This window comes from Sturnus vulgaris, chromosome 3 (assembly GCF_052056855.1).
Source record: "Sturnus vulgaris isolate bStuVul1 chromosome 3, bStuVul1.hap1, whole genome shotgun sequence".
Classification (NCBI taxonomy): Eukaryota; Metazoa; Chordata; class Aves; order Passeriformes; family Sturnidae; genus Sturnus; species Sturnus vulgaris.
In genome coordinates this window covers 38,403,946-38,544,284 of record NC_142245.1, presented here as the reverse complement: position 1 = coordinate 38,544,284, position 140,339 = coordinate 38,403,946, and the positions used below count along the sequence as shown (strand labels likewise).

The 140,339-nt window shown below is 44.5% G+C and overlaps 8 protein-coding genes across 9 annotated transcripts; 5 read left to right on the top strand and 3 right to left on the bottom strand.

The window, feature by feature from the left end:
* The first annotated feature begins 42,278 nt into the window (after positions 1–42,278).
* LOC106853001 (plasminogen-like) lies at positions 42,279–54,819 on the top strand. The gene is given in 12 exon segments (XM_014876035.2): positions 42,279–42,401; positions 45,199–45,334; positions 45,955–46,061; positions 47,187–47,301; positions 48,375–48,538; positions 49,106–49,235; positions 49,359–49,477; positions 50,904–51,066; positions 51,931–52,061; positions 52,917–53,076; positions 54,559–54,692; positions 54,695–54,819. Coding segments are annotated over 12 exon segments (1,479 nt in total). The 5' UTR covers positions 42,279–42,352; the 3' UTR covers positions 54,766–54,819.
* A 6,412-nt stretch (positions 54,820–61,231) lies between these two features.
* On the top strand, positions 61,232–70,470 carry LOC106853010 (epoxide hydrolase 1-like). The gene is made up of 10 exons (XM_014876048.2): positions 61,232–61,415; positions 62,747–62,770; positions 63,604–63,817; positions 64,623–64,803; positions 65,533–65,763; positions 66,128–66,257; positions 66,562–66,776; positions 68,541–68,649; positions 68,983–69,108; positions 70,068–70,470. Exons 1-10 carry the CDS (start codon positions 61,387–61,389, stop codon positions 70,267–70,269), a joined length of 1,461 nt encoding a protein of 486 aa, XP_014731534.2. The 5' UTR covers positions 61,232–61,386; the 3' UTR covers positions 70,270–70,470.
* A 1,740-nt stretch (positions 70,471–72,210) lies between these two features.
* MAD2L1BP (MAD2L1 binding protein) lies at positions 72,211–73,815 on the bottom strand. Its single transcript, XM_014876059.2, has 2 exons — positions 73,511–73,815; positions 72,211–72,881 (listed from the first exon to the last, which is right to left on the bottom strand). Exons 1-2 carry the CDS (start codon positions 73,694–73,696, stop codon positions 72,351–72,353), a joined length of 717 nt encoding a protein of 238 aa, XP_014731545.1. The 5' UTR covers positions 73,697–73,815; the 3' UTR covers positions 72,211–72,350.
* A 1,040-nt stretch (positions 73,816–74,855) lies between these two features.
* On the top strand, positions 74,856–83,618 carry GTPBP2 (GTP binding protein 2). The gene is made up of 12 exons (XM_014876095.2): positions 74,856–75,115; positions 77,339–77,365; positions 77,962–78,146; positions 78,449–78,557; positions 79,104–79,301; positions 79,572–79,746; positions 80,342–80,561; positions 80,987–81,122; positions 81,533–81,591; positions 82,291–82,462; positions 82,741–82,905; positions 83,280–83,618. The coding sequence occupies exons 1-12, from the start codon at positions 74,933–74,935 to the stop codon at positions 83,475–83,477; spliced, it is 1,827 nt and encodes a 608-aa protein (XP_014731581.1). The 5' UTR covers positions 74,856–74,932; the 3' UTR covers positions 83,478–83,618.
* A 3,961-nt stretch (positions 83,619–87,579) lies between these two features.
* On the bottom strand, positions 87,580–96,631 carry POLH (DNA polymerase eta). Its single transcript, XM_088161406.1, has 10 exons — positions 96,447–96,631; positions 96,214–96,348; positions 95,883–96,124; positions 95,450–95,619; positions 92,173–92,276; positions 91,176–91,295; positions 90,428–90,551; positions 90,182–90,247; positions 89,357–89,520; positions 87,580–88,602 (listed from the first exon to the last, which is right to left on the bottom strand). The coding sequence occupies exons 1-10, from the start codon at positions 96,581–96,583 to the stop codon at positions 87,735–87,737; spliced, it is 2,130 nt and encodes a 709-aa protein (XP_088017532.1). The 5' UTR covers positions 96,584–96,631; the 3' UTR covers positions 87,580–87,734.
* A 210-nt stretch (positions 96,632–96,841) lies between these two features.
* Positions 96,842–126,456, top strand: XPO5 (exportin 5). Of its 2 annotated transcripts, XM_014876076.2 has the most exons (33): positions 96,842–96,986; positions 97,255–97,376; positions 97,990–98,062; positions 98,603–98,740; positions 99,051–99,233; positions 100,254–100,295; positions 101,128–101,154; positions 101,449–101,634; positions 102,304–102,380; positions 102,818–102,917; positions 104,329–104,412; positions 104,810–104,935; positions 105,163–105,253; positions 106,849–106,977; positions 107,707–107,822; positions 108,631–108,786; positions 109,188–109,229; positions 109,861–109,950; positions 111,211–111,410; positions 111,930–112,029; positions 112,923–113,104; positions 117,800–117,900; positions 118,971–119,067; positions 119,602–119,738; positions 120,330–120,427; positions 120,908–120,954; positions 121,150–121,244; positions 122,089–122,151; positions 122,656–122,738; positions 123,469–123,576; positions 123,757–123,894; positions 124,056–124,220; positions 124,756–126,456. In XM_014876076.2, exons 1-33 carry the CDS (start codon positions 96,882–96,884, stop codon positions 124,894–124,896), a joined length of 3,642 nt encoding a protein of 1,213 aa, XP_014731562.1. In that variant the 5' UTR covers positions 96,842–96,881; the 3' UTR covers positions 124,897–126,456. The 2 variants fall into 2 exon arrangements, with proteins under 2 accessions (XP_014731562.1, XP_088017531.1); XM_088161405.1 differs by lacking the exon at positions 100,254–100,295.
* A 1,237-nt stretch (positions 126,457–127,693) lies between these two features.
* Positions 127,694–130,979, bottom strand: POLR1C (RNA polymerase I and III subunit C). The gene is made up of 9 exons (XM_014876110.2): positions 130,876–130,979; positions 130,722–130,793; positions 130,523–130,630; positions 129,855–129,987; positions 129,634–129,753; positions 129,277–129,429; positions 128,956–129,105; positions 128,319–128,435; positions 127,694–128,010 (listed from the first exon to the last, which is right to left on the bottom strand). Exons 1-9 carry the CDS (start codon positions 130,942–130,944, stop codon positions 127,892–127,894), a joined length of 1,041 nt encoding a protein of 346 aa, XP_014731596.1. The 5' UTR covers positions 130,945–130,979; the 3' UTR covers positions 127,694–127,891.
* Positions 130,980–131,000: 21 nt separating this feature from the next.
* On the top strand, positions 131,001–136,279 carry YIPF3 (Yip1 domain family member 3). Its single transcript, XM_014876131.2, has 9 exons — positions 131,001–131,130; positions 131,213–131,419; positions 131,501–131,607; positions 132,228–132,273; positions 132,568–132,660; positions 133,001–133,132; positions 133,677–133,790; positions 134,247–134,370; positions 135,774–136,279. The coding sequence occupies exons 1-9, from the start codon at positions 131,050–131,052 to the stop codon at positions 135,893–135,895; spliced, it is 1,026 nt and encodes a 341-aa protein (XP_014731617.1). The 5' UTR covers positions 131,001–131,049; the 3' UTR covers positions 135,896–136,279.
* Positions 136,280–140,339: the final 4,060 nt, after the last annotated feature.

Below are 140,339 nucleotides of genomic sequence, written 5' to 3'. Positions count from 1 at the left end.
AAATTCGTGAAGACAAAGGAAGGTGGGAGATGAATGGTGCCTCAGTCCTCTGCTGATCTATCTGCTCACTGTTGACATTTTCATTTTTGATTAAAGAGATTTCAGCTAATGTTGTAACAGACACTTAGGCAGATAAGTGAAAAAATTATTTTGCCTCAGAGCTTTGGGAATAATTTTTTTAAGTCACAGTTCCAAGAACTGTGTGAATTAGAGGTAAATACAAATTCGGATTAAATTATTGTCTTCGGTTTTGTAGAACAGTTGTTGAAGATATGATCCAGAAATATTCTGAATTTCAGTAAGCAAAACAGAGTGAAAATAAAAAAGGATTTACATATACTTAGGCCAGCCTTTTCATTTTGGAGACCTGAATCATGACTTCTGAATGCCTGGATTAGCAATTCTCTATTTAGCAGTGACCAAAATATTCAAAAATAGCTTCTCACTATTTGTGCAGTCTATATTTATACTTAGTAAAAGCCATCTAAGCTGCTAAAAAAAGAAACATGGACCTTGGCAGTTAGCAGGGCATGTCCACAAAAATCAATATGCAACTTGGATCTGAAGTTCTCTTCTGCTGCCTCTCAGCAGCAGCAGAGACTGATGGAAGCTACTCTGAGACACTCCTCCTCTTCTTCTATCACTTATCCTTTAAGTACGATGCATAAAGCAACAGTATTCAAACTGATTGCACTTCCAAAAGGGCAGGATCACCAGGCAAAAACTTTTTTTCTTTTTGAAGTGGAAAAAACCTGTGATCTCAGAAGCCATGTATTTGGGAAACTGTAGAAGGTGTTCCTGATTGAGAACAGACCAGACAAGCCTCAACCAATTACCTGCCTTTTCTGCTCTTTTCTGCCCAGATCTATTTGTTGATTTTATCCAGTCACATTTGTCTTACCTTTTAGACAGTTTATCCTTTGGGACAGAAACCACCATCTACTTTTTTTCTTTAATAACAATGCTGGATAATCTGACTGAAGTTTTTCACCTGTTATACTGTAAGTGTTAAATAAATAACAATTTTGGCCAATTCCTAGTCTCACCTAGCTTCTTTTGGGCTATTGTAGCCTAAAGCAATAATAAGCAAATTAAGCAATTTTGTCAGCCTTCTATCTGGAAGAAATCCTCATTTCAGAATACAGAGTTTTAAAGCTGACATCTGGAGTGATACAGGTAAGTTTTCATATCATCCATATGTGCCTCCTGACAGATTTATGTACTTTAGATATAAATTAAGACTATTATGTTAAAAATGTGCCCCTCCTTTTCTGTTTTGTCAGCCTCTACACTATAGAAACTTCTTACAACTCCTCCAGTACATCCCAAATATGTGTACTTTAATGTCCAGAATCAGAACCTGTCCAACACTTCCTCAGAGTAGCAACCAGCCTATCTCAGGTGAGTATGGCTTGTGCAAGTGCCAGCCACTCCCAGCTGCAGCTCCATAGGGCACTAGCTCTTCCCTGAGTGCTAGTCCAGGAAAGCAGGACAGACCACAAGTAGTCCCTCATTGTACTGATCAGTGCAAAAAAACCCTCTAACCCACAATCAAAAAGAATTCTAGAAAAAGAGGATTTACGGTGCTTTATTCAGAACAGGGAGTCCTTGTGGGAAACTCTCTTTCTCCAAGCTAAAACTGAACAATATTGCAATACTCTGGCCTGTAAACAAGCCTGTGCTCATGCTGTTGCCTCGGAGATACTATGCTGGAAATGTCTCCATGTCTCATTTTCATTTTGAGTAACTTATTCTGCCTAAAATTCCTGTGTGTGCTTCCTTTCTAAAACTTGTATCATCCTGTTTCTGTGGTGCAAAATTCATATGTTGTATTATTTGCTATTTATTGCTATCTGTGCATTTCTTATCTGTACTTACCCAAATGAATATGTTACCTGTACTTTAATAGGATGTGTTTGCAAAATACACTGGCATGTGCAACTCTGGTAATGAATCTAAAGACGAACAGATTTAAAACTATGCCCAAGGTCGTTTGGATTACTGTATTTGCCAAAAGTAGCAGGCTATGTTGTGATGTTTTAATAGCTCCTGCATGGCAGATTCTTGTACATTATTCAATGGACCTTAACTTAACTTTTCATTAAGAATACACAGGAAGGACATGGAAACATCCCTGATTTTTATCTCCCTAGTGTCCTCCAGGAATCAGCTACCATTATTCTGGTTTATGTGGGGAAAATGATCTTAAAATCACTCCAAATTACACCATTAGTGTATCAGTGAGTGGTTAAGACACATTGATTTATCCTGTTAGTGTTAGAAACTACTATTATGTGTGAAATGAAAAATTATGTAGAGTGAACTATGCAATGACTATGCAATATGACCTGCCAGAGCAGTCCTTCTGCATCAATTCCTCCAAAGATCTTCTGTGACCTGAGAAGCTGCATTTCCTTCCCACTTTTGCCCTTCTCTCACACTCAGCAAGCTGTGACATCAAGACACTGAAAAGCAAACAGGCCTGAGTCCTGCAAGAAATAAAAGGGGTTTCTGTCCTTCTGGGGGTTCTGTCCCTGTAGAATTGAAATCCTGACCTTCAGTCAACATTCACACCAGCTACCTGGGTAACCACATATGATGTCGCATCCTTTCAAGACTATCTAAAAAATGTAAGTAAGATTTTTTTTCAGTTGAGTTCCTTCAGCCTGATGCTGAGATTATATATATATATATTTACTACACATATATATATGTGTTTAGCTATGTAGAAACTGCAAACTAGATATAAAGAATAGCAAAATACTTGGTTGTACTTTGTTTTGATAATTACATTTTCAGTAGTTCTGTCATGTTAAAATAAAGACAAAAACCATTTTATTAATGGTAATGGCTATTACACTACTCAGTTGCCTAATGAAATGCTTTAGAGTGAAATGCAAAATTCACATATTCATCCAGAGGATTTTAAAAATGTGATCATACTAGCACACAGCCTGTTTGTCAGTCCATCTTCCAATTTGTACCCAGCAGAAAAAGTCACAGTGAACACAGTGAAGCATGGAAAAAAATATGTCAAAGGTCCTTGCTAGTGTTACATTTGTGCATCTGTAGGGACAAGCATGACAGTTAGCCAAGAGCCCTGAACACTCAATTTGTCCTTTGAGACAAACTGCGTTCACAGTTTTTTCTCTACAAAGACGCCTCTGAACTTGGATTCTTTCCTATGACGCTGACTGCCAGCTTGTTTCTTGAAAAGGAGGGGATTTTAAAGGCCATAAAACTAGAAAGACTTCTTCCGGATAGACAGACAATTAGAACAAAAGGAAGTTTGCATAATATATAGAGGCAGAATTTCTTATTCCATTTCAGCATGTGCACAAGATAATTTTATTTCTGTTAAATAATTTCATTTGTTTGTAATACCCTTCTTGTGTCCTAAAGACTCCTTTCCATGTAAAACTAATTAGCTATTAGAATGGCAGGAGGAGGCTCTTATCAAAATTGTATGACTCATCTTTTTTTTTTATTCTGCACTAACATATGACCCAGATAAACTAGCTGAAACTGTAGAAATCTTCTCTGACATTATTAATATTTGTGAAATGTTTGCAAACTTGTTTGCAAATTTTTTGTTTTTACTGTCTATGTTGGACCTCTCAGTTCTCTGTCATTTTTTCTTTACTGCTTATCCCTGGTGGAGGAACAGCCTGAGGCAGAGCTGGCTCCAGCAGCTCAGGCTGAGTGCAAGGTCCTTTCTTGATCATCAGTGAAACGGATGGATGGGCTCATTGGTTCAGCTCATTTACCAAACTTCCTGGTCAGAGCAGCCTGTCAGGCTCCAGGAGCTGCAGTTCTACACTCAAGCCAGGAGAAGTTGCACCTTTTTCTATGTCCATCTAAATGCATCACAAGGCATTTTCCTCCAACCTTATCACAAACCAAGTAAAAACCAAGCTTGCTGTATGTTTGCTTATAACTCTTCAAGGAATGATTTGCTGCCTGACATTTTTATGGTCAGAAGGAGCCAGCTGGGGTACCCCAGAGAGAGGGACAAGCCTGGGTGAGCCACACTGGGGCAGCAGCCAAGGGGCCAGCAGCAGCAGGACAGTGGAAGAAAAGACGATTCACAAAAGAAGACTGTGCCTTCCCACGCTGGGCTGCAGCTGGGGGGGGCTCCATAGCCAGTGGCAAAGCTAGACAGAGGTGACTCACTGAGGTGACTCAGAAGTGACCTGTGATGGAACTCGTCTCTGGCAGTATCTGCCCTTCTGACCAGAGTTATTATTATGGGTGACCGGCTGAGAGGAACAACTGCTGTGGGGAATTTCTCGGTAGTGATGGGAGCTGTGGGGTTGTCTTTGGGGATAGGGAGACTTTGCCTCCCTTTCCCCTCGGCTCACACCACCCTGCTGTCTGCTACAGAGCAGCACTGGCACCGACTCTGCCCGGTTAAGCCGTCTGTGTGCCCTGAGCCCACAGGTTTTGTGTAGGCAGAACACTCACTGATCCACTGCTGATAAGGAGAGGGCGGTGTGGGAGTTCACAGTAGCCTGAGAGAAAGCAAGCAGACATGTGGGCTGGACTCTATGATCTTGAAGGTTTCTTCCAACCTAGTGATTGTGTGTGTGAAGCAGTCACATCTCTGGCCATCAGAGGATGGCCTCATCCCTACCCACCTGGTATTCCCACATCCAGGGACAGACTGTATGGATGTACTGTAGGCATGTCTGCTACCACCGCAGGTCTCACCACTCGCTGTCCTCCGCAGCCTTAGTCACGTCAATGTGGTCTGTAAAGCAGACCCAGGTGAACTCTTACGATGAGCTGGATGAAAATATTATCATCCCAGCTGTTTGCTGCTGCCTCACCATCCAGTGCTTTTCCTGCCCAGCTCTTCTGTTCCATTATGTTGCACGAACAAGAAAACAAACCAGCTCATTAATGGCAAAATGTGGAGGGATAGGATAATTGTATGAATAACCTGAGGTGTGATCTAGTCTCAATGACAGCTGAGACATTTTATCTGGCTGTGATCTAAACCAGGTTTTATTTGGAAACAGCTGTAATGGCTTGGAAAGTTACCATTTCCCTTGCAAGCTGTCCCTTGCACTGTACGGATTGCTGCAAGTGACCGCTGCCAATCTATCCAAGCGTCACTTGCAAGTTGCTTGCTGGCGTGCAAGGCAGGCAGCTTGGGCTGAGACCCAGCACATGGGGGCTTTTAAAATCAGCAAGCAATTTTGCCCAGAGGCTGGCATGCAGGGCTCAGATTATGTGCTCTATTAGGAGGATGACACTACAGAGCAGGCAGCTGAAAGCAAATGGTCCAACGCTGATGTAGCAGTACAGGTAATTAATTCAACTTTAAACAAGAGACTCAGCCTGGTTCCATGAGCCAGCCCCTGGTGGACAATGATAAGGTTCTATTCAAACCCAGACAGGGACTTCACCCAATGTCGTTCCAGCCCGGGCTGCAGACCTCTCACTGGCCAGGGAGCTGGGTGGTGTGAAGGCCAGACCAATCAGCTGTCTGCACCAGGGACTTTTGAATCTCCTATACAAGAAGGACCTGAACAATAAAATAGGTTGTTGTCACATGGAAGCTCTGGGGTGGGTGTGTTCTCTTTGTCTCCGACCCACGAATCCCGTAACATGTGGTCACTCCCTGTACCTACTGCGAAAAGCTGGAAAAGAAAAAACCGAGCGAGGGGGACCTGACCTACAGGGAAAAGCTGCAATACAGCGAGCAGAGCTGTCTGCAGTGGAAAGCCGCTCAATTCTTCTGTACTTACCTCTGAAAATAGAAAACAACCACTGGAGCCATGAAGGGATGGATCTCCGTGCAGGAGCCTCCAGCTTTGAAGGTATGGTCGCTTCTTTTACAAGAATGGGCGGTCGAATATGATAAAGAGACATTGTTAGCTTTACTAACGTGGGCTGAGAACCATGGGGGTTAGACACAACTAAAGAAGCTGCCCTTGATTGGAATACTTGGGCACGAACTGGCCAGTTTATAATGCAAGCAGCTTCCAGAGGCGACGACAGCGCAATAAAAGTTATAAAGCCTTGAAAACTTATTTTAGATGTGACGAGACTGTTAAATACCGGAGCACATGGCGAGGACTGGGTGCCATGGGAGGAGATGGCGGGGGAGCTGGGCACCCTTCCGAGCCCGCAGAGGAGGCGGCCGCACGACATGGCAGCCCCGCATGGCTGCGCCGCCCCGAACGCGCCCCCGCGCCGGCACCGCTCCCTGCCGAGCCGCTTGCCACAAGCCCTGCGGGCGGACAGACTGCGGCGGGCGACAACGAGCAGCATTATGCCATCGCCCCGTGCGGCGGGGCCCCGGCGGCCGGCGGAACCACAGCGAGCGGCGAAGGTGCGCCCGCGCCGAGATGCTGTGAGACGGCGGAACGCCCCGTGCCCGCGCCGGGATGCTGTCCCGGGCCAGACCATGCCGGCATTTTGGCTGCACAGTCTGTGACCACCATGCAGCTCCATGCGGTCCCCGGGACCGCCCCTCACCACCAGAGCCGCCCGCGCCCCTCGTCGCCATGGAAACGCCCAGGCCGCCTGCCTGCCGCTGCCACAGGGCAGTGGGGCCCGGGATGATGCCACTACAGGTGCCCGGATGTGGCTACGTCACACCCGGAAGTATGCCGGAAGCAAGAACCACGAGCCTCACGGCGCTGAATCCCTCTCCCGGCCCCGCTCCTGCTGCTGCCACGGCACCATCGCACCCACAGCCACGGCTCCAACAAACCGAGGGAGGCCCTGCAACCCTGCCCACAGCAGCGCCAGCCTCAGCAATGTTCCGAGCAGAGACCATCCCCACTCAAGACCCCGTAATCTTCTGGATGGAGGTAAAACAAAAAGCGATGGAATGTGGGGATATAGAGGCGGCTGCATTAATTTCTGTGCCAATGTATTCACCATCATCAGGAGACTGGCGGCAGGGGGAGGGAGCAATTGGAGCATTCCCAGTTGGTAATGGAACACCACCCAACAAATACTTACCCTTTAATTGGCAAATCCTTTCAGAGCTACGCCAAATGGCTGCTAAACACGGGTTGGGATCTCCTGCTCTTGCAAATATGCTTCAATTTATAACTTCAAGTGAATTAACCCCCTCTGATATGAAGCAAATTGCAAAATAACTCTGTACTCCACTGCAATATATGGTGCTTGAATCGGCCTGGAGGTCATATGCAGAAGAGTGGGAACTGCAAAATTCAAGAGCTTCGCAGCAGGACCCATGTTTTGGGGTAGGGGTTTCTCAACTTATGGGACTGCACCCCATGCATGACCCACAAACCCAAGCACGCCTGAACCCCTTAATCCTAGCCCAAGCAAAGGACTTAGCAATGCGAGCTCTAACAAAAATTGCAGATATGTCTGTGCCTACCCACAGTTTTTCAAGTGTAAGACAAAACCCCAGCGAACTATATACACAGTTCATAGAACGTTTGCAAGATGCTATGGAAAAACAGATAGCAAACAGCGACACGAGGGGCCTATTAATACTACGGTTGGCACGAGATAATGCAAACGAGGACTGTAGAAAGATTATAGATGCATTACCTAAAGAGAATCTATCCCTAGAGGATATGATAAATGCATGTGCTAAGGTTGGGACTATGTCTCACAGCATGGATATGTTAGCTAATGCTATGGCAGCTGCTATGAAAACACTCCATAAACAAACACTCCGTTGCTACAAATGTGAACAACAAGGCCACATGAAGGTAAATCCGTACCATGGAGGACATTTTGAGGACAGAGGGGTATGAATAAAAACTGCAACTGATTGTGGGAGATTCAGACATACAGCCAAGGTATGCCAAGACCAAATTTCACGTTAATGGACAACCTCTCAAAGACTAGGGAAACAAGACACTGACCATGGAAAGGAAATGCGTGACAACACAAGTGTTTTCCCACCTCCAGTACAAGCCTGTGTGAGCAGCTCACAGCCAGGACAAGAGGATCAGCTAGCATGGACGTATCCACCTCAATCCCAATAACCATAAACTCATTGCAGGTACATAAAGTCTCTTTCCCAGGGGCCCATAGGGAAAGGACTGCCTGCACTGCCTCTAGGAAGGTCCAGTGCCATGAGGCAAATATCTTTGTGCAGCCCGGTGTCATAGATGCCGATTTTACAGGACAAATACAAGCCATGGTATCAACCCCTACTCCACCCGTACTCCATCCCTGCTAAAACCAGAATTGCACATCTCATTCCTTTTAAGTCTTCTGTCCCCAAAGCAGATTCTAGAGAGTGAGGAGACCGAGGCTTTGGATCGACAGGACAGCCCCAGGTGTACTGGACTCAGGTCGTGGATGATCAAAGAGCTAATATGGACTGTACTGTTAGGATGCCTTCACAGATAAAGGTCAGTGGGATGATTGGTACAAGGGCAGGCATCACCATCATGTCTACCAGCATATGGCCTTCATCTGGCCTACCACACCTGTGGGATCTTCCCATGCTGGCATTGGAGAGACCACACAGAGCTGCTTGAGCAGCAATTCTGTGTTGATCAAAAATCCTGAGGGCCAAACAGCTGCAATTCAGCCATACTGCTTCACTACCGAACCTGTGGGGGAGGGATGTTTTGTCTGCATGGGGAATCCGGGTGGGGATGGATTTTTAACAGGGGCCACTGCATTAGAAGGTGTAAAGCATCCCACATTAGCTCTAAAATGGCTTACAACTCAGCCAGTGTGGTTGAACCCTGGTACAGGAACAACTGGTTCAGGGACACATAAATCCATCTATGAGCCTTTGGAACACTCCACTTGCCAGGCTTCATAAAAAAGAAGTCTGGCAAGTGGAAGTTACTCTATGACCTGAGAAAAATTAATTCCATAATGGAGAGCATGGATGCTTTGCAACCTGGTATGCCATCCCCTACAATCATACCTGCCTCCTGGGACATTCTGATTGTGGATGTGAAAGATTGTTTTTTCACTATTCCTTTACACACAGATGATATCCCAAAGTTTGCTTTCACAGTGCCCTCCATTAATAACTCTGCACCAGTGCAACGTTATCAATGGTGTGTTCTCCTGCAGGGCATGAGAAAGAGTCCTATGATCTGTCACTGGTATGTGGCACAGGTACTCCCATATGTAAGAGAGTAATTCCCAGGGGCATACTGTTAACATTACATGGATGATACTTTGCTAGCAACCCAAACAAATGAATTGTCTCCGATTCAGCCAAGCCTGTTGCAAGCATTAAAAACATTTGGGTTGCAGGTAGCACCCTGGAAGTATTTGGGATTGAAAGTAATGAACCAAACTGTACAGCCACAAGCAATTCAATTTGCAACTAAAATTCAGACTCTAAATGATGCACAAAAAACTTCTGGGTGCTATCAACTGGGTCAGACCATATCTAGGATTAACCAATTCACAATTAGCATCTTTATTTGACCTCTAAAAAGGTGATCCTGAATTAACTTCTCCCAGAAAATTCACCCCAGAGGTAAAAGCTGCTCTCGAAACAGTAGAGCAAGCTATCACAAACAGACAAGTCCACCAGATGTTCCCAGAGGTGTGTATCACTGTGTTCATTCTCATTGTCAATTTTCGTCCTACTGGTATTATTGGACAGTAGAATATTCACTGGCTGGGCCCTTTGCACATTCCAGAGTGAGTGTTTTAACCTCACCAAGCAAAAAAGACATCACTCACAATGTTTGAGTTCATTGCACAATTAATTATCAAATGTTGTCACAGGTGTTTCCATTGAATGCTAGAGATCCTTCAAAAATCATTATTCCTGTAACACAAGAACGGTTTGAATGGTGTTTTGCTAATTGCACAGCCTTGCAAAAAGTGCCTTGCAAAATTTTTCTGGACAAATTGCTTCTCATTTACCAAGCCATAGATTACTGAAGTGAAGAAACTGCACTATCTTTGAAACCTCCAAATAGCCGAACACCCTTAAAAGGTGTTACAGTGTTTACTGATGGCTCTGGGGAAACAGGAAAGGCCATTGTAACATGGAAAGAGGAATGTGAGTGGCAGACGTTGGAGCAGTGTGAGAGTGAATCACCTCCATTACTAGATCTACGGGCTGTAGTATGGCATTCCATCGTTTTCCCCACACTCCTCTAAATGTTGTGACTGATTCTGCCTATGTTGCTGATAGCACACAGAGATTAGATCAAGCACTACTAAAGGAAATTGACAATGCACCACTACTTAACTTACTAAAAACCCTGTGCCATACCATCCAAGCTAGAACTTGCCCCTATTACACATTACACATCAGAAGTCACACAAACTTACCAGGTTTCATCACAGAGGGCAAACAGAACAGATAAGTTAGCTGGCCCTGCCTGGACAGCACCACAGCCAGATAAGCTAGCACAAGCAAAGGCATCACATGAGTTCTTCCACCAAGGTGTTTGGGCCTTACAGCACGAATTCTAGCTGTCGAACACAGAGGCTTGTAACATTGTTAACACCTGTGCTGAATGCCAAGGCCACACTGTACTAGTGCAGATGGGGGTAAACCCTCGTGGAATGCGTGCTTTGCAAGTTTGGTAAACTGATGTCACTCATATCCCTGAATTTGGTTGTCTAAAATATGTACTTGTCTCTGTTGACACATTCTCATCAGCAATATGGGCTACAGTACACATAGGAGAAAAGGGTCAGGATGCCTTTGCACATTAGCTCTTTGCCTTTGCTGCTTTAGGTATCCCCCATACCATCAAAACAAACAATTGTCTTGCTTACACATGACAGAAAACAAGATATTTCCTACAGCTCTGGGGTGTGTTACACCACACTGGAATTCCCAATTTAGCAACAAGACAAACCATCTTATGGCACTTTAAAACGTAAACTTGAAAAACAAAAGGGAGGAATGGGTGGTGAGACCCCACAGAGCAGGGTAGCTAAAGCTATCTATACACTTAATCATTTGAGAATATTAGAAAAGTCCCAGAACCCAGTAATTTTAAATCACTTTCTATCACTACGATCATCCAGCAATGATCAGTTACCCAAACCCAAGGTAATGGTGCAAGACCTTATCACCAATAGGTGAGGAGATCCATGGAATCCTGTTGGCTGGGCATGGGGAAATGCTTGTTTCCACGGACACCAGAACACATTGGGTGCCTGCAAGATATGCTCATCCCGCCTGGGACCACAAGCAGCATCCCCCTGATAGCTCCTTAGTGGACGTGGTGGAGCCATGTGTAGAACAATTGAAACAACTTGTTTATCTACCTCATGGAAATCTGGAACTCTTGAAATGGCAGCTCATATAAGGACTTTATTTGTTTACAAATAGTTTTTTCTGTTTACAAACTGTTTTCCTGTTTACAAATTGTTTCTTCTGACAAATTGGTATTTTCTCACAGTTCTAAAGTTGAATGTTCCTATTTATAGAATTAAGCTAATTATAGCTTAAACCCAGTTTAAAAGGTTGAATGTTTTCTTGTTTATAGAGTTATGTCAAGGAATTCTTTCAATAAATATTAATAAAACAAAGAAAGGGGTAGAAATATATGTGTTTTCAATTGAAATGGTTTTGAGTTGAATCGTTTATTGTTTGTAGTGTTGAGTTGTAATTTCTAAGCAAAAAGCCTGTGACATGCTAGCCTGGAAGATTGTAATATTAGTAGTTCTCGCCTAACAGCTCCTAGACATGAATGCTGCAGCTCCAATGATACATGGAACACATCACTAACTAGGGGAGCAGAGTTTGTCAAAAACCTCATTCAAATTAAACCCATGCTGTCTTCTGTCTCCCTGTCTGCAGTGGGCCCTTGCAGATAAGACAACATTTAATAATAAAGGAAAGGAGCAGTTTCACAGTACAAGCTGGCTTGTACTGGGTAATTGATTTGGCTTTAAACAAGAGACTCAGCCTGGTTCCATGGGCTGGATCCTGGGTGGACAATGATAAGGTTCTATTCAAACCCAAACAGAGACTTCACCCAATGTCGTTCCAGCCTGGGCTGCAGACCTCTCACTGGCCAGGGAGCTGGGTGGTGTGAAGGCCAGACCAATCAGCTGTCTGCACCAGGGACTTTTGAATCTCCTATACAAGAAGGATCTGAACAATAAAACAGGTTGTTGTCTCATGGAAGCTCTGGGGGGTGTGTCCTCTCTGTCTCCAACCCACAAATCCCATAACATGCTGGCAGTATTGTAAAGCACCAAAGCTCTTTGTATTATGAAGGTTAAGCCATCCTATTTGGCACTTTAAATTCCAGATTATCTGTATTTTCTATGTACTTGGAAAAGAAGTATTTTACTAATTAATCAAAGTAGTTTTAAAAATTCAAAATATCTTTTGATCATTTTTGGGTGTATAGAATAGGTTTTTTACATTTGCCTTCATATGTCCCTGAAAATTTTGAATTTGCATACATTGGATATATAAGAAAAGCTGCAGGAGACCATTATCTTGGTTTTGTTTGCCAGCAAAATCTCTAAATACAGAAATTATTTAAGTTCTGTATTACTGAGATAAGCTTAATGTAAGTAGCTGTAATATTGTACAGTAGTAATACGTAGGCATTTCAGTCAATTTTTCTAGGATCTAGAGGACATTGACATCTTCAAATAATCCAGTCTAATTGCTTGTTCTCACCCATAGGATAACAAATACACATCCCAAACACCAGGAAAATAAAAAAATAAGAGAGAAACAAATTTTATTTTTACTTCCCCTAAGATATAGCTCCCATCCTAGCCTAAAGCACCTCTGATAATATACTAGACCTTTGGGCTAAACAGATCTGGAAAGCATGAACAAGTACAAAATGAAGTTTCATGATCAGAAAAGGAGAACTCGCTTTCTACTGAAAACACAGAGGTTCTTTTATTTTTAAGTTAAACTCAGTTCTACAGTGATCTGGACACAATCATAGAGGCTAGATACTTAGGATACCAGCTGCTCCACATCCTCAGTAGGAACATGTCTTGAGGCCCACCAGTAATCATGTAACCAGAAGTCTCAACAGACGGACAATATTTTTCACTTCTAAAGCTGTGAACAAGTAAAACCTCACTAATCACTAATCAAGGAAGCAGATAAGCACTTGTTGACACCCTTGCTTCACTCACAGGGAGTGCAATGAACACTGCTTTATGCAAAGTGGGTCACCTGGTGCTGGGGTTCAGCATGCAGGACTTGGGGTGCCATCCCTCAGGGGTGTCAGAATACAGCAGATCCCCTGCTCCGCTGCAGGCTGCCACTATAGATGGAAAGGTTAGGTGTATGGCATTGTCACAGGTGCTATGTAAGGAAGATGCACAGAGCTCTGCCAAGAGTGTAAATGAACAAGGCTTTTGGCCCTGACACACTTCTTCCCTAAACTTGATCAAGACTTTTTTATCCTTTCCACTCCATTTTACCTCTAAGGCCCTGTCTTCTGCCATGCTGACCTGTGTAGTACCAAGCCCTGGGTCCCAATCACTGTCAGAAGAACTCATAGCAATACCAATCAGGATGATAGTCACAATTAATAATAAACAGTTCTTTCAGATCTTGTACAACAAAAGAAAAAAGAAGCTACCAAAGCAATCAAAAACCCCAGGCAAGACTGGAACCTAAAGAAAGCAAAAGTTTAAAAAAACTTTTCTACTTACTGCATATATAATGGCCTGTTCCAGAATTGTGATGTGCTGAACATGTAACAGAGTCCACCGGCTTGGGTGGAGTGGCAGCGGGTAATAAACAAACTGCAGAAGCAGCACAAACAGATTTAAAGGTCACCAAGCTCATTCACTTTGGAAAACAAGTGAACACTGAGATACTGTGAACAACACTGTCCCTACTGTCTGTTACACCACTCCCCATGACTGCTATCCTACTCCTTTTTCACTGTCATTGCAATATATGTATCAGTGGAGAGCTGTGAAACATCAGATATCAGAGGAAAGAAATGCAGAGTAGCAAAGGAAATAGCTCTGCCCACGTGTGTATGGTGGAAGGAAGCTGTGCAGGTACTTGCACTTCATGGAGACCATGACTTGCTGCTGGCTCAATTTCCTACCCTAATAAAATACATTTGAAATGGAAGCTCTGTGTCTAATTTTCCATTTACTTGTTTAATAAAAGCTATTGTTTCCTTTCATGTTCCCTACACTTGCTTTCTTCCAGTGCTGGTTTTGACTGGGATGGAGTCGATTTTCTTCACAGAAACTGGCAAGGGGCTGTGGTTTGCATTTGTGGTGGAAACAGTGCTGATAACACAGGGATGTTTTGGTTATTGCTGAGCACAGCTTACACAGAGCCGAGGCCTTTCCTGCCTCTGACCTCACCCCACCAGTGAGTGGGCTGGGTGTGCACAAGGAGTTGGGAAGGGACAGTCAGGAGAGCTGGCCCCAACTCAGCACAGGGATATCCCGTATCATATGGTGTCATGCTCAGCATCTAAAGCTGGGGGAGGAAAGAGCAAGAGGCAACGTTCAGAGTGATGGTGTTTGTCTTCCCAAGTGACTGTTCCATGTGATAGAGCCCTGCTTTCCTAGGGATAGCTGCACACCTGCCTGCCCATGGCGTGTGGTGAATAAATTCCTTGTTTTGCTTTGCTTGCACGTGTAACTTTATTTGTCAAACTGTCTTTATCTCAGCCCAGAAGTGTTCTCACTTTTACCCTTGTGACTCAATCCACCACCTTACAAAACTCTATTTCTGCTTTTCTGGATGGCATTCTATTGTGTGTGCATGTGTGTATGGAGGTTTGAGTGCAGCAACTGGAATAAGATCGCAGGTCATACTGGCATGGTGTATATGCTGTGTGTACAGGTTTTTTTCTCTAAAATGTGTTTGCTCATTAAATAAAATGTTATTATATTATATAATTAAATATTATAATTATAATAAATAATTATAATAAATATAGTAATTAAATATAATTACTGGATACTGAGGTCTTCTAGATCAAGTGGATGTGAAACCTTGATTTTTGTCTTGCTATTTAATGCCTTTCATAGCATTTTCATAGCTTTGTCTCTTACTGTCCTTTTATTGCCAATGTTTCAGTCACTGCCTTCTTAAGTGCTTAGACTTCTGCTTTTTATTTCATGTCTGCACCTCTTTTTTCACCTGGTTTTAATGACACAGGAATCCTTCAATACACTTGCCAGGGTCAAACCTTTGCACCCTCGAGAGCAGGATATATACAAGGTGAAGCTATTATGAGCTGTTCTTACTTCAATAACCAGTTACTTTGCTGGGAAGAGAAGGAAAGTGCCAGTGATTTAGTTATCCATCACACAAGCTGCAAGATAAGAAAAAGACCTTGAATTTTCTTACCTTTATTCATACCTTCCTTGTTGTTATTCCGTTTATTATTGCAGGCCTGTTCAAATTAGCAAGACACCACTCCTATAATGGGAGCCATCCAGCTCTGGAAATAACAGCTACAGTGCTCTGCAATGTTTCTGTGACTTTGCAAACAAAAACAGGTGAAAATCTCTCTGAGTATCATGTTTAAATTCTCCATTGCACAGCTCTCCTCTCCATCAGCACTGACATTTTGATCTTGAGTCACTCCTCTTTTTTCGTTCTGGTCCTTTTAATCATTTCAACAAGGGAGAAGGAAGTGAAGGAAAAAGAGAAGGGACTAGAGTCAAGTTTCCGTATAAATTTAGCTCAGTGGAATGGGCTAGGAAATAGCAAAGGAGTTGGAAATTAACTCAGTTGGAAACCAAATATCTCCTGCCTACATGCGATGTCATGGTTATTAGGATCTTTAAAATTTTTGAACTTGTCCCGGTAATGCCTTTTTTCCAAATAAAAATTCATAAGCAGCACTATTCCATGAATCCACAGAACAGTCCTTTCTTAAGGAAAATTCATGCAGATTTGTAGTAAGATCAAAGGGTGGGTTGGATCAGCAAAAATTCAGTTTCAGTGCTTTTAAAAGCAAGGCCTACTTTAACTTCCATCCCTTTGGCTGATCCAAAGACCAAGGCAGATTCAGTAGCAAAAAAAGTTTCAGTACTATCTTCTGCCCAAACTGAAGTATGATTTCAGATCACATTTCTGTACTTACACTGTATGTCTTTTTGCTGCCTAAGGACAAAAGGCTGCCTCCCACTTTTCTTACAGAATGCTCATTAATTGCAACCACAGTAAAATATTTTGTAAATTAGAGGTAGAACAATTAGAGGGTATATAGAAGGTATGCATTTTACTCCTATTTTTGCTTTTTCCCTCAGGAAATGAAAACAATTTGTGGAGAAGGGAGATATTTTCATTGGTGTTCCACATTCTTGAGTGGTGATTTTCAGCCCTCACTGTCCTCAGTAATAAACAAATATAGTGAGCATGACAAAGTGATATAGTTAAAAAATGGGCACAATTACTGAAATGAAAGAGTATCAGTGGAAGTTAGCATATCAGTGTTACTATAATACTTGTGCAGCCTTCAACTGAGAGCTCTCCTGATATCTTGAAAGAAAGAACACTTGAAAGAAGAGACTCTTCTTCCTCATAGTTTCACATGCTGCCTGCTACAGAAAAGAGCTGAACATGTGGTGTGTGTGTGTGTGTGTGTGTGTGTGTGTGTGTGTGTACTTCCAACGGAAAAAATATACTTTCTTACATCATTCTTTGTCCTCAGACATTAGTAGTCAACGAGGAATTGTGAGAATTTCAGAAAAATGCATGTCATTTCTCAGTACAGTATCCTGTGTGTAAAGTAAAACAGATGTTTATTTGTGAAGTTTCACTCAAGATATCTTGAAATATGAACTGAATTCATCCACAAACAGAAATATTAATAATATTCTAGGCTTTTTAATATCAGCATATATATTTTCAACAGTACAGTGTGCATTGTTATTTTAAGGAAATAAATTATGCATGATAACATTCAAGATATGACAGTGAACTAACCTGAGTTTACAAGTGTGCATGAGTTTAGACTTGGATGCCATACCTTTGGCAGATATGTTCTGGAGAAAATCTTTGTTAAACTCATAACAACTCTTTAGAAGAAGCACACAAAAAAAAAGTTATGTTACTTTGAACTGAAAATATTGAAAAAGCACTGCAAATAGACCAGCTATTATTCAGTTTCTCCTCTTTATACATTTACATTTTAAAGTGTGGTCAGTTGTCTGTACATATTGCCAGTGATGATATTTTGACTCCATTGAAGTCTGTGACAACTCCCTTTGATTGCAGCAGCACTTTGATGATTTCATTTTCACGTACACATTGAATGAAATATAGCAGCAGTTCATTCATTTGCCTGTTTAGCTTTTTTATTTTGGTTTGTGCAGAGGAAAGAATATATCACCAGTTAATGATGTGACAATAAAAGCTAAATAATAAAAAGAAAAAAGCAGTTAGTGATAAGCTTAAGACACATGGAAATGCCAAAAACCTGTTTTGATAGTATGAACATGTCTGTAATATGGAAAATAAGGAAACTTTGTCAAAGGGTTTCAAAAGGCTACTACTATGGAAAACTGCACAAATGAATGCTCTATCAATTTTACATCCTGACTTAGGGTTCTGTGTAGCAAAGCTGCTTAAATATTGCAGTCATCCTAAGTAATAGTCTGCACCACAGCACCTCACAGGTCATCACCAAAAACATCACAGGCATGTGCTGTCCTATTTCAAGAACATGTCAAAATGTTGAAACTTTAGCAACTTCTGAGGATCTTCAAAACTAGTTAGGTGACTCTTGCCTATAATTTAAAATCTCTCTCACTCCTTTAAATATCTCTTCCTTTTCCAAGCAAGGGAAAGTACTTCACCTTTTTGTTTTCTAAGCTATCTTTTGGTCAGCCCCAACCAATTTGATGAGAAATCAGTTCTTTCACCTAGTATCTCAGCAGAAAAAAGAAAAGGAAAAGGAAAAGGAAAAGGAAAGGAAAGGAAAGGAAAGGAAAGGAAAGGAAAGAAAAGAAAAGAAAAGAAAAGAAAAGAAAAGAAAAGAAAAGAAAAGAAAAGAAAAGAAAAGAAAAGAAAAGAAAAGAAAAGAAAAGAAAAGAAAAGAAAAGAAAAGAAAAGAAAAGAAAAGAAAAGAAAAGAAAAGAAAAGAAAAGAAAAGAAAAGAAAAGAGGTAAAGGTAAATAAAAATGCCCAAAGGTCTCATCTCTTTCCTCCCCATTAATGGCAATATGGGGAGGATGTTGAAGTAGAAGGAGAACTTGCTCAGCATATTCTTGGGAACAAATGGAAATGAAGCAAGCTTTCCTTCAATGCAACTATGTACACTGTAGGTGGATTTATCTGATCAAATGGAGAGATCTACAGTGTAGATGTCTCCTGACAAGTTCATCACACTAAATTCCATTTGTAGTTGATGAGAGAAATGAGAATTCACAGGATGTGGCTCATCCCAAAGCAGACATATATGTTTAGTCAGACAAACTGTTTCCAAATACCTATTCCTCAGCTGGTTGGAAAGGGAATCTGAATGGTTACTAATTAGTCACAGACTAGTTAGAAATCAGTATTTACCTAATATCTTAACTTTATCTTAAGTTAAGTGGGTTAAAGTCTACTCTACATTTCTTTTTTAGTGCAAGTAAGATGCCAAAAAATTTTACTGCATATTCCCCAGGTGCTGTCGTTGCACCTGACTGCTGGAATTCAGAGGAGACGTACCAAGTTTCAGAAAATTCCTCTATTGATCTGTCTTTTGGACAGTCCCTTCACCTTCCTTTTCATTTTGGGTAATTTTTCCCCTCTAGCATTCCCAGGTTTCACTATTTGAACTTGGTAAGTATAATTCAAAAAAATATCTTCTTTTGGTTGCCCATTCCAAAACTCAAGTCCACTTGTTCTATCCTCCTCTCCTACAACAGTGCAACATTTTCTGCATCAGTTCTATGAGAAGTTTGTAACTTGTCCTTAAGGCATTTTTTCAGCTGATTAAATTCAGAACTTTCTTTTTGTGCCATGACAGATCACAGAATTACAGAACATGCAGAGTTGGAAGGGATCTGCAAGAGTCGTCCAGTCAATCTTCTGGCCCTGCACAGCACCATCCCTAAAGAGTCACACCATTTGCCCAAGAGCATTGTCCAAAAGCATCTTGAACTCTGTCAGGTTTAATGCTGTGACCACTTCCCTGGGGAGCTGTTCCAGTGTCCAATCACCTAAACCTCCCCTGACACAGCTTCAGGCCATTCCCTCGGGTCCTGTCACTGGTCAGCACAGAGCAGAGATCAGTGCCTGCCCCTCTTCTTCTCCTCATGAGGAAGCTGCACATGCAGTGAGGTCTCCCCTCAGGATTCTCTTCTCCAGGTTGAGCAGACCAAGTGGCCTCAGCCATTCCTCATATGTCTTCTCCTCAAGGCCCTTCACCATCTTTGTTGCCCTCCTTTGAACTCTCTGATAGCTTCATATCCTTCTTATATAGTGGCACCCAAAACTGCACACAATATTCAAGGTGAGGTCACCCTGTGACCAGTGCAGAGCAGAATGGGACAATCGCCTCCCTTGACCAGCTGGTGATGCTTTGTGTCTGCCTTGAGTCTTCCAAATTTAAATTTAAGCCTATCCATCATGAAATAGAGCTTCTTGAACACCTGAATATCTGCCTACCCGTGGCCACAGAACTTCTAGATTTCTCTTGATGTCAAGAAACCTATCTTGCAGGCTTTTTTCACAAATATCATTTCAAGATTATTGACCATTCTCAGTATGCTCTCTCACACTGCCTTTGGAAATTGTATGTCCAAACTAGATGATCTTGGTACTAACTCTTCTTCAGCTTGTGAGCAATCAGTGATCAGTTTCCTTTTCACACATTTCCTATACATCTACCTATTTTTCACTAAATTTTCCATAATTATTTTATCTGGACAAAATTAAGGCCTTACACTGCCCTTTTCTTCCCTGACTGCTCCTCCAGTTTGTCAAGATAATGTGGAATGCTACTCCTGTTCTTGAGTGTACCTGAACATGGTCAAGAATGTGATCAATGTTAATTATTCCATCATGCAGCCGATCCATGGAGACCCTAAGTGCTTGAGACTCTGTCTGGTAAAGAAATTTGACCAATGAGGTCAAATGACAGGACTGTTGTGCATTTTGCAGTGTTTTCAGTCCTTCTTTGTAGAAAACTGCAGTTTTCTAAATAGCATTTGACAAGCCAAAGGAGAATGAAACCTTATGTGCTACTGTTTCTCCCCCTGTTGAACTGTTTTTCCCCATCTGCCATGAGCTTGGTTTCCAGGTGGCACCTCTCTCCCTAGACTAAAGCTTCTTTCCTTTCTCCATGGAGCTAGGAACTTCCACAAGTGAAAGTCATTTGAAATTTCCACTGGGACTCCAGGGAGAGCCAGCCTCTATGGAGGCTGTGCAATACGAGGCTTTGCAGGCACTTGAAAACAGTTTTCAGGCACACAGGCTTCTGTTAACAGATCCTGTCAGAGAAGTTTGAGATTGCTTCCCAGTTTGCAACAGTCCTTGATTTTATGTCTTTTCCAGGTCTGTAAGAGTTAAAAGCAGCCTTCATTCTTGGAGAAGTATGTAGGAGATAAGATTTCTACATCCACAATTTTACAATGAATTTTGGTATTTTTTTATGTATGATGTCATGATACAACTTTCCAGTTGCAGGAAAATGGATAGAAGTCCTTTCCAGTCCTGTATTCCTTATCATGTAGGTAACCCTTTTACAGCACAGACAAATGGGATTGAACATGCAGAGACCAGGATTCTGCTCAGAGACATTGTCCATGATTTTCAGCAATATTATCTATATTTTAGTTAAGAGAAATAAGAATATATAGTGAGACAAAAGCATATTTTACCTTTCCTAACAGCTAGTACAAACATTTGAATGTTATTTTGTAACATCTTACGTTCCAGGTCATGTTTGGAGATGAAAAAATTGAGGTTGGAACAGAGGAAATTATTAACTTCATTTACCATATTTGTTTGCTGATGCGTAACTCTGGTGGGAATCAATAAAATTTTAGGCACTGACACACACAGTTTCAAGCCCAGCCAGCTGGACCAAAATAGGGATTAGGAAAGCTGTCTTTCTCTTGCATTTCTATGCTTAGGAAATACTTATTTGCCCTTACATTTGAATTCGTAAAGTCAAACCCAGATATTTTCAGTGTCAAGTTTATGAAGCCACATTGTGATTTTCAGATTTCCTGACCAGCTCCAGTCACTGCCAGAGCATCAGACCTATGGTAGCTGAGAATTACAAAAATCAAGGATCATTATTAAATTATTCATCTATTTTCTGAAAATAGTCATATATAGATTTACTGCACAAATATTAGTAATTTTTGTTCTACATTAAAGATCTATCAACAAAATCTGGAGATACAACTTTTTTCTTTGAGAAATGACTTTTGGAGTTGCTGGCACAGACATGAAAATGAGTGCCACGCTCCTAACAAGCTGCTGCAAAATTCTCTATAATTTAAGGAGGGGATTAAGATATAGAACCCAGTCTTGAGAAATCAGGATGTAATCACACTGGTATGAAAATGGCTGGCTGGGGTACTGCTAGAAAAAACTGCCCTATTTGGATAACCTGTTATCCAGAGTCATTTCCCTGGTTATCTCTTTATAGTTGTTTTTTGGCAAAAGATACAGTCTAAATGACAATGTGTTCCTGACATTCTTAGAATGAGACTTTTAAAAGTTTAAAGCAATGCTCTATTTCATCTCAGTTAAAATGACATCTATTAAACATCCTGAAATGTGCAACTGCTCCTGTATCTGCTCGTCTGTTGCTAAGAAATATTTCACAATTTAGCAATCCTAATTTTAATCCTCCTTTTCTGAATTCCAAACTTTTAAAAAGCACTATTAGTAAATGCACAAAACATTCACTCTTTTCTACGGCCACATGTTGATGAAGATTTCTTATTGCATATAAAAATAGGACCAAAATAGACTTTCAGAGATTTAAAAATAATTTTCAGTTGCCAAGATCTTGCTGGATTTGTTTTTTACGGAAATATAATTACCTTTACAAAATGCTAAATAATCTGATAAACTTTTAAAAGGATTTATATTGCTTTTTAGTTTATCTGTTAAAGTTTTGGACATTAGGGGTAAATGGTACAGTGAACACAGTACACAATTAGCTTTCATGTAGCATCAAAAATGTATGTTTTAATTTAAACATTAAAAAGCCTATTTTGTTGTTGTAACTGCATTTTTAGGACATAGCAACAAGCATGTAAATACATTTTGTACAATTCTGTAATAATTCAGAAATGCCATGTGACAAATACATAGAAATAATCATAAAATATAGCAAGAATATGCTCTGTGTAATTTGGGTTATTAAAAACTGTTATTAAGTCTGATCATCCTTTTTACTTCCAGTTATTGCAATATTGTGCCACTTAAATATTTTTTATTATCTTGTTCCATTTTTAAGAGACATATCTGCAAAGCAAATAGATCCATTTATTTTTGTTGTTGTCCTAATCAATTTTCCTGTGCTATTCCTATGCTTATAACAGAATGGGCTTCAAACCATGATGATAAGTATTGCTTATGTTTTGAAATCAGTTTTTTACATTTTTATTTTTGAAGTTCCTGTCAGGCAGGTATTTAAGCCACATTTTCCTTTTCTTGCTTCTGCTTAGAAATTAATTTAATTCTCATTTCCACTTGAGTATGCATCCCACCCGAATACTCTTCTGTTCAGCTTGAACCAGCTAGAATGCACAGTCCTTTATGAGAAAAAAATAAATGAGTAGCAGAACTGGAACTATTTTGAAGCACACACAGAATTTGAGATTCAGAGTGTCACAGATGGCTCACAAATTCATTGCTTTATAATCCTGGAAGGGGTTGTCAGACAAGTGTTCTGCCTCAGTGTCTACATACTTCCAAGGCCCTCCTTCATATCACATTTGATTAATTCCTGACTTTGTATTTATTTATCTTCATGGCACAATCCACATCGGTCTTTGATGTTGTCATATTTGTCTAAATATTACGAGTGATCATTTCTGAAATATCCATTAATAGCATATTTTAGCAATACTATACCAGATTAGCAAAGACAGTTACCTTTTGCTGTGGTTAATTTATAGTGCATAACTTCCTCCACATATCTCTCACTCTGACTTCTATGTCTTACCACAAAAGTAAGCAAGGCAAATATGCTTTGAAGACACTGTGTAATTCATCCCATTTTGATTAAAATGGTATCATATGCTTCTTTCAGTATTGTGGTTCTTGTTCAGGAAAAATACACTCTTGGAAAAAATACCACTCACCTAACAATCCTTAAATGGAGACAGGATTTTTTTGGTTAGGCAACAGATAGTATGTGAGAAATGAAACTGAAATAGTATCATAACATTGATGCACCTTTTTCTGCCAATATGTTGGTGTTACTATATGAGAAGAATGCAAGAAGGCCTGTTTGCTCTTCAAGTGGATTCAAACAGATATGATGTGTGTTACTGGAAAACTTCTGTTGTTTAATCAGTGTCCTCTCTATATCTTAAAAAAAAAAAACAACAGTTCTTTATGTGAACCTCTTTTAAACCTTGTAGGTTAGAACAATAGGAATGGCAAAAAAAGCCAAATAGCTGATGCTGCACAAAAATACAGAAGAATACTGGTGCCCTTTGGGACTGCTAAATTCCCTGTAAACTGTGGATATGTGTCTGGTGGTACTTCCAGGGTAATGGACAGACTTTTTATGACAGCTTATTTTATGGAAAAATATTCAGGAAAACACATAGGATCCAGAAGGGGAGTATCCATTTTCTTGGCTTTCAGGTTGCATGAACTGAGCCACAAACATTTGGAAAAAATAAAAACAAAACAGCTTCACTTAATCTGTAATGATATTTTCCTTTGTATTACAGCTTTAGAGATTAAATTTTCACTCGTGTGGGGCTTGAAATATACTACTGCAGGAAACCTGATGGGAATGAAAATAGACCATGGTGTTTCACAACTGGTCCTGACACCACACTGAATTACTGTGGCATCCCAGAGTATAAACCTTGAGAGTAAGATATATTTAAGTATGAAACAACATTTAGATCCTTCTGTGCTTGTATTATTTTGAATCAGGTATTTGCTTTACATGTGAATTTAGAGCATTTCTATTGTTAAGATTGGATTTATTCATCACTAAATGTAACACTAAAATGTAGTTTGACAAAGTCCAGTTACTATGCATAGAAGAAAGGACTTAGGTTTGGCTTCTCCCAAGGGGAGAATACTTCTCTGTAGCCTGTAGTGCTTCTCACCATACCTTTTTCTTGTCTCTTACTCTCACTTTTTCCTACTGTCTCCAGTTTCCCATTTCCAGCTGACTTTTCACATTTTTCATTTCAGCCTCTCATTCAACCTCCCTTCTGATCTACACTTCTGAGCCTGGTGGAGTGGGATCATGTAAAAGTCTCTACTAAAACTCTCCTCAGCACCACTGATTGTTTCTTGACCTTGTGTGCATGCTGCAAATCTTTCTCAGCCAGGGGTAGAAAATAGAGACTTTTAATCACTGGGGAATCTGATACTGAAGATTTTAAGATTGCTGATTGACAAATTAGAGACTTCTACTTTTACCTTTTATCTGTAAGAAAATATAAGAATGTATCAGAAAGAACACAACCAAAGATACATGGTAAAATAAAACTGCTGGACTCCACATTTCTTATTTCATGTGGGTGAGGGGAAAGTGAAAATGAGGAGAGAAAAAAATGTAAGGATAAAAATCTGGTTTTTTTAGTCTTGGACATTAATCTCCTAAATCTTACTCATGAAAAATTATATTTCAAGGAATTTTGGAGCCGTGTGTGAAGGCTTTGCATACAAACAAATGCAGCATGCCAAAGTGAAATTGAAATGCAAGTGCTCCTACCAAGTACCATCTGTTGCATGAAGTTGTTCCAGAGACCCTTAAAAATGCCTTCTGGTCTCTGTTCTCAATCATTCTTGTGACTGCTTACTAATCTGTCTGCTGTTTCTAAATCACTTTTACATATTTCCTAAATGCTAGCGGGATGGGGGAGGGGATTAAATTTCAACAATAAATGAAATTAAGGGACTGATTTCTGCTATTCATTACACATGCTGATATGTCAGTGCAGAAGTTTGAATTATCATGGATCAGTTTCTTTCACAGGAAAGGAATGGCAAGCCTTGGAGCTTGGTGATGCCCCATTGTCAGAACAGAACAGTAAGGGATCTCCCAAATGCATATGATTGGTTTGCATTTTTTGTTAGTCAGCTGCTCTTACTTTCCACACAATTACTTTACAGTACTAAAATGTAGAAGAGAATGTGCTGGATTTAAAAAAGAAAAACCAAAACATATTTCCAAATATTAAATATGACCCTTCAGTCATTTTTTCACAAAATTCAAATTGTGGACTAAATGTAGAGGAAGAGGATCCCTTTAAATTGCCCTTGAAATTTTAAGAGTTGTCATTACTCTTCAAGAACATATTGAAGAACAACAATTCAGACATATGGCAAATAGCTGTCTGCTTTCCAAAACCATCTCTTTATAAATATTTGTGAGAACTGCAATAGCCTTTAAAATGCTTTAGAGAGTAATAGATGGAAAAATTGAACAGCTTGTCATTCATCAGTGACCTGGACTGTGTTTTATATGGCAAAGTAATCACAGTTTGTAGCAAGGCCACCATTAGCTGTAAACTGTAATGGCAACAATAAAGACAAATACTGTTAATTTAACTGACTCTTTTTCAGCTTTCTCATCAATCTTTTTTCCCCAAATCCCCCCAGCGTATTATGACTTCTTTCCACATAAATCTCTGTTCAAACCTGCCAACAACTCATCTCTTATTTTATATTCCATCCTAAATCACATTTTTCTGAACAACAATTTTTTGTATGTGTGAAATGATTGTTTGTGAAACTGCTGGAGACCTTGTCCCTGTTCTGACTCAGGATGCAAACATTTATTGAGCTATTTAAATTCTTGGGGAGAGAAAGATCATTCATCTCACTGTCCCATCCAGTGATCTCTGTCCTATCCAGTCATCACAGTGCAAGCTCTTATGTGGGGAAACGCTCAATTAATTAATTATAACTATTGTTGGTTGGGAGTCCTCACTCAAATTCACATGCATATGTGCTCATGCATCCTTCAACCTAAGAATTATACAGAACTCACCTTTTGTTTTCTCGATTTCTGATAAAGAAAAAGAGAACCTTTTTACTTTTACGGTAAAATCCTACTTATGAAAGAAATGGTTCCATTTAGATGGGAATTTAAAGGGAAAAAAGAAGGTAATTTGTTTCTATAGTTACATATATGTTCTCACAAATGTCAATAAGCAGGAATGCTACGTCATAGGGCATTACTTCTCCAGTCAGAACATCTGTACAGCCTGCAGTTAAGACTCTACAAACACTGCTGGATTTAATCAAGAGAGAAATGCACAGTTGTCCTGCTCACTGAAAAAGCCCCCAGATTCTGTCAGCTCCCAAACTATGTTTTGGCACTCTGTGAGACCATGCTGGCCAGCATGGGCCAGAGCTGTGCCAGGCAATGTGCTAATGTTTGAACAGCTTGCTCCATCACGGGATAGTGTGCAGGTCCAGGCTCTGGTCACATTTAGTTTACTAGGATAGACGTAGTCTTTGTCCCCTCTTCAACAAAGGACATCTTGATACTGAAATCATTACCAGTTGGGCTGGGAAGACTAGGAGCATTGCACGAACATTCCAGCATTGGGATGAGGGAAGTACAAAGACAAGACTATATATATTTATCTAGAGAGTTAGTAGTACACCCAGTTCTGGGCATGGACACAGATCACCCTCTGAGATGGGCTGTAGATGCTGCTGCTGAGGACAGGATGGTCATTTGTGCAATTATCTGAATCAGCAAGAGAAAGTATGATCCTGGCACTGTAGCAGGTTATACCTGAGGTCTGGCAAGAATGGCAGATGGTTCAGGATTGGGGAGTGGGCTAAGGCAAGGGAGATGTCACAAGGCACAACCACAGATTAATGAAAGCAAATTCAGAAACAAACTGAAACCCTAGCGCTTCCTCAAGTTCACAGGTTTAAAGCTCTCAATAAAGGGAAAGGGGAAGGTAAAATTCTCTGGAAAAGGAAAATTCAGCTAACAAAAATTTCCCTTTGAGTACTGCAAAAGATAAAAGTTCTCAAACTTAGTCTTTTTAATGTACACTTATTTATATGCATGATTATTTATAATTGCCCACCTAGACTATACACTATACCACTGAAGAGTAGGAGGGAACAGAGACTGTGCTACAGTCATTGTTGCCCTTTGGAGGATACATCCTCCTGCCTACTGAATGCACTCACCTTCAGCACCTGTCTCAGACTCTGAAGGAACTTGTAGAAAGTGGATTTGACTGTAATATGGGTAGATGATGAGACAGCAAATGCACTAAAAATAATTTAGGAAATATCTAGGTCCAAATTCCAGATAATACAGTGAACGGAGATTAAATTCAAAGTTTCATACATATTCCTAACTTAATAGTGCCTTCCTAATGAAAACAACAAGTATGCTTCCCTAGCAATTAATTCCTTTGTTCTTCATGTCTGTAATATGAAGCTTTTCATCCTAACCCACTGACTATATCTTTTTCTATCTTTATTGCAAGCCTGTAGAAAGTACATTGCTCTGAGAAGTTTATTTTTCTAATTATTTGATCCTGTCAATATATTCACTGATTTGCTATACTACTGTTCATGACTGTATTTCAAGTTTCTGTTTGTTTCTCCAAGCAAATCAAGATATTCTGTTAGTCTTTACAGTTCAATTCTTAGATTATTACTCAGGTGATATATGCTTTAGCCTCCAAGTAAATTGTAAGAGCTGAAAGGTATGTATTGTGCCTTGACCTTCTTTTCATAGCACTTGAACTAATGACTACATACCCCATTGTGCCATTCCTTTTTCTGTAACTGATCAGGAAGACAAACTGCAGAGAAGGACTGCCCTATTACATCTCCGACTCTTAAATTATGTAAAAGATCTGTCCAAAAACTTTTTAACCATTGCAAATCAAAAATAACCCTAGAGACATGATGAGGACTCAGGAGCCAGAATCCCTTGTGTCCCACCAGTGATCCTGGGCAGACCACTTGGATGCAGAGATCCAAGCCAAAAGGTGCTTCAAGTGCCTGTGTGTGCAAATGGAGTTCATGGGAGAATGAGTTTGAAGGATAAAATCAACTCCTTTTACATTTTGTGGAAGAAACCACCTTCTCCTTCCTTGAGTTTTGTTACATATATAAGTTACATTTATTACATCCTGCAGTGCAGGTTACGACGCAGTGCCACAAGAGCACTCACTAACTCCTGCTGAGCACCTCACTAGTGCAGTGGCACCAGCTGAGCAGTCAGTATCTCCTGTGGGTGTCAGTAGCCGTGAAATACAATACATGAACATTCTATCTCAGACAAGCTCGGGAGTGGCTCCTCCAGACGCTGTTAAGGCTAATTACTTTAGCTGCTGGATCTTGTTGATGTGGCTACCCTGCTTTTTACTCCAGAGCAGACTTCAAAGCTCCCTTGGATGAATCACACAGCTGGCAGAGACAAGTAGAAGGAGCACAGGCATGATTGTAAGGGAAGAAATACAGTCTGACTCAATACATTGTGTTTTCAGAAAAAAACCCTGACATTGTTCTATAAAAATATGAAAAATAATGAAACTAATTGAAGAATGAAATTACGCTAAATGAAAGTCCAGTCTTAGCTCCTGTATTGTCTAGAGCTTTTATGCCCTTATAGAATCATAAAATCATAGAATATGCTGAGCTGGAAGGGACCCAGCAGGATCACTGAGTCAAACTCCTGGCCCAGTGCAAGACATCCCAAGAGTCACACCATGGGTCCTGAGAGCGTTGTCCAAACGCTTCTTGAATTCTGTCAAGCTTAGTGCTGTGACCACTTCTCTGGGGAGCCTGTTCCAGTGCCCAACCACCCTCTGGGTGAAAAATCTTTTCCTAATATCCAACCTAAAGCTCTTCAATTCAGTTTCAAGCTATTCCCTCAAGTCGTGTCACTGGTCACCATAAAAAAGAGATCTGTACCTGCCCCTGCTCTTCTCCTTGTGAGGATGTTAAAGAGCACAGCGAGGCCTCCCCTCAGTCTCTTCTTCTCCAGACCAAATGAACCAAGTGACCTCGGCTATTCCTCGTAAGTCTTCCCCTCAAGGCCCTTCACCATCCTCGTGGCCCTTCTTCAGACATTCTCTAATAGCTTCATGTCATTTTTATATTATGGCACCCCAGCACTCAAGGTGAGGCTGCCCCAGCACAGAGCAGAGTGGGACAATCCCCTCCCTTGCCAGGGTTTTCCCTCCTGGCTGCCAGGGCACTGCTGACTCATGTTCAACTTCCCATTGACCAGGACCCTCAGGTCCCTTTCCACAGCACTGCTTTCCAGTTTCTCATTCTCCAGTCTATACACACAGCCTGGGCTGCCCTGTCATACATGCAGAATCTGGCACTTGCCCTTGTTAGACTTACAATAACTGTGTGATAGAGAGAACTCTTCCCTGGCCAAAGTTCTGGATATGACATTCATTAGCCCTTGTATACCTGTTGTTATACATTCATTCCACCTCTGTGGAATGCCTCCTTTTTACACGTTACCAATTACTAGTAATATTTGCTAGTAGCATATTTTGCCACTAGCATATTTGCATTCTTTCTTCCTTAGGGAGACAGTAGAGAACATTTTGTTTTTCTTATCCAAGACAACTTTGTATAAAATGCACCCACATCTTGAGGTCTTGGTTGTGCCCTGCCAAAAAAACTTTCTGTCTTTGGACATTTCTTGGATTAAGAACGTGGTGGGAGCCAAATGATCCTGGGAATGGACTGCCCTCTCCTGGAAAGCAGTATGCATACTCAAAATATAAGATTTCAACTGCTACAAAAATTTACAGAAATTAAAATCTAAGGAAAAAAGTTATCCATTATAAATTAAAATAAACTAACATTCTAATAATTAGCCCAAGGGATGGCTTGTTCCCCCCTTTCAGTATGCTCTGTATTTCAGTGCGTTCTACAATAAAAACAGATGAAGCATCCATTTAAAACATCCCCTTCTCTGTGCAGCTGAATCTCACACATATTTCTGGCTCTCATAAAGGTTGTACTTGTTCTGGGTCCTTTGTGCTCTCAACTTTTTCACTGATCTGCTGTGTTATTAATGGCCATAGTTCTAGTTTTTCTCAGGCACTCCTATAGGCTGTGAAGACATGAAGCTAAACTATGGGAGAGAGAGGCTCTCCATGGGCAGGCTTTGGCTGTGAATGCCTTTTAGACTGCAGTATGGGGCTTTGGTAGTCTCCATCCTCTAGAACTTACCTAAAAGCCATCACAACAATAGTCAAGCACAAGGATTATTTTCCCTTCCAGATGCTATGCAGGCAAAAGAAAATAGACAGCAAAGAAGCCTTCTGTTTTAGAAGTTTCTTATACTTGGCAATTGGAATTAGGTGTGATTTTTTTCAGGGTTTGATTTGGTGGAAATGGAAGGGACTCTTTCTTCAGTTTTGTGTATGGCAAATTCAGAACTGTTCCTGAGTCTCAGCACTGGAGGACACAAAATCCAGGAATATATGATGTGTCCAGCTCCAAGACTTCTCCATAGGGCAGGTTGAGGCAAGTCTTCAGCACTGTTGTTTACAACCAAATGGTATCAGATCCTTAGTACCCACCTTGTCTCAGTGTATACAGATCAGAGGTATGATTTCACTGCCCCAAAATAGACAATTAGGGTCATTTAGAAATCTTCAAGTTCTTGCCAGCAGAAAAGTTACAGGATATGATATTTCTCAAGTGGCAGCTGGAGCCCCTTCAGAATTACCTAGGCAGTCAAAAATAGTAATAGGTCCTTTGCTTAAACAAGTCATAGTCCAGCTGTAAATCTTCTGCCCTATGTGGAAATAATTTATATCACAGTGAGGCTGTGAAAAGTTGTCCCATAATCTGTTAAGATACATAAATTGGTTTTACTTCTCCATAATTTAAGACATGCAACAGAGGAAAAGAAAACAAAGAAGCTATAATGCATTTGAGTCTTTGCCATGCAATGTAATTCTAAAGAACCATCAAATCTCAGTATAGTTATTTTAATATTTTGTTTTGCACTGGCACGTTCGTTCTTCAGTGCCTCATTTCAAGGACAGTTGTCCCTGTATAGAAACGATACCACTCCCAGAATGCACCACAAGTAGCATTGCTTTTCTTTCTGAGAATATAATGAAGTGTCATCTTTAAGAAGAAGACTGACAAGCTGTCTAGAAATGTCAATACACCCTCTAGAAATGTCAATATGCCCAAAAAAATCATCTGCAGGAATGATTTTCAGCCTGTGTTTAAGTAACTACTACTCTGGACTAGATTCAAATATCCACTGCACAAGATTTTCATCCTCTTGATCTTCTCCTGGGAGAACACAGAATAAATAGAAATAATTTTTTTTAACTTTTCACTGAGTGGTGGATTTTGCTGTTTGTAACATTAACTTACTTTTTTTAAGAATGCATTTTTTTGTTATTTCTCTGTAGAGTTAACAAAGATATCAAAAGCCAGCCTGACTCTTTTTTCATTCTTCAGCATCTGTTTTGTAAATTCTGATGGCCAAATTTTTGTTGCTTACAATGACATGTATGGACAGAAGTGCACTGTTTCATTGCAGTTCTTAAGGCAGGTTAGGTGCACAATATTATCAGTTAAGAGGTTGCTGTCTTTTATCCAGTGTCCTCATTTCTGCTTCAGTTCAGTAGAGCTGAAAAAGCTTTTGAGCAAATGCTTTGGTTATTTTCCACATTGCATATTTTGTACAGATGATAAATAGCAATTGAATAGCTATTCCCTAAAAAAATATGTATAGGGGTTATTTATTGTAATGAATGCACATTTGTAGACTAGAAAGGCATAGGACAGGTATTAATATCTAGTAAGTTTTCAAAGAAAATAAAACCCTAACAGGTGTTAACATCTTGGCAAGAGCTGAGCAGATATTATGTATATCAGAGAGAACACTAGTGCAACAGTTCACTTTCTAACTGAACACCAAATTTGCAGTTTTTATGCTTGAAGATTCCACTTGACACATGTAATACGAATTAGAGGATATACTCAGGAGACTTTCATTATCTTATTTGATTAGATGATACCGTACTTTCAGCACTCCTATTATTAGAAGAGTAACAGTAGTTCAACATGAATTTTGCAAGTGTCTTGACTTCATTATCTCAAAAAGATGCAAGACTAAAAGTTCTCTTATTACTTGACTTATATAGCTTTCCAACTCAAAGCATTAGGGCATTACAAAATTAAATATTTCTATCAGTCCCCTAAAATATCACTGTTCTTTCATCTTAGTGTCTATGGTTTCACTCATGCTGTGCTTAATAACCTTACACGTACATAACAGAAACTGATAAAACTTTTAACTAGGTCCTTCGAAAACTTGCCTTGTTTCTATGTTGATTTTCCCTGCCATTTTTACTAAAAGAATTACTCTAAATAACAAAGGCTAACAGTGCGTAGACATTCCTTTTTACTTCTACTATGAAAATCCTATAAAATGGGGAGCTAGAGAGAGAGAGGGACAAAAACCCAAACAACTCAAATAAACAAAAAATACTTTGAAAACCAGAAGAATTTGATAAAGGATTACTTACTTACCCAGGCAGTTTTTATCATCAGTATTTATAATTTAGTAGACAATTAGATTAGTTTAAGACTACTAATCTGATTTGGGTTTCTGTAATTTTTTTCACTCTGTTATAATAGCCTATATACTTCTCTGTTACATACTGGTTTGGAAGGCATAGGTTGCATAACTTTATGGTTTTTGATCTCTAGTCAGAAATATCTGGCATGTCAGGTAATATATTAAAGATTTTATACCTTCCTCGTAAAATCTTTCTCCATGGTAGGGGTACAGATACTATACCATCAGTAACTGGTTTAATTAGTAATTAATAAACTCATTTGCTGCATTGTCAATCTCACCCTTCCCTGTGAACTAAGTTTTCTAGTTTATCATGATTTTAAATGTGAAATATACAAATATTTTTAATAATAATTTTCAAAAGTTGGTGGTGACGTTTAACATAATCAAACTTTTTTAAAAAAACAAATGGATTTCTTTATACCAGCTATTGTACAAGAGTCAAAAATAGTTCAAAATGCTGTTTTACTCTTAAACAGAAATTTTGTGGGATTAGCCTTTTTCAACCAGATGTTCCTGTTTAAAAAATTTTGTATTAAATCCAGTCAGCAATTTGGTGTTCTGTGTGTGAGGTCCCTTGCATTAGGGAGAAAATAAGAATCTGTTAAAAGTCCTGCTTTTCTTAGAGGATTAATGGAAAAAAAAAATTAAAACAAATTTCAATACTTCTAGATTATGTGTAATTCCAGGATATATAAAACTTATTGATCCCTGCAGATTTATTATAAAAATGAATTGGTTAGCTAGGTCATATTTTAGAATTCTGATTAAGCCTGTACAAAAATACTTTCTTCAAAGTAAATAATAAGCTCTTCCAGTGTCTGTGAACCAACCTGCTCTGTCTCACCCCTGTGTATCTCTTGATTCTCTTGCTACTTCATTTATTGGCACAACTCATTTTTACAGCTGGCATGGCTGTAAAAATTAGATGAGCTTTAAGGCTCAAGAAAGGACTTATCTGCACAAAACTTGTCTCATTTTTTCAACTGTCATAGTTAGATCTAAGTCCACCTATAAACCTTGTCTTGCCAGTGTTTTTAGACTACCATTACAGCATGAACAAGCAAATAAAAAGTATTTCCCACCTTTATTTGCAAGGGGTGGAACCCTGAGAATCAAAGGATTCTCATTCCTCAAAATCATTCCCACATCTTCAGAAGATAACTGAATGGATAGACCTTTTCCACCTTAATTGTTCTCATGAATTTAAGGTGACAAAAATATCCAAAAGTAGATGCAGTTATGGAAGAGTTTTCAGTAATGCAGGTTCTGGCTGTGCCCTGCCCAGCAAAAGCTGCACTTCTGTGTACATTCTTTACTCCTAAAGCTCTGCTTTTGTGGATTTTTTTACTGATATTGGGTATCTAAGCTTTCTAAAGAAGATCTGGTCATAGCTTATCTATGACTTTTTGCTTAAGATGTACATAGATAAATTGTTAATCTGACCAATAAAAGTGTGTACCATAAAAGTGGATGAAAAAGCCTAGTTTTTGCTCAGTGTGAGGAATAATTTGTTGAACAAGCCACACAGCTGAGCTATTGAATTTTAAATAGTATTCTGATCCAGCTGCACACTCTATTTGCCAGACATACTATTAAAGCAATACCAAATACCCTTGACTGGGAGCAAAAGTATAGATGCTGCTTTAGTAGCAATCCTCTTTTCTCCCTTCTTCTAGCAGTAGGTAAGGTTGTTGAAAGAAAATATATTTTTCAAACAGTTTATATCCCTGTGAAAAGGATGATTAAAGCTAATACGCTTTCTGGAAGGATTCCCAAGATGGACAGTTAAATTCATTTCTAGTTTGCCAGATCAAGTGGGCTTGTTTTGCATTGTTAATGTGAAGCCCAGCTGTAGAATAGAAATCATATTTGCACAATGTCTCTGAACATCAAGGCCTCTTTCCTGGGGACCTAAGTATGCATTTAATTTGCAAATGTCTGGCTAAATCTTAAAAAGGCATTTGCAATTCCCTAAATCTGCAGGTTTTGCAGATGGTTGAGGGGTTGTACTGCTTTCTTTATCATTTACTAAGCACTCTGTCCCTGGATGTGTTCTCACACATGGAGGTTTGATTGCAGGGGAAAAGGAAAGGAAAACATTTTCTGTAACTGTCCAAAGGGACATTTTCTGGACCTGTCCTACCTTTAGGTAGGTCTGTCTCTCTTCACTCTCACAGCAGGCAGCCAATTTAGACCCCTTTTTACACAAATACCTCCTCCTAGTGTCTCTAGCCAAGAAGCAACAGAGCCAAAGACTGTAGTGTTTCAGTCTCCGCTGTGAAAAAAGCAGTGTGTCAAGAAACAAATCTGCATAATCTGACAGTCTGAAACTCCAGAAGCAGAGGAGAAGCAATAGGAGAAGTGGGGCAACAGCTGCACAGAGGACAGAGGATCGTGGTGCTAAGAAGCTGTTTGCTAACTCATCAGGGAAGAACGTGGCATGACCTTACATCAGAAAAGGGAAGAGTATAAAAATAGTTCATTACAGCATGGATTGGCCAGCATGTCCTAATATAAAGGGCAGCAGCTTCTGCTGCAGGAATTTAATGTCAAATAAAGTTGTTTCCAGGGAAAATAAGACTGTTGTTAAAAGGAACTATATCCAAAATCATGTATTGTAGAGTGGTTTTAAAGGTGAAATAGTTTCAGCTTTTGTGATTTCCTAAAAACTTATCCTTTACAGGAAAGAGAGTACTGTTTTTTTTCTAGAAAGCCTAGTTGCCAACAACACAAGCTAAGTTTCAGAATTGCTGGAGAGCAGAAGCTGAAGATGTTGGATATCCCTTCACTCTTAGTTACAATTGGTCAAACAGTATATTGTCTTCATTTTTCCAGATAACATTAAGCTCCTTCCTCTGCTCTCAGTTGACTGCTGGCAGTTCATTAAAATTAAATGTATGTTGCCATTGCACTTGTTTGGTATTTATTTTGAGCTGGTGAATCTCAGTCACTGACAAGTGACCTGTGACAGCATATGCAGCTGATCACTACCACATCTGTCAGGGAGAAAGTAGAAGTTTGGGTGGGAAATGCTCTTGTCAGATGAGAAGAGACAATATTTCCCTCCCAGGGAAGCTTAATTTAGGACAGAAAAATAAACCGTGATGTAATATCTGAGAAATATGAAAGAAGCAAGGTGAAAGTAGAGCTATATAGCCCATAGAATATGCATGTAAAATATTGTCCAGCATTGTAGCTTGTTTTGCTCTTATGGTCAGTTTCAACATTTACTTGAAACCAAATTAAATACATACTAATAGATGTCATAGCAGATTTTTATCTCTGTGTTCAGTGAAATGTCTGCACAAAATGAGTAAGTTCTTCCCGAGGGCTGTTAGAGGCAATTGTGCCAGTTTTCCTGGTGCCAGTCCAGCTCCCTGCCCATGACCATTCACGAAAAATCACAATAGATATAAGTACAGAAAAAATCAGGGAAAAAATCCTTGTTGGTGATGCATTTGTGCAAGTAAAGAAAAGAGGCAGTCAGGTGTTCTGAACTTTCAGTTTCTCTGCTGAATTTGTAGGTTTTTCTCTACAGAAATGCCTCTGACCTTGGACTCTTTCCCACAGAGGTGAATGGCAGATCAGTCTAGGGAGAAGTGCAGAGGAGAGGGATGATTGAGTAATGGCATGGGTGCGAGACAGAGAGAAATAAACTCCTGTTTCCTCAGTTGCCTGTCTGTAGCTGCCCTGTCAGGCACCAGGAGCCCTGGCTGTCCCTGCCCAGGCACACAGGGCTCCCCCATGGTCTAGGACACCATGTCAGCTCCTGACTATCAGGGCTGGTCTCCAGCTCCACACAGCCCTGACCAGCCATGGGCCCCACAAAGCCAGGCCCACCTGCATGGCCTCAGCCCATCCCCATCCTTAAGGATGTGCCAATGCCCAGTGCTGGGGCTGCCCTGGTGACCCCCAGCTGCTGCTCCCGGCTAGAGGTGGGATATGGGAAGTTCCTTAAGGAGCAAGACTGTTTTCTCCATGGTCCTTGCATCAGGAAAGGGTTTGTGCCCTCCAGTTTGGTTCCCTGCTCCCACCTTGGTTGTCTCCAGCCAGTAATCCCTGCAGCAGGGAGGGTGCAGGAACCAAAGCACAGGCAGCTCCCCAGAACAGCCTTCTCCTGGCTGGCTGTGCAGAGGCCTTGGCACTCTGCAGGAGCTGCCATGGTCGCTATCTGACAATGTTTCACAGAAGGGGGGACACCTGCTTGTGTAAAGTCATCCTGGGACAGGCTTTTTTATGACCTAAATTTCTGGAAGTGATTCCTTAGCCCAAGGTTTACCATCTGCCAGGAGGGGATTTATCATCTAACATGTCAGAGCACCAGCAGGTCTCTGGCTTGGTCTGCAGCTACAATGAAGATGCTTGAGGACAACTTGTAGGACAAGGATAAACAAGAAAAACACAATAAACACCAGGGATGCAGCCCTGGCAGCCCTTCTTGCATTACTTGTGTCACAGCTTTGCTGGGATAAGGAGCAGCATGGCTGGTACAACTGGAGCACAAGTGAAGAGTCTCAGGCCACAGGAGTGGCCATAAGACTGTGGCTCTGTAGAGGCTCTGAGACACTGAGCAGTCATCACAATAATGTCAGCTCAGATACTTGTTATCAAACAGCTTTTTGAGGCACTGACATGATATGCCTGCTTGCTTTAGCAATACTGATATTTATCATTAATATGGAATGGATATTAACAATTTATATGAATATTAAATATATGTAATATTTGTGAGTGTTTTACTTGAGGTGTTCTGAATATACTTCAAACTTAGTATTGCATCTAATTGTCTGAACACATTTCAAGAAATCAGCCATTATATTTGCTATATTATGTAAACCTTTTATGGGTTCATCCATGCAGAGGAACTAGTAGAAACTATGAGGCTTCTACTATTCTGGGTTATTTTTTTGCAATTCTGTTATTTGATGCCTTGCTAATTTCCCACATACTGTAAGATATGAAAGAACTAAACTAAGGCAAAACCCTTTAGGTTAGACATAGGAAAGCCTTAACAGTAAGGATAGCTCTTAGCTGCTTTCCCGAGAAGGGTGTCCTGGGAGGTTTTTAACCTGGGTTTTTGTTAACCTGGCAGTCAGGAAAGATATGATAGAGTTGATTCTTTTTGAGGGAAGGGAGACTGATTACGTAGCTTCTGGGGGCTTATTTCTGCTTCAATCGGTATAGGAAAAGGCACAAACTTGGGTGTATGCACTACATTTCAAATTAAAGTTTCAGTTGTTGGTATCCACATGCAGGGGAAGAATATATGAGAACGAACAATTGCAGGAGGAAATGAGCTCTAGGCCTGCACCTCAAACCTTCCTCAAAGGTGAAAAGCTACAGCAATGTTCAGTTTTGGAAGGAGTTAGACCTGGACAACCAGCTGTTTATGACTATGGACAAGGACATCATTCCTCTGAGCACACTCCATGAGAATACTCAGTCCTTTGGGTTTGTCTCATTCATATAGCAATATGTTAGGGTCATATAAACTAAAGTGAATATCAATCTCTTATTTAGCAAGATCATTTTAGTCAAGATGTTTTCCTAAAGCATTTTATTATCTGATAATTCATTATACAGCTATTCCAAGAGCTTTCAGCAGAGTTGGAGTATGCTGGTAATGCCTGTGGTGCTGGTGCTGAGCAGCTGGGTGTATGAGAGCCTGAGGCAGGAAAGCAGCTGCTGGGTGGGAGCCAGAGCCCAGTTTGGTGGATACCAGCAGGACACAAAATATCCCTCATCAGCTGCAGAACTTGCAGAGGCCAGGGATCAGGCCTAAACAAGTCTGACTTGCATTTCTCATCATAGCTGGGGGGCACCCCAGCTGAAAACAACAGAGCTGTCAAGGTGAGGCAACTCCAGAAGTTGCAATTGCGTTGTGAAAAGCAGGGGCAAACCAACTGTGCTTGGTGTGCCCCTGGGGCAGAGGAAGCCCTCACTTGAATAAAATGATGTTGCTTCTAGGCTCATGCTGGAGATGTCTTGAGAAAGGACATTTCTTTGTATTCCCAGGGTGATTTGGAAAAGATTTTTCTTTCTTTGAAGGGAGTTATTCTGATCAGTCAATCTTCTTGGGGCAAGGATTCAGTGTGCTGTACTTTTCCCAAAGGAAACCAAAGGGCTCTAAGAGGTGATCCACAGCACAGAACTGCAGCCTGCCAGCTGAGCAGGGCATGCAGATATAACCAAGGCAGGTCATGGGCACGGTGCTGTGGGAACGTGGGTGTTTCAAGAATCACAGAATATTCTGAGTTGGAAGGGACCCAAAAGAGTCCTCAAGCCCAATTCTAAAGTGAATGGGTCTGGAGTTCTGGAAATGCATTTCTTCTCTTCATGTCTGTAAGTTGAGAGTGTATCAGGAAAGAAGGAAGACAGAAGGTGCAAAAGCCATTCTACAGAGAAAGAAGCATTATTGGTAATGGCTTATGGAGACTTGCTGTATAGCTGTGTTGAGGTATTGTTTGGGTGTCACAAATCTAATTCACTGAATAAGAAGAAAAAGGCAATGAAAAAGATTATTGAGTTCAACCTTGGTGTAAAAACATGTACAGATCTAAAATGTCTGCCAGATGTTTATCAGACTTGTTTCTGAAGTTTCTAGTTGTGAAGATGTGAAAACCTCCCCAGGCAAAATTTCAGGTCTTCCCTGAGCTTCCTTTTCTCCCAGCTAAACACCCCCAGCTCCCTCAGTCACTCCTCACAGGACTTGTGTCCCAGACCCTTCACCAGCTCCGTTACCCTTCTCTGGACTTGCTCCAGCACCTCAATGTCCTTCTTGTAGTGAGGGACCCAGAGCTGGACACAGGACCTGAAGTGTGACCTCACCAGAGCTGAGTACAGGGTGATTAAAACTTACACAAGGCCTGTCTAAAAGGCCTCTGATTCCACTGACAGAATTGAGGGAATCAGTGGCTGGAGGTAGCACTGTGATTAAATAACAAGTCCTCTGCTCAACTCTTAAAGAAAATACACACTCCAAGCCAGTGCAGCAGAGCTGCATGTTCACTAGCAAAAGTATAGAATGAGCAAGCATGCACAAATCTTTCTTTGTCCCAGCTGGAAGCCTAATGAAAGTATTTTATAATTTGATACTGGACATTCAAATTGGTTTTTAGTATGTTTTCATTACTGCTCAGCTCTTTATCTGTGTTTTTCCAAATTAATTTTAAGAGCATTATTTTGAACTTACTCTCACTTATTTCTTTTATCAGTATTTCTTTTTCTTTTCAATCAAGTAATTTCTTCTCCTTATAATTTTCCTAATTTTGATTAAATCTGTGCTATTTTTTTCTCACAAAAGTGTTGGGTTTTCTCTGCTTCAAAAAGGTGACTCTATTTTTCACTGCATCATAACCTTTATTATGTTTTTCAGTACCTTATGGTGAAAATATTACATTTGGCTTTTTTCCCCTCAGTCTTTCTCATTCTGATTTTAATCTGTATTTCACACTTGCATGCTGTCTTTCCTACTTGGAGTATTGCATTGAGAAAATAAAGCTTTTGAACCTATTTATAAAAGTTCAAACCAACTTGAAACCTGTTGTATTAAGGTAGAAAAGAAAAGGGGAAACTGAGAAAGAAAAGCAAAGCATATTTACCTGCAAAAAAATTCCTTATAAGCTTGAGCTGCAATATGAGCTAGCTCGTTGACAAGCATCGCCTGACAATGTATCCTGAGCGTGGTCTGACACTTTTTTTCATGCTGGGGAGTTAATGTCACTCATTTTTTCCAAAAGCTATCGTTTGCTGCACCCTTCTGGACATTGTCAGCACAGCATGTTCTCCAGAAAATCTCACACAACGTGAAGTGGGATTATAGCATCGTTTTCATCAGCAAAGATGTGATTCTATTTGTTGCTATTAGAACATGGGCATAAAAATCTCTCTGCTTTTGATTGTTCTAAGATTAAAATTAAATCGAAAAGACGTTTCCGTGCTATTTGCTAGCAGATCTAGAGTGGTTTCAGACTTCTGCATCTGTAATCTATGGCATTTGCTATCTGAGGACACAGTAGACACTGCTGTCATTGACAGAAAAAGCAAGGCTTGGCTCCCTGTAGTTCATATCCCTGCTCATCATGTCCCACTGGATCTCTTGGTGACTCTACTTCTCTGCTGTATTAAACTGGGAAATCTTCAGGTCCTGCATGCCCTTCTACCCACCTCCCCCCAAATGGTCCTCTAGTCCTGCTTCCTTCCATTCATGTCCCCGTAATGTTTCTGTGAGTTGCTCCTGGCTTCCATGAAGACAGCCTGGCTCTTCCACAGCCATGTGTCCCCAGGATTCATCTATGTATGTGCTGACATGCTGGTTGAAGGGTACAGACCTGCTGGCTGGCCAAGCAGAAATCACAGAATCACAGAATAACTAGGCTGGAAGAGACCTTCAAGATCATCAAGTCCAACCATACCCTAAAACACCTCAACTAGACCATGGCACCAAGTGCCACATCCAGTCTTTTTTAAAATACATCCAGAGATGGTGACTCACCACCTCTCCAGGCAAAGCATTGCAATACTTTATTATTCTTTCTGTGAAAAACTTCTTCCTAATATCCAACCTGTATTTCCCTTGGTGCAATTTGAGACTGTGTCCTCTCGTTCTGTCAGTTACTGCCTGGTGAGAGACCAACGCCTACCTGGCTAAAACCACCTTTCAGGAAGTTGTAGAGAGTGATCGAGTCACCTCTGAGTCTCCTTTTCTCCAGGCTGATGAGTGGTGATTGCTTCCACCATTAGCGTCTTTGTGGAAATTTTGGCTTCTTTTTCTCTGTTCAACCACCCTTACCCCAAGTGACTCCCAGCACAGAGGGTAATATGCAGGACTCCCACCTTCCTCCCAGCTGTCGTTCTCCTCTGCCCTCCCAATCCCAGCTAAAGGCTACCCTGACTGGCCAGGCAAGTCAGTAGAAACTCCTGAAGGCACTATGGCTGGGAATGCCTGGCTTGCCTTAGCCGAGCCCCATGGGGTTTACAGACGTGACAGATGTTGCTGAATGTGTGGGGCACCCTGCATACACCCCGAGGTCTGGGCAGACTTGAGATATCAGTGGCTTTGCCTGGAGGTCAAAGCACATCATACACTGAACCAAAGTGAATGATGCCTTCCAAGTCATGAACAACAAAAACTAAATCAGAAATGGAAAAAAGCTGAGGGAAGTAATTTTCTTTCCTCCAGAAAGGGCACTGGAGGCTGTTAAAAACAATTCTGATACAGTGTTAGCATTACCAAGGTCTGTTTTGGGGAACTGACTTACACAGGAGCATAAATCAGCAGCAGTTCCAATCTAAAGCAGTCCAAGTCTCTGACTGGAAATACTATTGAGACCTAAAGCGGAATACCTAGGACTATATGGAATTAGGTGTATAGATTGTCTTGTCCCATACTTTCCACTACTGCAATCCTCATCTTTACCTTAACAAAGTGATGCAAAGAAATCTGAGGGAAAAAAAAACCCAAACACATGTCCCACAAAAGAAGTGCCTTCACATTTCCCAGTACTCAGTAGAAATTATTGAGCCTGATTTGGTAATCCATTCAATTCAAGGTTGTTTTCATAGCCATATCATGGCAAGGGGTGAACAGCACGGGAGAATGATTAACTTAATCCTCCTGCCTTGCTTTTTTGATGCTGCCTCACTCCAGTGTGAGTCAATAAAACTTTGTGCACCAACATACACAACTTCCAGCACCCACCAGCTGGGTCAAAATGGGGATTAGCAAAGCTGCCTTTCTCTTTCTTTTCTTGCTCAGCTCAGGTAAGAGTCCTTTGCCTTCTGCTTGTCTAGGTGAGACTGGGGCCACACATTAACAAGTTCCATGTGGTGAAGGGAGATCCCTAAGTCAATGTGTCACTCGTTTTCTTGGACAATGATGGATTTGGGCCTTGCTGTCAGAAAGATATGCTGTTGAGTAAATCGAGAGCTGGGGTTGCCCCAGGGTTGTGTTCATTAGCAACACCAGAAGAGCAGCAGCCTTGGTGTCTGCATGGGCAACTAATGGCCCCAGGCAAATGTTTCCCATGTCCAGAGACTGTGGCACCGTTGGGAAGCAGCCTGTCAAAGGCTTGTACAAAACCCATAGCAGCCAGTGAGAAGTTATCTCTAATTTCAGCAGGCTTTGGATCAAATGCTAAACATAAAGCTGTGTTTACTGCCAAGCATTGTTAAGCACAGTGATACTGATTTTCATCCTTTATGATAGGAGTTTTAAAGCTTTGAAATTGAATATTTAAAACAAAATGAAAAATTAACAGGCTCCTTTATATTCCAGCAATTTCACATTTTCTGTTGTCAAACACAATAAAATGTTCTCCCTTGTTGTCCTGAGGGCAACAGGTAAAAATTTACTCCCCAGTAACCTAGATCACCTTTTCCAGGAATATGTCCAGAATTCTTTCTTACAACTCTGAAAGAAGATAGGTGTTCTATTGATATGGATTTCTAGGTTATCTACAAATTCCATAAATAAATATTCCATGTGTAGTACATATTTCAATCAGATTTCAATTAGATACTCTCTTGTACTTTGAAATTAATATAATTGCATGGCACTTAAATTACTTTTTTAAAGTACTGATAAATACATATCAGTACAGTTCAGCACATTTTTTTGAGTTTTTAGTAGTTCAGACACTTAAGGTCAGAATACCAGGGACATCATTGTATGATTGTACCAGGTTATAAAAAACAACTAAGAAAGTGGGGGGTTTTATTTGTTCATTGTTATCAGCTCTAGCTGACTTGCTCAAAAGTGATGGTCCACAACTGCCTTAAAGCCAATTTTTATGTCTTCTGGGTTAGTACTGGTCAAATCTGGGAAGATGCTTATGGAAATCAATAAATTTGTTTGTTCACATGTATATGAGTATCCTGTTCAATTATCCTGTGCAATACCTGGGTTTATGTAGATTTTAGTCAGACTAATATATTCCCTGATGCATTTCAAATCTTTTATATTCTTTTCCTAAGTTTACACTTTGCAGTATTTTTCAGGCAACCAGTATCACCTTTTCTAAGGTTCTGCCAATCTGTTTTGTCTTTTAGCTTATGCATGTCATCCAGATTCTCATGTATTCATCCTTAATCCAACTGTAATAATTTTTTCTTATAGTCACTGAAAAGGTATAGTATCTAACGTAGAGCTCTTTGAAACACAGTTTTAAGATAAGTAAATAAAGTTTGGACAGGAGTATTTGCTTTTTCTAGTCCCCTGGAACAGTGGCCTCAGTTAATTTAGGAAAAAATTCAGGAAAGGAAGCACTTGTTTACTGAATCCATCAGGAGAAATTAGGAGGCTAGGCTCTTGGTGCCCTGCACAGTCCTGCTGTAACAGTAGGACTAGATATGGGAAGCCTCAGTGTCAGGGATTTCTTAAGACATGCGGGTTTTATAGCATTGAGCCAATTCTGCAAAGAGACACAGAAAATGCCCTCAGGCAATTAATAACTTTACTTTCGTTAGTGGCCCAAATATCCCTTATTTTATGTGAATGTGTGTCATATGGAGGTAGGTGATGAATGGCCCATATGTCATGGGAATTAGTAACACTGGAGTGATGTTGCAATGAATTCAGCCCTAATATGAGTGCATAAATGAAAGATTCACAACATCACCTGTGAGCACGCTGTACAAAATTATGAACTTCCTGCATCTGTCAATAATAATCTAGATTGAAAAAATGAAATAATTAAACCATATCACTTGTGCAACATTGTAACCTGATGCTGAAGATGGAAACAAACTCTTGTGGAAATTAGGAACAGAAACATAGACTCTTTATAGACATAAAAAGAAAAAAAATCAATTAGATGGTAAACTCCATTGTGAGCAACAGTATTTTAGAGGTGTGTTAGATGTTTTAGCAGGTACATAATATAAATCTTATGCATATGTACCTTTCACATCTAACAATACTAGCTGATTTACTAATTTAAAATCTTGGGTTAATTTGTTGCAACAGAGATGTAGCCTGACAATTGCATTACTAAATCTGCTCAACCCATTACAATAAAACAATGATGGGCATTGTAAAAGGCTATATAGTAACTTTGTGATTGAGGTTTCTTACTCTAGAGCAGGACATCTTGGGACAAACAACTAGGCAGTAACCAATGAAGCTGAGGGGATTGCACAATCCGCATGACAGGTCATAATCTCCCATCCACCTAATTCATGCACCTTCAAAACCTTGCTATGGGTATCACTTCCTTTATCTTTCTCTGGTTGGTGTTGACACAGCTTAGTCTCTCTCTCTGTTCCCCCTCACTCTTGTTTCATATTTTTTGCTTTTAGCTTCAAACTCATGCATAACTCTAATCAGAACTGCCTCTACATCTTTCTTCTTCCCCTTTTTTTCCCATGACATGCTGCAGTCATTCAGGTGTGATTCTGTCAGGAGACAAAAATTATCTCAGAGTTTATCTTCTTTTACACAGAATTATGCAAAATAAATTGTCTTCACCTGTCCGAGCTACATGGAAAATGGGACTCAAACCCAGAGATCTTAACTGCAGAATTCTCATTTGTAATGTCTGATTCCTTTCCTCCATTCTAGTGAAAGGAGATATACTGGATGCCTATTTAAGAACAGATGGTGTTTGGATATTTACTCGAAACAAACAGTTTTACAAGACAAATAATGAAAAAGAATGTGCAGACAAATGTGAAGCTGAAAGAAATTTTACCTGCAGGTAATTCCTCATGAATCTTAAAACTGTGCCATTGTGGGTGTCTGCATATCAATGATATGTTCCTAGCTTTACTCAGAACCAACATCCCCGTTCTGCTGCAGCTCTGCCTACAGCAGTGCCTCCCATGCCTTTTTGACTTATCTCCACCCACAAATTACCACAAGATCAAGTAAAGAGTGGATTTACAACGTACTACTCATCTTATAGTAAATGTTCAGGTTCCTGTTCTTATCCAACATTACAAGAAGAAATGCTTGAGCCTCTTTAGCTGCTTTGTTTCACAAGAGTGCAAGGTTTCTAATTCATTGTAGGAACAGACACTTAGCTGAGCAGCTAGGATGTTTTTGATAATGTTTTGCCAATGCAGTTTCTAGTTCCCCACACAATAATTTATTAATATAGTCATATATCATTAATAAGTAAGCCACTTAAGAGTAGTAAATAATGCTAACCTCTTAGTGTCTAAAATATTGAATTCAGTATCTGAAAGGTAAGAATGAATATAAGACAGTGCAAGCAAATTAATAATTTATAGAAAAATAATTATGAGTTGAATCGTTTGAATTGTATTTAAAATATTGCTTCCTATGTCAATATTACTTCCTTCTCAATTTCAACAGGGCTTTCCTATTCACCAGGAAAAAGCTACAGTGTTTAACACTGGCAGAAAATGCTAAAACGGCAGTGGCATTCACCAGCACAGACGCAGTTCTTTATGAGAAGATAAGTATGTATACATATTTATACGTGTGTTACATACATACTTATACATGTATATTTTTAAGTATGTTACATATTTATTCATCAAACCCATTCTAATGGCATCCTTCTGTTTTCTGCTGCAGTGCTGGAGTGAATTCTTGTATAGGGCAGAAAACTAATAGAGAATTTGGGGGCCAAACAGGAAGAAGCCACATTACTAAAAATGCTGTTCAAGAAGGATCAAATATCAAGGCCGAGATCACATTCCATAGTGGTCTCCATGTGCCATTTGAACTGGGAAGTTACTTGTTGTCTTCCTTCCAGACTCAGTTATATAGTTTTCACCTCCTCTTCCCAGGTGTCAGATGTGTCCAGCTTTATTATTTAGACAGGCAAAAATAATTTAGGAGGAACCAATTTTTTCCTAGCAGATTGGTCTCCTGTCCTTGCTCCATTTTATATTTTGAGTTTTGGGAAGATTCTTCTTGTGCAAACAAGAAAGGGGAATGGGAAGGGGAAGTCAAGACCATTGCCATCAATAACTGGACATTTTTCAGTGCATGTTGCCAATAAAAGAACCATCAACATGATTTGCATTCTCTGTCTTGGAATCCCACTGGAAAAATGCCTGGGAGAGCCCGAAGCTAAGATGAATCAAAGGTCTGGGGGCCACTTATTTGACAAGTGTATTTTGATAACTAAGTATTTCCTGGCTTAAAGAGAAAGCTTTAAGGATGACACCCACACTGCAAATGTGCTTATGAACAATGCCTTTGCAAGAAGCTCCAGCTGCTGGTGAAAGACACTCCGGTTTAACCGGGTATTATGATAGTATAAGCATGCAATTTTTGCATATCAAAAACTTGATACAGCTGTTCCCGTGACTTGATTTTACAGCTTTATAACAATGCTTCAGAATTTTTTCTCTTTAGATTTAGATTTTAGAATTTTTTCTCTTTTCTTCTCCTAGTAGCTGTAACTAATTTCTTTTAAAATACTTTAGAGAATATTTGCAGGCACAAGAGGTTCAAAGAATAAGTAAAACATGGTTCATCATGTACAGATGAGCTTCAGTTATATCTGCAGGTTCCCAGTACCAGAAAATTAATGTTTTAACATCACTGAATTAAGAAATTTGATTCCATTTCAGTTTACCTTATGCAGTGTAAAAGAGGGATTGGGACAGACTACAGAGGAACAGAAGCCAAGACTCAGAGGGGTATTCCATGTCAGAAGTGGGCAGAAAAAATACCCCACAAACCAAAGTATGTCTGTATTTATATTTCTTTTTGTTGTTTTGAACCTTTTCCAAGTTTCCTCATCTTCATATATATACACACAGATTTACAGTGCAAATATATATATATATATATGTATATGTATAAAATCCTGTCAGGTGATTTTTAAAAGCAGCTTTATCTTCATCTGTCTTGTTACTTTTTACTCTACTAGCAGAGAACTGCAATGATCTAGATAAGGAAAGGACACATTGGCAGCTAGAGAAGGTGTGTCTAAATGTGGGGTGTCTAAAGCAGATTAAATGCTCTTCTTTAAACATGGTGAAGATTTTTGCTGTTGGTAACAGTGGGGTCATAATTAGTCTCCTCTGTATGAAGTGATATCTGTCCAAATCTAGGCCACCCTACTTGCCATACAGATAGTTAAAAAAAAAAAAAAAAAAAAAAAAGAAAATTGAGAAAAGTATCCAAGGGCCAATTGCATTTGGCTAGGTAGTCTTTTCAGGGCTGGCTGCCATTGGGCTCACTGAAGGAAGCAAGTGGGGAAGCAGAGGTCCTGTTTCCTCTGATCTACGTTGAAGTTCTATTAAAAAAAATTTAAAAAATATTGTTATTCTAATTAAAAACACTCAGATACCCTTTTCCAGAGGAATTTAAAAGTAATTTAGTCTTCTCTGGGAAGATTACTGTAGGAAGAAGCCTAGCATCACTTGCTTCAGATCTCTGTGAGACCTAGTTATGTTTGGTGAACAGTCTCTAGAAATACACAATTTTAAAAGTAGTTTCATTAAGACAAACACATGGCAGAGCCAGATCAACTGGATGCATGTATTAAAGACAATAATTTTCCTTTGACACTGTCATTGTCCTTACAGGCTGTAAACTCACTTCTTACTGGCAATTTGGGCTAGGGAGAAAGCTACTAATAATTAAAGTTAGGAATAATTTTGCAGTTTTCATTTATGGCTTACAGTGGGAAACCTGTATCTCTCATTTTTACTGTGAATGAATAAAATCCACAGCTAGCTGAGCGAGTTGGACATTTCCCTTCTGTGCCACTAAAGTACTGGCATTAAAATAGAGTTTTAATACTTTTACAGTTATACACCTGAAAAATACCCCAATGCGGGGTTGGAAGAAAATTACTGTAGAAACCCTGACGAAGATGAAGGGGGACCCTGGTGCTACACAACAGATCCTGCTATGAGATTTGATTACTGTGCCATCCCAGAGTGTGAGGACCAGGTCACTCACACTGGAGAAGGTATATTTGCTTTTCAGAGAAGGGATGTTCAAGTAGGTATTATTATTCCTGCTACTTTTTTTGTGCTTTATTTCTACAGATTTTTTTCAAATTAGAATTTAAGAAGTTCTCAACAGAGAGGTTGTTTTCCTAATTGGCTTGAGTTATCAAAGTTATTTTGTAAATATGGAAGAAATAAATATTTTTCATCATCTGCTGATATTGTTCGCTTTATCTTCATCTGTGTTGTTACTTTTGACTCTACTGGCAGAGAACTGCAATGATCTGGATAAGGACTATATTGCTCTTACACCAGTAATTTATTATTTAATTGTAACAGGAGTAAAGACTGACCCAAGTGCTGTGTAACACAGTGAACTCCCATTGCTAACAGTATATACAGATACATGAAAAATTCCTCCCTGCAAATGAAACATATTCCTGAAGCATTTTTAATTTGGCCAGGCTGTAATACACGGTTTTCTGAATTCCTTTCATTGGTAGCTGGAGCAAACCTCACTTATCCTTTCAGCAAAATCTTCCATGAATAGGCTGGTGCATTCCTGGCTTTGTTTCACTTCTGCCTAGGACCCACAGGGGAGTGCATGCAGTGTAACGGCGAGGATTACCATGGAGAAGTTTCCAGAACAGAGTCTGGACTTGAGTGCCAACGCTGGGATGTCCAAGAGCCTCATATGCATGGATTTATCCTGAAACAGTGAGTGACACTCAGCACTGAACTCATTCCCACAGAGCCTGGGAGATCCTGCCTGCAGACAGCCTCACTGCTGCACATGGCTGCTGCTGACTCACAAGTTTCTCCTTCATTTTCAATGTACAGCTATCCAGACAAGGATCTGAAGATGAATTATTGCCGCAATCCTGATGGTGAACTTCGGCCCTGGTGTTTCACTACCAACCCGAATAAACGCTGGGAATACTGCAACATTCCTCGTTGCAGTGAGTTTGATTTCCTGAGATCACATCAGAGTAGCTCATTAAAATTATATAGGGAGGGGAAAGACAAGAAACCACAGTTCTGAGGAACCTAGAGGTATCCCTGTGAAGCAGTGCATATTAATAAGCAGAATCACTAATTAAACTTTTATTATGTAAAATCACGTATGATCAGTGAGGATGAAGGTGTCACAAAGTACGATACAGCCAAAGATGCTATGGGAAAACATAATTTGCCTTTAAGCACTTTGCTCTTCAACTTACTGAGAGGCAAGACATTAAGCTTGAATCAGGTGGTAGGTTACTGCTGATCTGCTAACTTTGGAAATCATCTCAAATACCATATGGCCATACTATGATATTTTACCTGGGACTTATCTGCACAGACAGCACTGCCTTTTTCTTAGAAAGGGATGAATCCTGAGAAACAAGTTCAGGCCTCAGGAGAAAAACCTGACTTATCAGCAAGCTAGCTTAACCCATTAAGCTGAGCACACTAAATCTGGATATTTCCAAGGCACTGAAATAAGAGGTAGCATTCTCAATTGTAGAAGTGGATTGCACTTCAAGAAAAAAATTTGTGTGTTTTTTCTCTCTAGAGATTGCTTTCTTATGTATCTACACTTGCCAGTGCCCTGAGCAGTGGTGTGTGTTTGCTAGATGTAGTTCTCTTCAGCATGCTTAATTACAGATGTCAGAATAACTATTTATAGACTTTCATATGATAAATTGTGACAGTTGCCATAGCATTTCCATCCTGTGCTTAAAACTTAAAGTTCAAGGAATATACAGCCTTTTAAGGTCATACTCATGTCCTTGGGAAATTCTGTATATTATAGGTATGTGCTGTAAATTCATATTCCATTTGCTTTTTGCAGGCTCTGTGCCTCTGATCATTACTCTTATTTTCTTTGCTGTTCCCCATATGGCAGACCATTTCACTTGCTTTCTTTTTTTCACTATTCCTTCTGTCCCTCTTCCCCAATTCACTGGCTCCAGAGGCTCAGCTCCAAAGGCTGCTCTGCTTTCTCTCACAATTTCTTCTTGGTCCTTTCTGCCCTCCCACACTACCTGTGTGTATTGTATTACTGTACTCCATCTCACTTAGGTTTACAAGACTGTACAAGAGTACTTACTGCCTTTCCTGTTCTGCTCTCAGGGGACAGTAGGCACAGAGTCTGGCTCAACCAAGCAAGGTTATTTACTGGCTGCTGTAAAAGGGCAGACACAGGACATCCATCTGGCAGTCTGGAGGCCCATAAAAATGTCCTCTTTGATTTTGACATGGCTTTTAAACAGCGTAACCTCTGCTGAAAGAAAAAAAAAGCATCTTCAACATTACAGAAACAAAGGCATTTATATACTTTTGAAAGCACTACTTAGCAGTATTTTTCTCCCCTTTTCTTTTTTTTTTCTTTTCCTGTTACAGATACACCCCCACCAGTCTCTGGCCTAGACTTGCAGTGTCTTTCAGGGAAGGGTGAAGACTATCGAGGAAGGATAGCCATCACTGAATCAGGAAATTCCTGTCAACACTGGAACACACAGTTTCCTCACAAACATGGCTGGATTCCTGACAGATATCCCTGCAAGTATGCTGAGCTTCATTATTTTAACAAATACCAAATAGTTGTTCCCTATCAATTCAGATGCAGAGGCAAGAGGAGGACAGGTTTTCCTCATTTATGTTTTAAGTTGTAATTCTCGATGTTTGTCAGTGCTCATTACTTCTGTTAGGTCATGCTCTTCATTTTTTTCGGCCTCCCTGTTTATTCTCATATATTTTTCTCACCTGTCTCCTCCATATCCCACAGCAGAGCTATAAGTACTTCACTACTTTTATGTTAAAAATCCCTTGGCTGTGTTTTGGCACATATTCAATGAATTACTCTTCTGAAGAGTGATGCTCCGAGGACAACATACTCCAATACATCCTTGTGCTCCAAGGCCAGAGGAGCTGGGTTTGCAGAGCATTACTGATGTGCAGGAATAGCTGTGACTGACCTGGCTTATAGCTCTGTAGTTTGATCCTGCAAGTTTTCCTAGGGAGGTGAAACCCTGTCCAGTCTCACAGGGCAGAGAGCAGCGTGCATTAGTATTCCTATGCACACACTTCCAGTCTGTCACATCCAGCCTTGCCTGGCTCTTACTATAATCTCGGGGATATCAGTGCCTTCTGTTTAGAAGTCAGCTCTTACTGCTGCATCTTGACCTCAACAAGGGCAGAAAGAGTAAGCATTGGAAAAGTTCTTTCTATAACTTGAGCATTTAGACTCTGAAGTCAAAGATCATTGATTAGTCCCAGAGGAGTGGTGCATGAGTTAATTAATCTCCAAAAATAATGAATACACCACTGAGTTGAATTCTGTATACAGTAGTTGTTAATAGTCATGCACACAACTCTTCTGGATTTCTATGAGTGGTTTAAAGCCAGTGCTCCTGTTTCCTGTTTTAAGGGGCTTAGAGGAAAACTACTGTAGAAACCCTGATGGAGAGAAGAAGCCTTGGTGCTACACCACCAACAGCAGCCTTAGATGGGAATATTGCACAATTCCTCCCTGTGACAGGACAGAACAAGGGATTGCCGGTATGAATAGTGGACTGTACTTGAGATAAGGACTTCAAAACAGTGAAATATTTATTGTTTCATATTGTAAATGTATTAAATCTTTTTTTTCAGTCACTTTGTCACTCCTAATGTTTGTCTGCCTGGCATGTTGAAAAATCTCCAAAAAATAAAATTAAAATTTAAAATATTAAGCTTTCAGCTGTTAGGGAAATACAGTGAAGGATGCAAATCACGAGCTGACTCGACAGAAGAATTACAGGATCAAAGATATTTATGTTTTTATATTCCTTTCTTTTCAAAGGTAGGCCAATTATAGCAAGTTCATTGAAAAATGAAAAGGTTTAAAGAGATGAAAAATTGCTAAATAAAATTAACTCCTACTTTTGGAAGTTAGCCACAAACGAGAGGACAAGAGCCTTCAATGTAATTAAAAATCACATTGAAACATTCATTCATTTAAGCACAAAATTAACAAGAAAGTCTTAGCACAATCAAAAGGATAATAGAGAGACTGAAGTTTAACATAATGTGTGTTTGAGAAATATTATGGGCAAAATCACCAGTATCTGGTCTTTGAGGACTTTGCATGAGAACTGTCTTATCTTTAATTCTGATACATTCACTCATGCCAAAATGAAACTAACTGGTGAACTCTGCACTGAAAAACATCTAACATAAGATGTTAAAACTGTGAGTTTTCTCAGTATCTTTGGAAATGCTCTTCTGCTGCAGGTGTGATGACTTCACTGGATACTGTCTGCATAAACGAGTCATTCTTTTTTATCATCGTGTGTCTTTGAGGCTTTCTTGTGCCTGCTCAGTAAGAACATTAAAATTACAATGCCAAAGACCAGTTTCTGTTGTTCGCTGCAGATGTGCCTGTACAAGTCCCCCTAGCAGAGGAGTGCTACCGAGGCAAAGGCCAGAGTTATCGTGGCACAGCTTCTGTCACTGTATCGGGAAAGAAGTGCCAGGCCTGGAGCTCCATGTTCCCACACATGCATATAAAAACCCCGGACAGATTCCCAGACGCGTACGTTTACCTCACTTTTTCTGGCTTTCTCTGGCAATAACTATTGCTGGTTGTATCATCTTTGCACAGCTATGCTTTAAAACACTGCTAGGGAATATATTGATAAAAGAGGACTTTTCTAAGATACAGAAATGTTTTCTGTTAGTCTCATTTGTGAGAATTGTATTTTCTTGTTATCTAAATTCTGAGTAAAATACAGCTATGTCCCTTACTCTTAAATCTGATCTTCTGCAACCAACACCAGGAGACTTTTACCCAGAGACAAGGCATCTACTGAAATATGTGTTTTGTTTATGAATTTGAGACCTTTTCTTATGGCCTTTCCAGTGATTTAATCTGGGGAGGACACAGAATTTATGATACAAAACACGCAGTCAGATATGTCATGCTTAGAAATACCAAGTGTTCTTTGCAGTTGGAATTGGGCACCCAGAATTGCATATACTGAAATTTCCCCTTGATTTACCTTCTTCGGATTAACATAACTGGACCAGGAATGACTGGACCAGTGACAGGCTAATTAAAATCACTAATGTGCCAGTTTTTAGTAAGGCCAGGAGAGCAACAGGGTTACAATTACAGGAGCAATTGTGAGAAAATCCATCATGCTTAGTGGATTATAAGCAAGAAGGTTGATACTTTTCTAATGTTTTGCCCTTTTTATACTGTCACCCTAAATAATTTGAAATTTTCAGTTATATTTTGGCATCAAAAAACTGGAACATCTTCAGAGGGGGTGATAACTTTCAAAAGCATTTCTAAAAATTAAAATCAAGCTGGGAAAATGTGGAATTCATGTCTTCTGTCATATTCAGAGAAAAAGCATTTCAGTTCTTTTTCATTCTGAGACTGTGCTGTGATTCAGGATGGGGAAATACTGCAACTCTGAAAATTATTGAAAAGATAAATTCTACTCCCCCATGCCCCATCAAGCACAGACATAAGAGTGGTCTCAATTAAGTCAGTAGAAATAGGGATTTGGGGGTGTAAGAGGGGATCAACTGCATAAGCATTTGTTTGCCATTCTTCTGAACATGAAAAGGAACCTTTTGACATTTAAAAAAATTCTGGAAAAGCCTAAGTTCCCCCCAATAGTATGAATCTTCCTGCATATGTATTACTAATTCACACATTGTCACAATTGTGTATGCTTACACATACCTACTTGTAAATTAAAATAATTGCCATATGGGGCAGTTGAAATGTACATTGTAATATTACAGCCAAAGTATAAGCCAGTAGTTGAATTGTTTCCTTATGCATAAGGAAACAATACTCCAGTGCGTATGTGAAATACAACTCTTCACTAACATCACAACCACAGATGTGTTTGCTGGTAATAGGATATCTGGCCATAAGTAAAACCAACAATTAATCTATTTATTTGTACATAGCAGATGTACCTAGTACATCTTTTTGTCAAGATATTCCTATGCTTACTTTCAGTCTTATGCAGCACAACTGTTGACTTTATTTATGCAGGGATTTGAGAGACAACTATTGCAGAAACCCAGACGGTGACAGCAGCCCGTGGTGTTTCACCACTGACCCCAACACGATTTGGGAGTACTGCAATCTCAAGAGGTGTGATGATCACACACAAGAGCCTGCACCGAATGCTCCCCTGGAATGATGGAACAAAACATTGGCCAGACTAAACCCACCACATCTGGTAACAGCTGGCTATAGGCATCACCTCCTGTAGAATCTGTGGGTAAAGGAAATAGCAACCTATCAAAATTATTCTTGAGTGTCATGGTTTAACCACAGCCAGAAACTAAGTACCATGCAGCTGCTCATTCATTCCCCCATCCCTTCTTTGGTGGGGAGGAGAATTTTTAAAAAGTAAAACTCATGAGATAAGAATGGTTTAATAATTGAAACAAAATTACGTACAGTAACTATAATAATAATAATAGTGGCAACAATAATAATAATTGTAATGAAAACATGAGAGAGGGATAAAACCCAAGGAAAAAAAGTGATGCACAATACAATTGCTGACCAATGCCCAGCTGGTCCCTGAGCAGCAATTAGTGGCTCCATGTATGTGATAAGCATGTTGCTCTATGGGATGGAATATCCCTGTGGCCAGGCCAGGTCAGCTGTCCTGGCCGTGCTTCTGCCCAGCTTCTTGTGCACCTCCTCACTGACAGAGAAGGGCAAACTGAAAACTCCTTGAGTTAGAGTAAGCAGTACTTAGCAACAAAAACCAAAATATCAGTGTGTTAAAATCATTATTCTGATATTAAACCTAAAACACGGCACTGTACCAGGTACTAAGAAGAAAATTAACTCTATCTAAGCCAAAGCCAGGGTGCTGACTAGGGCTGCAATGTAACAGTTACATCCCTCCTGTAGCTTTCAGATCCGTAGTGCTGCATATTGCAGCAAGTGCACTTTAGTTAGTATATGTCCTGTAGCCTATGTCATTTTACAGTGCATTCTGAAGGATGTCTTTTTCTTTTAGTTGAACAAGAGGAAAACAGACATTTCTAGTATTACTCTAGCTGTGTGTTATTGAAATATGTGACTATTATTACTGTAAGAATTTTACTTGTGTTGTGCATTTTGCTTTCAGGAGGGCGACCTTAGCATGTATTGCTCATAAGCAGCTTTGTTTTGCAATATTAGATAAATGAGGTTTTGCTCTGTCCTGTTTTGTTACTTCCTTAATTAATAGTCCACATTGGTCAAAGTGGCATGACATTTCTTAAAGTATAGTGGAGCTTTGCATGAGTTACTTATTTTGCAAAGCAAGGTGGCATGGTTGAACAAAAGACACATTACTAAATTGAATTACATGCTCTTCTTACATGCATCAGAAAAAAAGTACCTATAGCAATGTCAGTTGGAAACAAAAGTTGCTCTTTCAGTCTAATGGACTGCTGATACATGCTTCTCCCATGAAAGTGCTTACTGATACCAGTTTAGCAAAATAACCTGAAGTCTTTCCAGACATTTGCAATATGTTACAGGAAATGTTTAGCCTGAAGTTCCTTGATATGAATATATAATCACCCCGAATTTATGAATGGAAGTGTTAAAAAACATTATTTTTGTGGTGAATTTACTCTGAGAAGCATAGAAAACTGTGCGGTAAGAATAATCTAACTTTGACTATAAGCAGGTAAATGCACATAATTTGGAATTTCAAGGCTCAGAAATTGTTTCAGAAGCTCAACCTTTCTGCATGAAGCCTAAGAATTGAAGTATACACAATATTTTTTCTTAACTCACACAGTCACCCAGAATAGCAGGACAATTATGAAAGGTAATACCTTACTCATATTAGCCCAATGCTGTGAATATCCCACTCAGCTGAAGCAAAGTCTGTAATACACTGCCTGGACGTAGAGACTGTGGGCAGTGCATTCACTGATAGAGTCAAAAATCATCAGACATAGGTATTCATATCCTGCTATGACTGCATTTTAAGGTTAATATTTTAACAGCATTAAAACAATTAAATTATTTTTGTCCAGATCAAGTAGATCGGGGATATGGAAAATGAGGAAGGTTCCATTTTTGTGTGTGTAATTGACCTCACAGTGATCTGGGGATGTACTCACATCCATGACTGGTGGATCTTCAGACCAAGAGCACAGCCTGGATGCTTAGTGACAAGGGATTCTCTCCCCACCCCCCAATTTTTTAATTCCAGGAAGTCTAATAAAGCACTATCTCTCTCTACAGTCCTTGTGTCAGTCACATTTTAAAGCCTTTGGAGATACAAAATTATTCCCACCTGTATTTTGCTGTTTGCATGCCTAGTGTCCCTATTACTGGAGAAGTTACTTTATATTCTCTTCTCCTCCCTAGCCTGAAGTTGGAGGACCTCTGGTCTGCCAAGACAAGGACAGATTTGTTCAATATGGAATCACCTCTTGGAGACTGGACTATACCCAGACATCAAAGCCTCGATTTGTCCAAATTCCTGGTTTTCTTTCTTGGATCAAAAATGCAGTGGCTTCCCACTGAATATGGGTGCAGGCTAATTTTGCTGGAAAGCAGTTCCTGTGTCAGAAACAACATTCCAAGTATGGCTTTATGACTGGTTTTTAAAATTATGAAATAATTCATAGGAATCCTTAATAAATACCACTACTGCCTGAGTGTAAGTAGCTATCGCAAAGCAAGAGCTGAGCTGACCAATTGCTACAGTCTGTCAGAGTAACTGTGTTGTACCTGTGTGAGTCTGCCATGGTTGCATGTGACAGCAGCTGTAAGGCTCCTACTTCACCCCTGTTACACTCCAAATACCAAAATCCAGGAATTAAATTGAAGGTTCCTTTACACTAGTTGGCACCAAGAGAAATCCCAACTAGATACTCTCAAGAGGTAAAAAATCACACAAAAGCTGACTGGCAAAACAGAAAATAAAGGGACTTTGGCAAAAGGATTAAATATTACACCATATTCAACATAAAACCACTGATCATAGCACTCACTACTTAGCATTAATTTAGTACATAGCATTTCCTTAGTCCATTTCACCTAGAAACCTTTAAACCAGTGAGACCTTATGTTACACAACTTCTTGTGATACTTGTTGGACTTCTAAATTGAGTTCCAAACAAAGCTTGGCAAATTCAATTTAGGCCACCTTGCCTTTTGGACTCCACTATCTTCCATGTCTAGGTATCCCTATGACCCAAACAAATACACATGTCCCAAATCATCACCTTTATTCCTCCCACCAAGCTGGTTTCAGGGAGATTCCCAGAACCTGTACTCACAGAGAGAGAAAAGGTCATTGGACACTATGGGAAACAACATACACTGCAATTCTACTAACTAAAATGATCTGGATAGCCTCAGGGGTGGGAGTCAAAGATAAAATAACATTCATTCTAATCTCCTCAGCATATCATTTTCAGGGTCATGATTTCAGACCATAAGCCTTTTCAACTTAACCAAACCCTTCAGCGGTTCCCCAGACTAAATCTTTCTTTTAATCCTTTCCTGTCTACACCTGGCAAGACTCAGGAGCTGGGTTATTATGGCCTCTAGTGATTGATTGATTGATTGATTGACAGCTCAGCCAGGCTGGGGGGCTGGGGGCAGGACACTGTCTCACCAGAAGCAAGGCCTGACCCATCTTCAACCACCCACACTCCAGCACTGGTTTGAGACACTCAGCTTATCCAGCCTCTGACAACCACCCCGTGTCTCAGGACAGTAGACCAGAACCACTGCACTGGGACCTTTCCTCTCCTGCTCCAATCCAGTAGATAGAGAAGAAAGGAAAGAAGTGGAAAGCTTAGTGAAACTCCTCTAAGGGGCAGCTGCTATTCACAAATCTAGTTAATATTCCTTTATGAAGTTCTTTCCCCCCAGCACCTCTTGTGTCCAAAAAGCACAGGACAATCAGACTCTGGGGGTTGGGAGCTCATGCAGCAATCTTTCAGCACCCAAGGAGCCAAGCAGATCATCCATGATTCCCAGTGTGTTCTTGGAGGTGACATTTCCCTTCTGTGAAGTTTAACATTATCTAATATTAGACAATTTACACAACTATTTTTGATACTTGAACTTGTCAGCTGGAGGTGGTTCCCAGAGGTTGTTTTTTTTTCCTCTTGGGTCTGATCTTTAAATTTTGGAATGAAATACAATGATCTGGGAGAAAGCCAACAGGGTATCAGCTCCGTCTTGGGCACTGTTACGGATCCCACACACTCCCAGTACTTTTATCACATGTTGGAGCAGAGAGAGGGATCAGTTCTCCTCACTCTAACAACTTTAAACTTTTCATACAACAGTATGAAATAGTATGGTTAAAAGACTAGAGTCCTTTACCATATGCTTTCTCTTCAGAAAGCTTTATATCATTTCCCCACTAAAATTAAAAAAAAACCTCTGACCTTGTAACTTAATTAATTTTGTTGCAGGGTGTGGTATTATTACCTTCAGCTCTGTGGTTTGATATGCCAGTTCCTTGACAAAAGGGCACAGCTGAGGGTGAGTGTCCAAGGACACAAAATAATTATGAAATCTATCATGACAAATCAACCACATGCTAAAGATTTCCTACGTGCTGTTTGAATGAAAATGGTTTGGAGAGTGGCTATGCACACCTAAAACGCTACTCTGCATAGAAGTTTTGACCACCCTAGATTGGTCACCAGTCAAGCTTCACATGGCACCTCAGAGTGAGAAACACTGTCTGAATAATGATGGTAAAGTGACAACGGTTCATGGCAGAAGGCACTAATGGTGCCCCTTCACATTCTGAAATATTTCCATCCAATGCCATCCATGACACAGCCTGATAGCAATGTGGTTGTTCAAATCCAAACTCATGTCCTGAAGCCAGGGAAGTCACAGAAGTTGCAGCAGAAAGGACAGCCGGGTACGTGCAGTCTCAGAGTTGAAGCACTGTGTTGAAGGAGAGGCAGGCAGGCTGCACCCTACTCAGGGCTTGCAGCAGAAAACAACAAAATGGAAGCAAGTTAGCACCAAGAGGTAGTAATCATCAGCTCTAGAAGCTGGCTGGATAATCAGAGGTAACTGTTTATGGGGAAGAACTTAATAAATATTTCATTTTGAACGACTGTTGACTCCCCAGATGTGGAGGTCTTGGGAGTGTTCCGCCTGCCTTTTGCCATGGGCAATAGATTCATAAACATCAGTCAATAACTGAAGGAACATATGTGAGTCACTACTTAGGCACATTACAAATTTTTGATTTAACAACATTCTGATTTAGGAAACTCACAGCTTTATTGTGGATTTTATGCAGTGTAAATGCTTCTTTTACTATGTACTTGCCTGGAAACATAAGTTGTTAACATATAAAAGCAAGAAAGCTGTGTTTCATTTTTGTTCCTCCTACTCTTATAATCCTCTCTTTTGTTTATAAAGCCTTCCACTAATGTCTTTTCTTTGGAAGCTTAATAACAGAGACAGCAGAGCAGAAAAGAATCTCTAACTAGAGGCTTCTGAGAGACAGAACAAAGTAACAGAAGGATGAATATCAATCTTTCTAGACTGGAAGCAAATAAAATCCTGGTGACAATCTCCCTGCCACTGCTCTGCCACTCGTGGAAGCACGAATAGTCCTTAGCAAAGTACATGCTTTTGTTGAAAATGCCAAGTGGCAAAATACTGAGCATACTGCATAATACGTCAGTGATTCACCTTCCTCTTTCACGTGTGATTTCTTCTTTCCATACTGCTCTCCTGCTCACTTTCCCCCCACTCAAAACTCCTTAGGCTTTGCACTCTCATTCACCCAAGCTGTCAAATTCCTATGAAGGAGAAGCCTTTATCCAGGACTCTTTTACCAACAAGGAGGAAAATGAAATCTAGGTATCTGAACTAAAACATAGCATTCATTTCTGTAGAAAATTTAAAACCGGACTTGTCCTTTATGTTTCGGCAGCAGCTTTTGCTGCTGCAAATCATGGGTGCACCTGGAATAAGCCAAGTGACAAACAGGTTGCAAGGGACACCTGGAGGTGAGCTCATCCCAATACCTGCTCAGAACAGGTTCAGGTATGTCAGATTGCTCAGTGCCTTGTTCCTGTCAAATTTGAAATGCCCCCAAGGATGAAAATCCCACATCCTCTCTGGTGCCCTGTCTCTGCATCTGAATACCTCAGTGGAGGAGTAATTTCTCCTCATATCTAGCCTTAACTTCTCTTGTTACACTTTGTGTCCTTGCCTTTTGTCCTTCACCTGCTGCTGCTCCTCCAGGATGACTCTGGATCCTTTTTCCCCTCAGCTTTTCAGAACTGGCTAACTGTAGACAGCAATGAGATCCCATCCTTCACTCTCTCCTCTCCAGGATGAAAATACTTCTTCGCCTTCCTCACACACCCCATGGCGCAGCCCCCCAGCAGCTTGGTGGCCCTGCACCTCCAAGGCTGGGCCCACTCCTGTCTGTCCTCTAGCAGCAAGGCCAGAAGTGGCTGTGGCAATCCTGAAGTGCCCTCAGGAGAGCTGAGGAGAGTGAGGAATCCCTTCCCTCAGGCTGCTGGCTGAAGTTCCCTCTCTAGGGCTCGGTGCGGGCTCACAAACCCAGCTGGCCTTTGCTGGCACAGCCTGAGCCCAGCACCTCAGGCCAGCCTCTGCAGGGTCGCTTTCTGTACCCCGGGCATCCAGGCGCGCTGATATAGCACGGGGCTATTCCTGCTGCCTGCAGGACTTTGCCAGTTTGCAGCAGCACACTCAGGCAATAGGTGGCACTGATGGACGACGTAGTTTGGGTTGTCCCCGAGAAAACGTCACTGCGGAAGAGAAAGCCGGAGAGCACACACTGGGATTGTGTCCTCACCCGGAGCAGCAGCCAGGCAAGGACGAGCAGACATGTGGCGGGACATCCTTCCAAACGCATGGTGAGATTTCCTCGGCACGGGGAGGAGGGACTCCAGACTGGGCTCCCTGGGGCTGGGGGGGACAAAGCCCCGGGAGGGACACCAGGTCATGGGAGAGTGGGAGCAGGCAGCTGAGCTCTCCTGGGCACGAGTGCAGAGGAGGTGTTGGTCCACTGAGCCTGGGTTTATGTGGCTCAGAGAGCTGCTTATGGGACAGGCTTGCTGTGCCGGCAGTGCAGGGCTTGTGCTACTGCCTTCCTATCTGGTGTCAAACCTCTGCTCACCGACCTCCAGGATGTAAGTGCAGAGGGATATTCCTACCTGTTGCATAAGCTATGTGTTCTTAGGAGCCCTGCTCTTCCGTATCTGGAAGTGATTTAAGGAAAAAAAAGCACACATAGGCTGTCCCTGCGAGTGTTACCAAATTGCCTTGGAGGCTACTGGGATATCCAGTATAGGCTCCAGGTTCTGCACTTCAGACAGCAGAGGGAAACAATTCTAGATGATAACAAACTCCCAATGGACTTGGTTTTTCATGGATTGGCAAGTCTTTTTCTTTTTTTGGCATTTGTTTTGGTTTGTTTTCTCAAAGGACTACAAATACCATACTGAAGAACTCCCTAATGTGGCTGCGTTCCACAAGGCACAGTAACAAGACTTCCTTCTATCGTTGCCAGATCTTAGATTATGCTTTTGTACCAGAATCTAGTAGGCTTAAAGGGAACCGAGGAGGATACTTCCTTTCTGTAGCAGGCAGTGGAGACCTAAAGGCTTGATATGCAGTCAGAAGTAGCTAGAAGAGTCAAAGGCTCAGCAAGTCATTAAACTCTGGACAGGGAAGGGTCCCACAAGCCTCTGTTGGTGCCAGCCCTGCAGTCAGCCACATGGCTGGCAGCAGAATAACCCTGGAGCTCGGAATTGCCCTGCTGAGGCCGTGCACCTATTGCAACACAGCAGTCAAAGTAAACTATTTTCTTGGCTGAGGTTACACAGCTGCTTGCAGGATGAAACACTGCAAGGACACCTATGCTGTTGTTTACTGCTTTTTATCTAAATTGTGCTGAAGGAGGGAATATTACGGCAACAAATTATCTAGCTAAAACACAGCCCAGAAACACTGTCTCTTTGTACAGAGGCAGTGCTTTGTGAGCCCCTCTCTGCCCGTGCTTTCCAAAGATGAGGAAAAATAATGGCAGATGTTGCCAGGTGGCTAAACAGGCTGTGTTCGCATCCCTGGGCAACGAGTGGTGCTGGCAGGGCACATTCTTTGCACCATCCACAAGGGAATGGGACATGGGACAACACAACACTATCAGATTGTAAGGATCTTTCTGTTTTTTGCCCTTTTGTAGGGAGAGCATCTTGTCCCGGATCAGGTGAGTAGAAGAGTTGTTCTGTGCTGCGGTCTCCCTTCCGTACTCTGGATGACAGCAGCAACAAAATCTTTACTCACAGCCCCCTTGCAGACTCCTGCAGGAGCCCCAGAAACCTCTACTAATGCCTGAGGGGAACTTGAGGACTTGAACACAAGGCAGAGGGATGGGAAGGTGCATTACATTTAGGACTGCATGTCTGTCAATTCCAGCTCTGGTAACTTAGTTCCCACACCTCAGGTCTGGAACCTTGCTGTTTAGAACACAAACAGGAGCACCAGCAGACACTCCCCACTTGGCACGTATGGGGGAGAACCAGGATTGCCCTAAGAGATGATTGACTCTGTAGGAGAGTTGTGTATGAAGCACTGGCAAACGGAGCATGTCCAGCACATCCAGCTCTCTTCAGCAGCTGAAGACTTTTGTTTCTCCTACTGCTTCTCAGCCCACCCTGTCCATGTAGTTTTTAGTCCTGGACAAGTCCAGCTGCTACTGTCTCATTCACTGCAGTACTTGCCTCAAAGTAGATTGGCCTGTATCCTATTGATTTTTGTCCCTCTAGGCATTCTAGTTCACCAGGAAAGGGACAAGGACGACTTGTCAGCAAGCCTGATTAGCAAGGACATGAGACCCCCTAAGAAGCCTTGGTAGACAGAACCCTGCCCCAAATCTTACCTGTGATCTTCAATAAAATCAGAAATGCCCAGTCCCTGCTGACTGTCTGGGATTTGTAGGCATTTGTCCCTGCTCAGTTCCAATGGAGCTGCAAACAAGCCTCAACCTAAGTCCATTTGAAATTGCTGTTGTTGAACACAGGCAATTTTGTGCCTCTGCAGGGCTTTTGAATATTCTCAGAAGAATGCAGTCCTGGTCCCTGTGGCTGCCCTGGGGGTTGGAGGGGTGCTGCTTTGCTGGCTGAGATCTGGACACAAGATGAAGACTATTGACATGGGCGATGGGTGGTGGGGCTCAGGTGAAAGGCCCCTCAAAGGAAAAGAAGATACAAGCATCCGTCCCTTCAAGATTGAGACATCTGACAAAGAAATCGAGGTACCACTGGCTGGGGGGTAGGAGGTGCAGAAAGCTGCGAGGGGGAGGCAGTTCCATCACCCACCTCACTGCTTCGAGGTGATGCCTTGGGAGTGACAGCAGGGCACTTCCATGTGCCAGGGCAGCTGCCCAGCCCCATTAGATGATGCTATGGCTCACCATTCTTTATGAAGGGGATTTGAGCTCCGGTCCATTGCAGTGTCTCCTAAAGATTTTCTAAGACAACAGCCCCTCTGTGCAAGCTGGGGCTTCTCCTGCAGAAATGCCACGCTTTGAGCAGCAGACTTTGACAGTGGGTCTGTGGATACTGGAGCAGGGCAGGAGGGCATTAGGACAGCAGTGGCACTAGTAGGGCAGGATTGAGGGGCTTCCACAGAGGAAAGGGTTGTAAGGCTGAAGAGGGATGGCATCTTTGACTGAGTCATAGCTCCTCTAGCCCTGCATGCCTGTCTCTAATTATCTGACCAAGTATCAGCCAGCAGATCAAGATGAGATTCTTATTCTCCCAGCCAGCAGTGCTGCCAAGCTCCTAGTGCCAAAAACCCTGAATGAGTTAGCAGCAAGCCAAGAGTAGGACCCAGAACTCCTGGGTACCCATGGAGAACTTGTAACCTGTAGAAAATTGTATTCCCATATAAACAAATCAGGAGGTCACGCAGAGTAGGGCACTTCTTCAGGAGGGCTTGTGGTGTCCCAGAGAGCAATACAATAGCCAGCAGAGCCAAGAGAGCCTGTCTGTGCCTGCCCTGGCACAGGGCACACGCCAGCAGCTGGCCAGCCTGGCAAGAAGGGCTCCCTTCCACAGGATCTGCACCAGCGCCTGGATCGGTTCCGCTTCACACCGCACGTGGAAGGAGCCGCCTTCCACTATGGCTTCAACTCCACCTACCTGCAGAAGGTGGTGGCCTACTGGAGAAATCAGTTTGACTGGCGCAAGCAAGTGGAAGTGCTGAACAAATACCCCCACTTCCACACCACCATTGAAGGTGAGTGGGCCTCTGGGGCTTGCATAGGTCTCACTCAGAAATGCACAGCAGGAAGGGGGAGATGTAAGAAGTGACAATATTTGAGACAACCTGTGCATAACAGCTTAGTGATACCAGTGAAATGTAACTACTGGAGGCTCTCTTATTAATAACCTTATAGGGATTACAGCCATTACACAGTGGCAATAAGATTAGGTCTGCTTCAAAATGGGCTTCATCTGGCTCTGAACTCGTGCTAACTAATGGTGAGGTGCTTTTCAGCCATTGCCTTGAAGCCATCTTTGAAAACTGCAAAATTTATCTAGACTGAGGCTGGAATATCCCTCCCCACCACCCAGGAGAGCTTAGCCAGAGCTAACATAAATGAGCTCTAGGTTAGACTTCCATCATGCCTTTTTTCTCTTAACTACTGTCATGTTTTTGCATGTATCTTACCCACATTATGCTATTCATTCAAGTGCAGCTCTACTTGTATACTCTGAGACCAGTTTCTCAGGAGATGCATGCTAATCTCCAGTGATCCTAATATCTCTGTCTCTATGTAAAAGATGAGACAACAGATAATATGCCATGTATCCCCTTTCAGCCAGGCATCTTCTTGCAGTGGCTGGTTGTGGATCTTCTGCTCCAGATGCTAATTACAGTTTTGCCACCCTCCTTCTACAGAATCCAGAGCAGAAACTGCGATGATCCCAGAGCTTTAATTTTTCTGTCTTGGATGTGTTGCAGGGATTGATATCCATTTTATCCACGTGAAGCCATCCTATGTTCCTCATGGTCGAGCTGTTCGACCTCTGCTGATGGTCCATGGCTGGCCCGGCTCCTTCTATGAATTCTACAAGATCATCCCTCTGCTCACAGAGCCAGCCAAGCACGGCCTCAATGAGGGGGATGTGGTGTTTGAGGTCATCTGCCCCTCCATCCCAGGATATGGCTTTTCAGAGGCCCCTCACCAGAGAGGTAAGCAATGAAAAGGCTCTGTTGGAATTGCAGTTTTGGAGTAAAACCTCAATCATCCCTGGCAGCCGTGGGTGCTGCAGTTTGTGATTGCAGATGCCTGCCTCTTCACTAAGGCACTTGTGGCTGAGGCTCTGGGGCTGGCTGTGGAGATTTGCAACAGTGGTAGTGGTAAGTCAGGTCTGATTTCGCTTTCCACTGAATTTCTTTCATCTTGTGTTCACTTTCTTTCCAAGGAAGGAAGAAAGACCAGCATTGCACACTGTCCCTTCCCACAGCTCCACACACACTCGCTCAGGTCACAGTCTTTGGCCAAGGGGAGGAGCACTAGCACAAACAGGTGTCCTGTGTTTCTCTTTACCTACAGAGTTTGACTCCATAGCAACTGCTCGGATATTTCATAAGCTGATGAACAGATTAGGCTTCAAGGAATACTACATACAGGGAGGAGACTGGGGATCTCGTATTACCACAAACATGGCTCAGATGCTGCCACAGTAAGTAGCAAAGAAAATCAGTGCAGAAAAGCTGCCTCCAGTTCCTACCCTACCTTCTGGCTCCATAGTCCTACCTTCTGTTTGTCCCGCTTCACATCCCCTTCTACTTTTTTTCCTCCATAGATAACCCCATACTGCATATTCATATGCTTTGTATTTTTTTTAATCACCATGAACCTGAAGGGCTTTATGTATTTGATTCACTCTAGTTTTTATCTCACAGCTGCAGTTAGACTTGTTTTCTAGAAAACTTGGAGACAGAAAATTGCTTGTTTTAACCTTCTATTCCTTCATTTACTTTTAGGTCTGTGAAAGGGCTGCATCTGAATCTTGTTTTCATTGCCAGACAAAGTTTGAGAAGGTTGATTTGTATAATGCTTGGGGCTTATGTTCCATGGCTTGTAGGCTTCAGTAGGGAAGATGCTCGACGTTTCTACCCTTTCATGCAGAAGAATGTGTATGATGTCCTGCGAGAGTCTGGATACATGCACATCCAAGCCACCAAACCAGACACTGCAGGTAATGCACCTTCTGTGTGTCTCTGTGAACATGGTACACTAACCACTCATGGTACATGAAAACAAAGGCCATCCAAATTTGAGAAGCAATGACTTTTGGTGACTGAGTACAAGACCCATGTGGACAATGAGTTCATGGGGACAAGAGACATGTAAAATGAAATTCAAAGAAACCACCTCAAAAAAAGATGGAGATTTCAAGTATAACTTTTCAAGGTCTTTTAAATAGCATGCCACTTGTCTTGGGAACTAACCCCTTTCCAAAGAGTCTCTCAAAAGTAAAACACAGAGTCCTAAATTTGAAGCTTCAAGAAATAAATGGGGCTGAAAATAAGAAAAATACCACAAGCAAGGAGGTGCAATGTGGAAGTTGCAGAAAGGTAGACAAAGCTCAAACACCTGAAAAGCCAGAATGCTGACAAGTGGATAAGGACTATGAAGAAACCTATGGCCATTTCATAATGCTTAAAGGAATTATTTGCATCAGTCCCCACTAGTCAGGATTCTGTGGTATTGCTTTCTTGAAGTAATCCCTCATCAGGAAAGATAGCAGAGCTGTCACAGGCTGGTGTCAGATTTGGTGACCAGAGAACAAACAGCCCCCATCCCAGCAATTCACCCAAGGAGACAAAGCTCAAACTGGAATGGCAACGAATTCCTAGACTATTGTTTGAAGTGATCACAAACCCAAAGAAATAAAAGGAGATAAGCAATATAACAGGTGGGAGGGAGTTATGGTGGTGGTGGTGTTTCTGGTTGCTTGAATGTTTTTAAAGGCCAAGAAGTGAAGATGTCCATAGAAAAATGAAAATGAGTATATCCACTCTCTGATCAGGAATCTGACAGAATGGTTTTAAAAAAGAGAATTGATTTAGAGGGGATAATATCACAGGGAAATAATGCTTTAAGAATCAGAGCTCTGGCAGAAACTTTAAAAAAGGATTAAAACTAGTTAACATAAGAATCCAAGCACAGGAATAAATCAGCAAGTTCCAGGAGAAGGAGAGAATCACAAAAATCTGTGCTGACACCTAAACTATTCTACAAGATCCTAACTTCTCTATGAATAAAAGTTAATAATTAGATATAAAATTGACGACTATCCAAGCTTTGGTTTATAAGTGACTGGTTGATAAAACCAGCCGATAAAAACTGATATCAACAAAGTTCAAAGAAGTTTAAGTGGAGGAAGAAAATCACAGTGAGTTAAAGTTTGGCTGCTGCCACGTGAGAAAATCTATGAGTCAAGGGTAGTGCTCTCAAAAATCAGCTGCATCAAAGATTAAGGCAATTAAGCAAACACTTAAAAAAAAAACAACACAGAAATCATTATCTTCATGATATTCTGAATCTGTTGCACTCCTGTTAGCCTTATTTCATTGCTATATTTTAGAATCAGAATACATCCCACCCTAAGCAGGACAGTGGTCCCAAATATTTCATCTGAAATTTCTTTCCACAGCGTCATCTCTTTACATCTGAATTTGCTCCTTCTACCACACATCACCAAGAAGACAATGGGATTTCCTTAGCTCTCAGCTTATTTTCTATAGGAATTATTGGAATTTGTAGCACCCTCAGTTACAGCCAGAATTCCTTTGCAGGGAATTTGTCACAAATAAAGTTCTGTAAGGGATAAATAAATACAGACTCTCTACTGAATTCTCTAGAAAACTCTGAACACTTCATGAAAGTGCAGTTTAACTTGCACTGAAGTATTGCAATGCCTGGCAACTGCAACAGCTCTTCTCTTCTCCTCAATTAGGTTGTGGACTGAATGACTCCCCAGTGGGGCTTGCTGCATATATCTTGGAGAAATTCTCAACCTGGACAGACAAATCATTTCTGTATCAAGATGATGGAGGCTTGGAAAGGTAAGAAAACAGATGCTATTCCGTGAGAAGTCTCATGTAAAGAATGACTGCTAAGAACTAATACGAGGATACAGGTAAAATAGTGCCCATCAAAGCTGGAATTTAAGGATGAAAGGCTGACGTGACAAGCAGTAGTTTACACTTACAGCAGACTGCCTGCACACTACTGCTTCCACACCTGGTGGTTTTGCTCTGGACACACATAGGTGCCAATTCATTTCCTGCTTGAAAATAAGTGGAGATTAAGAGGGACAGAGTTCTTCAGGGCATGAGCTCAGTACAGAGCACTGAGGAACAGCTTCTAGTTATATTTCTTCCTCTCTCTCTCAACAGCAAATATTCTCTTGATGAGCTTTTGACCAATGTGATGATTTATTGGGTAACATCCACCATCGTGTCCTCAATGCGATACTACAAAGAAAACTTTTCCAAGGATCCTGATCTAAGTGCTCATAACAGGTAATTACGTGGCAAGCTGCAAAGCAGATTTGCAAATGACGTTGAAACATTTGCCTGTATCAACAGTTAGATCAACAGCAAATTTATTTAGTTCTAAGAAAAATAAAACCTCGGATTCTTAATTTGCTTTTGATAAATATAGTTAAGGGTCACTTTACTTTTGCACCTATAATGCACACAAGGTTGCTTGCAGCCAAGGCAATGCAAAAGACTTACCAAAGCACCAAGCACAGCCTGGTGTTCAAAATACAAGTCTAGATACTTATTCTCCAAACTAATGTCACTTGTAGCTCAGTTCAGTAAAAACAAAACAGAAGATCATGGGCACATGTAACAGAAAAGTCAAAACTGAATTAGGAAGGCTATTGCTTGCCAGAGGATAAGCTAAGGACTAGAAGAGTTAAGCACAAACCTGGAGTAGCAATTTGGAGAGCAGTACTTGAAACCCAGCACCTTGTGACAGCTAGTACATTAACGTGACTCTAAGAGAGGCTGACCACAAAATGTTGCTGAGCAGACTTCTCCAAGTAACTGATCATCTAAACAAAAGGGGGAGTCTTTCTTTGTGGACTGAACCAGCCCACCTTTCCTCTCCAGAGTCATTTGTTATGCATTTAAGACCAAATACTAAAGCGAATGGGAGTTGGCTCATTTCGCAAACAGGTGTGGTATTTTGTCATTAGAACAACACTGCAGCTTAGAGAGGTTAAACTCAAAGAGGGGAAACATTGCAAAATCAACCTCTGTGCAAAGTTGGCTCTACTTTACACCTCTGCAGGTATAATCTTCTTAAACTCAATGATACCTAAATAGATATGAAGCTCCTCAGCTGAGTGCAGACCACAAGGTGCACTGCACAAAGTGGGCAAACTTCTTCAGCTGAATGTGTTACCAGAGACAGGATTTTATAGATGGCCCCCCAGGACTTGTCTCATCAATGCAATTAACATGTCTTTTAGGGTTGGCGTGTATGTTCCCACAGGGATTGCAGCTTTTCCTCAGGAAATTGTACACGTACCACGTGCCTGGACAAAGGATGTCTATAAGAACATCATCACTTACACTTACATGCCACGTGGAGGGCATTTTGCTGCTTTTGAGGAGCCAAAGCTTCTGGCACAAGACATCATACAGTTTGCCCAAAAAGTCGAACAGCTGTGAGGCTGCAGTTGAAATACATGCACAGAATGGAAGCAAGTTGTTCTACCAGTAGCAGATCTTTCAATTGGATTTGTTTAATCCCTCAAAATAATTACATATATAGAAACGAGCATTTTATTTTGATAATAATTGCACCACTGATTTTTTAAGTCAAGTTCTACATGCTTTCATAAGAAAAAATACAAACAAAAAAAATCCAAATAGCATCCTTTGTTCTTTCATTCCCAGCATCATATCATTTCTGCATTCATAGCTCAAGTATAATAGAATATGTAAACAGTTTATTGAAGTAACATTGCACTCATCTGAGGAAGAGAAGTGAAAGGAGCTGGTCAAGGCTTCTGTTTGAAAGCTTCTTTAAACACTTGGGCACCTTAAATAATTCTTAAATAAGTGTTACAAGCAGCTTTGGTGGAAGCGTAAAGGGCTTTGATCTCCTGAGCACAAAACTCCTACATTCAAGTTATATTTCCTTCAAGAGACCTGGAATTTCATATTCAAGTGAGCAGTTGCACATCAGGCACCTTTCTTCACTCTCAGTTTTTCCCCTAGAACTAGCTTAAGAAGCAGCTACCGCACATTGTAAACAGATAGCAGTGGATAATAGAGCAGAGAGAGCACTCTAGTGTTCTCCAAGCTCAAAAATATCAAATGAAGTTCCTTCTACTTCTATCATCTCATTCCATTCCAAAAGGTCAAAGTTAAAATACACACCAAGTATAGAGGGTTACTTCAATCCTTACCCTCTTCCACAAAGGATTTTTACCACCTCATTGCGCATTTTTGACTCATAACAGCAAGTACCCTCACTACCAGTAGGTTCACATTTCTCTTCAAATGGATGGAGCTATTTGAAGCTACTGAAAGCTCGTTACAGCACAGATAATTGCCCAGCTGACTGAAGACAACTCCAGCAGATACCTAGTTCAAACACACTGCTCTCAGAGCTTCTCTCCCTGTCCTGTTCTCCAGGAGACACCAGCCCAGAAAAAACAGTTTTGATTCTAAGTGATACAATCTGACTAACAAAAGGAATTTGGCAGGTTAGGACAGTGCTAAACTTGATCACATTCCCCGACTTCTAAGCATTTCAGATATGCTGAAGTCTAAGTTTCTTCCTCAAGTGAGAGCTATCTTCCATTATTGGAACAGCACTTCTAACTTTCCCTGAAGAGGGTTAGCAAAGACACTGCTTACTTTTAATCTTGTATCTAACTTATTGTCAGGGCCGTTAGGCCTCCACCGTGCCTGTCTCTTTCAATCTCCAAGGCAGCCCTGACTACAAGATTTTTCATTTGCTGAAAAGTCTTACTTTGGAATATTACTGAACAGAAAGTGAGTCATGGGGATCTATTTGATCAAATAGATGGGCAAACACTTGAGGACTCAAGTGGGGCACACACCACGGCAGCCGTGGCTGGTGCTTGCAGGGTTGCCAAGGGGCCCCTGGACACGGCTCCTCCCAGCTCCAAGGTAGCCCTGGCAGCTCCAGCCCTTTGCAGAGGAACTGCCTTCATCCTGCCCCATTCTTTACTAGCTGGAAATAAATCCCTTTTCCACAACAATATTACCTCTGTGTCCTGCTGCAGTTTTGCCCTCTGGGTTTCTTGCTATGAGGAGCCTTTTAAGGACTGCAGATGGTTTTCCTCACAGAGAGTTATTATGAAGGAAGTAACTTCACTGAAGACAGTCTATGGGGAGCACGGCAAAGGCAGGATCAGAAAATGACCATATTTAAAACTCAGGAGAAGATTGTATGTGACCAGCATTTTCTAGTTCAACAAGCACAAAGCAGGGGACTTTTACTCCCAACAAATTAATTCATTTCATGTCACAGATCAGGTCCCTAAAGAATCATTGGACCTGTGTGCAACTGTGCCTTAAAGTGGATTTGCCTTCAACAACAACTCAGGAAATAAGGACAACAGATGAGCGCAGCAAGCTACAGGAAGTGAGTAGACTCCATGAAGAAAAAAAATTCATACAGACACGATTCAAAAATACATGGTTGCATTTGCTAAAATTAAGGCCTAAACAAAAAAATGTAATCAATATTCCAATTGAACTTCCATGGAAACCATTCATTCACTAATGCCTTTGAGGGTCACTGGTGCTTGGAACCAGACATAGTCCTCCCAAGCAGGTGTGGTGTGCTGTGGAGGTGAAGCACTAACATGGAGGTCTCCATCACAGGACAACTTAACAGTCAGCTTCCTCCCTCGGGTCGGCACTTGGTAGTTGAGCTTGGGCCGGAACCACTCAACACCACAGTCACGGTGTCCTTGGACCAGGACAAGAGTGCCTGTGACAGGGAGAGCCTTAAGTTCGCTGAAGACATCAGCGACAAAGAGGCGGTGAAAGAGCTGGCGAACACAGGGCGCAGTCTGGAGGCTCTCCTCAGCAGCGCCCTCGCAGAACCCTTCCAAATTCAGCTCATAGAGCTCCTTGGGGTTCATGACATTGCCACCAAGTAGGAAAAGAACCCGAGGAACCAGTGTCAGACTAAACATGACTTCCAGATGCTGGAACAATCCCTCCAGTTCCATCAGCAGCTGCTGGCACTTTCTGCTTGCCAGGCCCAGGGAAAGTGGCTTCCCAATTCCATCTCCATCCTGGAAAAAAAAAAACTCAAATTAGTACATTTAGTTATGAACAGGTATTTGTTCTAATACACTCTGCAGAAAGCATGGCCCATCCCAGAGAGTCAAGGAACAAGAAGTTTGTGTTCATTTTGAGAGCTATAGGTACCCACATCAGGAAGATGCACACCTTCCCTCCACATCAGGAGATGTTAGAGGAAGACAAAAGCACAATCCATAGCTACTCAGTTTGAAACTGAATTACGCTACTGATGAATTCCAATAGGAATTAGAAGCCCATCCTTCAGAGATCAGTCATCACTCTGAAATAATTTAATAGTTTGGGGGTTTTTTTTGCTTAGAGGTTTTTGCATAACAAACAGTGACACGCTTTGAGCGGAAAGTAGGAAACAATCGATTAAGAGCAATTTGTCGACACCTTCAGCAGCCTGAACTTAACGTTGCCTTCGCATCATTTTTAAAAGAAGAGGTAACGATTAGGGATACAGCCACAAGCACTTTACTTTAAAAGCGGCGACACGTTGCTGTACGAGCCACAGAGCGAGAACGGGAGGTCGCAAGCAAAACTCAAACGCCACGGCCCCCCTAATCCCCCGGCCCGAGGGCCACCTCCGAGCACGAGGATGACCCCGCGGACTCACCTGGGCCGCCTGCCGGCAGAAGTACGCGAGCTGCTCGTAGGGCAGCGGGAGCTGGTTCCGCTGGTGCAGGACGTGCTTCAGGAGCTCGCAGGCGAAGCGGTAGCCGCTGCCCCGGCACACAGCTCCCGGGAACGCCACGGCCACCGCGGGGCTGCCCAGCGCCGACCGGTCCCCCTGGGGTCTCATCCCGCCACGATCCAGGCCCGCCAGCGCCGAGGAACGAGGAAGCAGCAACACGCCCCCCCCAACGGCTGCCCCGGGTTTAAATGCCGCCGCTGCCGCAGAGCCTCACGGGAGGGGAGCACGGGCCGCGCCGCACGCCCTCCGGCGGCGGCCGAGACGCCGCGATTGGCGGGCATGGTGGGAGGCGGGGTCTCCGTGTAGCCCCGCCCCTTCGCTCCAGATCCCGATCCCGATCCGGTCTCGGGGCCGCCAGGCTGAGGCTGTGTCGGGAGCTACGGCTGTTTCTTGCAGGGCTATCCGGGGAGAGCCGCAGGAAGCGGCTCCGCTGTCCTCCGACCCGCTGCCGGCAGGCTTGGTGGCTCCGGTGCCTTGGGGAGGAGCAGCATTCGCACTGCTGCGGAGAGGCGGAGGCGGGGAGCGTGCAGGGAGTGCCGTGTTTGGAAACATTGTGCCCGCCGCCCCATTGGGTGCCGCCACCAGCACACGGCGAGCGGAGGGCGGAACGGCGAGAGGAGACGCTCCGAGGCTGCTTTACAGGAGCCGCGGCCGCGCGTGCACAGCACCACGGAGGGTGTCAGTTGTACGCAAACAATGATCCAGCGTCGCCCTCCCCGGGGCATGCGGTGGGGAAGGAGAAGGCGCAGTGGCCGTGGAACTGGAGACCGGGAATACACTTAATGAAGGGATGCGGCCACAGCTAGAGCATCCTTTGCTGTTCCGGCCGCCCCCGCCGTTGGATTTTAATGTGTCCTTTGAGATCACTCTGTATCGGGCTGCTGCCTCTGGGTAGTCATGAGGTACCTCCAATGCCGAACAACTTCGAAAGTGCCCCAGTTTCCCGAAGCCAGTCTGACTGATCGCTCGATGTCAATAACTAGGGAACCCGGGGCTGCGAACTGCAGAGGGGTAACCCACGGGCGTCCGCTGATCCCGGGGAGCGGCGGCATCCCGCGCGTTGTCGGCCGCGGCCGAGAGGCGGCGCCCTCTCCCTTGGACTCCAACTCCCATCAGCCCCCGCGGATAGAACCCGTACGGGAGCGAGCGGGTTGAGCCGCGGGGCACGCCGGGAAGTGTAGTTTCGAGCGGGCGGCGCGCAGTGCGTTCTCGGTGTTGTAGGCGGGCGGGACTCGCTTTCCCGGGGCGCCGCGCGGCGGTCGGTGACGCCGGAGCCGGGCCGGCGGGGCCGGGCGGGGAGCGGAGCGGGCGCTGCAGCGGGGCAGCGGGGCCGCGGTGTCCGCCATGGACTCCCGGGTGTCGGAGCTGTTCGGGGGCTGCTGTCGACCGACGGGCGGCGGGGCAGGCGCAGCGCTGCGCGGACGCGGGGTGGCCGCGCCTGGCGGCGGCAGTGGCTCGAAGACGAAGAAGAAGAACGGGCGGAGCCGCGGAGGGAAGGCCAACAACCCCCCGTACCTGCCGCCCGAGGTGAGCTCTGGCGGCCGCCGCGTCCTGTCAGCCGCGGAGGGAGCGGGACCGGGCCCGGGGGCGGGGGGTGCCGCCGCTGAGGGCGGGAGGGGCCGGAGGGCCGGTGCCCCCCTAGAGCGAGTCGGTACCACGGCCGGAGCCCGCAGGGTGGGTGGCGGGTCTGACTGAAGGTGCCGGGGCCGTGCCGGGGTCGGGCTGACAGCAGCCGTAGGAGCGGTCCTGCAGCTCCGGCCCCGGGAGCCGTGTGCCCGCCTGCCCCGCGCTCGCCTCCGGGCCGTGCTCGCGCCCCCACTACCAGCGAATTCTCTGCGGGGTCCACCGGACCCTGTCTGCGAGTGGTATCGCACTGCCTGGCGTCTGTCTGTGGGCTCGCCTGCGATCCAAATAGCTTCGAAAATAAAGCTTTGCTCGCCTCGTAGTTCCGAACATCCCGTTTGCAGCTCTCTCTCCCCGAGAGACGATCTGGTGGGTCTGAGCCCCTTTCCAGCTGCCAAACGGGTTCTGGTGACCCCCTTCCCAGTTAATTTGAGAGCTGTTTCCTCACTTAGAGCTACAGAGGGTATGGACAGAGGGTGAGGCACTTGTCTCTTGCAGCAGGAAGAAGTGGCATTGGGAGTACGTGGGTGTGTGCTCAGCTGGGGCAGTTGTCACCAGTCTGAACTGTCACACACTAGAACTGTCACTGTCGGGAGAATTGCATCGACTCGTACTCAATTGCTCGGCCCTAGTCAGTGAGCTTTCTGTAAAATATATAGTAGCCTGTGCTGGGAAAGAGCAGTTCCTCCACAAGGCAGGCATGGGACTCTTGGAAAGATGGGTTAACAGCACTTTGCTACTGTTAGATGTTGTCCACAGGTAGTGCCCTGCAGCCACTGTTTAGTTCTTGTTCCTTTCAGCTGGAGGCTGGACAGTCCCCTGTGGTTTCCACACAGCTTCCTGTTTCTGGCTACCCTGTGGAGTGTGCCCCAGCAAGTCAAGACTTGTTGCTTTTCTAGTCTCAAAGTGCCTTGGAGAAGACCCGCTCTGTTATTTAGATGACAGTGCAGTAGGTGAATGGGAATGAATTTTTCATAGAACTGGAAAGCTGGTAGATGGCAAGAGAGGAAAACCTGCTACAAGTACCTTTTTCTCACGGCACAGTTCTGCTGCCAGAGAGCTGAACTGACAATTGAGAACTTCTTTTGGCCTTTTGCCACTGTAAGCACCGCTGTGGTTAAGAGCTGAGCTGGAAGGCAAGGAGAGGGCTGTTGCCTCTCCTGGCATGCAAATAGGTGTCCAGAGGAAAAGGAAGTGCTTTACTGTTGCCAGCCCCATTTAGACTGACAGAGTAGAGTATGTGGCTTCCTGCGGGCTCCAGCCCTTTCTTAGTGGTCCTTATACTGAATCAATAGGAAAAATTATTTAAATATTTTATATCTACTTGTAAAATGAGATATTCTCTTTGGAAAGCTGGAGCCTGTTTTGATTGAAGTGAGTTTGATGAGTACCTGGCCCTTTCTGTTACAGCTCCATCTGGCTTCAGCCTTTCCTGAGAAAGTACTTCTGAGCATATTGTGTACAAACAGTCCCAATCAGGTCTGGTTCTCCAGAACTCTCTGGCCAGTGACTAGCTGGCAAAGGAGTCATTACCCCGCTTCTTTATGTCTGTAGTCCTTCCTTGTAGAGAGAAGATACATAAGGATGTAGAAAGGAGTCAATGAAAAACTAATTGAGTGAGGGAGAGTATCACTGAGCAGGAGAGGAAGCAGAAGCTTTTGTTCCCAGGCCCCTGTTCCTGTGCACATTGGATGGATGGAAGCTGCTGGATAGGGTGGGAATGGGATGCTGTGGGTCATGGATGGGTGAGGGGGGAGACTTCACATCGTATGCTGGCCTGTGCCTTTTTGAAACTGGAACACTCTCTCTCTCTGTTAGGCTGACCCTGTTCTTTACTGTCCAGAAAAAATTCCCCCCCCGGACAGTATTACCCTTGTGCCCCACTCTAGTTTTGTCCTCTCGTGTTCGTGATGTGGGGTGCAAACAGCACAAACAAACCATAAGGAAAGTTCTAGTTGAGTGTAGGAAAGAATGGCAGAAGGCTGGGACCTAACACAATCTTTCTGCCACTTTCCCTCTCTTTGAAATCCTCAGCATCAGCTTCAGAATATATGGGCAGCTGGTGCCTGTAGAAGGCCCTGTCGGCACCGCATCTAACTCTTATGTCTTGTTTCATTCTTTGACCAGGCAGAAGATGGAAACATCGAGTACAAGGTGAGCCTTTGAGGTTGTAGAAGGAAGTCTTCCTCCCAGAGGGTTATTTTACAGTGAGTAACTTCACTAAAGACAGCCTATGGGTAACATGGCCAAGGAAAGGATAGAAAAGTAGACACTACACTAAGGAACTACCATTCATCTTCTGTGTCTCTGTGCCAAGCTTTACCCAGTATGCTGAGCCAGAAAAATTTGATCTCAGTACTCATTTTTAGGAATCTCTTCTAGTATATGATGCCTACTGTATTTTTTCTTGAGAGAGAGATACAGATATCCCTGAAAATGATTTGCCACTTTCTTGTGGCTCTGGCCATTTGCACTTCCTGGCTCCTGGATCACAGATTGGTCCCAGAGTGCTGTCTTTAACCCTGCAGCAGGCAGGGTACAGATCCCTTTGTCATGAGGCGGGAAAGTTCTACCATATGTTTGTACCTTTGTGAAACCCCTTCTCACCCGTCGCATGGCTTTTGTTCAGACACAAATACAGGCAGTGTTTTGTAGAGGAGGATCAGAGTTGGGAGCATTGCTTCATGGAATTGGGCAATGAGATTTCCTCTGCATCCAGGCTGTGATTAGAACTACCCCTCTGTTAACAGTTAAAGCTGGTGAACCCCTCGCAGTACCGCTTTGAGCACCTAGTGACACAGATGAAGTGGCGACTACAGGAGGGCCGAGGTGAGGCCGTCTATCAGATCGGCGTGGAGGACAACGGGCTGCTGGTGGGCCTCTCGGAGGAGGAGATGCGAGCCTCGCTCAAGACACTGCGCCGGATGGCAGAGAAGTACGTGTTCCCTTTCATCTGCAGGGCCCATGAGCATGAACTGCCTCTGGTAGAGATGCTCCCTTCCTGGAGTCCCCTGAGTAGCTGAGGCTCCACCTACAAAGCCCTGTATGACTGACATTGCCTCAGTGCTGAGGCTCTGGAAACATGAGGAAAGTTACAGGGCTTTTGTCTGGAAGCTTGAGGCTCCTTCCCTGCTATCTCCAGCCTTCATCCCATTCATGTTGGCAGATGTTATCATAGAGGTGCAAGAGCTGTCAAGTACAAATGTGTCTCACTCCTTCGTTTTGTCTTTGTGGCAGGGTTGGGGCTGACATTACAGTACTGCGGGAGAGGGAGGTCGATTACGACAGCGACGTTCCAAGGAAGATAACAGAGGTGCTTGTCCGAAAGGTGCCTGACAACCAGCAGGTATGGACCTGTGGTTTGGCTGTCTTCTCCTGCTGGAGACCTAGAAGCTTCATACGAGCAGCTTCCTTTTGGCATGAGAGTCCAACCCTAGAGGCACTTTATCATAGGTTTGCCCATAGCAGATACTTTAAAGAGCTGCCAGAGATAGGCTTGATGATAACGCTTCTCGTCTCCAAGATTGTGACTGAGGCAGATGTCGGTGCAGGAGATTGCCTGGATCAGAGGTGAAAAATTATTTCACTTCTATCGCAATGGTTCTGATGCACACCTGTGTGCAGACAAGGAAGGATTTAGAGGTCTGCTGCAGCAAATGGCCTTTTTTGTGATATCAAAGCTCGGTACATCATATCTTAACTCTAGAGAGTGTATCACGACTGCTGGGCAGTGGTTTGCTGGGAGCAGGAGCAGAATCTGAGCAAGATTAAACTGCATTGTGTCCCTGATGTAGGGAAGCTCTCTGAGCTGCATCTCCACTGCCCAGTAGTGCTTGTGCATTCAGCACAACAATGGTTACATTTTCTGATTTCTTTGTTCTTTTTCCTGTAGTTCTTAGACCTTCGAGTAGCTGTCCTAGGGAATGTAGACTCAGGGAAGTCAACACTGTTGGGTGTCCTAACGCAAGGAGAGCTGGACAACGGGCGGGGCAGAGCACGCCTCAACCTCTTCCGACATCTCCATGAAATCCAGTCAGGAAGAACATCAAGCATCAGCTTTGAGATCCTCGGCTTCAACAGCAAAGGAGAGGTAAGAGAGTGGGTTGCTGAACTCAGAAAGGTGGAGGAGAATAGGATTACCCTCCTGTTAGAACTGTGAGTGGGACAGGAGGGAAGAGAGGTAGCACAGTTCTGTGTCCCTTAAGCTGAACCCGAGTTGTCCGTTTGCAACACTGTTTCTTGCACGCCTGGCGGATGATCTCTACTTAGTAATTTTGACATCAAAGCAGGTAGATAAGAGCTGGGTTTTCTTTACTTGCCTGCTGGTGCTGCCTGTCTCACAAGCTCCTTATCCCTTTAGGTGGTAAATTACAGTGACTCCCGGACAGCAGAAGAGATCTGTGAGAGTTCTTCCAAAATGATCACTTTCATTGACTTAGCTGGCCATCACAAGTATCTGAAAACAACCATCTTTGGCCTCACTAGCTACTGCCCAGACTTTGCCATGCTTGTGGTTAGCGCCAACACTGGCATTGGTGAGTGTTGCCCTGCCTGCATGGATTGACTGCAACATGTGAAGAGGAATGGAGAATTGGGGGAATGGGTCCTTGTCAGCTGTGAATGGTAGTCAGAAAAGTTTATTAATTTGTAAGCTTATATTGATATCTTGTAAGCCAGTGTCTGTGAGTGCCTGGGAGGGGAGTAGATCTGGGATCCTTTTACCAGCTGTAGACCACATTAAACTGTACCCTAGACAGAGAGGCTTTGTTTGGGATTTGAGGCTGTGTTTCTCAGAAAAGAAAACAACTTTGAAGTCTTGTAAAAAGGCATCTGGAGTTCTCCCACATCTATCTGACATTTTTGTGACTGTTCTCTGGCAAACTTTGGCCAAAGAATGAATCTTTCTGAAGCAGACAGATCAGTCACAAAATTTCTTGGTGGTTTTTATTTTTCTGGACTGATGTTTGGTTTTGTTTAAAATAATCGTGCTTTTTCAGTGTGTGATGACCTATGCAGTTACAGTGAAATCTTAAAGTGGGCCCGTGGGATAGTTAGGAGACACAGCTGTCTGCGTAAACAAGCTACAGCAGTGACTGCTGCTGCACCTACTCTCTCTCTTGTCTCCTGCAGCAGGCACAACACGAGAGCACTTGGGCTTGGCCATGGCCCTCAAGGTCCCCTTCTTCATTGTCATCAGCAAAGTCGACTTGTGTTCAAAAGCCACCGTGGAACGGACAGTGAAGCAACTGGAGCGGATCCTGAAGCAACCAGGCTGTAACAAGCTCCCCCTGCTAGTGAATTCAGATGATGATGCTGTTACAGCAGCACAACAGTTTGCACAATCTCCCAAGTAAGGGACCATTCCTTTCTTCTGTTGGGAGCAGACAATTCAGACTGGGCTGCCATACAGAGCTGGGGAAGGGTGAACACAGGGGAGGTGACTTCATCTTGAATATCTCTGCTCCTTGTCAAGTTTCCTACCTCTGCATTCTCCAAGAAGGCATTCTCCTCTCCCAGACTATTTTTCTGGGCTCTGGTAGCAAAGGCAGCATTAGAGTTACTTCTTAATGAGAAAAATGTGTGCTGACAAGGGATTGGTGCCTCGACCAAACATTGAGGAAGGATTACCGTGGAGTTGTACCTTGCCTTCCTGATTTAGCTACTTACTGGTGTAGTATCCATCTTCCTGTGGGTCTCAGTAGATTCAGAATCCCAGAAACCCTCTGGAGCTGTGCTGTGGCCTTCTGCTTATTTCTGTCTATTTGTGTCTGACAGCATCACTCCAATCTTCACACTGTCCAGTGTTTCTGGGGAGAACCTGGATCTCTTGAAAGTCTTCCTCAACATTCTCCCTCCACTGACCAACAGTAAAGAGCAGGAAGAATTAATGCAGCAACTTACTGAATTTCAGGTGGGTAAGGGTAGTTTGTTTCTAGTTCTGATACTGGACTCGTTGCTGTGCCATGGGAGAGACATTTGGGGAATTTGGACACCACGGGTAGAGATATGGTGAACCCCTGGACTACTGAGACACAATAAAAAATGGAACTTGGTCCTTGAAAAAAAGCCTGACAGGCTGGATCTGTCTTTAGCATGAGATGTCTGTCTCAGGGATAAGATCATTTCTCTGGTTGCTATTTAAAAGGCAGAGGTTTGTTCCTCTAATGGGAAGACAGTGGGAGTTGGTGAAGCTCTGTGATGGTGTCCGATGACCAGCAGAGAGATCACCTCCTCCCACACAAGAGGTGGGCTCTTGGTCTTCATTCTGGAGTGCTATTTCATAGTTGTCTGTCTGAGCAGCTTATTGTTGCCTTGCTGCAGGTTGATGAAATTTATACGGTGCCAGAGGTGGGGACTGTTGTGGGAGGAACTCTGTCAAGGTAAGTGAGCCTAAGCAGATAGGTGTGGATATGAATGGTTGCTGGAGTTCCCACAAGGTTAAAGTCACCTGTTGCAGAAGTGGAAGCTGTGTGAGGCTCAGTCCTGACTGAGCCAAACAGGGTGTTGGGAAGTGACATGAGCAGACCATTGGTCATGTGGTGGCAAGCAGACACTCTGCTCTAAAGTTGCTGGATTAGGAATGTGTCCTGAAACATGCTGAAAGAAGTCATGCTGGAATCTAGAGTTGGCAGAGGTTAGGCATGATCCGAGGAGTTGCTTTCTTCCTTCCTTAAGTAGGGGGAGGAAATGTAAAAGGTAGATCCTCTGATTCCAGCAGGGGTTAACTGCACACTACCCATGAAAAGGCAGCTGTCCCTCCATGTTTGGAAGCTATCAGAGCAGTTTGGCCACCAGCACATCCACACTGAAGGAGTGTCATTTGAGGTCTCTCCACCAGAAACTAAGCAGTGTGGCAAAGCACTGGGGGTGCAATGGCCCCTGTCTGTACCTGGGATTCTTAAGAGTGATAGTGTGGCTCTCACTCCTGCAGTAAGAAATCCTGGTTCTCAGTAGCTTTGTGTCCCTTTTAATTGGTCCAGGGTAAGAGTCCAAAGACTTGGCCCTGGGGAATTTGTTCAGGTTAATCTTGGAGGGTGAAATGTGGGATTAACTGTGTCCTGCTCTTCTTCTCTGGGCAGTGGGATCTGCCGAGAAGGGGAGAACTTGGTGGTTGGTCCCACTGACGATGGGAAGTTCCTGCGGCTGAAAGTGTGCAGTATCCAACGGAACCGCTCTGCCTGCCGTGTGCTGCGGGCTGGGCAGGCAGCCACCCTGGCCCTCGGACCCTTCGACCGCTCCCTGCTGCGCAAGGTTAGTCCCGCTGCTGCCAGGTTGTTCACTGGTCCAGTGAGCAGGGCTGGAGGCTTTCCTGGACATCTCCCATTGGTAGGGTGGGAATGAAGTAGAAACGATTGCAGGAAACTTGCTGGAAGGGGAGGAAATGGCCAGGTTACAAAGTACAATGAGTACAAGGCTGAGAGTGGGATGCAAGCCCAAGTCACAGCATGGAGGTGTATTTGTGGTTCTGGGGGCTGTTCAGAAGCAAGTGGACTGGCCCTAGCTGGTCTGAGCCTTGTGTTGTTCTGCAGGGCATGGTCATGGTGAGTCCAGAAATGAACCCCACCATCTGCTCAGTGTTTGAAGCCGAGATTGTGCTGTTATTCCATGCCACAACTTTCCGGAAGGGGTTTCAGGTGACAGTGCACGTGGGGAATGTGCGACAGACGGCTATCGTAGAGAAGATCCATGGAAAGGTAGGCCAGGGGAAAAGAGGGGAGGAAGATGGACCTCCCTGTGGGGTTTGTTGGGATTCCACCATGCCCTCTAGTAAAGCTAGGGGCTGCTGGTATTTTCAGTAGCTGTGTCCTTTCTTAGGAGCAGATTCTAGCCCTTTATCCTGCCCATTTGGTTGCTTTTCCTCCAAACATGTTAAAGAGAGGTGAACTCTCCATTCTTCAGAGCTTGTGTCTTCCTGTCTCTTCTTATGTATACAGTAATGGGAAGGGCTCAAGCCATGCAGTCTGAAGAAGGCTTTTCATTTGCCTCATCTTCTTACCATCTACATGCACTTCTTCCTGCATTCATCAGCTTGGGAGATGGGTCTAAGCTCTCCCATTTTCCTTTTCAGGACAAGCTGCGGACAGGAGAGAAGGCAGTTGTTTGTTTCAGGTTCATCAAGCATCCTGAATACTTGAAGATTGGAGCCAAACTACTTTTCCGTGAAGGAGTCACCAAAGGCATTGGGCATGTCACTGACCTCCAAGCCATCACCACCAAAGACAACGGCCTGGAGGAGTCCCTGGGGCCTGGACAGCTGAGCTTCTGACTACCAGTAGGTCAGAGTAATCTCCACTCACCAGCACCTGGAGAGAAGGCTGGAAGCTCCTGTGGCTTGCTGAGCAATGCCTGGAGCTGCTGCTGTCCCATTCTAGTGTGGATGTCCCTCTTCTGCACTGTGAGATGGAGCATGGGAGAGTTTCTTGCATTCAGTGCCGTACGTGGGACAAGTTAAGCGTGTTCTCCACATCGCCTGCAGCTTTCATTACCCTGCCCTCCTTCAGAATAGATCAGAGGTACCTGCAGACCTGGGCAAACAAGTTTTGGCTTTGTTTACTGTTTGAAAATTGCTGGTTGGGAGGCGCAGCGCACTTGAAGGCAAGCAGTGAAGGGATTTTTCCATCTCTGACACAAGGTCTGGTCCCATTTCTGCTCTCTGAGCACTGGGTTGTTACCAGTGTTCTCTCAAGTCATCCTTCAGCACGTCCTTCTGGGCAGGGGATGGAAGAGGCCATGTTACCCACAGTGGGCTTGGCTGAATCTCTCAGAATGCTTTCAGGACACTTTTTAACCGTTTGAATCTTGGTTGGCTTTAATCTGCTGTGTGTCCATTTGTGCATTGGTTTTGCGTTACTCCAATCTGAGTGTCTTACTGTTGGACAGATGTCCTGTTCCCCACTCACATGTACACATTTCTTCAGCGTCCTCTTTCTGACTCCCAGGAAGCTGTGGCTGCTCTGAGTGGCACAGCCTCTTGACATAACATCATGAAGACAGAGTTTGGACTTGCATCTGTTCCTTGCAGCAGCTGGACAGGAGGCCGTTCTGCGGAGCAGAGCAGGGCCCGGGCCTGTGCTGGAGTGAGCAGGTTGTTTCCATGGATGTTCACCTGAAGGTGCCATCTGCATATTGGCAGCAGTGATTTGCAGTGGGCTCCCTGGTGTGGCTGTTCCTAGCCCACCTTGTTCCTCATACGCTTGCCTTAATGTGTGAGGAGGACAGGCTGCATTACCTACACAAAACCAGGTAATTTCTGTTGTGACATTGGCACTATTCATATTTCTCTTGGAGGAAGAATTCCTTTCTTTCCTTTGCTACTGGTATTTGTTGTCAGAGGAAAGCTGATGTTGCCAGCAAGGACTCTGTATATAGAGTGGAGCACAGATCTCCCACTGTCATACAGCTCTGCCATGTAGCCTGGAGGGTGCAGCAGGGTATGTAAAGCTGTACATAGGCTTTTGGTTTTATTGTTGACTGTTAGACCATATGTGTCTGCTGTGAGCAAAAGGCCTTCAGCAAGCCCTGCTGGCTGGTGGCCTGCTAGCCCTGACTGAAGAGAAGGGTGAGGGCCTCTCATAGCACTTGGACACCCAAGCAGCCCTTCTGGCATCCTGAGAGCAGGTTCTGCTGCTGGGCTGCTGGCACAGGTGCTGCTGTGGGGCTGTGCAGGGCCGTGGGTCTCTGTGCTGGGTGAGGCCATCACGGGGCAGGAAGGTGGGGGCTGCACCCTGCCAAGAGTGTGCTGGGGTGGGGGGAAGCCTGTCAAGTGGTGGCATAAATGAAGGGAAGGCAGCTTAAGAGTTGCAGGAGTGACCTGTCCCTTGGAGGGAGCACCGGATCCAGCTGAAAACTGCTGCATCCCCAGCAGAGAGAAAGGAGATGCTGGCTCAGGGTCACTGCTCAAGCAAGATCCCTTTTTATTCCTATTCTAGCAGTGGGCTGGGTATTCCAATGACAGACTCTTTGCACCAATGCCTGCAAGGACAGGCCTCAGCCACCAGCAGGCTCTTCCTTTTGGTGCTAGTGGGTCACAAAGAAAGCTGCCTGGGTGTGGGGGACTCCAGCTCTTTGCAGCAGCACTGGTGTTTTTTGCCCCAAAGGGGGGTGCTGTGACCTTTTCTGAAACAGCTGATGGCTGGTCTCACCTCATCCCTGCCATCTGTGGCATGACTGTTCTTGGTGCCATGCTCTTCATAATTGCTGTTTTGTTGTCTTGAATTTTTCTAATGCTGGGGATTGTCCCTGTTCTTCAAGCACCTATATAAATGTACAGAATAAAGATGTTTTATTGAGCTTGCTGGCTGAGTTGTACAATGAGTGAGGGTGGAGCTGGGCTCTTACCCTGCTGCCCTTGGAGCTGGGTCACAATTTGAGCTGGCTACCCTTCACCCATTCCTAAGCTTCCTGCGTTCAGCCCTATAAATACCGCGCCGTGGTGTGGAAAGAATGCACGCGCTGCTGTTTACAATCTTGTGCTCCCGGCTTATCTGAGTAAGCCTGGGTGTGCAGCCTGAGGTCACAGGCAGCCACGTCACCCTGAGCACAGCACTTTGGGCTGTTGTGGGCGGAACAGGCTGCGGCGAGAGCCACCTCCCAGTCATAAATTCCCCCAGAGCCTAATTAAAGAGACTCTTTCTAGGGCACACATCTAACCAGTCATTTGTTTTTAAAATAGCTTTGACCTTATCAAGAGGTTCGTGACTGCCTTATATACATGAGAACAGGTTGTTCCCTTGGGACAAGTACGTTTCCCTGTGGAGATGACTTGTGACCAAAAGGATTTGCCTCTTCTAAACTTGTTTTTGTGTCAGATAGTGGCATCTGCAAAGTCCAGTCCTGCCAGACACTTAGGAAATGAGATGTGCCATTGTCACAGGAGATGAGGCAATCCTGCCAGACTGGTTGCTGTCTCTCTTCACGTGAGGACTTTGGGAAACTTGTCACTTTGCAATGTTAGCATTGTCATAAGTAGGAGTGACTCCATAATTCCTTCCCCTACGATTACCAGAGCTGCATGCACCAGAATGAGCTTCTTGTTCTTGAGATCTCATGACTGTGTTGCAAAGTGTTAGACTGACAATAATGTAGCAGCATCCCAGCACAGGCTGTGTGCTGGAAGGAGACAGCAGTTCAACAGCTGCATTTAGGATGCAGTTCAGAAAATAGCACATAGATACAGAGCTGCAGTTTACATCATTATCTACTGCCTGAAAGGCTCTCTCCCCCCCTGCCCAAGGAAGGGAAGCCTGCAGCTGATGTAACTCCCTGCAACGCGTTTCCTAACCCCACCCAGTGCTGCCTTGACGTGGCACATTCTTTCCCCCCGCCCTAAGAGCCACGTTCAAATTACTGGTAGCAGAGCTTTTGGCGGGCTCCAGGCAGCTCGCAGTGTAGGAGAGCTGAGCCCTGCCAGGCAGCTGAGGGCAAGCACACCTCTTGCCCTGGAGCCAGTCTCACCCTCTCTCAGTGCCTGCTTGTCCCCTCCAGGATATCCTGCTCTGTTGGCTGTAGTAATCCGTGGAGCTCTGGAGTGGCCACTTTACTGTGACCTGTGGCCCAAAGAACTGAACAAGTCATTTGGCAGAATGCAGTCAGAACAGATACCTGTTACCAAGTTGTATTTAGTATTACTCAGAGTCCAGGAAGGAGGAAAAATGTGGTTATACACTCTACAGTGGACAAAAGCTTTCACAGTGGGCTTTGTGACTATTTTCTAGCCATTCTTCTATCTATTTTCTAGCCCTGTTTTCTATCCCTTCCAATGAAGGCTCTAGCAAAAGACTGTTTATGTGTCAATAGCAATTATTATGAATTAATGCAAAGTTTTCAAAAAGCCCACCAAAATGTATGCCCATGCAGCTACTGCTTCCTCAAATCTTGTATGACAGGTGCAGTCTTGAGTGCTCCTGAGCTGCTGATAAGCATCATGCAATGGACTGCTACACAGAAGGAATTGCCAAACCATCTTTAACATAAATCCTGGAGTGGGAAGGAGGGAATAAAAATCAGTGTCTTCCAGGTGGAGGAAAGAAGGAACAACAGGGCTAAGCTACCACATATAAATTACTCAGTAAGGGTGAGGCCTGCAACTGCAGCCAGAGTAGAACCATGAGTTGAAGGTTTCATACTGAGTGATTAGACAGGGTTTCAAGCCAAGGCTTAGCTGGAGATTGCCAGGGATAAGCTGCTGGACTTACAGTGGCTGCTTTTAGAGGAACAGAATTACTATCAATGATGCCATGGAAATACCTATGGCAAGAGGTGTAGGTGAGAGTACTGTGCAGCTTCTAGTAGCACCAGGCAGGCAGAGGCAGGCTTAGCTGCCACCAGCTAACTGGCTACACCTACAAAATTTGAGTTCCAGTTCCTCATAGAGTTGGGGTGGAGATAATTTATTAGACTTTTCCGCATTAAAACCTGACAGGCAGTATAAACACTTTTAACTGTATTTAAAAACACTGATTCTTTAAAAACACTGATTCTTTAAAAACACTGATTCTTTAAAAACACTCAGTGTGGCTGAGAGTTAAGGAGGTAAGGGCTTAAAGAAAAAATCTAAAGTTTTTGTCACACCTTCTTTGGGTCGTTTTGCACTAGATCCTGCTGGAGTCTTGAGCTTGTTCTTTGCCTTGGCAGGAGACCTGGAAGCCACAGCCTTTGCATTGGGAGCTGCTTCTGGAGCCATGGGAGGGCTGGGCTCCAGGAAAGAGCTTTGCAGCTCCAGGGCAAAGTGGTAGTCCATGTGCTCTGGGAACTCCCACACCAGCACGAGCTGGCCACACTTCTCACAGGGCTGCCAGTCCCCTGGAGAGGCAGGAGGCAGCAGGGTGAGCTCAGGAGAGGGTGGCACATTCTGCTCATTTCCCTCCATAGCTGGTTGTAATTTTAGAAGGGTCCTGGAGCTGGGTGGAGTTGAGGGTGTTTGTGTAGTATCTGATGGCAGCTTCTCCTGGGGAAGCGTCTTGTATGGAGAAGTAGGGCTGGCATCGCTGTGAGTCTGCTTCACAGGGGACTCCAGGTCACACTGCATAGAGGCAAGTCCAACAGGAAGGTCAATACCAGCCCTCCCTTGGTGCTCTGAGGAGCTGGGCACAGCTGATTCTGCAGTGGCAGCAGTGGGCAAGCTGGTTGCTGTCGCTGCCTGTGACAGCTGCCGTTCTGCTGCCTTTTGGAAGAATGACTCAATAGCACTCGCTGGCTTCTGCCGAAACTCTTTGCTTGGGCTCCTAAAGAACTTGACCCTGGCTCTCCCACAGGACGTGGTGGTTTGGCTGGTGGTGGCAGTGCCATCAGGCTGGGTATCACCCGTCAGGAAGGTGGTAATGCCTGTAGAGAGGGTGACAGGCTCCGAGAACTTGCTTGCTGAGAGTTGCACTGAAATCAGTGGTGGAGACCTGCAAAGAATAGACTAACATCAGCTCAGACACCAGCCTGGAAAGCAAGAAATCTTTTGAGGTAAGACTTTAAACAACACAAAACTTTCACAGAGTGAACTGTAGTATCTGGCAAGGGGTGGGAGAGATGTTTGCTCTGACAAAGTGAGTACTGCTACCTCCAAAACAGACATAGCAGGCTGTGCTGGGCAGAGCAGAACACCTCTTTCCAAAGCAGAAATTCCCAAAAGAATGACACTGGAGCAGGAGAAGCCAACTGCCAGCCTGGACTTTCAGTCCACTACAGGCTGAAGCTGCTGTGAGATGAGAGAGCCCTAAGGGAGCAGCAGCCTTGTCAGTTTAACAGACATATATCTGCCTTCACTGCAGAGCAGAAGGAAGGAAGCAAATGCTGAAGACAGGAGTTGTGCACTTTCATTTTTCCTCCTGCCCCGATGGCTTCCTCACAAAAAGCTTTGTCCTTAAGGTAGGACAACAAGGCTCAGCTAACTTCTTCAGTCCAGTCAGGCCAGGACAGCCTTGCTCCAACCAGTAGCAATCCTCAGCAATAAGTACGGAAGTGTCTCACCAGATGTGGGGCTCAGAAGAGGCCAGGCTGTCCTACTGCAAGAAGGTTGCTGCAGTCTACCATGAGGGTGCTGGGAATCACTTTTCCTGCCACTCAAGTTCCTTTCCAAAAGGTCCCTGGCTCATCCAGTACCTCCTACATCAGAACCAGTCCAGACAGAGATGACCCACTTTGCCCCACACTCACCATGCTGCCTGGTGAGCCCCAGCCACGTTGCAGTTTTGAATGAGAGTGAAGGCATCATTGCACATTTTCTGTGCGTCATAGCGGGACAGGGCGCACAGACGCGACACTCGAGTGTCCCCTTGCTGCCGGATCACCACCATCAGCTGTCGGGCCACTCGGTGGTTCTGCCGGGAGAATAGAGCTGTGCTTCGAGCGACTCCTGCAGGAAGGGGCAGGAACAGCCGAGGGGACTGTTCCCTGCATGGAGCCATCCCCAGCCCCATACCCCCCCTGCTATCTCCCGATGGTGGGGTGGGACAACATATCCTGCCTGGTCACATTGCCAAGGGATGGGATACATAACAAGTGCTTGCATAGCTGTGCCACACAGGATGGGAAGCAGCTAGTCCTTGACTTCCCTCAAAGGCAGCTCCACACGTTTTTTTGGCCCCACTTGCCCCAGTGCCAAAGCTAGTGGATTGCTCCCACCCTGGCCTGCAGCCTAACGTCCAGATAGGAACGCAGCGCTTCCTCTCACAGCCCACGGGCACACCTGTGCCAGCAAAGGACTTGCAAGTGAGCAGCAGTGCAGCAGAAGGAAGGTGCAGTAGCTTTCAGATCCCTGCATCCTAAAGCATGGGACAAGGATTTTTCTTAACCCTGCGGTGTTCTGGGGAAAATCCATCCTGCCTGGCCATGCTCCTGCACATCTCTCTACCTGGGAGACCTCAGCACACAGGCACACATCTGTGGGTGAGCAGATTTCCTCCCCTCCCACATACCACCCTCAGCCTCCTGCAAACCACTTACAGTGCCTCCTTGTGTCCCTGTGCCTCCCCTCATTACCTGGCTCCTGTCCTTGTTCAGTCTGGACTCCAGCTCCAAGGACAGCTGCAGGAGCCAGTGCTGCACCTGGACAAAGCAGGGGTAACAGACAGGTTGGGTCTCTGCTTACAGCAGCACCACAATACAAGAGCAATGTTCTGCACATTGGGGAATGCTAGTGGGGGATCAGACTGGAATGTACAGACTATTGTAAGGCCCCATATCTGTAAAAAGCCAAGCCTTATGCTAGAAGCAGGCTTCTCCTACCGCCTTCTGCGTGGCCAGGGCTAACTTCCCAGGGAAGTTCTTGCTGCAGCCAATAGACTGGGGCAGGTACCGGTTTTTGACAGGTTCCTCTTCAATTCCTCTGCACAAGTCATAGAGCCAAGACCTGAAAGCCACAGGGAAAGCATGAGGTTAAGGCAGCTACAGACAGACAGGCATCACTGGGCAGCACATTATTCTCCTGCTGAGCCCTGCTTTCAACTCAGTGCAAGCTGTGACTGTCTCTCATCCCCAGCTCTACAGTTGCAGCCACAGCTGAATAGGCAGGATTCCTTCAGGCCACAAGTGCCTGTCAGCACAACTCTTCCACCTCTTCTCCTGAAGTGGCAACAGTTCACCAGTCTGCAGGAGCAGCCCAACCATTGTTCTGGGCCCAGAAGTTGTGTTTCAAGCTCCAGTCCAGCCTTGTAATTTCCTCTGTGATGAGACTGTCATGACTGCCCTCTTCCCAGCCTGCAGAGAACCAGCCTTTTGACCCCATCCTTGGATGCTGTAGAGGAAGGCTGAAGCACTGGCTGACAAGCAAAATATTATCCTGGGGAGGGTGCCTGGGAACAGGCAAGACTGGAAACCTGCTGTGGGCCCGATAGATCAATGCTTCCAAAAATGTCACTGAAATTTTACCTTCCAACCTTCCTACTCACAGCACAACAACCTAAAAGGTTCTGTGACTGAAAGGAAGTCTCAATTCCTTCCAAGAGCCAAGTTGTGGTGAGTGGTTCATCATTACCCAGTTTTGTCTCCAAAATGTGTCTGGAGCTCAGTCTCACTGAACTGTGTCAGCTCCCCGATGTACTCTACTCCCAGGATGTCTGTGATAGCAGTGCCAAGCTTGCCTCCCAGGTTACGGCTACAGCAGAGGAACAAAGAAAAAGTGAAAACACAAATGAAGCATCATGTAAAGACTGACAAGTCTCGTTGCAGCAGCTGTTTCTAGATGAGGACAGCTAGAAGCTACTAGGAACTAGCAGGACAAAAGGAACACTTGTCACATAACAGCTCTTCTGCTCGTAGTAAAAGTACACATAGGAGTTGAAGTAGGAACTGTTCCTTGGGTCCCCCACTTTAAGTGCTTCTCCCTCAGCTCCATCTGTTCCCAAACCATGCTCTGAAGATAGCCTCACATACAGCTTCCTTCTTCCTACACAGACAGGACCCTTTCCCACACACATCCCTCTCCATCCCTTGCAAGAAACAGAAAGCAGAGAACAGCGGTGCAGGTCTGGAGAGCATGATTAGGGATCCATTCCTCTGGAACAGCAGTGCTGGGAACACTTCCCTACACCAGGAAAAGTACTTGTGCACATTGTGGATGCTCAAAAACAAACCACTCTGCTCTCTGTGAGCACAGATGTCACTCACACTGGGGAAGAGCCATGGCCTCCTGGGCCACAGCTGCTTGTAGCTTACACCTTGTGCAGCCCAGCAGTCATCCTGAGCACAGCCTTACCCTGGGAAAGGATGTTCACAGGCTGCTAGTGGGCTTTTGGATTGTGGTCCCTTAAGCAGCAGGGTTGCAACTTCCCAGGCACACTGCCCCTGAACTGTCACTCACAGCCACAAGGGATCACTGGCAGGATTCCCTCTATTTGTTAGGAGCAGTTACTGTGGAGCTGAGAGCCTCTGCTGGCTTCTGCTGGTTGCTATCAGTGAGCATCAAATTGCTGTGCTGAGGCGGCCAGGAGCAGCCCCAGGCTGCACTAAAGCAGCAGCTCCCTGGTACTTACATGCTGCTGACGGGCAGTTGGCTGAAGAGCTGCGGCACAAATCGTGCAGACACCAGTGTCTGGCGGTTGGGCTTGTTCAACCCACAGGCCAGTTTGGCCAGTGTCTGTAACACAGAAGAGGGTGGAAACTCAGTTATTATACACCGTGCACTGGCCTAATGTGACTCCACCCAACACTTGTGCTGCATCACCTCTAAGAGCTGCCTTCAGAATAGCTGCTAGGAATGTGTGCAGGGTGCACCACTGCTTGTTCTTATGCAGTATCCACCTCCTGATTTGACATGCACTAGCTGGGTACTCTGAAAAGAAAGCTGCTTCCAGGCTTTAGTTCTGTGAATTGCTGGACTCCTACTCCAGGCAGATAAAGATCTATCACCTGTTGTGGTTACTATAGTTTTCCATCAGGCAAGAATGCTAGAGCTTCCACAACACGTTCACAGTCCTCCACAGGCTATGTTTCTCACTATGTCTTTTTCCTTAATTTTCTGTTTGTCTTGCTTTTTCTCCATGTCACTACTTTAACCTTCTCTCTGTGAAGTCTGCAGCAGCATAATGCTGCAAAAGGAAACTTCTGAAATGCAGAATTGCTAGCCTGGAAGGCATGCTCTCCTATACAACTTCCCTTCCCATTCTAAGCTACCACAGGGTCAAAAATACACAGACCCGTTTGAACTACGTTTAGCTAGGTGTTTGAGGTTTTATTTAACAACTCTAATAACTTCCTCTTTCACTGCTTTGCCGTACATCCTGTAACTAAGCAAAATTTCTTGCCTGCCTATTGAGCTGTGACCTTTATTAACAGCCCATTCATTTTACAGGCTTACATACATTTGAACTTGTTTGTAGACAAAGATCCTTTTTCAGATGTCTAATCACTGTTTTTCTAGTCTGGCTGGAGACTTCCAAGTTTACCCACCTCATAAAGTGACGTGCTGCAAGCCAAACCAATCCCTGAGACTTCATGGGGAGAAATCATTTACTTTTTCTGACACCTTCTGTAAATTGCACATGCTGAAACAGGATTTGGCGTTTCTACAAGAGCAATTATATTACTGACTCATCCTGATGCTTGTCCACAACTACTCCAGGCTACTTCCTGATTTACTGTAACTTAGCCAAAATACTGCTGGTTGCTTTTTTTCTATAAACCACAAAAACAGTCAGTGAGCATAAGAAGCATTGTTTGGTGATTTCAGATTGATTCTAAGCTTTTTCAAACTCAGAATTTTCAACTCTAATTTCATCTCAGAACTTTCACAGCCTAGGCCCTGAGCCCCATCTGTGCAACACCTGAATTCATATAGCTGTTCCCTCTCTGTAGGCTTCAATGAAAATACTTGTTCTTAGCAGACCTTGGACAGATCCCTCAGGATCCCACTCTAAACATCCCAATTTGAGTGCAACTCACCGAACAAAATCATTATGGGAAACGGTAATATTTTCTTTAGCTAGATGTATGCCCTTCAGACAACTTCAATCATGTTGTCTGCTACAGTGTCATCATCAGGTTATTCAGCTCAGGCTGAGGTGTGTTAGAAACCTTAACACACCTCACATCTGTAGTCTTTCCTGCACATTTGGCCACTTAATGCACTTATGTCAAAGAGGGCACATAAATTGACATGAGTAGTTCTTGAGAAAATCATGCTGTTATCCTCCAGGTTTTTTGGTCTCATTCCTCATCTGGGTTCCTGGTGTACTCTAAGAAGGTACTTCATTGTACCAAGCAGTTCCTTGGGAGTGTTTTCTGTAGAAAAAACCACAAGCATAAAGCAGGTAAACTTAACCTTGAGTTTCAGGCTACAGAGACTGTTGCACAAATTCCCAGCGACTCGGAGGCAGAAAAACACCAGACTGGGACACTGAGGTGAGCTGGGTTGCTTTTTGTCTTTCTGGTGAGTCAGTGTTTACCCTGCTGACCGTGGGGATTCAGGTGCTGCTCAGCCAGCTGCTGAGAGCAGCCACAGGAGCACTTGGTGCATGGTGCATGACATCAGCTGCAGGAACAAACGGACTTTGATGCTGCAGCTACAGAGGATTTCCTGCCGGGTGAAAGGCAGGGTGGTTTACTGAGAGCACCCCTTTTATTCTGCAGAAAAGGTTTGTACCCACCGAGGTGAGCTGCCTGTGGAAGCACAGCATAGTGTTCTATACAGCCACAAGCGTGCTGTGGTGATCTCTGCACTGTGCTTGCTGCTACGGATACACAGTTCTTCAAGGATAGCACAGTACCTCACAGTGTCTTTACTCTCTCAAAAAAAAAAAAATGCTGGCATAGAAAATGGAAGCTGGGAGAAACTGCTAGGAATATCAGGGAAGTTCTCCATTATTCTTGATTAAAGAAAGCAGACAGGCAAATTGAACATACCTTCCATTGGAAATGCCTAAACCAGTGACCTTCCTCAGCTAGCTCATTTCTGCCTCACAGTCTCCTCTAGCTTCAAACTGAGCCAGTGCAAAACCAGTCCCAGTCCCTGTGTACAGCTGGCAGTAGTATCAACTGTTTCTGCAGAAGTCTAAAATAAAATGTATCTTTTTTAACTCCAAAGCATCAATTTAGTCTTCATTTTCTTTTTTTTTTTTTTTTTATGTTACAGCTTGCCTTTATAAAGTCATACCTGTATAAATAAGCCCCTTGTCTGCAGAACAAAAGGGGTGCTCTCAGTAAACCACCCTGCCTTTCACCCGGCAGGAAACCCTCTGTAGCTGCAGCATCAAAGTCCGTTTGTTCCTGCAGCTGCTGTCATGCATCAAGAGCTCCTGTAGCTGCTCTCAGCAGCTGGCTGAGCAGCACCCGAGTCCCCATGGCCAGCACGGTAAACACTGATTCACCAAAAAGCAACCCAGCTCACCTCGGTGCCCCAATCTGGTGTTCTGCTGCCGAGTCACTCGGAATTTGTGTCAGTAAAACTAGCTACAGTGGCTCTTGCCTGAAACTCAAAGTGAAGATTACCTGCTTTATGCTTGTGTTTTTTTCTACAGAAAACACTTCTGGAGGACTTAAGCCCCTTTTATTCCTAGTGAGCTAGCTCATTAGGGTACATGAAGAATCCAGGCAGTAAATGAGTGGATTGCTAGCTGTCCAGGCCCCAGCTCTGGGGAAACAACTCCCCCTATTTCCAGATATCTTAAAATTTCTCTGAAGGTGTGATCACGCATGACTGCATTCCCAACTTGGTTCATCTTCTACGGGAAACTTGTAAGTACAGGAGAGCATATACAGCATGTTCTGACACTGCTACCCAGAAGAAATCAGGCTGATGTGCTATGCACATACCTTGTTGTGCGAGATGCCAGCTGAACACCTGAATCCGGTAGCTGCTTCCACTGCCACCCTAATTTCTTCCACAATTACTGCGCCCATGGTCAGCTGCAGGTCAGGACAATCGGGGTTATCGAAAGACAGCGACGCCAGCCACTCGTCCAAACCACGTTGCCGCAGCTCCTCTAGAAAAGGAACACAAAAGCGATCACAAGGGCACACGATATGGCACTTCTTGCTAAGCCCAGCAAGGGGACCCGCAGCATCAGCCAGTCCCAGCCAGCAGCTGTAGGCTGCCGTAAGCGCGTTCCAGCCACAGGGAGGAGTAGCAGACACCCTAAAAGCCATTCACTGCGGAAAACACAGACCCCATTTACCACGCTCGCGATTCAGCGGAGACAAAGCAGGCAGGGTGGGCCTTTCCCGGGGAGCGGGGGTCGGTGCGTACCCTTCCCGCCGGGATCAGCTCGGTGCGGACCCTTCCCGCCGGGATCGGGGCCGGGCTCTCCGGGCAGTCCCTGCACGAAGGTGCTGGGCAGCAGCGCGGCCGGCAGGGGGCGCCCGCGCAGCTCGCGCAGCCGGTGGCGCGCGCTGTCCGTCAGGTCCAGGTACGCCTCGTCAATGCTCGCGCGCTCGATGGCGGCGAAGCGCGACAGCACCTGCATCACCTCGGCGCTGGCCTCCCGGTACCTGCCAGGCGGCAGGCACGGGCTCAGCCGCCGCCCCGCGACACCAGGGAGGCCCACGCCGCCGCCGCCTCCCCTGGCCCCCGCTCTCACCGTGTGAGATCCGCCTTGCCCCGCGCCTGCGGCACCCGGGCCAGCGCCAGCTCGGGGCACAGCGCCCGCGCCTCCGACGCCCACATCCCGCGGGACACGCCGAAGGCGCGCGCCTCGTAGCTCACCGCGATGACCCTGCCAAGACACGGAGGTGAAGTGCAGGGCGGGCCCGGCCCCGCGGGGAGCGGGGTGGGACGAGGAGCCGGGGTCGCCAAGCCGGCTCGCCTACCTACCCGCCGCCTTGCCACTCGCTGTACTGCGCCACGGCGCAAGGGCGGCCGCGCAGCTGCGGGTCGAGGCGCTGCTCCACCTGCATGAAGAAGCAGTCCATGTCTACCAGGGCCACCACACGCTCCCGGCCCCGCGACATCCCGCCGCCGCCACCGGCTCCCGCCCGACTAAGTGAATGATTGAATAACCGCTCGCTCGGTGGGGCGGAGAGCCCCGCCTTGGCCCGCCGCTTTGCGGCACCCGTACTTTCCGCGCGGGGCACGCCGGGAGTCGTAGTTCTCCAGGATGTGGAGGGGTGTGCGCGTGTTCCCGCCGCGACGGTGCGCGGCGCCCGCGTTCTCCCCGTGGCCCCCGAGGCGCATGCGCGGAGCTGTGTCCCGGCTGCCCCGCTCGTCCCTCCCGTGCGTGGCCGGTGGCGCGCGTCCGCCGCTGCCGCCATGTCCGCCGAGCAGGTGAGCGGCCTCTGCGAGCAGCTGGTGAAGGCGGTGACCGTCATCATGGACCCGGCGTCCACGCAGCGGTACCGCCTGGAGGCCCTCAAGGTACCGCCCGGCCGGGGAGGGAGGGAGAGAGGGACGGAGGGAGGGAGGGCGCCGGGCTCCGGCCACGCGGGTGCCCCGTCCACACGGCCCGGACGGGCGAGAGCCTGGCGGGCCGGTCCCGGGCGTCCCCTGAGGCGCTAGAAGCCGTCAGCAGGTGGCGGGGGTCGGGCGGCCGCGTGTCCCCCGGCGTGCTCCGCCAGGGATGGGGCTGCCATCTCCTCTCCCGGTGTGTAACTGCGCGTACGCGTCCCGGCCTTCCCTCCCCTAGTTCTGCGAGGAGTTCAAGGAGAAGTGCCCCATCTGCGTGCCCTGCGGGCTGAAGCTGGCGGAGAAGACGCAGACGGCCATCGTCCGGCACTTCGGCCTGCAGATCCTGGAGCATGTGGTCAAGTAAGTCAGCTCGTTCCGTGCCGCCGGGCCAGAGAAGGGTCCCGGCCTGCCGCTACCCAGGGATCTGTGCCTGTTCCGGCACCTCGTGCCCTAGGGAGGCACTTTCAGGACGCAGGGAGTTTGTTCTGCAGCAGAGGACAGTTGCAGTCCTGCTCTGAATTTTTTTATTTTTCCATAAAAGAAAGAGAGGAGAGAATTGCTTTCAGGCAGGTTGCGAAGGTGAATTCACTGAGCTGTAAGACACGTTGACATCACAAGATGAAAATAAGCACACTGGGTTACCAGTAGGTCTTTGCAGTGTTGTGTCATTGGCCTCCTGCTAACAAAGAGGCTTTGTATTAGTTCAGTTCTGAGATTCCTTTCTCTGCCGCCTCTACAGACCTGATGCTTTGTGTTTTGCTGCTGCTTCTGGTGTCCGTTGACCTCAGTGGGGCATACCCATTTGCCAGCAGCAGTTTTAACTCAGCCTTTTTAAGGGATTGGGTGCTGGCAGAGGCAGGGAGTTGTAGTGTGTCTAGCTTAGGTAAAGAAGCAGTGGTTCCTTGAGGATCAAGTCAGAGACCTTCACGAATGTTTTGACTCGGTTTCCTTTTTGTTTGTTTATTTTTAACAGGTACCGCTGGAACAATATGCCTCGCCTAGAAAAAGTTTATCTAAAGAACAATGTTATGGGCCTCATATCCAGTGTAAGTACCTGCTCCCTCAGGCTGTTCTCTGAAATGTGAGAGCAAAACTAAAAAATACTCCAACTAATTAGCATACAGGATCTGAATGCAGTTGTGCATTTCATTGCTTTTTTGCTTTGCGTCTCTGATTGTTTTAGTGCTTATTCAGGTCAATAGCTATATTACTTCACATGGCAGGAGGTTGTGAGGCTTGTATAACATATATAAGATACTTCTTCTTTCCTTAAGAGGAAATTCACTAGCTATGGACGTTCTTATACTTTGCAAAAATGCTAAAGCCATTATCTTGGTCGTGTTTTTTCTATTGTGATTGCTCTCGTGACCAAGTGACCTTCTTTTGTGGAGAATCCTTCTGGTTCCCAGAGTTTATTAGCTATGGATGCTTGGGAGCATAGGAGTGTCATCTAAGGTAGCTGCAATGAAGAGTGTTTTATTTTGGTTTTAGTGGTCTCGAATGTTTGCAAACACTGTGTTTCTCAGGTCAGAGTTATAAATGCCTGATGCTTGCTGTTTTGTATAACTGTCCCTTTTCTGTCACAGGGAACTCAAAGTATCCTGGAGGAGGAAAGTCACATTAAGGACGTACTGTCTCGCATTGTCGTGGAGATGATCAAGCGGGAATGGCCTCAGCACTGGCCTGACATGCTAAAGGAGTTGGATACCCTCTCCAAGCAAGGGGTATGAAACACAGCTGTCTGGCCTCTTTTGTTTGCTCTTAGTATGGGGTTCAGTCTTCCATTATCCTGAGGAAAATCTAACTCACTCATGGTCAAGTGAGACAGGTTGGTGATGGACTCAAAAGCCTTGTAAGATTAAGTTATCCTGAGATGACTTTGGCAGAAAGAAGGCCATCCTGCTGTTTTATTTTCTCAACGTGTGACCTGTATCTTCATGCATGCTTGCTTTCTCTCCACATCTTTGAGCTAGTCGCTAGAAATTTTAATGTTTGGACTGTGCTGACGGAGTGTGTTTCACTTTGGAACATCAGGAAACTCAGACAGAACTGGTGATGTTCATCCTCCTACGTTTGGCAGAGGATGTGGTGACTTTTCAAACTCTGCCTACTCAGCGGCGACGAGATATCCAGCAAACCCTCACCCAGAACATGGAAAAGATCTTCAGCTTCCTACTAACTGCCCTGCAGCAGAACGTCAACAAGTACAGATGCATGGTAAGAGTCTCCTTCCCTTGGGTTTACTCTATGCTGGAGGCATTTAGGAATTGGGATGCAGCTCGCAAATTGTTGGGGAAGCAAGTACAGAAACTGAATCTGTTGCTGCCACTCTGAGGCAGGGATCTGCTATGGCCTGGGAAGCTGATGCTGATCAGAGAGACTGAACACACAAGGCTGATAGTGTTAGTGTTGATACTTTGATTTTGCTAGTGTAGATGGCTTGAGTAGCTGTGTGCTTCATCCATACTGTTGGAATGCGTGCTGGCACCATGGGTGTACAGCTTAGCAAAGTGAAGGTGTGGTTGTGGCAGAAACAGGTAATTTGGGGTGGTTTATGTAACACACAGTGATTAAGAGTTACCATCCAGGAATCGTGTCTGCTCTCTCACGTTGCAGTGCTACATTTGAGGTGATGCACCAAAATGCATGAATTTCGGATGTCTCAACATGCTTCTGGGCCTCTGGTCCTTTTCTCCAAGAGCTCAAGTCAGGAAGGCTTTTTTTTGCGAAGTTGTAGTGAAGAATGCTCTTCTATTTTTGTGTAAACAAACTTCTTTTCTGAATTCTTACCTAGAATCAGAGATGTGCAGTGACATTGTCAGTCACAGTGGATGATGGAGGGAAGTCTCTTCCTCAGTCTATTACTGTGAAAAGGAAGTGGATTTGAGAGTGAAGCAGAGCTGAAAAACCAAACTAGAAACTAGTTGCTTAGTCATATCTCGTATTCTTTTTTTTCACGAATTAAAATCCAGAGTTAATACTAAATGTGAAACTGGGAACCAATGAAAAACCCTTTTTCTACCTGACTTCTGTACACCTTCCTGATGCACTGTCAGGGTGAGCAACCCCGTCTGTAGAGCAGCCAGTTTTCTGTGCAGTTCATGGTGGTGGGAGGGTGATCCTTGTGTGTTTCGTAGTCTGGTTGAAATGCATTTCCAGGTAAGGTTTGCATTGCAATGCTTGAGGCTCTGAAGTGTGGCTGCTTCCGCTAACGGTGGAATCTTTCTGATTGGCAAGGTTGGAGCACCCCAGGAACAAGAAGTCCTTACCACTCCACAGGTTAGCAGATATTTGGGCTATTCGTGCACAGGTTCATTACTGAGGGTTGGGTGTTCATCTGTCTGCACACAGACTGGGGGAGATGATGGACAGGTCCCCAAGCCCATGATAACATGCAGTGCTTATAATTATGATGGGTTAATAGATAAACATGTTTATAAGATGGGTCATATATGAAATGTTTGGGGCTCAAGCTGATTAACTTAAATCACTGCAATGAATAGTCCAAACCAAAACCTTGCAGTAGAAAGAAATGCTTGTGGTGTCTTTGCATCTGCAAACAAATCAAACCTGAGTATCTGTGGGACTTGTTTGCAAAAGGATGGTACAGGTAGTGCATTGTTGCTGTTAAGTGTCCTAGGCCTGGGAGTCAGGCTGTAAGTTGGTGCTTCGGCTGTCTCCAGCTGCCTTGCTGACTGTTGACAAATCACCCTTTCAGACCTGAATCTTAAAAGCCACCAGCATCTTTTCGGAGTCTGGCTTTTGGGTGTAAGATGCTCTTAAAAGGTCAAAAGCTTATTTCCTGGAAGCCTCCAGGATGTACCAAAATGCCTTTCCTTCTTGTCACCTGTGTCTCCCTGGTGCCTCTTGACTGGAATGTTACCTTTTGGATGAGAAGGGAATTGTGGCTTAACTTGGCAATTCAGAGTCCTGTTGTCTTACCTGGTTGGGGGCTGCAGAGGTGACTTTGTTGGCTTCAGCAATGTCCTAAATGGGAGACTGATGTAGCCTCTTTTTTGGCTGTGTCCTTGAGGATAAGCCTTTCCAGTAGTGGCTGGGTGGAAGTGTGTGCTGTAGCTGTTCACTTACCCTCTCTTGTTTTCTTTTACAGAAGACTGATTTGGCTCAGGAACCAAAGGTGAGTAGAGCTATATGGGAGTTAGCTCATTAGTAATTCTTAAGATGAAGGTTACTTAGAACTAGGCTTTTCCTAGGCTTTCGAGTCTCTTGCCTGCAGTTTCATTCAGATGGATTTGTTCACTCTTAATACAAACACTTGAGAAAAGACAAGTGAGGAGTGGCAGCAGAAGGGTCCAAATCTCTCACTTTCTCAGCAGGGTTCTTGGTACTGTTATTTCAAGGAGTTGATTGCTCTAGATGGGAATTGGTGTTTTTCTATGGCTCTGACCTCATGCCTCCTCTCTGTTCACAGGCTCAGGCAAACTGTCGTGTGGGGATAGCGGCACTCAACACTTTGGCTGGCTACATTGACTGGGTAGCCCTAAGCCATATTACAGCAGACAACTGCAAGCTCTTGGAGATGTTGTGTCTCCTCCTAAATGAGCCTGAACTTCAAGTTGGAGCAGCAGAGTGTCTCCTGATTGCTGTCAGCAGGAAAGTGAGTTCTTCCTCCCCGGCTCTTCTGGCTCTCTTTTATTTTTCTCCTATTCTCCTATATAATTCTTTGAACTGAGCAATGCTATCTTTGGCCTTTTATCTGAGAATCAAATTTAGCTGATTCTGTTAATGATATTTGGTGTGAATGTCAGGCCAGCACAATGCATAGAGCAGCCATTGGAGCCCTCTCCAAATTGTACTTGCTTCTCCTTGCAGTTTGAACTTAGAGGTCCTCACTGACCTTTTATCCCCCACTTCCTAGAACTGTGAAGTGGAAAATAGTGTCATCAGCTGTGTCACCTGGCAGCTCAGAGAAGTGACAGCAGGATCTAAACAGGTGATTTGACCCATTCATTCATAGGCGGCTGAGTGGTTATCAGCTGCCTGTAAGTAACTAGCCAGTCTTCTGTCAATAAAAGATAATGCCTCAGGGTCAGTTTTGTTATTTAAAGTTCCTGTGATGGGATTGCTTGGAGAATTTTTTTTAGATCAGGTACCTTGGAATTTTGACAAGTTTTTACTTAAATCTTATGCAGACTCTAAGCCCCTCCCCAGATGTAAAGAAAACGGTGACTCTCCTAATTTTGCTTGCAGACAGCAATAAACATTTATGTAGATGGGAATAAATAGTTACGTTAAAATTGAGGCATGTGATGTGTTTTGTGCGTAGGGTAAGCTGGAGGACCGGAAGCCTCTGATGGTCTTGTTTGGAGACGTTGCCATGCACTGCATCCTCTCTGCTGCCCAGTGAGTACTGTGGTGCTGCTGTGATTTCACATAAAAATGCATACAAATGGCTTTGTAGGTGTAAAAGATACTGCTGCTTAAGCAAAGGAAGCAGGGACTGGAGGGGAGAGAACAAAACCACCATTTCTTTTGCAAAACCTGGAAAACCAGGGGTTTTTTTTCAAAACCCATAATTTAAAGACAATGAGGTGTAAATATCACAGCTTCCCTGGCTTTCCGTTTTAGCCTGAAACTGATCAGGAAGAGGGAATCTTTCAAAGAGCCAATTTCAGTGGTTTTAGATGCCAATAAAGCAGTACTTCTTGATAATAGCAAAGAAAATCCCACTGCAATAAAGTCAAATTCCTCTAGTCCTCTTTTTATCTACAAGATAGACAGCAGTGTGCCTGTCAGCTACAGCCTGAGTAACTGTGATCCTGTTTTTCCCTCGTTCCCAGGACAGCAGATGGAGAAGGCCTGGTGGAGAAGCACTATGTGTTCTTGAAGAGACTTTGCCAAGTTTTGTGCGCATTGGGCAGCCAGCTATGTGCGTTGCTAGTAAGTCTTTATTAATACCAGCAGCAACCCTGGCAGGGCTAGTGTTTAGGGCTGGGGCTTGAGGCAACCCTGATCTAAGGTAGGGCTGCACATTTGGCAGCTGTAGGGTTCTCTCCATGCGTTTCCAAAAGGCAGAAATGGTTCTGCTTTTAAGTGGGTTAACTGTATCCTGCCAAGTCATAGGAATGTAGACTGGAGGGACCCCGGCTGATGCCAGGGCTTTGCTGTCATCACGAACCATTTCCTGTAACCTCTGTAAAATGCTGAGCTTCACTGAAAATTGGTCAGGTTTTTAGTTGACTACTGCTACAGAAAATCTCATCTGGGAAATTACTCTTCTATTGGAAGCCTTTTAAATTTCCTAATAAAAATAACTCAGAGAGTATACCTGGCTGTTCTTCTACCAAGACTCAAGTTGAAGGAAGGAATGGGTTTTGTTCCTGCTGTTCATCTTTGTAATGCTCTGTGTCAATATTGAGATGAAGATGCAAATTCATACTGTTCATGCCATACTGGTGCTGAATTCTCACTCCCTCCATTCAGCTCAGTGCTTCTACAATAAAGAGGGCAGATTTGTTGAGAGATGCTGTTTGTGGCGAGATTGAAGCAACCAGCCTGTAAAAGTGATAGAGCAAAGTAAAGTCTCTCAGGGAAGGAAAGAAAAAGCCAAAAACAACCTTTGAGAATTCATCCTTAAAAAGAATGGACAGTATACAGGGTACATTTCTGCTTGCAGTGACTCCACTTGCTTTTAGGCAGTAGCTGTTAATCCATAATGAAGTAATGAGATGGAGCTTGCTAATTCAGAGTCACTTGGGAGAGGCAGCACTGAGCTGTACAATTCAAGGATCTTGGGGGCACCAGGTCATGTTATAATTTCTGAGAAGCAGCAGAACCTTGAATTTATGGCTTCTGGTAAAACTTAATTTCCTGACAAACTTCCAAGGAATTTACTGGTTGTGGATACTCATATGTTAAATACACAAAATATTTGGAGAAATTGAGTGAAATTATCTGGGTGTATTTTCTTGTGAAATTATTCAGTTTGAATTGCACTACTTTGGTACTGCTGCATGGGTTTGACCCATGCAGGAGTAAAATTGTGACTCATGGTAGCAGCAGTGGTTGTGAATTTGGTATTAATACAACTTCATTATGTGAGAAGTCACCCTTTGCTCTTGAATGAGGGTGGTGGTGTCTCTAGCACCTTCAAGCTGGTCAACAGAACGTGATGCTCCTTGGGCTATACTGGTATGAGAAAAAAATCAGTTGTTCAGTGTTTCTGTCTCTGCTCCTTTACAGTCTATGGCCTTGGATGTAGTGCTCCTGCTTTACCCTGAAACATACCATTTGTGAGCCCAGCCTGCCATAAAGTTAGTATTTTGTCTGAAATACTTCATGTTCCTCATAGGGCTCAGATTGTGATGTGGAAACGCCAGCCAACTTTGGAAAATACCTTGAGTCATTTTTAGCCTTCACAACCCATCCCAGCCAGGTATGTAAAGGGCTGAAAGTCTCACGTGTGTCTGTGTGTGTGAATGCATAATTGAGCTAGCCTGTAGAAAACTGCAGAACTTCAGCTGCTAAATATTGCTCTCTAGGATCTCCATTTCAGCTGAAGGCCTGGAAGGCAGAGAGTTTTCTACTCCATTACCACCCCATCAGGAGCACACAGAGAACTGAGTAGAAAATGCAGAATTTGCAACTAGCCCTAGTATTAGAGATTTTTGACTTTCTGGGAATTTGAGGTGTGCCTTCAAGGTGCCTTGGCCTCATCTTAATAGTCAGTATAATTTGCTGTTTCTTTCTGATAGCAGCACTTAATGTTAGCAGTGGAAATTCCAGCACTGAAATCCTCCTGTGTTCCTCTCTTTTCTCTCTTCTTCCCCCAGTTTCTGCGCTCTTCTACCCAGATCACATGGGGAGCCCTCTTTCGGCATGAAGTTCTGTCTCATGACCCTTTGTTACTGGCTGTTGTTCCCAAGTATCTCCGTGCGTCTATGACCAACCTAGTGAAGGTATGTGTAAATCACTGTTGGTTGTGAGAAAGTGCCTGGTGAATGTGGCCTGTGGGTCATAGGGGAAGAAACTACATTTTTGTAATGTCGTGGCCAGACATGATCTCCAAGCTGCTGAACACACAGGGATATCTTAATCATGTCTCCAGCCTTCATCTCATTAAAGCTCGTGTTAGCTGTGATGGGCAACTTCTCCTTCTTCCTGACCTTTTCCACTCTTTCTCCAGGTGGGCTTTCCTTCCAAAGCAGACAGCCCCAGCTGTGAATACTCCCGTTTTGATTTTGACAGTGATGAGGATTTCAATGCCTTCTTCAACTGTAAGTTGCCATAAGTTTCTGTTGTCTGTGCCTGCCTTCCTGCTTTTAGTCACTGGCCAAGCTACCAAATTGGCTCAGCAGCTTTAGTTTCATTTGTTGCATTTCATATTCCATTTGTTTCTTAACTTTTTTAATCTGGATCTTGGAGTAAATTAAGTTAGGATTTTCCTGGGGCAGCTCGTGTTTAATTTTACTATTTGCAATTGTTTTGGTGGCTGTCAGATAGATGGCCTAATAGCATTCTAGTGTCAAGGCAAATGTCTCTTTTGGTCACCTAGAGGAGAAAATCAAACAGCCTCAAGTCATGCTCAGGTTAGGAGAGGAAGGCAGCTTACAAAAGACTTTAGATGCCATTCCAGAAAGAAAATCTGTCTTGGCCCTGGTAGGTAGCTTCTGGTTTAATATCAACAACTAAAGTTGAGCAATTCAAATAGCCAAATTTAACTGGGATCTTAAACCAGCACTGGATATTAACGATTTTACTTTTTCTTTCAGTTTGTATTTTTCTTCCCAAAACTGAAGTTGGTTCTCACTGGCTGGTGTGGTTTGGTACTAATTTGGTGGGTGGGAGGATACATTGAATAAATTACATAAATTTTTAGTTCTTACATTTATGTCTGAAGATTTTAAGTATTGCAATTTTTATCACTTACTAGTTTTACTTACTGCAATAAATCCATTTGGGTAGAAACTATAAAGAAGCTAAATGCACAAAACCAGAATCTGAAATAGTTTTAGAGGGTTAAGTCATATTGAAGACCTTACATATATAAGAAAATATAACTAATTTGAAACACAAAATAAAATTACTTGGCAACACAACTTTATTAAACAGTGCAAATTGCATTTGTGCAGTCAGCAGAGCTGATTCTTTTGTGTGGTCATGCACTGGAATATTTTGGAACAAGTGAAATTCCTGTTCTGTACTTTGTTTTTAGTATCTTTGAAATTGAAAACAAGGCAACTGGGTTTTGACTTCAAATTTGTGATTAGTTGAACAATCTAGGAAAAGTGTGTTTAGGTAAAGGAAGTTGCAGTTATCTAATACGGTGTTTTATCTCTCTATCCCAAGATGTTCTGTAAGCAGCAAATGTTTATAGTTCGAACATTTACGTGAAGAATAGAGGCTTAATTGTAGTAAATCTGGCTTAACACTGATGCCTTTTCCTCGTCTTAAAAAATTGAGAGCCATACACAGTTACAGGATAAGAGGTTTTTATTTTGGTGTTTTAATAAGGGTCTTCATTGGTGTACCACTTCACCAAGGTGCATTGCATCACCTTTTACCTTACCAAGGTAAAAATCTCTTATCCCTTAACTGTGTCTGGCTATCAATTTTTAAGACCAGGAAAAGGCATCAGCATAGATTTTCATAATTCATACTGCATTTTAGTTGTACTTTTTTTAATGTTAGTCTGTTATTTCTTAGTCCGCTTAAATCACTTCAAAAATTGCCCATCCTGTTGTACTTGCTTTACTGTTTGTGTACTTGTGCCGGCTACACAGCTATTGCCAAAGCAAAAGTTCATAATGTTAATGGGTCTGCAAAATTTGCAGCATCAGCTGGTTTCTTGGTGTGTGATTTTTCCCTGCAGCTTTCCGAGCCCAGCAAGGAGAAGTGATGAGAATGGCTTGTCGTCTGGACCCTCTAACTGGCTTCCAAATGGCTGGTGAATGGCTGAAGTACCAGCTCACAGCTCCTGTTGATACTGGACCCATGAACTGTAGGTTACCTGAAAAAAATTAGGGATATGGGTTTTATTTTTAAATTAAAGCCAAGAAGAAACTTCTTGGCCTTTTTTTTTGTTGGAGTTTTTTAAATGGTAGCTAAGGCTCTGTGCTAGATTTTTAGGCTTTTAAAGTTTTTACAAGTTAAAAGCAAAACCAAGTCAAAACCGCTTCTTCCCTAATTTAGCCCTTTGGAGTCTGCTTATGGAATAAGTAAAGCCCCTGGCTCCTCCTTTCCTTCCCCCAAATCTTTCTGCAGAAGAGGTACAGCTGTCCCTCTGATGCAATTTTACAATTATTTGGGCTATTTTATCTTTGTAACTTATTGATTACTTTTGTTAGGGAAATTTCGCATATCTGGCAAATCCCTTGTCATTCACTTTGCATTCCCTGCTGTGGAAGAAGGCTGCTTGGTGCTCTGCAAAGTCACACTGAGGACAGTGTTGCCTGCAGTACAGAGTCTGGGCATGTGGTCTGCCTTCTTTTCCCTTCTCTGATTTGTTCATATTGCTCTGCACAGTACCTCAAAGACTTATGTCTCAGGAGCCTTCACTCGAATGAAGCAAATCACACGGGATTACGTTAATTGTTCCCAGTGCATTCCCGCCAGGCAGGGAGAGCTGTGTGCTTAAAATACTTGTGAATGTTAAGGTGTTCTAGCACAGGAACTTACCAGGCTGCTGTTGAGGAGCATGGTGAGAGCTCCAGTGTTCTCTTCCTTTCAGCTAAGACAGGCGAAGGTCTCTGCTCCATCTTCTCTCCATCCTTTGTGCAGTGGGATGCCATGACCTTCTTCTCGGAGAGTGTCATCAGCCAGATGTTTCGAACCATGGATAAAGATGTATGTGTGTTCCTGCCTTCTCTTCTGGCTTCTTCCGGGTCCATACCAGTGGGTTTTTGCAGTTATGTTATCCTTGAGCAGTTTTTAGTAACTGCTTACCTCCACACAAAACCCAGATTGTTTGCCGAGCCATTCTCATGAGGAATAATGACCCTTCTTTTGATGACACCAAACTCATAGTGGCGTGTCTTAATTTTGGATGCTATGGGATGAGGAGTGACAGTATGGGATGAGAAGTCGCAGGAGAGCGCTCAGGTGACATGCTTTTACATAGTGCTTTTCTAGAGAAGAGATTGCTTAAGGAAAATTTTATTTAATTATCCTCTGATTAGATTTTTTTTTTTTAATTTTAAACTTCTAGCTAAATAAGAGGAACTATACCCAGAGAGTAGGAGATCAGAAGCATTTTCTCTCTGTCTTTTGTTAAACGGCAGGAAAATCAGAAGGATCAGTTTGATATAGACTGACTTGATTTTTTTTTTAATTAGATTAAGCTGCTCATGCACTCATCAGTCTAATCACAGTAGAATAATTATATGGGTCAATACAGCTGATTAAGCATGGAATCTGTTGGACGGTGTCAAGAGAATTGGGTGACAGACTGAGAGAGGAAATTTGCCTTTCCCAGAGGTGCAAGCAATATTATAGGGACTAGAAATTGATGTCTCAAGACTGCCCTATCAACACTGGTGATGCTGCTGTCCTTTTTGCCTCAGCTTTTTTCCTGGGTTTTGTAGGAAGTATACTACAGGTTGAAGTATTGAGTGTTGCCTCCCTTTTTCTTCTTTTTTTTTTCCTACCTTTGTAGGAAATCCCAGTGAATGATGGCATAGATCTGCTGCAGCTTGTCCTTAATTTTGAAACAAAAGATCCTCTCATCCTGTCCTGTGTGCTCACCAATGTCTCTGCTCTCTTTCCATTTGTTACTTACCGACCAGAATACCTCCCACAAGTACTTTCCAAGGTAGGTATGTGCAGACCCTGCTAAAATTATATCAGCTCTTTGTGGTGCAGGACTCTTGGACTAAACTGCAGGAGTCAATCCTCTTGGTGTTGCTGTCAGGAAATGACTATGCTTCATGTTAAAGTTGGGAGAAACTGTGACTGAGGCTTGTCACAAGAACAGTAATGTCAATTAACCCAAATTTTGTAGTTCTTAGTATTAAGTGCATACTCTGGCCATGTTTCATTTCAAGGCTTCACTGTATGGACGATTCACCTTTCAGCTCACTCAGGGATTTTTCACTGACTTCAGTGAAATTGCACTAAAATCTTTATTACCTGTTCCTTGAGCTCAAACAGATGCGAGTGCTAAGTATTAATAAATGATATGAGTTTTTTGATTTTTCCTCCCTTTTCTCACAGCTATTTGCTTCAGTTACCTTTGAAGTTGTAGAAGAAAGTAAGGTACGTCTGAATTATTATCTACTAATGAGCTATAACAGTTGGATCAAATCATATTCTAGTGGAGAGAGCATCCTGAGTCTGAAGACTCTGCTGAAGTAGGCTTCTCAAGTATAGTTCTGCTCCTGGAAATCTGGGGAGTCTAGGTATTGCTGATCTCTGCGGTTGACATAGCCTACTAAGATTTGGCTCACAAGCTTAGAAGGCCACAGGTGTGCTCTAAGGCCAGTACACTTAGTTCCCCAGTCAGTGCTGGCCTTCGTGAGAATGAAATCCCTTCAGTAGTTCTGGGCATTCTTTCAGTACTTGATATACATGGCTCTGAAAGATGGCTGTAAACCCACAAGTCATTTAACGAGTGTTTGGAGTCTTGAAATAGTGAATAAGAGTCATGGCATCCTCGCTCGTGAAGTACAGCTTGTTTGAACATGGACTTCTTGAGTTGACTGCTGCTTCAGAGGAAATCTGGTTGCTGCATGATTGATTGGAGAGAGCAAGGGAGGCATGGAAATGTTCTTTTGATCTGTGCTCAACAGTGCAGGAATCTCTATATAATGAATTTGTCTCTTGAAGATAACCCTGCGTTTGGCTGAACTTTTGTTTTGCTTCATTGAAGTTTGTTGTGTCTGTCCAGGCTCCTAGAACTCGAGCAGTGAAGAATGTGAGAAGGCATGCGTGTTCCTCAATCATAAAGATGTGCCGGGATTACCCTCAGCTTGTCCTGGTATGTGAATGCAACTGTCATGAAGAGTCTTGCCTCAGTTACAGTTGGATTTTGTGGGATCTTCAGCTTCCTTGGCTACAGTCTCTGCTTTCCTTGCAGGAAACATTCCTGCTGCACAAATGGCAAAGTTGTTCATTCCCTGTACCTCTTTCTTCCCCGCTGAAAAATTTTCTGCCTAAGGAGTTGAATTGTAGATTGGTGGGTTAAATGTAAGAGGGATGAGGAGAAGGATACAAGCACTGCATTGGTTTTATGGGAATGTTTGTTGAATGTCCATGTTACCACCTGTGCTGGTCTCAGTTGATTCCTTAGCTGAAGACACTATCATAGCTAATCACTAGTTTTTCTTCTGTTACTTAACAGAATATAGGAGGAAAAGGAGAGTATTTGTTTTCTGGATGAGCTTGAGGAGATTAGAAGACAAACACATTTAAATTCCATGAGCTATGTTTTATTTGTTTTGCTGAAGTAAACAGTCTCTGCATGCAACATTCTTTAGATGTGTTTCTGTGGAGCGGGAGCTAGGATTATGGGAGGACTATAGGACATTGCTAGTTTAAACAATGATATTTTTAAAGGATATTAATTTAGGTAATTTGGAGGTTCCAGTTTGCATTCTGCAATTGATGCTAAGAGCTAATGGGTTGATTTTTGTTGCACTTTATTGGTCCTTGAGCTATAGCTGTCTTTTGCCCATGGCCAGCCAGACATCCTCACTAGAAGAGCCGAGGACCCAGAGCTGCCCCCAAAGAGGACTTCAAAGAAGGGCATGATTGCTAATGCTTGTACAAAATTATGGATAGATGTAGTGGCAACTGGAGAAGGAAGGGAAGAAATGCAAGAATTCCTGTGGCACTCATCATAACCATATGAATTGTTACTTACCACAAGCAAAGAGATGGTAGAATCCTAAGTCTGGCCAAAGAACCAAGGTGGTTTCTGTGGGCAAATCAAAGCACCAGAACTGCTTTGAGGTGTGATACTGCTTTAATGGATATAACTGCCTAGGGAGAGATTTCTTATTTCAGTCATTCTGTAGAGTTAAAGTGAAATGAATGCAGGATAATGATAGAGAGAAGAATAGAAGTTCTCTTAGACTGAATATGCAGAGAAACTTGAGTGTGAGGAGGAGATGGCTATGTTGAGAAAAGGTAACAGAAATGCTTCTCCAGCTGTACAGTCCATCCCTTCTCTACCTCCCCCAGTGACCCTTCTCCGTACCAAATGCATGATGCTTTTCCACTTGGATGTGTTTTCTAGCCAAACTTTGAGATGTTGTACAACCACGTGAAACAGCTGCTGTCAAATGAGCTACTTCTGACGCAGATGGAGAAGTGTGCTCTTATGGAGGCCCTGGTCCTCATCAGCAATCAGTTTAAGGACTATGAGCGACAGAAGGCTTTCCTGGAGGAGCTCATGGCTCCTGTGGCTGGCTTATGGCTCTCCCCAGAGATGCAGAGGTATGGATTATTTTTCTTTCTATTGGTCATTTCTTCTCCAACTTTGAGCTGGAGGTGTTGAGGAGGTAATGCCATGCCCAGTAAGGAAACACACAAGCCATAGGAGGATGGTGGGCTGCCTCTTGACCTCCTGTGCTGTGGGCAGTCGTTGTGATAATAGTAAAACGAGAAATTGAAGACATCCTTGCTCATCCCCAGGAGAAGGTAGGAAGCTGGGTTGTTATTAAAGCTGAGATATGTTGTAGCTCTGTGTAGCTGGGCATGCACAAGAGTTTTCTCAGTAGGACTATGTTCATAAGAGATTTTAATCTTTTAGGTCGCCACAGCCCAAGAGAACTGATAATATTTGGGGAGTGTACATAACTCTGATGCTTTTTAATCATTCCCATATACAGGATGGAGTACTACTAGCCTCTTTAGCCTGCTCTGTATTTGTTAGATGTTTATTGCCAGTGCAGAGCTCTGCTTAAATTTCCTGGTACAAACAATAATCCCGTTGCTGGTTTTTGCTACTGCCAGAGTCCTCTCAGATCCTGAAGCCTTTATATCCTACGTGGGTGCAGACAACAAAATTGCTGATCCGGTTTTGGAAGATCCTAGTGGCCTGAACCGGTCTAGAGTGAGTATCATTGCCAGGAGAGGTGTAATCATTAGTGAAAGGAGACCTGCCTCCTTCCATCCCCATTTCTCTTGTGATAACACACGAGGTCTCCTGATCATACACTTCTTTAGAATGTGGATCAATAGGTTTTACATGTTGCAGAATAACAGGCTGGCCTTTGCTCTTTAAGCTACAATAAAGAGCATGCAGGACATACAAAACCACATTATTTATTGGAGTAAAGCACACTATTTCCTACTCTTTGTTTCACAGAGTTTGGTTTTGGAGAAGCAATTGATTTACATGATTTTTGGAAATATGGCACCGTGAATTGTGCTTTTTAAACAAGGCAGTATGGAAAACACCGTGCTCAGGCTGGAGCACAGAATATAATTAAAATTAATCTGAGAAGATTTGTGCTGAGTTGTTGGTGTAAAGTCTTTACTTGGACTGCCAAGCACAGTTGCTGTCCTTAGATCTGTAGAAGAAACTGAAATGCAGTCCACAGAGATGTGCTTGTGATTTGGGGCTAATGCAGTTGTGTCGTCTCAGATCCTGCATCTGTCCCAGCACATGAAGGATGTGAGGAACTGATGGTCTAGACCCTTACTTTTAGCAGCCTACCTGGCTGCTTGCATGCTGTTGAGATGGTATGCATTGATGCTTTGTCTGATAGTGAATTCCTAGGCCATCCTGCCACGGCCAGGGCTCTCTGAAGTTAATGGAATAGAGCGTGATCATTTGCTGCATTTTCCTGGCAGCAAACTCACCAGAGTTTCTTCCTATCACCAGGTTAGGCTCACTGTAGAACATTCCCTTTGAGATGGGATGATGACGTGTTTCTCTGAGAACCTGTTGATTTCAGACTGTGATCTGGCTAAGAAATGCTTTCTCCATATCTCTTGCTGCAGATAAGCTTTTGCGTGTACACCATTCTCGGAGTTGTGAAACGAGCTCGTTGGCCTGCTGCTACTGAAGAGGCAAAAGCTGGAGGATTCTTTTTGGGATACCTGCCCAGTGGAACTCCAATGTACCGTAATCCTTGCACCGAGCAGGTCCTGAAGCTTTTTGACAATTTACTTGCACTCATAAGGTGGGTCAAGTTGACTTGAAATCATTTATGTTGACTTAATTATCTCTGAAAGCCAAACTGTGATAAATACATGGAATGCTCAGAGCATGTTTGCCCAGTGAAGCCAGTGGGAATACAGGCTGGAGCCAGTGCCCAAGTACTGTTCCTGACTGTTCACAGTGGGGAATGGTATTGGGGAAACTGGGAGCCTTCTAAATGTTCATTGGCCTGGCCTGCAGGAGGCCATCAAAGCTCATGGGAGCTTGTTCTGGGGTTGCCTCCCCCACCTCCAGTGCTATGGTTCTGCCACCCAGTTAATGATTTCTCAACTAACATCTCTGCTCTGCCCTCAGCCCCTACAAGGCCACCTCTCCCGTCACCACCAGGGCAGTCCCAGCTCTCATCGCATCCTGTTCGCCTTGTTCTCTCTTCAGTGTTAAATTAAGCTGGCTTTGCTGAACATGAGCAGCAGCCTCCTGAAGCACTGTCTGCTCTTGAAATCAGTGGATGCATACTCTCAGGCTGTTGCTACCATGCAGTGCCTCTCTGCGTGTCAGTGTTGTGTAGATCTGGGGCAGCCAAGGGAGGGAGCAAGAGAAGGCAGGAAAAGGAAATCCTGAATAACACAGTTCCCAGAGTTGTAAAGGAGAAGTCTCTTTCAGGGTAACTCCTAACACTGGGATTTTGCCGGACTTAGGGGAAGTTTTGTGAGATAACATGTTACGTGCTTGAAAACTTGATGCTCTGTCCTTGGCAGGGGCCTTTAGAGAAAGAGCATTTTCAGATCCACTTAGATTTTTCAGCTCCTGAGTTTGTAAGAGAAGGAGCCATGTTACTGAGCTCTGTCTAGTCAAGTATGTTTAGTACTCACTGAGCTCAGGAATGTGCTGCTTCCAGAAAGAAGCAACATGCTGGACTCTTGGGACAAGCACATGTTGTCTTGGCCCACGCTGGCAGTGTTTCTCATCACTAAACTCTGTGTAGCACAGCATGTGGTACATTGGCCAGTGACCAGGTAGACTTACAGAACTGTGCTTGAAGTCTTTTTGCCTTTTATCCTGGACGACTGAAGATCCTGTTGATCCTATTGGGCACTAAACCAGTGCCCAAGGTCTGAACAGGCTTCAACAGACACTTTCCTCGTGCAGTCACTGTTCCTATCAGAACTTGTGCCTTAGTAAAATCACTTGGGATCTCTGTTAAAACATCCAACTTCTGTCACTACATCACTTCTGTGAAGAAGCAGAAGCTCTGTGCCTGGCTGTTTACTACCTCGAAGAGAAGACAAGAGCTATGTTCTCAATCCAGTATATAAAGGAAGAGGCTCCATGGCTGGTTTGGGGTTTTTTTTTGACATAATGCATCTGTGTTGTTCAGGCATCTCACCTGAAGAAATATTTTCTGTGTGTATGGTAGTAACATACATGGAGAAACCTGTACTTGACTCAGAGATATCTGGGCTTTTCTTAAGGCTGGATGCTCCAACAAGAACGAATGAATGATGTGTTAAGAACAGTAGATCTTTATGCTTCATATTTTTCCATTGCTGCTGCTGAATATATAGGCCTCTGTTTGACAACTGCAAGCTCGTAATTGTTCAGTGCAAGTGTTGGTGATGATGCTTATGTCTTTTTGGCAAAGCTGGATCTTGTGCTATGGAGCTCCTGTTGTGTTCTTTGCTGACTTCAGGTGCCTTTTCCAAGTATGTCTTCCTCAAGCTCTCTTTAATGTGGATCACAGAGGAGAATATAGAATCTGTAGCTGCCTGTCAGCAGGCAGGAGGTATGGGGATATGAGGAAGGCTGCCTGGCAGGAAAGCTGCATGTGTTTAGGATGCCTTCGGGGACATAGTTGCATTACTGCCTGGGGATGGATGCTTCTCTTAGATCTGTGCCATTAGGCAGCTCTCTGTAGAGACAAGCAACATCCAGTGTTGCCCACGTGCTCATGTGGGAAGTCCGTGCAGGCTGTGTTGGTTTCTGTGTGAGCAGCTCCACAGGCAGCAGTAGCATGGATCCTGCTGAGCAGCTTAACTGAGCACCAGTGTGCTAACCAAGCGGGGTGGGTTTCAGGCCCAGCAGGTGGATCTGCTGCTCTCTGGATAGCATGTGGCATTCTGCTGCTGTGTTAGCAGACAGAAGCAGTGAAGCTGTTAAGCCATTGAGCCTTTGCCAGGGTGGAAGTAGCTTGAAGGTAGGTCGTGGGTGAGGTCAAACAACTGGGAAGAATGAAGTAGTCCAGGTAATGGAAAAACAAGGTAGTTTTATTGTATCTCTCTACCTGTATTTGTCTCTGTGTTGGTAGCTGTATTTAATGAATTATTTTGAGGTTCCATTATTAATCATTGCTTGCAGTTTTCAGAGTAATGATTCTCCTGTCCTCTGTGGTACCTCATTTCATTTAGGTGTTTTCTAGCTTCTGGCTTAAAATGTTCACTCCCAAATTTAAACCCAAATCATGATTTTCAGCCACCGTGGTGCATTTCTGCAGTCAGTAGCTGCATGACCTGATTGATGCAGAGCCTTTACTGTGCTGGGATTTGCTCTTGTTTTGTTACAAATTAAGTGCTCAGGCTCAGCAAATGCTTTGCTTAGACAAAGGTTTTTTTGGAACTCCTGATGACGAGATGCTGACATTGCCAAAGCATTAATGCTGATGAAAGAATTCTTAGGTAGACATGGATGCTGTAGGCATTTTCATTGTAGGCAGCTCCAGCTTTGGAAAAATCCTTCCATCAGGGACTGTCCTAAAGGAGTCATCTTCTGGTTTACAAGCTGTTCTCTCTAGGCATCAGATACTCTTTCTAGCAGAGCTGTGACCATCACTGAAAATCCCCCAAGTCCTGCCATATCCTTTGTTTGTCTTCTCTAAAGCATAAATGTCTCTTGAAATTAGTTTTACTGTTTTCCTGTGTGTGGGGTGCCCAGGAGTGCTGATAAGTCTCAGCTGGAACATGCCTAGAGGCTACATTATCATACATGAGCACTATTGGATGCCTTTTTAACTCCCATTGGGAGTGGGTGGTTGGCTATTTTCTCTCCATTCCCACTGGGAACTTGCTAAAGTATTACAAGAGCTTGCCCTGTAAGTGAACATCTGCCTCCCAGCTCTCAGACTTAAGAAAATGCTTCAAGAACTCTGAAACAACTAAGTACCATGACCATGCCTTCAGGATATGACTGCCTGTCCTCCTGGAGTTAGTGCAGTGGGATTCCAGGGCTCAACTTTACAATTCCACAGTCCCTGCATTTGCTCCACTGGCCTTCTGCCCAGTGTGAGGCAAAGCCAACACTGGTATGGAGTGGGCAGGAGATATACAAGAGATTATTTTAGTGGCTAGGTTTCAGGATAGCCTCAAGCAGAAATGTACAGCTTTTTGAGTAGGTGGGGCAGCATTAACCAGTGTGGAAGCTGTACTGCTCCCTAGCCCTTCTTGGCCAAGCAGAATCAGCTTGTGCCCCTTTGAGGCCTGTTGCATGGTGTTAGATCCAGCCCAGAATGAGAGTATGAGTCATTAACTCATTTGTGTAGCTCTTTCTTACGAAGTTCACATACTTGCCTTCCTCATGTGCAGTGAGCAGGGAAGTATTTAACACTTGTAGAGAGAAACAGGATAGTTGCGGTTTTGGAGCTTTCTGCAAATGCAAGCAGACATCACTGCATCAGGGTTGCCAGAATTAAGAACGTAGACCTTAAAAAAAAACAAACCCAAAAAACAATTAATACATGAGTAAAAGCTGAGACTCTGGAGAACATCCTGAGGTCTGTCCACCCTCCCTTCCCTCAGCCATTCCCATGTACCCCCTGCTTTGGGAAACGCTGCTTGAGGGGGAGATACTGAGTTGCCCTTGATCACCTCTAGCAGCAGGTACAATGGCATTGCAGTTTTGGAGGAGGCTGCAGGATTTGTGCTGTGTGCAGCTGGCGACACCCAGAGTGGAGGTCTGAGGTCTCAAAGGAGAGAGGTAGGTGAGAGAGACACCCCTGCCGTGTCCAGCTCTGAGTGTCAGTACCCTGGCTAAGAGAGGGGACCCATTTTGGCCTGGATAGCAAGAACCAGCCACCCTTGGCTGAATTGGTGTCTCTTGCAGACAGCTGACTGTGGCCACTTCCTATGATGTGGAATTGTTCCCAGCTGGATGTGTTGTCCAGGGGGCATGTGTGACTGCCATGAGTAACATCTGGTCGGACTGATGTTCTCACTAGAGTCCCTCCAATGACACCTGCCATTCTGGGGACTGTGACCCATCCCTGAGGGGCAGTGTGTGTATTTTGGAGCTGAAACAGCCCCTCCTTCTGCAGGGGCCTTAGGTGCAGAAGATCTTTAGAGACTATAGAATCCGTGTCTTGTCAATTTTAAAAATACATTCTCTGATCCCTTTGGCCAAGCTAATAAGTTGTTCCCAGCATCATCTGGAGAATTGCTGGGAGATTTTACTGCTGGTGCTTGCAAGGGGTGGGATGAACTGAAATAAGTGGAAGGGGCAGCCAGGAGATTCAGGACATGAGATGGAGTCACTCCATGTCTCTGTTGGGTCAGCTTCCCCAATATTTTTGCAGGTGAGGAAGGGGGATCCCATGCACATGTGCATGGTCTCACCTTCCTCATCATCTGCCTCAGAAGAGCTGTCCACGAGCTGAAGGAGAGGATTCCACTGTCAAGAGTGAAAAGGGGTTGACTTACACTAGTATAAATCAAGTGCTCTTCTGTTTCAGGACTCACAACAACCTCTACATGCCAGAGATGGTGGCTAGGCTGGGGGATACGTTTGCAAAAGCCTTGGACATGCTGGAGGTGGAGAAGAATGCTATTCTAGGTAAGAGGCTTCTCTTCAGGAGGAGTGTGTGGGCAGATTCTTAAGAGATCTTTGGAGTTCTATGTAGTTACATAGTTTTCTGTCCATAACAATGGAAGTGAAATAGGGCTGGAGAACCAGTTTCTTCACAGTATTTGCAGTTCAGCTATGGTTTGAACTGGATGAAACTAAGACATTAAATAAGTTATTGGTCTCAGACACATTGGTTTCTTCTGCATGCATTGATGGGTATGTTACCAAACTGCTTATCCCATCTACGGGATGGTGGTGGTCTCTGCAACATGGCATTTCAGACTGCAGAGACTGGAGGTTGCCGTAGTTGTCTGCCTTTGAGCAGAATTAGTGCTCAGGAGCCCCAAGTGCTGGTGCAGAGACCTGTCCTGGAGGGCAAGAGCCAAGTTGTGCAGTATGGCCCTGGCATTTGTTTCTCGACAGCAGATTAGAAAAAGGCCTTCAGAACCTTCTTGAAAAAGGTTTGAGCTTGTGAACACAGAAGCCTTTCCAGCCAAGCAGAAGCGGGTGACCGTGAGGATAAGGTGTGGATCATGACTTTGGAAATGGGAGTTTAATTTCAGGTTCTGACAGACAGTGAAATATTTTGGGGAAATTGCTTTGTCTTTCTTTCTTTATGTCCTATCTATAAAATGAGGACATGCTTCCTTTACATCTTTTCTGTGACTTTAAAAACTCTGTCTGTGAGCCCCTGCACAGAAAGCAGCAGGGCCTTGATCTCTGCTCTAAACTTTTTCATATTGTAGTTCGACAGTAGCTTGTATCCTGGCAGAGAATACAAACCTGAAGGGATGAGCTATTAGAGGAGCTGCAACAACTGTCAGCTTTGCTGCTGACTAGGTTCTGATAGCTCAAGTAAGTTCTACTTTGGAAAAATAAGGCAGCTACAACAACCTCAGTGGAAACACCTCTGCTCTGGGTGCAACGAGCCTGAACCTGGCTGACCTCTGACTTGCTGCCATCAAGCTGGCTGGGGCCTGCCCAGCATGCTATGAAGGTGCACCGTGCTCTCCCATTAATGCAGCATTAATGTAACTGAAGCTTATTCCTTTCCACAGGTCTTCCTCAGCCTTTGTTGGAACTTTATGACTCTCCTGTTTACAAAACAGTCTTAGAAAGGATGCAGGGCTTCTTTTGTACCCTCTACGACAACTGGTAAGAGCACCATGTCTCTCATCACAATCCAGCACTGCATAGCTGGAGCAGTAGGATATTGTAGGGTCCTGACTTCCTTTAGAGTTCGATTTCTGATGTCAGCTGTACCCTGTAATATCCAACTACAAGCTGCAGTGGTGGCCTAGATTCAGTGGTTGGAGCCTGCCACACAGACATGGAACGGTCAGGAAAAGGTACCTCAAAATGGGGATCTGCTTTTAGCTCTTCTGCAGTTAGGTAATCAGATTGGAGTGCTTACCTGATATCCTGATCTAGTTTGTCTCTTTTGCCAGTTCTAATTATGTGTCAGAGTACATCAGTGCTTGAAAGTACCTTGTCGTGCTTAAATGCTTAATTCATTGTCCCTCTGCAGGTATCCCCGAAAAAAAAAGAGATACTATGCTAAAATTCCTCTATAGTATTTGTTTAGGAATGTGACAACTGTGTAGTCTCAAGATGATAGTACTTGTAGCCTTTGCAGATCAGAGACATACTTATCTAGCAGACTTGTAATTAACTTGTTTTTTGTTGAAGTTTTCACATCCTGGGAAATGCAGGCCCCTCCATGCAACAGGATTTCTACACTGTTGAGGGTCTTGCTACCCAGCTCCTCAGCTCTGCTTTCAACAACCTCAACAACATTCCTGATTACAGACTGCGTCCCATGCTCCGTATCCTTCCATCACTGTCTCAGGCCAGCTTGGGAGGCCCTAAAGACATAAATTTAAACCCTGTGTTGTTTTCAGCATGGCCAAGAAAAAGAAGAATGATTGAGGAGTTAAACAGGGATATACCAGTTGTGGATGAGGTGTTAGCCTAGGAGGGCATGAACACAATGAGCAGTGCATGGGGTCAGAATAAATGGAGAGGATTCATGTGGTTCTGGAGGCACTGTGAGAAGTGAGTAGTGCCTTCTAGTGCCAAGGGGGCTTGGATAATGAGGAGCATGACATGAAGATGTGCATCTCTGGGAGATGATGTGGGTTTCCCAGCCTACTTTCCAGGGCTGGACATTCAGTCTCGCATCTAGGAAATGGGTGCTAAGCATCCCTAACTTTCTCAGCTGAACTTTCAGGGGAAAGAGCTGAATAACTGATGTTCTTGCTATATAGAGATGCCACTTATTAATTCAGGGCTGTGAGAAGGTGGGCTTCCAGGTGTCTGTCCCTTGGCCTCCAGTGGAATGGGCTTGAGCACTGTGCTGCAGTCTCTCTAGAAGCTGGCCTTATGTGTTGGATCTCTTCCTTAATTAGTCTGTGCAGGTGTGTTTGTGAAGCCCTTGGTACTTTCCTGCCCCTCAGAATACTATGAAACCCTCGTCTGCCCCATGCTGGGACCACTCTTTACCTATCTGCACATGGTAAGAAAACAGCTTCTTCATTGCCTGTTCCTTGACAGCCGTGACTCCCTGTAGCAGCTGGCAGCAGTATGTGGGAATGTCTATCTCTACAAAGCCAGCAGAGACAAGGGCAGAGCCTTGGTGCTTAATGTTTTGATGATGTTTTGAGGGTGCTTTAAAGTGCATCAAACTCGGTCTGTTGCCCTGCACCCCTTGCTGTGAGTTCAAACCTGTGGACATGAACTCCTCAACCTGCAGCCCTGAGACTTTCTGGGTTTATGTTTGGGGTTTTTTTCCAATGTCCTGTCATTTTCATTCTCATTCTCATTCACATTGTCATTCTCATTCACATTCCAACACACTTGGTACCAGTTCTCCTGCCGTTCAAAACAGGTCTTGGTGTGAGAGCTGTGTTTAAAGCTCTTGTGCTTCTGCCAGCAGCTATTGCTTGGGTCTCCTTGCATTATGTCCAGATTTAATCTTTCCTTTTGTCTTGAACAGAGGTTGTCCCAGAAATGGCAGGTGATCAACCAGCGAAGCATGCTCTGGTAAGCTTCCACTCCTTCGTACAAAGAGGGAAATGGGGAATGGGATGGAGATTTGGTCTTTTACATGGCCCTTTGCCCAGGAAAGTCCTTGCCAGCGAGGGCTGGAAGACACAGTGGTGACTCATTTCCTGTATTTGGGCAGAGGGGGTACTTGAAGACATTGGCTCCTGTCAAACTAAAACCTGTTCTTCTCAGTGAGGATGATGCTGCAGATGACAACCCCGAGTCTCAGGAGATGCTTGAGGAACAGCTGGTCAGGCTGCTGACTCGAGAAGTCATGGATCTCGCCAGTAAGTGAAATCATGCTAGGTCTTCTGAGATATTTGGGAAGTTTTCCCTGGAGAGGACAATAGGAATTCCCAGTGTGCAGTGAGACTTAATTATAACTGTCAGTAGTGTATAGCATAACCATGAGAACTCAGATGTTAGACAGCCCTGCCAAAATCTTAGCTAAAACCTAGTAAGAGATAATTCAAAACCTTCAGAAGAGAGATTCTTCCTTTTGTTAGCTTTTATGGCTCCATGGTTTTGGGACTGTTCCTATAGGAATCTAGTCCTACAGGGAATTGGGTTCTCTCATTCTGTGCTTTGGAGCCCAATATGGGACATGGATTTGTGGAAAAGCCAAGTGCAGAGCAGTTTTGTTGCTGGCAATTGTGTCTAACCAGATGTAATCCTCCCCCCAAAGCAGTCTCCCTTGTGTTCCCCTTCTCCAGCATAATTTTTGTGTCAGCATGGCTTTGTTCAGAGAGGCTGGGGAAATTGATTCCACAAGGATTACAGATCTCAGTCTTCTATCTCCTTTCTTGACTCGCCTTTTTTTGCTTTAAATCAGTGTTCTTCTTGGGTTATGGGCTTTAGATGGTTTTGCATATTCCTGGTTCTCAGTCGTAGGAAGCAACTACTCTGCAGCAGGTTCCACTGTGGGAAGGTGCGGTGGGTGGGGTGTTACAGCCTTCCAGGTAGTGCAGTATTGAGCTTTTATCCTGGGCTTTCTGATTCTTCAGATTCCCTGTAAGAGCTGGGGCAGCTTGAAGCAGCTGCGAACCCATTAGAGTCTGTAGGATAATCTCTGCATGTTCTGCAGTAGGATCTTCCCTTTTCTGCTCCCCTGACCTGCAACTGTTTTTGCAGCTGTTTGCTGTGTTTCTAAGAAAGGTGTTGAACAGAACACTACTGCTGCTGTAGATGGAGATGGTAAGTAAATGCCTACCTTTGCCTTTCCTGCCCTTAGTGTACACAAATACTGTTCCTTTCCTGTTTCTTGAGGGTGAGGCTGGGCTGATGCTGGAAGTTCTGTATCAGGGGTATAAATTGGGTAAAAGCCTTCAGCTCTGTCCTGCCCAGCATGTCTGAGGGCCACAGAAAAACCCAGTCTAGCCTGGAAACTAATGTGCTGTAGGGTTCACAGGTGGCATATTGGAGTAGCTGGTTCTTAAGGTTCTGAGAAGTGGGCTGAGGAGCAGAGGGGGATTTGAACAGTTTCCCAAGAGCTGAAGGTAGCCAGTTGCATGCCCCTCCTGCCCCACATAGGGTGGGTGCTTTTTGCTTGAAAAGAGATGTTCTGGATAGCTGTACCAGGACACTGATTCTTTGTGCTGTCTCCTGGCTCCCAGCTTAGTCCTTGCAGCCTCCCTCTGTCCCCCTCCTTGTGTCCCAGTCCTTGGGAGGTCACGTTCACAATGCAGTCTTGCTCTGCAGATGATGAGGCGATGGCCACAGAGGTGACTCCCCCTGCCAATGCAGAGCTCACCGAGCTCGGCAAGTGTCTGATGAAGCAAGAGGTAAGAGCATGTGCTCTGACTGCCACCATCCTTTCTCTGTACTCTTTGTCACACTTGTCTGCTCTGAAGCCAGACACTGCTGCAGAGATCTAGGCTGCTGGAGCGTCTCCCATTTGGGAATCACCTCTTGGGAACATGCATGGCTTTTAAGAGCCTTGCAGAAGCCACAAAGCAAATAGGGGTTGGGATCCAGTTACAAACACAGCTACACAGCCTCAGCCCTTCTGGGGAAAAGGCCCTGGGCATTCAGCCCCTCACTTGCTCCCTCGCTCTCCCTGTATCTTGGGCCCCAGTCTTCATTAGGAAGAACTTTACCCAGTACCTTTTTTTCCTGTAAAATCTGCCTGAAGTGGTACAGGAGCCACAGTGCTAATACCACCCATTGTGCAGAGTACCTTTTCCCCAATATTTCTGTACTCTCTGCTGTGGATGCCTTGAAGCTCTTGTAGAAGTTTCTGCAGTGACTTGAGAGTAAGAGCTGAGGGGAGTCCTTGAGTGCTTCAGGGTCTTTCCCAGAGAGATGAAGGGAGCAGATTAACTTAACACTGGTCCCTCATGGTTATGATGGTTCACACTAGGTGAACACCTTCCATGGGAGCAAACAGTAAGATGCAGGATTCTCAGAAGCTCCTGCAGATTCTCTGGATTTCTTCTTGGCTCCCATCAGGTTTGAAAGCTGGAGGTAGGAAATAGTTCCTCTGACTGGTTTTCCTCTCTGACTCCTTTTCAGGATGTTTGCACTGCAGTGCTGATCACTGCCTACACATCCTTATCCTGGAAGGACACCCTGTCCTGCCAAAGAACCACAACACAGCTTTGCTGGCCACTGCTCAAACAGGTACCTCTGGGAGGAAGAAGAGATTAGTTCTGGTAGTGTTGGAAGTGGAAGTTCGGAATGTTGTGAGAAGCATGGCTGCTTCACCCCTGGGTACCTTCTCCCTCCGGAAGAGCAAGCTGTTATAGAAAGGTGGTTATGTACCAGTATGTTGCTTCAGTGCTGACAGTGCTTCTTCCCCAGGTGCTTCCAGGAAACCTCCTTCCCGATGCTGTGTCCTGGTTTTTCACAAGTGTGCTGAAGGGCTTACAGGTACATGGGCAGCACGATGGGTGCATGGCAGCTCTTGTCCACCTGGCTTTCCAGATCTACGAGGCCTTGGTGAGAAATTCTGTTCTTCATCCAAATGTGAGGTTGAGGAATGTGAGGGGAATGGTGAAAACTAATCCCATGCCCAGTGGGTAGGGGCAGAGGAGTTAATGGTCCCCAAGGAGGGCAAGGCTGTTCTAGAAGAGCTGTGTTAATGGTACTTCTCCATGCAGCGGCCTCGCTATGGTGAGCTGAAGGCAGTGATGGAGCAGATCCCAGACATCCAGCTGGACTCTTTGGAGCAGTTTGATTCAAAGCTTCTCAACCCAACACTACAGAAAGTGGCAGACAAGCGCCGGAAGGATCACTTCAAGCGCCTCATCTCAGGTTGCATTGGGGTAAGTGATATCCTGGAGGAAAATTTCACAGCTGTATGCTGCAAAAGTGATGGCGTGGCTGGCCTGCCTGTTTTCACCAGCCACCTCCCTTCCCAGCCAGGAGGCTGTTGCAGCATGTTCTTAGTGTTTGTTCTGCCTCTCTTCACCCTGGAGGTCCTGGAGCAGACTGAGCAGCCCCTCCAGCAATGGCCTCTCATTGAGAGACAGTGGGTACTTTGCACAGGGGTGCCCGGGGAAACAGGGTGTTAAACTGTTTGAATCTGGTGGATGGGCATTGGACTTCTAAGAGGATGGTGATGGTGGAGCCTTTGACATTGAATTAGAAGCTGGGGAGCTCATATTCTGAAGGTTACCTCAATGCCCTGGCACTTGGGAAAGGCCAGGCCTGAAATTCCTCAAAATGCAAGCACAGGGTCCAGGCTCAGGGATTGCTCAGAACCTGGGGTTTGCCTCTGATGTGCAAGCAAGCTGCCCCTGAGCTGAGTGGGGGTATGAAGACAGTAACGTCTGATGCCTGCCTGTCTGTCCTCTGCAGAAGCCCATTGGGGAGCAGTTCCGCAAGGAGGTTCATATCCGGAACCTTCCATCTCTCTTCAAAAAGGTGAAGCCATCACTGGAGACAGATGTGCTAGAAAACGAGGACGGAGAGGGCTTCAATGTACTCTTTGAACCCTAAGCCTGGGATGCTGCAACCATCTCCTCCCCTACCTTATAATTTGTCTCTCCTCATAGTAAGCACATTAGATTCTCCTTGTCACCGCCTCCACAAGCATTCATCTGAATAAAGCCCCTTACGGGTCCTGTCCCCTTCTCTTCCATACACTGGGATGGGGCCTGCGGTGGCATTTGAGCCAGTCAATATTAAGCTCTTCCCCTGACTCCTTCCCCTCCACTGGATGAGCATCTTTAGACCTCTATTTCTCTGGAAGGTGGGAGCTGAGTCCATAGACCTCATTAGGGTAAAGCTTGATCATCTTGTAGCCTCGGGTCACTCTTGCTCCACCTCTTTATCCCTTGGGGTTTAGGGTTAATGCAAAAGGCAGAGTAGTGTGCCATGTGAAAAGGGGCTACCCTAATCTTCCTCTGGGTGCTAGTAGCCAGGCTTTGTAGGGAACACATTGGACACTCCTGTCATGCTTATCAGCACTTGTCCCTAGTGGACTGGAATTCTGCTGAATCCGTTTCCCTCCAGGATGCTGAGCCTTGGGCTGAAGGCTGCGTGCCGGGAAGCCTAGCAGTGCTCCAGGATCTCCTGTGAGATCAGCCTTTCAAAGGTGCAGCTGCTCTCTAGAAAGAGGCAGACACTGTCATATATATACATATGTATGTATAGATACGATCATACAGCTTGTTCTACCCAGAGCCAAATGGAAGGCTTTTACTTTGTGCCAGCCTTTCTTGGACATCTCTCAGGGGGAGCAGGACATTTTTTTTTTCTTAATTTTTTTTTTTTTTTCATTTTACAATGCCCTGTAGACTAGAACTTGGCCAGCGCAGGGTAAATAAAATCTGGACCAATACCTGACGCACCTGCAATCCAGAAGAGATCTCGCCCTGTTGCAGTGGAGGTGACAGTAGCCCCTGTTTTTACCCAGTCTGGTACTTCTCAGAGAATTGCATGATGGGGCAGGAGGGGTGGGCTTTATACTGCAGTTTACAGGGGGGAGCCGGGTCAGAAGCTGGGTTTTAGATGTGGTGGGACTCTTATGAAGCCACTCCAGTCTGCAAAGCTGGTTCTTCTTACATGACAAATACTACACAATCTACCCTAGAGTTAGTGCAAGAGCTGGGAGGGTCTGTCCAGAGCTAGCTGGCAGTTTTGCCATCCTGGAGACAGAACAAGTAATAAATTGTGGTAGATGGAAAAGTGGTGTCTCCACATGGACAGACTGGACAAAAAGGCTGGGGTTGGGAGGTGTGGAAGTGCAGATAGGAAGAGCAGGCCTTGGGCGTCCACTCACCCTCCTGCCCCTGCTGTTCCACCAGCACCCTCCACTTTTCTTCCTAGCCTCAAACTTTTTTAACCTCTGAGCTAACATGGCTCCCAGCTCTAGCAAAGGCTGGGTGTATTTATTGTGTTGTGATATTTTTAACATTCTGTGACTTCATGCTAGACACAAGGGGTTTTTGTAAAATGGATTTAAAACCTTTTTTGTAGGAATGTTTAAATCCGAAGCTGTCTCTGAACTGGTTGTGTTACACCTGAATGTCAGTAAAGCTATTCCAGTTTCATACACACGGTGTCATGTTTCATTTTTATTCTTGTATCTGTTTCAGTAAGATCTGAGGCCTCTGATCTGGCCAGACTGCCTGCCTGGAGATTTCTCAGCATTCCTTATTCCAGCTACCAAAAAAGGGGCACCTTTGCTAGTGGTCAGTACACTGTCAGGAAGGAGATGAACCATTCCAGACTATATAGTTTAATTCAGTGAGGGGGAAATTGTATTTTTCAAGTATTTATTTGCCACTCACTGCTAGTTTATTTTAATTCTAGGTCCCAGCTTACAGCTTGAGGGATATGTGTTGTCAAAGCAACATGGGTCTGTCCCATAAGTATGTGAAGCAATAGGATAGATAGATAGATAGATAGATAGATAGATAGATAGATAGATAGATAGATAGATAGATAGATAGATAGATAGATAGATAGATAGATAGAACGTGTGATAGGCACATGCAGCATATGCCTGGTTTTGCAGCATGGCATGGGATAGATTGGGGTTGGAGCCAGGATGCCAAGTGTACCTCCTCCCTACATATGCACCCTAACAGGATGTTTACAGTCTAATTCTACCCCAAGGAAACAGAACTTTAATTTTACTTACTTGCTAAAGTCTAGCACTATAGTGTAGATTGACTTCAGCAACTGGGACACAGCAATACTCCCAGACATTTTCAACCCTTAACACTCCACCACATTGCTCAATGCCCCATCTATCCTGGCCTTGAACACTTCCAGGGATGGGGCATTCACAGCTGTGGACAGCCTGTGACAACTTACCTTCACCCTCATTTAAAAAAAATACCTAATGTTCAATATAAGTCTACCTTCTTTCAGTTCAAAACTGTTGGCCCTTAGCCTGTCACTACAGACCCTGGTAAAGTCTTTCTCCATGCTCCCTTTAGATACTGAAAGGCCAGAATAGCGTCTCCCTGGAGCTTTCTTATTCTCCAGGCTGAACAATCCCAGCTCTCTCAATTTCTTCATAGGAGAGGTGTTCCAGTCCTCTGACAGTACAGCCTTTACCATATTAACTATCCCAGAGCTGGTCTGAAACACCTGCAGAACAGCCGTGCTCTGATACCAACTCGTTAAATCTCACTGATCTGCTGTGAAGTGCTTTACTACACTACCCTGTCAGTCCTCACTCACTGCATACCATCTAAAAAAAATGCTGTTACTCATCTTTAGACCTGCTGCCACTTTCTTCTCCATGTATTATGGTTTCAAAAATTGTGAATGACACAGGAGACAGCTTTAAAAAAAAAAGCCTTTATTTTAGTGCATCTCCTTACTGCGGCTCATTACTAACAGAAAAATCCACAGAGATAGTCCCTGGATTCTTAGCAAGCCCCTATCAAGCCTCATGCCTATGGAAGAGGAATCCCCCCCCAGAAGGAGGAGCAGGAAGCCCAGAACAGCAGAGCAGGCTTTCCCAGCTACAGCCTGGTCACTCCATAGACACAGAGTCCAGCTCATTGAGGAAGCGCTGACACTTTCCCATCAGGATCTTGATGGCTTCACTCACCAGCACATCTGGAGGCAAGATACCCGTCGACTCCACTGAAACTGCACAGAGACACAAACTCAAGTCAGCACAGCCATGAGGCAGCCTCAGTCTTCATGCACCTGGCTCCATGCTTCTGTCCCTCACCTTCCCTTACACCTCACTGCAACAAACCAGATCTTCACAGATAGAGAAGGAGCTACCCTTGCCAGCAGGAAGCACCAACGGATTCAATCCCAAAGCAAGCAGCTACCCACTGCATTCTGAATATACGGATGCTGAGAGTGGAGAGGCACAGAGCCACACACGCTGGCCAGTCACTGCTTGTTCACACAAACCATGCCAGGACTCTGGAAAACCAGGCACTTACAGATGTAATGGTTCCGTACTCTCGCCAGGCGCACAAGGTTTTTCAGGCCCTCATGTCGGAAAACTTCTCTGCTGAATGTGTCCAGCCGTGCATTGGCTACTCTTGCCACCTTTTTTCCTAAAGGGAAGATGAAACGCGATGGGCAAATTGCAGTAGGTGGGTGCCTTATGGTCACAGCACATGCTTACCTCAAACAGGCACTCCCCCCCTCACCAAAGGCAGGGAAGACACCAATATCAAGAATTACTGTATACTGAACATGAAACTCCAACCTGCTAGAAGAACCCAAACACGAAGCCTACATGCACCCCTCGAAGGACACGAGAAGTCTCCACACTCAGCTGCTGGAAAGAGCAAGCTCACTACCCAGTGTCACAACTGAACAGCACTGGAAGCTGCAGTCAGCAGCTGCAGAGCTCTGTGGACAGGTTGCATTTCAGAAACATCCCTGTTCATCACCCAACACATCTGCACGTTGCAGCCACTCATCCATAGAACCAGGCTCAGAAGAGCATGAACCACTGATCAACAAGGCAACATCACAGTGGTTTTGTCTCTGCAAAGTTTGGCTCCAACCTCCAATCAGTCTCTACTAAAGCTTGCAAGGAACAAGGCACATAGGGCAGGAAAAACGTACCGTTGACATTCTGGATCTCAATGACCCCAGGGGAAAAGCACTTCTGCAAGGTCTCAGCTGCCTCATCCTCAATAGGCTGCAGGAGAGTGATGTCAGGAAGCAGTCGATAACTGGCTGTGGCCACAGGAGAAAACTTGGCATGATCCTTACCTGTATAAAGAGTTAAGAGTCAAGGGTTAGAGCAGGCCTCAGGGAACAAGGATGCTGGGGCCTAAAGTTCCAGGGGGATAGCCAGTTTTCCACCCTTCCCCATCACATCACAGTGCCCTAGTCCAAACACTCGACATTCCTTGTCCCACTGCCCCAGGAGCCATGACCTACCTATACCCTTGACACAGTGCATAAGGACATCTATTTCCTGTCCGGGTCGCAACAGTGCAATGAGGATGTCATCGTGAACAGGTCGGAAGTCAGCATCTGGAAAAAGGTCTGTCTGATTCCCCAAGGGCACCCACGTCATGTGTTTACTGTACACTGCAAAGAGAAGCCACAAGCATCAGCCACCTGCTGCCTCAAAGCACGTCACTCACCTGTACAGGACTGGAGATAGCAAAAAGTAAGTTTAGCAGAATGGAATCAACTCTCCCTGTGAACACATAGGGCTGAGAAAACAGCCCAAGTCCTGTCTTCCAAGACCAAAAAGAAAAAAACAGCACCTACTTTTAGGAGAGATCTCACCTTTATGATTAAAATACAGTTCATCAGGATCAGATGATTCCTTGGCAGCCTGAGGGTTTCGTTTGCATTTGATTTTCAGCTGAAACTGCAGAGTATCAATTTCGGTGCCTTCCTGATCTCCTGGGAAGTATATGTAATCACACTTCTGCTCAGTTTACACAACCCCGATTTCCTACTTTGAGAGAAACATTCAATATTTCTATTCTATCCAAAACTCTCACCTTGATTTCTGTACTCAAAGAGCCGAGGGTCAGCTCGGATGGGGATGAGGCCTAACCGATGAGCCAGAATTTCATCCTGCACAATGGATGTGTTGTTGTACACAAAGACCTTCTCTACAGCCATCGTTGGCACCTCAGGGAAACAAGAGATCAAGTCAGCCTAAGACAATAGTTGAACTACGTGCCAAGAGATTATCCAGCTCAAGTGTCCCTCCTCTCCCACAAATAACTGCCATGCAGGCTATTTTGAGTGGTATTTCTGCCAAATCAGGCTATGCCATATACTTTTATACCCCACCTACTCCCATCCCCATTTCTTAATAAATCACAAGAACTGAAGGGCAGGAGAAAGGGCTTTGGGACATCCTTAACCATTTAGCACTTGGCAGCATTATGCGGCTTCTGTTGCGTTGGCAGCACAGCTCTGTCGAAAAGGCTGACCCGCACACGCTACCAACAGCACTCCTAGGACAGGCAGGCGGTATCGCCCATGCTGCTAAAGCCCTAATTCTCTCTGGGCTCCTGGCACACGTGTGGAATGAGCATGTGCTTCTCGTCCAGCACCCGCAGGTGTCCGCAAGCGCTGACACAAGGCTGGACGTTCTGCGCGCCCTGTCAAGCAAGTCTTAGGCCGGCAGCCCAGGCGAGCACCCCCGGAGCGGCGGTACCTCGGCGAGCAGGATGCGGCGGAAGGCGTTGGCGATGGCGGCGTCGATGCCCACCATGTCGAACTCCAGGGTGTCTTCTTCCTCACGGATCACATCCACGCGGAACGCCTGCGGGAGCCGCGCACCGCGGGTCACACCGGCCGCACGGCAGAGCCCGCACACCCACAGACAGCCCCGGCCGCCGGCGCCGCTCACCCACCTCCTCGAAGCGCCGCTGGTCCCAGGCGTCCTCGTATCCGGGGTAGTTCCCGGGGAAGTCGGTGGTATGGACCTGCGAGGAGAGGGCACACGCGGGGCCGTGAGGGGCTGCGGACGCCGGCCGCCCCCCGCCCCGCCCCGCCGGGCTGGCTCACGTTGCGGACGCCGAACTCGCCCAGCACCACGCGGTCCCGCATCTCGTCCGTGCCCCGCCGGGCCGCCATGGGAGCGATGGGCGGCGCTCCCGGGCCCCAGGGGCTGCTCCACGGCCGCCGTCACATCCGGCTCCCGCCCATCCGGGCCAGCGCGGCGGCGCCGGGACGGGAGCTATGGCCGCGCCGGGGGCGGCGGGCGGTGGCAGGAGCGGTGCCCCCGCTGCCGAATGGGGCGGCTTCGAGGACAACATGCAGGTGGGACCGGGCCGGGGGCGGCGGGGCCAGGCCGGGCCGGGCCGGGCCGAGCGGGCGCTGACACCGTGTCTGCCCCGCGCAGAGTGGCGGCTCCGCCGTCATCGACATGGAGAACATGGACGACACGTCGGGCTCCAGCTTCGAGGACATGGGGGAGATGCACCAGCGCATGAAGGAGGAGGAGGAGGAGGAGGCGGAGGGCGAGGCGGGCACCGGCGAGGAGGAGGACGGAGAGTTCCTGGGCATGAAGGGGCTGCGGGGGCAGCTGGGCCGGCAGGTCGCTGACCAGGTGAGCGCTGTGCCCGGCCGCCACCGGCCCTATGGTCTCTGTCTGCCCGCTCGGCCGCTGCCCGATCCCTTCTCTCTGCAGATGTGGCAAGTGGGGAAGAGACAAGCCTCCAGGGCCTTCAGCCTCTACGCCAACATCGACATCCTCCGGCCCTACTTCGATGTGGAGCCCGTCCAAGTGCGAGCCAGGTGGGCAGCCCCGGTGCGGGGAGGCAGCGGCTCCGTGCCTGCAGGAGTCTGGCTGTCAGCTCCGAGCCAGCATGCAGGAGTGCAGGAGTGGGCTGCCAGCCCTGCAGGAAGACTCACGTATGGGCAAACACACTTTGCATTGTCCCGCTCGCGTTAGTGAGGTCCCATGGTTGGGCTGAAGGCCCTGTCACCTGGCATTGCTGCTCAGGGCAGGAGAACGGGCTCTTTTAATACTTGACTGCCTTATGTGGCTTTTGTTGGGTTTGCAACACAGTTGTGTCCAACAAGGCAAAGTTTTGTGAGCCTTTATGAAGAGAGTTACCTTTCCTTCCTGCTGTTCTGTCAATGATCTCTCCTCAATGATCTTCCTGAGTGGACCCCTAAATATTTTCAATGATTCTGCCTCCCCTCAGTAAAGTTAATCTCCCGACAGTAAGGTTTTCTGTCTTTAGTGACCTTGACTGATCCTTTAGAAGGAATCCTCTCTCCCTCAAGGCCTGTCAACATAACAGCAAATACTGGTAATGGGTATATGGGATCTTTTACCTGTGAAGCATTTTGTTAACTGTCCTGTTGTTCTTCCTGCTCCTGTTGTCATTCCCTTATTTTCTATGATGCAGACTGCTGGAGTCCATGATTCCTGTGAAGATGATTAATTTCCCACAGGTGAGTTCCCTTTTGCTGAATCAGACTCCATGGGCAAGTGACTGTTGCACAGACACTTTGTAAAACTGTAATAATCCATGTTATTAAGGACTGAGCTTGTTAGGTGTTCTTCTCTCTGAAAATGTTGGTGACTCCTTTCCATGGTTATTTCAAACCTCAGTGTGCTGTCACCTAACCTCAGGCAATAACCTAGGTGATAAACTCCATCCAGTTTACTTCTTACATTGCCTGTGGTGGAGACCCTGATATTCAGGGGCTCTAACCAAACTTTCCCTTACCTGTCTCCTCCTGTAGAAGATTGCAGGCGAGCTGTACGGACCCCTCATGCTGGTTTTCACATTGGTGGCCATTCTTCTGCATGGAATGAAGACCTCGGACACCATCATTGTACGTCGAGTTTCAGTGATAAGCAATGGTTTGACTGGGCTCTGGGTTGCTGTAGTGACACTAGAAAAGGAGAGGAAACCTCTTCTATAACTGAATAAGCATCTTGCTGAAAAGCAAATTGATTTGAGGATGTTGGTTTGGGAGTGGGAGGAAGGATATACCAGAAAGTCTTGACACTCTGGACACTGGGAGTGCTTGGGGTGTAGGTCCTGTGGTGCCCTGAATGCTGCTGGCCAGCCGTTTGATAATACCTGCAAAGGGTCTGGGACTCTCAGGGGTTAATTTCGGTGCTGCCAGGTCACTCCTTTGAGTTCTCCTTATCCTAACACTGTCTCCACAGAGGGAAGGCACGCTGATGGGCACAGCCATTGGCACCTGCTTCGGTTACTGGCTGGGCGTCTCATCTTTCATGTATTTCCTGGCATATCTGTGCAATGCCCAAATCACAATGGTGCAGATGCTGTCACTGTTGGTATGTACTCATGGAGCTGCCCTATGATGCACATTGGCTGTATGGTGTTCGAGAACAAGCTTTTCCCAAAGGGAAAAGGAAAGCTTTTCCCAAAGAACAGGAAAAATCTTTGTAAATTGCTGGTCCCAGGAAGCTGCACTGGGACAGCCTGGAATTTCAGGATGTTCTTCTGACCTGCCCCATTCCAGGCACAGTAGTAGTACAAAGAGGCACTTCCTTCATGCATGTCTCCTGCTTTGCACTTTCTGATTTGAGAACTTGGTGGTAAAAAGCCAGGAGACTCCAATTTCTCTGGGATTAGAGGATCTTTCCTCTGTTTCCCATGTTGTCGCAATCTCTGACATGCCTGTGAATCCTTCAGACCAATGATCTGTGTGTGAGTTGCTGTTAAAGTTGTCGTTCTGGTTGACTGTTTGGCAATGAATGAGTGGTTTGTGAGGCTTTGCCATGGTGAAGTGTTGCAGGAATAGGCTGTTCCTGCTCTTGATCAATGGCCCTTTGTGTGGGACTGGTGCTTATAACATGGACATTTTTGTTTTGTCAGGGCTACGGTCTTTTTGGACACTGCATCACTCTCTTTGTCACCTATAACATCCACTTCCACTCCCTCTTCTATATCTTCTGGTTGGTTGTTGGTGGACTCTCTACACTACGAATGGTAAGGGATAGGCAGCCTGGAGTCCTTTTCCTGAGGAAAAAAAAGGGAGGGAAGTGTTATTTGCTTTCTGTTCCTTTACCTGGTGGTTCATTTCACAGCCAGTCGAACTGCTGTGGAGAAGATTATGCTCCTGTATAATTTGGCCACTGGTGTATGGAGGTGCTGCTCGGGTTAATAGCCTCACCTATGCAAACAGCTGCAGGAGGTTCATTTACTCCCTTACAGCCCTTGCTGCTGTGGAGAGCCATGCCTGAGCATCCTGCACTCTTGGCAAGACTGGACAAAGTTCACCTACACAGAAAGGTGTCAAATTACTCTAAATTTGTTGGTGAAAAGACTCAGTGCAGCGTTTCTGCAGATTGTCACCGCTTGACCTGTTCTTCCATGCGTTCCTGACTGCAGTGCCAGAGGCGCAGGTAGCAGCTGCCTTGTCTCTGATCACCTCCTCTTTCCCAGGTTGCTGTGTTGGTGTCACGCACCGTGGGACATACCCAGCGGCTCATCCTGTGTGGGACTCTTGCTGCTCTGCATATGCTTTTCCTCCTCTATCTGCACTTTGCTTATCACAAGGTGGTAGAAGGTAAGCAAGGGAGACACAAAGACATCCTGTTAGATCTGGGAGAATAAAAGTTTGTTTTTTCTCTCTCTGAGAGAAAGGATGGACAGTTTGAAGCTGTCTTTTCGGCATCTGTGACGGTTTCCAGCTCTAAAATGACTGCCACTAGATTTTTTAGAAGAAGCTGTTCAAGTAGGGCAGCACGTAAATATTGGGGTAGTTACTGTGCACTGAGTTTTAGCACTTAAGACTCAATTTGTGAGGCAGGACCCTTACTATTTCCCCACAAGTGAAGTGTAACAGCACTGACTGTTCTTGCATGCAGATGTCCAGCCTCTTCCTGAATACTGTTGAAGTCAGGTTGGCTTTCTCTGATCAGGAAATGTGTCATAAGTGTTTTTCCTTCTTTATTTAACATTTGTTTTTTATCTTGTCTTGTATAGCACAGATAGCAGAAGCTGTATCTTCCCCAGCTAGTACTGTTAACCAGGCCATGCATGTTCAGGTTCTCCTTCCATGTCTCTTCTTGTTTTCTCCTAACAAAGTTTCACCCTCCTTAAAAGAAACAAAACCAAAACTCTTCTCCCACCCCATTTCTAGAGAGTTTCCAGGTCCCTAAATATGCAATTCTGCAAGTCTCTTCTATGAGTTTAGGCAGTCAGACCCGTTTGTGATACTTCTGATAAATCTGTATAATTAGGGGTTATACATAGCATTAGAAGTTCTTTTAGATACAAATCTTGTTTCTCCTGAATCTGCTCTTATGGCAAAGGTTCTGATCTGCAGCTTTTTGGCAGATGAAATAGAATAAAATATACTCCAAGTATACTCCAAGCAATTTTCCTCAAGGCACTCCAAAACTGATAATCAGTCTTAAGAGGGTAATTGACGGAGACTTGAGGACATTTGCATTGGTCTGTGTATTTCCTGCCAAGCTTGATCTGTTTGCGTTGCCGTGACAAAAATTCCACATTGCACACAGCTGCAGCTCCTAATGTGAGTCTGCAAGCGCATCTCAGGATGAAAGATCTAAGAGTGAGATCTGTGCTGGGATGAAGTAGGAAAAGGATTTTATCAATTTCTCTCAGCAGAGAAACATCTCTGGCAGTACCTGCATTCAAGTCAAATGGCAGGGGACTGTATCTGACACCCTCAAAGCAAAAGGATCTGGGTTCCTCTTGGGAACATGCAATTTTCATGTCCCGAGCAAAAGCTCTGATGTGTACCCTGTGATCTCTGGATGGAAGTGTTTACTCCTGTTCAGTCTTTGGGGCTAGTTGTCTCCTCCCACTGCCTGCAAGTGCTTCACCTGTTCTGGGCCCTGCCACCCTCAACCACTACCTGGACAGAGAGAAAAGCAAGAAGAAATGTGCCACCTGCTATCATCTGAACTATCTCTTGCCTCTCCCCTTTTTTCTGTTCTGCAGGTATCCTGGACACATTGGAAGGACCCAACATGCCACCCTTTCAGAGAGTTGCCCGAGACATTCCAGTTGTTTCCAATGCTGTATTGAACACAACAGCCAAAACCATTGCATTGACCCTGTAGTTTTACAGACTTGGACTTGCTTCCTTCACTACTTTTGGGGCTGAATAGGGCCACAGTAACCTGCTGCCTCTTAGGAACAGGACAGAACAGCAAGAAGACAGCTTGGTTTTGTTTTCCTGGACCTGTCTTCTGCATTACAGTTTTGGACCGCTGAGTGGACTCAGTGGAGGTGAGTCGCACCTCAGTGACTCAGAAGAGCTACACTCTTCCCCATCCAGGTCTGGGCTGTCTTGAGTAGAGTGGTTCTGTTGCCTGCATGTTTAGCTGGGATTTCCCAGCAGAGTTTGTTCCTTAGCCCTCTTTCCGCTTGCTGATGTAACTCCAGAAGTATCTGCCCTGTTCCTGTCCTGAGGAGGGAAGAATTAAATTTGATGTTGGTGCTGAGTGATGTCTTATGCTTGAGCCTGCTTGTCTAATGGGAGTGTGGTACTTGGGTCTCTGTGCCTTCATCTGTCCTGTTCTAGACTGAAAGCAGGATTCTTTGCAATTTTCTGCTGTCCTTCTTCAGATGTTCTGTGACACATGTCTTGTTTTGGGCACCTTTTTCAAAGGCATAGTAGTTCAAAAGGCACAGGAACTTCACTTTCTCTGGAGATTTTCAGGAACAGCACAGTGTTTAACCACATGCTCTTTCTTGTCATGTTCATATTGATCCCTCTCTTGGTCCAAGCTGCTATCTCACCTTACCATCCCTTCTGCTCTCTATGTCAGAAATGTATCTGTCTCCATGCTTTCACTGTCATTTCCTGCTACCCTTCTGCCTGTGTTGCTCTGTGGGACATGCAGGGCAGCATGTTTGCGCATGGTCTTCAGTGGATGTTTCTATTAGGAGGCCAGGTCAGCCCACCCTTGTGGTGCTTGTGCCCTCATGTCTCCTAGCCATGGGACATGTCACCTCTGGGCAGGAGTGGCATTCTGTTCCCCAGACACCCATTCTGCTGTGTACTGCCTGGCTTTTCAAGCTGAGTCTAAGGTTTTTATTGAAAGGACTCCTGGGGCCTTGAGGGCCTCTGGCAAGCTTTTCTCTGGTCTTTCCATTTAACAAAGGGAGAAATAGCAGAGTGTGTAATGGAAATAGAGTTGGCATATTAATCGCCAATGTATTGATGCAGGAAAACTCCAGTAAGGATGGGTAAGCAGAGCATCCCAGTCTAGGCTTACCTGCACTGCAGTAAATCACAGCTGAGTAGTTCAGCCTTCCCTCACTGTTCGACCTTCTACTAGTCTGCAAGTAGACGCTGTTAGCTGGTAACTGGCTTTCATCTTTTCTCTCCCTGTAGTTCTGGATGTCTGGGGGAGAAGAGCCACCCCTCAGAGAAGCTCCTTTTTAAACTCAGGCAGAAAAAACCCAGGATATTACCCTTCTTTGGTGTGCCCATAAGTGCACAAGGCAGTGTGTCAGAACTGCACTTTGTTTATGTTAAATGGGAGAGGATGCAGCTGTAGTGGCATTCAGACTAGTGCCAAGGTGCAATGAAAGAGAAGAAGATTGTGCCAGCTACTGTAATCAGATTGGTCATCTGCTTCAGTTGAAAAAAAGGTCACTGGACAGGACTTGATTATTTTCAGTCACAGACCTACTTTCCACTATTTGCTTATTCCCACATTCATAATTCGTTCCCCTTTCAAGAGCAAAAGGCTTCTCTGCTAAGAATCTCATGTGTAACAGACAGGTTCCCTCACTCTTTTCTCCCCTCCTTACCCCCTTCCTTGGGAAACATTTTGGCTGAAGAACAGGACTTGGAGCAAGCTACTTGGAGGAATTGTTAATTATTTTAGCTAGTAGTCTCCATGGGGTTTTTTTGGACCAATTGAACCACTTTAAGCTCCTAGAATTTCTATTACTTTAAAACTTGACAAAATGGAAGTGTTAATTTGTAATGCTGCTTCTGGTATTTCCCCCTTTATATCTCCATGGGAGGTTTGTTTCTAATTTCAAGTTCTTGCCCTGGAAGCCTAGAATGGATCTGTTTCTCTTGGTGCAAACTCTGGAACTACTGGCAGGGGGGAAGGAAAAAAGAAAGAGACAACTGTCACTGGAGTAAGATCAGCTGAGAAGAAAAAAATCATTCTGCACCAAATTTGTACCATTGCTGATCTACAGCTGTGCTCCCTCCTTCACTGAGCCACTCAGCTGAACCAGAGGGGTGCCCTATGTTTTCACTCAAAGCACAGAGATGAGCAGTGAGCAAACTCCTCATACTTCCCCCGAGCAGCTTCTGTGTTGTGTCAGCTGGGGACATGATCAGGGTGACAACCAACCACCCTCTTGGAACCTGTGGGGCTTGCTCTGCTCCAGTTCTTCAGCCCTGATTAATTCTCTATGCAGCAGCAGCTGGAAGCTGAACTGTTCTTTACTGCCAGAAATTCAGTACTCGGCTGAGAGCTTCAGCATTGCCTTTCACTGACAGAAAAGGACACGTTTTTTCAGGGAAATGCATGCATGCTGCAGTTCCAGGGAGCATGCTGAGCACGCAGGCTTAATGAAGTCCTTGTGGGAGGGCATCTCAATGCTTACTCAAGTCCTCTTGTTATCAGCACAAACCTTACAACCCTATCATGCAACACTATCTCTGCCTTTGTTTTTCTTGCCACAGCTCTTGCAGCAAATCTCAAATAATTTTCTCCCTTGCAGCAAATCTGAAATAACCCACTCATCATTTCCCCCTTTTGAGTAAAGACATCTCTGTGTAAGCCCCTCTTTATTAAATATGGAACAAAGATATAAAGCTGTTAGATTAGAAAGAGAAAGCTGTATATTAAAGCTGAAAATTAATATTAAAGCATCTATGACCTCCTCCTCTCCTATGCAGTACTTGAGAGTCCAACTCTTACAGTCTATCCTTGTTGCACTAATGGTCACCTGTGATTTTGGGTTACATGTAGGCTGTTCCTTCTCCCATTTGTTTCCTATGTCTACTCTCACTGTAGTTACTGTTCATGCACTGTTTTTCTCCATTTATGTGTTGACTCAATTACATCACTTTTTCTGCCCCAGTAGGTAAACAATAAATGACCTTCCTCATACCTATTGGGTAACTGCACATGACAGGGAAGAAATACCTAGTTCTACACAAAATAGCATTGCCAAAGTCCCCTCTGCATGGCCCTGCATTACGTTTGGTGAGCCAAAGCTTTGGACCCTTAGCTCCTGTGTCACTTTTTTCAATGTATTGAGCATAACTAACAGGCAGTGAAAAGGCACTAGGGCGTCTTCATCAGTGTTTCCGGACTGCTGCTGTCAATGGAAATGGGACATGTCCCAAGGGCTCTCCTCCAAGCACCTCGCTAATAATAGCCTGTTAAAAAAGCATAGGTTGGGTAGTGCCTGGAGGTAGTTGAGAGATGAGTCTGAGTGCAGCCTTCTAGCTGACCTGCATGCAGTAGCAGCAGCTGGGATTTTCTTGGCCACCCCCTGCTTATAACTGTGAAATCCAGTCTTTTGTCCTTCACCATCCTGCAATAGGTAGGGTCCCATTCTCACCTGGGTCTTTTAATGTGACCTTAGAGATTAGCTGCTCCTTTTCTGAAAGCCACAATACCACAGCTGTACAACAGCTGGATGCTTGCAGCTGCTGCTCATATTGCAGCACAGATGAGTTGCAAGGTCAGTGGTCGGTTCTTGGTGTATCTTGCGGGAACAGTATCAAGGTCATGCATCTCTGTGCAACAGGGAAAGAAAGAGGGATGTGTAGGTACTCTAGAGAACAGAGATAGATTACTCAAACGGTGTGGTGATACCCACATTGGGAGTTTAAGCCAAAGTCTTAAAGCTTCTGCTCCCCTTACCTCATTCAGGACTTAACATGCATCCTCAGTTCAGGTGATCTGCTCTTCTGTTTCAATGTAGAAGTGTTCCATATCCCCCTCCACACTCTATTTTTCTCTTCACTTTCCATCCCCTCTCTCCTGGGCCCTGGCCTGCAAACCAAGCAGGGGAGCCTGGTTTAGTCCCAGTGTTACCCACTGGGCTGGAATTCACTTGAGCACTGCTATATGCAGCAGCCAGATTAGTTACGTGCAGAAAGCTGCCTACTTAGGCGGTTTAACCTAATTTCCACATCACTGCCTTCCTTTTTCGGCTCAGTGGAGTTGAAAACGTAGGGGCCCTGCTTCCTATTTCTCTCCAAGTACAGGATTACTCAACGGGGAGAGAGGGGACAAATCCCTGTGATCCATACCTGTGAATTAGCAGGAGCTGGGGTGTGCCCTGCTACCTCAGGTCAGGCTGAGGGCACGGGCTGTGTGCTCAGGGATAAGGAATTCTGTGGCCCTTCCCCAACCCTCCAACTTTCACCTCTAAGCAGCTGCCTCTAGACATTGGCTCTTGCAAGCTCTGGGCTATGAGGAGGAGATTAGACTGACCTTGCCACTAAGTCGTGGGTCGAGGATTCAGGTTCAGTAGGTCTAAGTATTAAACGCCACTGAAGCCATAGAACACCAC

Excerpts from the sequence above, each read along its gene's own strand:
- LOC106853010 (XM_014876048.2), top strand. The coding sequence starts at position 61,387 with ATGTGGCGGGACATCCTTCCAAACGCATG. Across the intron at positions 64,804-65,532 it reads CTTCCACACCACCATTGAAG|GGATTGATATCCATTTTATC; the intron begins GTGAGTGGGCCT and ends GATGTGTTGCAG. Across the intron at positions 66,258-66,561 it reads ATGGCTCAGATGCTGCCACA|GTCTGTGAAAGGGCTGCATC; the intron begins GTAAGTAGCAAA and ends ATTTACTTTTAG.
- MAD2L1BP (XM_014876059.2), bottom strand. The coding sequence starts at position 73,696 with ATGAGACCCCAGGGGGACCGGTCGGCGCTGGGCAGCCCCGCGGTGGCC. Across the intron at positions 72,882-73,510 it reads TCTGCCGGCAGGCGGCCCAG|GATGGAGATGGAATTGGGAA; the intron begins GTGAGTCCGCGG and ends TTTTTTTTCCAG.
- GTPBP2 (XM_014876095.2), top strand. The coding sequence starts at position 74,933 with ATGGACTCCCGGGTGTCGGAGCTGTTCGGGGGCTGCTGTCGACCGACG. Across the intron at positions 79,302-79,571 it reads GCTTCAACAGCAAAGGAGAG|GTGGTAAATTACAGTGACTC; the intron begins GTAAGAGAGTGG and ends TTATCCCTTTAG. Across the intron at positions 82,906-83,279 it reads TAGAGAAGATCCATGGAAAG|GACAAGCTGCGGACAGGAGA; the intron begins GTAGGCCAGGGG and ends TTTCCTTTTCAG.
- POLH (XM_088161406.1), bottom strand. The coding sequence starts at position 96,583 with ATGTCGCGGGGCCGGGAGCGTGTGGTGGCCCTGGTAGACATGGACTGC. Across the intron at positions 95,620-95,882 it reads AGCTGATCCCGGCGGGAAGG|AGGAGCTGCGGCAACGTGGT; the intron begins GTACGCACCGAC and ends TTCCTTTTCTAG. Across the intron at positions 90,248-90,427 it reads CCCTGGCCACGCAGAAGGCG|GTGCAGCACTGGCTCCTGCA; the intron begins GTAGGAGAAGCC and ends TGCTTTGTCCAG.
- XPO5 (XM_014876076.2), top strand. The coding sequence starts at position 96,882 with ATGTCCGCCGAGCAGGTGAGCGGCCTCTGCGAGCAGCTGGTGAAGGCG. Across the intron at positions 98,741-99,050 it reads ATACCCTCTCCAAGCAAGGG|GAAACTCAGACAGAACTGGT; the intron begins GTATGAAACACA and ends TTGGAACATCAG. Across the intron at positions 112,030-112,922 it reads GTGGCCTGAACCGGTCTAGA|ATAAGCTTTTGCGTGTACAC; the intron begins GTGAGTATCATT and ends CTCTTGCTGCAG.
- POLR1C (XM_014876110.2), bottom strand. The coding sequence starts at position 130,944 with ATGGCGGCCCGGCGGGGCACGGACGAGATGCGGGACCGCGTGGTGCTG. Across the intron at positions 129,988-130,522 it reads GCCGCATCCTGCTCGCCGAG|GTGCCAACGATGGCTGTAGA; the intron begins GTACCGCCGCTC and ends TGTTTCCCTGAG. Across the intron at positions 129,754-129,854 it reads CTTTGAGTACAGAAATCAAG|GAGATCAGGAAGGCACCGAA; the intron begins GTGAGAGTTTTG and ends TATACTTCCCAG.
- YIPF3 (XM_014876131.2), top strand. The coding sequence starts at position 131,050 with ATGGCCGCGCCGGGGGCGGCGGGCGGTGGCAGGAGCGGTGCCCCCGCT. Across the intron at positions 133,133-133,676 it reads TGCAGATGCTGTCACTGTTG|GGCTACGGTCTTTTTGGACA; the intron begins GTATGTACTCAT and ends TTGTTTTGTCAG. Across the intron at positions 133,791-134,246 it reads GACTCTCTACACTACGAATG|GTTGCTGTGTTGGTGTCACG; the intron begins GTAAGGGATAGG and ends CCTCTTTCCCAG.